Raw genomic sequence first — 144,179 nt, 5'->3', positions numbered from 1 at the left:
CTTTTCCTTTCTTCATGCTTTTTTTTTAAGTTTATTTTATTATTTATTTTGAGAAAGAGAGACAGTACAAGCAGGGCAGGAGCAGAGAGAGAGAGAGAAGGAGAGAAATAGGATCCCAAGCAGATGTGGGGATCAAACTGAGCTGAAGCTGGACACTTAACTGACTGAGCTACCCAGGCACCCCTCCTTTTTTCATGCTCTTAAAGAGATACTCTGTTACCTTGTCCCCAGAACACTATTCCCATCATATCTAATATTTGATTCAAATTAATTCACACGGTAGGTCTTAGGAGCCATTTTTTGTCCTCAAAGAGAGATGCCCAATTCCTGCCCTCCCCATTCACAGATCCCATTCCCAGGTCCCACACAGCCATTCACACACCATTCTGCCCTGATCTCCCTTTCCTCATCCGTGGACCACTTAAAGTCAAACTTTGCAAGGCTCCCAGGGCCACTGCAAGGGCGTGGCTCAAAGAAGCCCAATGCTTTCCCAGCCCAGCTCCTCATAGGTGCACCCTTCTCCCCCCAAAGAAGCCAGGAGAACAAGGGGACACCTCCAAGGGGACGCCATTTACAGACAACCCTTAACAGCAACAAGAGCAGGGCAATGACCTTCATAGGAATCCCTCGTAGTAACATTTCAGCCCTGGCCTGCGACAGGCTCCACTGACTCTTGGACATAAATTACTTGTTCATTATCAGGCGGCGACATGGGGAAGGATGTCGGCAGCTTGATTGTGTCTGTGTCCTGTGGCAGGCGCCTGCATTCTGGGCGCCACTGTCCATGGTGCTGTTTTACATGGGCCTGCGCTGCTGCCAGCTTCGTGCTTTGAGGAGGCAGCTCTAGAGTCTGGGCTGGGCGGCAGGGAGGATACACAAGTCCTCTTGACAAGGTGGCCAGAGGTCAACGAGGACGGAAATTCAGCACCAACGTCAAGCCACACAGGGCCTGACTTCAGTTAATTCTAAGAGCTTCCACTTACTGAGCTGTTGTATAACTAGCTTCTGTGTTAAGTATATTTATATGAATTGGGATCCTTTGGTTGCTAATGACAGAAAACCAGCTCCAAGCAGCTTAATCCAAAAAGAAATTGTTATAGGCATTCACTCAAGTGGTGCAACTGCAGGACAGAAGGGTTGATGCTGGACGGACAGATTCTTTGGGCCAGGGATTCAAATGCAAACAGGGCTCTCTCTCTCTCCCCACTTCTCTGCTTCTCTTCAGCTTGTTTTTTTCTGATGAGTCCCTGTCCCCAAGGCCAGAGCCATGTCTGCAGGCATCTTAAAGATTACATCTTATGTCTTTACAACAGAGAGGAAAGAGGCCTGGTTTCCCCAGCTAGAGTATAAAATCCCAAGGATGGACTGTGATTAGCTCCACTTGGTCATATGCTCAGTCACAGAGGTGCAGCCCTGGGACCTGCAGGGAGCACTTCTTGGGGAAGGGGGATACTTGACTAAGTATAAACACCATAAAGGTTCTTCAAACACCACATATGCTCTCTTGTTATTCCTCACAACCCCCCACTGAAATAGGCCCTATTCACTTTTCAGGTGAGGAAACAGACCCAGAAAGATCAAATGATCGCCCGATGTCACCCAGCTAGCAAGGGGCAGAGGCAGGTATCAGACCCAGGTCAGCTGAATTCCTAAGCCTGTGTTCTTTGAAACATGAAACGTGAACCTGGCAAGTTGAAAGAGACTCGGTCTCAGAGGGACTTGAAGAGGTTTTGGCTAGGTAGACGGAGACATGGTGGGGAGGGGGTGGGCACAGGGGAGTGTGACCAGATCCTCTCAGCCTGCCAGACCTAGTCTTGGCATCTGAATTGGGTCTGTTCCATTGGCCCGGAAGGAACAAAGCTCTGCTCTGTTAGGGTAAAGATCAGGCAACAAGAGGAGAAGGAGGTAAGAGCCCAAGTAAGCTTGTGGGCTTGATTCCGTGGGCTCCTCCGAGCTTGATGAAGATCTGGTCTCCGATGAGCAGTACTCTGAGTGGCCTGAGAGAGAAACCAGCCCTGTCCTTATCTGGTCACAGGGGCCAGGGAGGCAAAAATTGCAAGCCACCACTTACAAGGAATCTCAGATTGTCACAGCCACCTGCAGCCAACAAGAAGCTAAAAGAGCAGGCCAGAGCCCCTTTGGTACACTGGCCCCTCGTTCTATCTGTCCCCACCACCCTTCCCTCCCCAGGTCTCCTCTTCTGTTTCCTGGAGATGGCACTTTACCCAATCCCAGGATGGGGCCGGGCAGGACTGACACCCCTGTTTTACTGAGGAGCATATTAAGGCCCAGAGGGGGTGTGACTTTCCCAAAGACACACAGCCAGTGAGCGATTTAAAAATTCTTGTCATCATCATTAAATCTCCTCTTGTCCAGCCAAAATGACAAGCATTTGTTAAAACACATAAAAGTAGTAATTCAATATCTCTGGGGGCATAACTACACCAAGAATCTTCCAGAGCAAGCGAAAAGGACTATGGCATATATCCAGGGTGGGGGGTGGGTATGTCTGGGGTGCAGAGGGAAGTCCCAAGTAAAGTCACTCCCAAATTACTGAGGAGGATATAGGCCAGCTCCCTTGGGAATATATTCTGAGGGGAAAGTGATGGGATGAACCCACCAATGTCTATGCCAGGAGGGCCTTCAAACCCCTGGAGGCAGCCCTGTCACTGTGCAGATGGAGACACTGAGGCTTAGGGGAGTAGAATTGCCCAGGAGGCTTTGCCTGCCTGAGTGCAGAGCTTCCTCAGCTCCTTCTAGGGGTATCCCTCTAGGTCCAGAGAAAATGCCCCTTCTCTGAGCCTTCCCTGACTCCCTGCCAGAACGGACAACACCCTCCTCAGAGTTCGCCCATGCCTTACTGGACCACCTTACCAGCTCATGCATGGTCTTCAGTGCCTGATGCTGCACTCCCATTCTGCAGACTGAGAGCCCCTAGAGGGCAGGACCCAAGTCTTATCTAGTCCTCCCCAGTCCCTACCTCTACCTCCAGGGCAGACAGAAGTTACTTAATAAGAATTGGAGGAACAGAACCACCTCTAAGGTGAAATGCCCACACCAGGGGTCCCCCCAACTCTAGGGAGATGACCCCCCGGTGTGAGGAACTCTCAGATCCTGACTTCCGAGCAGAACAGATGCAGAGGAGCCTATTGGTACCTGGAAGGCACAGGCGTCCAGGAGCACTGCAGCCAGGGCTGTGCTGTCCATCAGTCTGCAAGGTGGGCACCTCCACCCAGCAACCACCAAGGGGTGGTGAGGCCAAGGGACTGCCCGATCCAACCGCATCCTCATTCCCTGAGCAGATCAAGATGTGAGCCCTTCATCTATAGGACCACAGCGAATTCTCTGGGGCCAGGCCCAATGCCCGGCACACAGAAGTGCTCTGGCCAGTTTGCTGAATGAATAAAAAAATGCGCCAGAGGACAATGGTGTCAGTGAGGGAGGAAAACCAGCACTGGCTGAACACCTGTGACAAGCTGGACGTTTTTTGAAAGTTACCTCACTGAAGCCGCAGCCACCATACCCAAAAAGAGGTGATTCAACTGAAGCTCAAAGAGGAGCTTCACAGTTAATAACAGATGGGGCTGTCTGGCCCCAGACCCTCCCCTCACTTAAAGTCTACACAGAAAGTGCCATGAAGCAGGATGTGAATCTCACTGTCCACCGTTGTCCCCCAGGACCCAGCAGACGGCCTGGCTCAAAGATGCCCAGTTGGTCTCGGAGGTTGTGGCTGTAACTATGCTGGGGTCTTCCGTCAGCAGCTGGAAGGGATTGAAGCAGGCAAATTCCAGGCCCAGGCCCGGGGCCCTGAGGCCTCATGAGGCAGAGCCCCTCCCACCAGCTGCTCCTGCCTCCCCAGGGTTGGTCCTCCTTGGAGGGCAGCCTGCCCTGCGTTGCTGGCTGAGGCTTCCGCAGACAGAGTCCCCGGGCCAAGCAAACCCGAGGTCCCCAAACTTGCCACTTCTGTAAAGTGCTCTGATCTTGTCAAATTGCTACCAGAGGAGTCATAGCTGATGTGAACACTTGCCAGGGTTCCCGTGGCTCTCCCGAGAGCTGTCACCGTCCTATCCATCATAATTGAAGCAGTCCACCTGCTCCGGGCCCATCTTTCAACTGCAATGATGGCTGAGATGCGATAGATGTGTCTTGTCATCACCTTGACTTTTTTTTGGAGAACACAAAGGTCAGAAGGGATCCTGGGGTGGGGGAAGCCCTGATCTCAGAGTGGAGGGCTGACCGCCTCTCCCACCAAGTGCCAATCCTCACCATGGCCATCTGCTACAGCCCTCCAGCCCCGTCTCTATCAGGTCCAGAGGAGAACTGGAGATGCCCTTCACTGCAAGATCCCAGGTTCCTACACCTGCCTGCCATCGCTGATTCTGCAGAAGGACAGATGTCAGGGGCCCAGTGGGGTTTGGGGGGGGGGGGGCACTGACTTCCGTGGTGCCCAGATTGGGACAAACCTAACATACTAACTTTTACATGTGCTTCCTCTCAATCCATACCCATCCATGGCCACTGGCCTTGCACCTGTGCAAGAGAAATGGTTATCACTGGTTATCTGCCTTCAAGTCTGTTAATTAATGCCATGGGTATGAATAGGTACAGAGAGACAGACATCGGTTGCCTTATTACTAGGGCTCCAGCCCAAGCCTGGCCAGGAAGGTTATCTTCCTGTGTATAGCTCAGCCTGTTCACAGTCCTCCTGCTCAGAGGCCTCCAGGACTCCTTCTGTATGCAAAATAAAGATCAACACCCCCACACACACACCGGCCTGGCACTCAAGGCCCTTGGCAATGTGGCACCAAAGAAGCAGGCAGTTTAAGGAACAGTAGGGGCCCCTAAAAGAATCAGTGCCCACTTAGTTTTAAAAAGAATTCATTTTTTCATAGTCAGAGATGCTCTAAGATACAAAGAAATGTCAAGGGAAGAATGAGCCCCCTGCCTCCAGAGGCATTCAAGGGCAGCCAGAATATCTCCTGGAAGGCTGCCCTAGAATGGGTTCAAAATGAGGAGAGAATTTGAACAGGGTGGTTCCTATGTGCCTCCCACCCCTGAGCTCTCTGACCCTCGCACTTCAGCCCCATCTCCCACCATGACCACCGCCAGGCCTCATGTGGCTTCTTCAATCTGGAGTGCCCTTCTCCTGCTCTGCTACCTGCACTACCCCTCCTCAGCGAGTCTTTGATCCAGCAACACATTTGCTGAGTACCTAGTCTGTGCTGAGGATACGGAGGTTACTAAAATATTGACCCTTCCCCTGAAACCCCAACCAGTGGTTTCCCTCCTCTTCCCACAGCCAGGGCTCCTGAGCACAGCCAGCCAACATCACACTCTGGAGAGACCAGAGTGGTGATCATTCTCCCCACTCCTCCCGTTCAGAACACTGGCTCGTCTTCCACCCTCACTCAGGCTGTGAGCAGGCACAGGGGTCTGCCTGCTGCTCTTGCCCAGAGCCCCTGGGAGGAACGGGGGAGGGACACAGAGGAGCAGCAGGGGGCTCTGCACAGGGAACCAAGGAGCCCCCACAGTCCCAAGTTCACACTGGACAACTTCCGGACCTCAGAATATTCAGGAGCCAGGCCCCTGGTCTCAAATGATGGTTCAGTGACTCAGGAAAATCATGGTTTATTCTCCTCAGAGCTGGGCCACAGCCCCTTGCGTTATATGGAGAAGTCAACCCCTAAGAGGCAGAGAAACTGGGACCTGTGCCTCACAACACCCAATCTACATTGTGCACATGGCTCTGATTTAAAGCCATAATCATCTTGGAAACCTGAAGTGTTTGCCTCAACAACAGGATTTTTTTCCCGAGCAACATTAGTCTCACTGGCGTCACATCTTACCCACTCCTGCCTATCCAGAGGGTTCTAGAGTCACAAGGAAGTGCCCACAGGCTGGGCAGAGGGAGACTCAGGGTGGGAGGGGCTGGGATGAGTGTTCCCCTTCCCTCTTCCCAGCCTCAGTTTATAATGCAGGAGAGTTTCCTCAGCTCTACTCCATAGGATTCCCTAATCACCTCACCCACCCTCACCCCTGCCTCTGCTCCCTCTTACCCTCTGCCCAGGCCATAGGGTCAGCAGGTAGGCCCCAGACTTCCTAGGTTCTCAGGCCTCACCATCTCTCCCCTGGACATTGCACTAGCTCCCTCCCTGCCTCATGTCTCCTGTCTCCTCTCCAGCCCATGTTCCATCTCAGGCTCCACACAGCCCATGCTCCACACAGGCTGCCATCTTCGCAGAACTCCAGAACGCGCCTGACTCTGTCATTTCCCTGATGTGAGCTTCGTTCATAGGCTACGAGGCCCTGCATATCTGGCTTCCATCTGCTTTTCCCACTTCATCTTCCCACTTTCCCACCCACAACTTCCTGTCCTTCTGCCTGTGATCCTCTTCCTCAACTATTCTAATCCCTTCCCTCTGTGAAGCCTTGCCAGCCCCGGGGACTGGGAAAGGGGTGTTTCATTGCCCTTTCCTAGCACATTACTGGTGAACCCACTGAGGACAGGCTGAGGCTTGACCACCTCTACTTTCCCAGCACCTAGCACTGAGGGCAATCAATATTTTAGGAATGATTTTATGACAGTAATTCTGCTTTAATTTTGTATAGTACTGTGTTCTTCAAATCACGTTCCTATCAATTACTTCACTGTAAACTTCAATTTCTCCTCCTATAAAGGTAAGCCAAATATTACACTATTTGATGGATACAAAAAAAACTGAAATTCAGTGAGATTGATTGCCTCCCCACCAAGATCACACGACTAGTCAGTAGCAGGGCCTGACCAGGCCCAAGGTGCTCTGAATTCCAGGGGTGTGTTCTGTCACATTAAGATCACGGGGCATGTTTAGAAATCTGAAAAACATCAAGGCATGGGAACGTTGCCTGATGCAGTCATCAGGCCAGGAAAATGCTATTCTGTTTTATTCTGTTTTGTTTTGTTTTTTTTTTTAAGGAAATAAGGAAGATGGCCCAAACCACAGACAAGTGACCTTGACACTGACCCAGGCAAAACTGACGAATTGTGAAAGGCAGCCATCAGTAGGCGGTGGCAGGACTAGGGTGAGACCTCAGCATCCACATTTACCAAAGTGAAATGCTCATTAGACAGTTACAACCAACCACAAAAATCTGCGATTCCACTAGGAAGTGGAATTTGATGTATTTCCTGGTCGGTTACCCTTGGTCTCTACAAGCTCCCCAGGTTTTCCCCTGCCTGTCTGCTAACTGTTCAGTGCTTGTCTTAGCTGACTTCTTTTAGCCAAGTGTGTGTGTGTGTGTGTGTGTGTGTGTTGTGTGTAAAATCCTCTAAATTACCCAGTACCAGCCACCCCATCCAGGGGCTCAGGTCCTGTTTCTTAATGATGATTGATGGCTTTGAAGATGCAGTGGATCAATAGGGTCTGAATTCCTAAACTCTTGACAAGAACTCACACACATCTCAATGCCCACCACACAAAAGCAGATGGGGGCCCTGTCCCTCAATTTTCTGCTTCTGCTGTGGTCAGATCAACCAGGATGGGGCCTCCTGGGGTCACTCATTGAAATGATTCACAATATTTTGTCTGCAGTGTGGCAGTGGTTCCTTCCTTCACTCAACAAACATTTAGCAGTGTTATCTGTAAAGCACTGTCCTTGGTCTTGGGGGCAGGTAGAGACAAGGGAGGGCGAGAGATGGTGAAGGTCTGGCCCCCATCATAATGGAACTTGGAGCAGTGAAGGAGGTAATAGGTCCAGCACTACCTGACGCAGACTAAGACACATGCTGAGCACTGAGCTCTGCTATGCACCACGCATTACACGCAACTTTCTACACACGTCCTCTCACAAACCTCTGTCCTCACGACAAACCTATGGGGAACTTATTGCTATCATGCTGTTTTACAGAAGGGAGAAGCACAGGTGAGGTCACTTGGCCAAGGTCACAGAGCTAGGAAGTTGGTGGAGGCAGGACTGGGGGGCTAGAGTGCTTACCCTGGCACAAAGTTTTACAGGAGGGAGAGATTACCTGGGCACGGAGGAAGGAGAGCTGTAATTAGGGAAGATGAGGCTTGTGAGTCAGATCTCCAAGGACAAGTTGGATTTGGGGGGGGGGGGGTGGGGAGGCGGGGAAGAGGGAGGGCATTCTAGCCAAATCCCATGACTGGAGCAAGGGAAGCAACAAGATTCAGAAAAAGGAGGAGGGTAGCTGGGTTTGCACAGAGCAGAGGCCCCAGGGAGAGGGAGCCGTGGGGGATGTCGCTGGAAAGGGGGTTCAGGGTCAGGTGAGGCAAGACCCAGGAGCAGGTATTTTCCTGAGTGGGGAATAGGGAGCCACCGAAGGTAAGGTTTCCGTGCAGGAGAGGGTCACCGCCAGGGCGCGCACCTTGAGGTTGCCTCGACAGCAAGACCCAGTGGCTGAGAGAGCAGGTCCGGCAAGGGCGAGACGGCGAGCCTTCGCGCGTTTGTCGCCTCGGTGGGCCCACGCCCGAGGCCCGCAGCTCCCGCTCTGCGGCGGGCAGGTTAGCAGGGGCCCCGCGGGCGGCGGGCGGCAGGCGGGAGGCTCCCCCTCGACAGGTAAGTGATTGGATTAAGAGGCCTGTCTGACAGGATGTCCGTTCAGCCGCGGAGGCTAATCAACTTCCCCATCCTGTCTGCTAATAAATCCTGCTCCGGGGACCACTCTGCCTGATGATCTCTCCTCGGGGACCGCCGCAGACTTCTCCCGGAGAACACTCCCGCAGTCTATTATTAAGGAGCCGCCTCGCGCCTGTCAGGCCCGCAGGCCCGGGGAGTCTCGGGAGGTGCCCATCACCCAGGTGCGCCCGCTCCGAGGCGGCCCGGGCGGGCTCGCCACCGCAGGCCATTGTTCGGCCGTCGCCGCGGGGCTGACGGCGCCGGGCCGCTCGGAAGGGGCCTCGGCCCGCCGCCGCCGCCGCCGCCGCCGCCGCCGCCGCCGCCGCCGCCGCCGCGCCGCCGCCGCCGCCGCCGCCGCCGCCCGCCGCCGCCGCCGCCGCCGCCGCCGCCGCCGCCGCCGCCGCCGCCGCCGCCGCCGCCGCTGCTGCGGGCGGCCCCGCGCGCGCTCGGCCGCCGCGGGCTCCGGAGGGAGGTGCGCGGGGGGGCTCCGCGCGCATAAATTAGGACGGCGGCAATTGTTGGATCTATAATATCTATAGAGAAGATGTATAAATAAATTAAAGCTTTAATTATTTTCTTGGATTCGCTGCAGCTCAAGAGAGCTAGCAGAAAGCTGTCAGGGAAGGCCTGACTCTCTCCAGAAGCTGCTCTAGTCTGCTTAGCTGCAGTGATTTCTTTTTCCTGTCTCCCCACCCCACCCCCTCAAAAGGCACAAGGGTGGGGGGAGGGAAACAATTTGCTTTGTTGCTCAAAATTGTTGACTTGTAGACCCAGCTGCTTCCAAAATAGGATGGGCCCCCACCCCCAACACACACACACACACACACACACACACACACACACACACACCCCTACCACCAGCGTTCTTTTCTGTGAACAGTGTCTATGGGCAGAGTTCAATCCCACATTTCATCAGATCTGGAAGAACCTCCAAGGGCGTTATTAAATATGTGAAATACGCCAGAAATATTCAAGCAATCCCCATCTGGCCCTGGGAGGGAGGAAGAAAGGACTGGGAAAGTAATAAAGTGTGTTTATTTTTTAATCTAGATGACATGTTTTACATCATTAAAAAGGACAATTATTTTTAAAATTCAGCCTGCACGCTTCAATGGTTCAGGAGGCCTGCCGCCTCAGAATCCATCAGAACCTCCCTCCACAGCCAGGCCTGGGTCCACCCTCAAGGCCAAGCTGCATTTTTAAACATTCAAAACCATGGAGGCGATTGTGAGTCCTTTAAAAAGCCCTCATCTCTATATCACCTTTCCCAGGAAAAGGGGATTTCTGATCTCAAGGCTCAGAGAGTCCTAAGCTCAGGCAAAGAGTTTCAAAGGATGACGAAGTCCAACAGAGTTCGGAATGCCCAAACCTTAGGCAAACCACCCATATTGTTGACACAAACACCAGTTGTCCGATTATGAAAACCCTGCTGATTGCTCTCCAGAGTGAGTCTCTAACTGGTCCAGGGTCACAGCCTCGTGCAGGAAGCAGCTGGGACTTCTGTCCATCATCTGAAACCAAGCCCAAGCCTCTTTCCAGGACACCCAACAGTCCTCTCCTAAAACTGTTCCTCACCCTCATCCCTTGGTTCTCTTGTCTGCTTTGGACACATACCTGGAGGTCAGTGTACTAAAGGGTAGGTCTGACTAAAAGTATGCATCCTTTTTGGTTCAGCAAATGCATTTCTAGAAATGTTTAGGAATACAAGCGAGTCATTGAAAAACATAAGAAGATTAGTCTTAAGGATGTTCATCATAGTATTATTTACATTACGTCAAACCAACTGAAATTGCCATTTCTTAGGTCAAGGGCAACCAAATGTCAGAAATTTCATATTGTTCAATTTAATAATATAAAAAAATTAGAAATACCTAAATGCCCAGTAAATGGGATGGCTGGCTACGTTTCAGAGCTTACTAGAATACAATGTTGCTGTTGGAAATGATATCACAGAAGTATATTTGGTAGAATGTGAAGACCTAAAGATTATATTAAATAAAAAAGAAGGTATACAGTCTGATCCCTTTTCTGTCAGAATGAAAAAGAAGCACGCAGAGATAAGGACAGGCCCCAAGATGTTCAAAGTGTTTTCCCTTGATATCAATATTGTGCATGGTTTTTATTTTCTTCTTTTGGCTTATCTGTATTTTCCTATGTTATAACATGTGCATTGCTTGTATAATAATAGAAGTAAGCAATAAAGGGTAAAAACCGCAATAACAAAGTATGAGGCCCAGAGCTGAATTGGGAGATGCTAACTGATCAAAGCCGGGAGAGGAGACCAGCCTACTGCAGCCCAACCTGCACACTCTCCTCCATGCTTTGATGCAGGCTGGAGGCAGGTAGGGGAGGCATGTCAGGAGCTCTGAGAAGGGGCAGCAGGCCAGGATGGTGCCGAGTCACCCTCTTGGGACACATGATCTGGGCAGCTGCCGGGACTATGGGGAGCTCTCTGACTGCCTGGGGCTTGGCCTTGCAGCAAAAGCAAGAGGACTAGGAAGCCCATGTACAAGGATGGTTTTCATCTGAAGAAAAGCTGGATTTCTAGCATGTGAGTGTGGCTCTGAGCAAGGCAGAGTGGGTAAACCAAGGTCAACCACAGATCTGCCGCTAACTCTCCACAACCTCTCAGTGCTCTGTCTCAGTGTGGCCAGATAACATCCAGGCCTTGCATCGGGGCGTCTGCTTCCATATTTCCTTATGACTTCTGCTCTTGCCTCACCCACACTGCACCACAGACAAGAAGGTTGTTTCGGCAGAATCAGAGAGCAATTACGAAGAACAAGGGAAAAAGTATAAGGCAAAAGGATTGAGAATGATGCCTCATTGGCCAGTCATTTTTTTCCACCCCAACAAATATTAAAAACTCCCTGGGCTGGAGGAGAGAAGAGGATCAGAGGTCAGATGCTGGAGGGGTGGGTCCTTGAGAAGGGCCAGGAACCCAGCCAAACCCGGGGGGATTAAGGCATAACAGAAATCTCAGATGGATTTGCAGAGATCTGAAAGCGAGGAGGGCCTGGGCCTCTTCCGAGAGGGAGTCCAGGGAAGCCTGGTAGAGCGCCTACGTAGGAGTGCGGGCATGGAGCAGAGATGGCTGTGTGGTGTGCCTGAGCTGAGAGGGCCTCGGGAAGACTGGGGAGCTTCCTGCCTCATGAGAGGGCGGCTGGATTTTCCCATGCCCCAGCGGCCTCTAGTGTAGCTGAGGCCACCCCACTTCCGGAGAGGTCTGCCCTGGGAGGGAGGGATAACCACAGCCTGTGGGCATCAGCACTGATGCCTGTAGGACCATGTGTCTCAAGGGCTGACAGTTGGCATGGGTGTCTCTCAGCACACAGCCAGCCACCAACTCTCTTATGTCAAGGCACTAAGTGAGCCCCACCCCAAATTTCGACACCATCTAATGGATAAAGAGTGGGGAGAGAGACCCCAGATTAATGAGACTGCTTGTAATTCATGGAGACTAGCCATGCAGCTTAAAGACAGCTCAAAAGAGAAAGTAAGCTCTGGAGGAAAAGATAAAGTCACCTTTCATGCAAAGCAGTTTGTCACCTGGAATTGGGTGAGAGGATGGCAAGGTCCCACAGAGCACGTTTGTGGGTCTGCATCTTCTCAGGTGATCAGACGGGAAAGGCCAGGCAACAGATGGACAGGGCAGGTGGAGCTAGATCTGGAGGGGCTCTTGGAAATTATTATGCCCAAAATCCTGGCTGGACAGGTGGGGAAACTGAGGCAGAGAGAAGCAGGGAGATGCTTAGGGGCACAGGTAAACCCATGGTGGAGCCACGTTTGGGACCAAGTTCTTTCTAACCTCAGGCACTACAAGTGGCCACAGTGCGAACAGGGCCAAATGGGGTGGGTGAATGGGCAGTGCAGAGCCATCCCTAGGGGGTGTGGCTAGGTGGGTGAACAACCCCCAGTCCAGTCTGCTCCCAGAGTCTAGCCCTGACTTGGGGTCTCCAGGAGCACACGTGCATGCTGAGCCAGCTGTCTTCAGCCATGGTGTCCTGTTAATAATCGTGCTAACTGTCCCCAGACCCGTCAGCACTAATCTCCTTCCAGGACCTGATTTATCAGAATGGAGGGCACGCTCTTACAGGGTCACAGCCCACTGTGGACTCCGGCTCCTTTAGCAGTAAGTGGCGGAACATATTTTCTCTGCTAACACTACTGTATGTTACAGGATAGATTATTTTAAGAATCAAGACTAAATTGAAACAAGGCAGGCTTGATTTTTTTTCTCCCAGAACTATAAGAGAGGGTCATCTATCAGTGGACGCAGTGGGTGCAGTGCTAGAGAGTGACTTAAAGCCCAGGATGGAGCGCTCAGCTTCTAGCACTTAGTTGCCCAAGTGACCTTGGGAAAGTCACTTACCCTCATTGAACCTCAGCTTCCTCATCAATAAAGAGGGTCACTATTTCCTGTCCTGGTATATCAGATGGTCTTACAAATAGATCAAAGAAACACAAACCAGACCTTTTGCCAGGAAAAATACACACACACACACACACACACACACACACACACACACACCCCTATAAACCCAGGAAAAAATGTTCCAAATCCCAATCATCTTAGAAATATAGATTAAACCAGCCAGGGGGCATTTTTGATTATCAAATTCGCAAAAATCAAAAGGTGATAAAAGCCAGCATTGGTGAATGTGGGGAGATACCAGCACTTTGAAACACTGTTGCTGAGAATATAAATCAGAAGGACCTTTGTGGAGGGCAAATTTGGCTGTTACAATGAGCTTCCCCTCTGACACAGCAACTCCAAACCCAGGAATTTGTCCTGTGGAAATAATTAACTGAGTGAACAAAGAGGTAAGAATTTCAAGAATTTTATTACAGAATCTGCTTATAATAGTTTTTTTTAAAAAGGAAACAATGTAAGTATCTGATTTTTAGTAATTAGCTAAAGAATGAATATTATATATCCAATTTAACATTTAACTGTCCAAAATCATTAGTAACACAAAATTATTCACTGTCTAGTTTGGTAAAAGGCAGGCTACAAGACAGGAGGTAGCATGAAATCTATGCAGAACAAAATACTAAAAGGAAATACACCAGGATATTGACGATGGAGAGTCAGCAGGCAATGGGCTTGTAAGCGATTTTTTAATTTTCTTCTTTTTGCTTATTTGCATCTTCAACATGTTCTACAGTAGTCGTTACATTCTTAATTTTAAAAGAATCAGAGTGGGGCACCTGGGTGGCTCAGTCGGTTAAGTGTCTGACTTTGACTCAGGTCATGATCTCGCAGTTCGTGAGTTCAAGCCCCACTCTGCGCTGACAGCTCAGTGCCTGGAGCCTGCTTCGGATTCTGCATCTCCCTCTCTCTCTGCCCCTCCCCTGCTCGTGCTCTGTCTCTCCCTCTCTCTCTCAAAAATAAGTAAACACTTAAAAAATTATAAAATAAATAAATAAAAGAATCAAAGTTATTTATGGTACTAATAACTATCCTTACTCTGTCTCCCCAAGGTGGGAGTGAGGCTCAAACTGCAGATGCCACGGAAACTGAGCCACATAGAGGATTAGGAGCCCACTGCCCTCCCTGAGGCCCCTGTGCCAGGTCAGAGTTGATCAGTTATTTCTCAGTATCCCCCCTCCCCGCCATTCACCTGTTTCTGTCTCTCCCAGTTCTGGCCACACATTTCTCTTACATAATTTACACACCCATCCCTCCTCATGGCCTAGAGGTCACTGATGTAGGGGCTACCATGCCTTGCCATCACCACCCAGTCAGAGCTACCCACTGAATATCTGTTGAATTGATCTAAATGGCCATCAGCTAGAGCTAGATCCCCTTGGATGCACCACCCTGCCTGCTGGCACCTTCAAGATGAGTCAGGTGCCCTTATCTGATCTGTGCCAAGCCCAGAACAGGCACACATGCAATCCCTGTTCTCACCTTCATTCATCCAGAAGACTGCCTACAGCTTGCTAGTCCATGGAAACCTAACCTCCAGCCCCTCCTCTCCAGGCAGTGGGGGTACAAGACATGAGTTCCTTGGAACCTCATAACAACCCAGCAGGGTTAAGGATTCTCAGCCCCATTTTACAGATAAGGAAACAGAGGCTCTGAGAACTGTAATGAGTTGCCCATAAAACAACTTAGAAAAGCAGCCTGTGCTCCCAGACTCAAGTCCAGTGCTCTAACCCTGTGCTCAGAGCATGCTTCTTAGCTCAGGGCAACAGAAACTCAGACCCGAATGGATATTCTGAAGCCTGTAGACAGATAATATCTCAGAGGGTTGTTGAGGGATTACATCAGAGGGGAAGCTCCTGACACAGGATCTAGCTCATGCAAATTCCTCTGTGGTCAGATGAACCTTTACAAAAGCCCCCCCTCCAGGGGCGCCTGGGTGGCGCAGTCCGTTAAGCGTCCGACTTCAGCCAGGTCACGATCTCGCGGTCCGGGAGTTCGAGCCCCGTGTCAGGCTCTGGGCTGGCGGCTCAGAGCCTGGAGCCTGTTTCCGATTCTGTGTCTCCCTCTCTCTCTGCCCCTCCCCCGTTCATGCTCTGTCTCTCTCTGTCCCAAAAATAAATAAACGTTGAAAAAAAAAAAATTTTTTTAAAAAGCCCCCCTCCAGACACTGCTGCCTGGCTGGGCCTCCTTCTGTGCTTCTCCATGGGAATGGCTCTGCCTTCTGTGTGCCCCCAGCTCAACAGAAGGCTGATGGCAGACAGCCTCCTCCCTCACCTGTCACCCAGAAAAGGGCTCCAAATTCCTTCTACAGCTTCTTTACTGAGCAGAGAGGGAAGATGGGAGTAATGAGGATAAGAGACGAGGTGACTGGCTGAGTATGTCTCTGCCACTGACTCACTTATAGACATGTCACTTGTATAGTGGGATGAGAAATGGCCCTCTCCTGGGCACCTGGGTGGCTCAGTTGGTTAAGCATCTGACTTCAGCTCAGGTCATGATCTCAGGGTTTGTGAGTTCGAGCCCCGCGTCTGGCTCTGTGCTGACAGCTCAGAGCCTGGAGTCTGCTTCAGATTCGGTGTCTCCCTCTATCTGCCCCTCCCCCACTTGCACTGTGTGTATCTCTCTCTCTCAAAAAATAAATGTTAAAAAATTAATTAATTAATTAAATTTAAAAAAAGAAAAAGAAAAAAAAATGGCCCTCCCAAATATCAGGTCCTAACTCCTGAATTAGACTGTAAATCTTACCTTGCATAGCAAAGTAGACTTTGCCAATATGATTAAATTAACAACCTGGAGATGAAGAGATCATCCTTGATTATCCAGGTGGGCCCTAAATGCAGTCACAAGTGTCCTTATAAGAGAGAGGCAGAGATTTGACATGGGACATGTGACAATGTGACCACAGAGGCAGAGACGGCCACAGGCCAAGGGATGCTGGCGGCCACCACACAGACTAAAGTGGCAAACAACAGATTCTCCCTTAGAGCCTCCTGAGGGGGTGTGGCTTTGCCAACACCTTGACTTTGGCCCAGTGAAATTGATTTTGGACTTCTGACCTCAAGAACCACAAGAGGATAAATTTTGTTGTTTGAAGCCACCAGGAACTTGTTACAGCGGCCACAGGAAACAAATACACTTACTCTCTATGAGGCCATGGGAAAGTTCTGTGAACCCTACGGGCGAAATAAATCTTCCTGTTAAATAATGAAGAAAGTTACTCACCTCTGGGTTGTTATCCATTTGACATCAACTGTACTCTTCTCAACACCAGAGGGGCAGGTACAGGATCAAGCAAAACCTCAGCACCCTTGGACATGGGTTAGGAGCTCTCAACAGTGCCCACCAAGCCCCAGGACCCTATAATGGGCACACAAAACCTCCTATTTTATATATGGGGTGCTACGTTTGCTTTTGTTTAAGAAAAGTGTTCTGATCTCAGAAAGAAAAAAAAAAAGAAAAAGAAAAAGTTTTGGCATAGTCCAAAGAATAATTTTAGGAAACGAAACATTTTAACCATGTAACTGGTCCATTCCAATGCTTTCCTATATAGGCCAACAAAACAACACCCAGCAGCCACCTAGGGCTACAACTGGGGGCCTTCCAGGTTCTCCCACTCACACGTTCTCCCTCTCCCTCTTTCTTTCTCTCTCACTTAGATCCCCAGTCCTCCTGGGTGTGCCAACTTTCATCCCCAGGGAGTCACGGTGATATTAATTTCCCAGGGCTAATATCCACAAACTGGATGGTTTTAAACAACAGAAATTTATTCTAGCACAGTTCCAGAGGCTAAAAGTCCCAAATCAAGGTGTCAGCCAGGGCCATGCTCTCTCTGAAGGCTCTACAGAAGAATCCTTCCCTGCCTCTCCCTGGCTTCCCTCCGGTGGCTCCTGGCAATCTTTGTCAGTCCTTGGCTTGTAGACACATCCCTCCAGTCTCTGCCTTTGTTGTCACAGGGCCTTTTCCCCCGTGTGTTTCTGTTTCCTCTTCTTATAAGGACACAAGTTGTTGGACTAGGGCCCACTACCATGATGCCATCTTAGCTCGAATACATCTGCAAAGACCCTATATCACATTCACAGGTTCCAGGAGAGACACCATTCAACCCAGAACAGCTATCTCTTTGGGCTCCTTATCCAAATAAATGAATATCAAGGGCTTAAGAACCCAGAAACAGCCAAATCACTAAATGCTGGAGCATTTTCTCTACATCCTTCTTTCTGCTCTGTATATGGTAGTGACATGTGGCCAGTTCTGCCCTTCTTCAACTGTGTGTTCCTCGAGGGCAAAAATGAGTTCCCAGCCCTGGCACCAAGGAGGAACTTAGAAACGTTTGCTGAACAAATAGATGAAATGAGACACTTGGGAGCACAGCCCGAAGAACGTTATTTCTGATAAGAAAACAGCAACCACTTCTCAACCTCTCATAACCTGCTGCTTTCACAGTGGGTAGCTGACTTTCTATGAGCTCAGCAAGATTCCAGGGCCTCTCTCTGCAAGTCAGGGACAGGACTGACATCTGGCAACTGGCCAGCAGGGGGCAGGGTGGGCTTATGGATGGAATCCCACAGGGTTGAGCTGGGCTCTGCTCACACCCAGCAGGCAAATCCTCCCAGAATCAGAGCGCTTCCAATCGCAAGGACTCTGAGAAAAAATCTAGTTCAACTTCTCCTTGTACAGATGGAGAAACAGAGACCCAGACAGAAAGAACTTTGCCCAAATTCACACAGAGAGGATCCAAAACACCATATGCCATTCCCTGGGCCAATTCTAGTGCTGTCAGTCTTCCTGGGACCAATCCTTAACAAAGGATAAAACAGCTTATCAATTCACCATTGGACTTCTAAAGGGGCCCCTCTTGATTTAATTCTATGTACACAATGTACGTCCCCTTTGACCTAGCGATGCTTCCGGAAATGTACCCCAGATGTGCGTAAGGATGTTCACTGTGGTGTTGTTTATAAGAGACAAAAATTGAAAACAACATAAATTTCAACAGTAGGGGGTCTGGTTTAATAAATGATGATAGGTCTGTTTTATGGAATATTGCTAAAAATAAATATTAAAAATAAAATTTCAGAAGAATATAAAGAAAGTGTTCATGACAGAAAATTGGGGGGAAGTCATACACGATTATATACATATTATTATACATATATATCCTTGGACTTTATACCTCAGCAAGGGTGGTCTCTGCCTTGGGTCCCACAATTCAGGCTGTTCTGCATTTCTTAAACACACACATCCACATAAACAGTTATTACAGAAGACATGGGCACTTCTGTTACTTAGGATCTGGGTCCCGGTGTTGCAAAGCATAACCAGAAAGATCAACTGTCCACTAACATCACTCAAACCCCAGGAGATGTGTCTCAATCTCTTGCCCTCCGTCCTTGAAACAAAAGAGGACTGAGTCCCTGTGCCACAACACTGCTGCTGCTGACATCACAGACACCACTGCAGACTACAGGAAAGATTTGAGCGGTGGACGTGCTTAAGTAAGAGAAAAGACAGATTAATTCATCAAATACCTTCTCTCAGATAGCATGAAATGCAATCCTTTCTTGCATAGCCTAGTATCATCTCCCTGTAGTGCCAAGGGTCCGTTTCTTTGCTTTTCTTCATGTTCTAATTCACGGTTCCAGAAATACTCACTAATTAGCACAATACCTGGGACAGCTGTATGTAACAGCTGAGAAATCGCCCACAATGTTAAATAATTCATTTTACCCTTAAATCTGTATATATGTAGATCTAGGCAAATATGGACGAGGCGCGATGTCAACCCTTTACATGGACAACTAGATGAACCCTGGCCATTAAAAGAGCATAGTTTTAATATTTTTAATATTTTATTTAATTTAATCAACTGTTTAAAAATTAAATCTAAATTTCAGCTTTATTAAAATAATTTTGATCTAAATTTTTAATATTTACTAATTGTAATTTGAGTTTTGCCTTTTCATCCTAATAATTTTGCGTATTTTAGAATAAAAGTAACTCTCAGAAAAATGATTTAAACATTAAATATTTAAACGTGTGGTAGGTGGGAATACCAATAGTACTCTTGCCCGGGGCCCCTGAGATGTATGGGTTAGGTCTGTATTTAGAAAAAGATACCCAGAGAAAACACACCAGAATTTTGAAGGATGACTTTAGATTGTGGGGTTGCCAGGTTTTGTTTTATTTTATTTTATTTTATTTTATTTTATTTTATTTTATTTTATTTCATTTTATTTTATGTTATTTTTTCTTTGCATTTTTTCCAGATTTTCTATAGTAAAAACAAAACAAAACAATAAAACTTGGCAGAAAAAAAAACCAATACAGTAAGTGTATATTTTCAAACGTTGCATCTTTACCAGGGCAACTCTCCAATCCCATCCCAACTTAGAATGACTTCCTACCCTCAACCAGGGTCCCAGGGTCCTGGGACAGGTTTCTAATTCTGCCCCTCTGCTCCCGCCATCACCCCAGACTTTCAGCAGGAGGGACCCAAGTGTGGCTCCAGCCTCAGCCCGCACTGAGCACTTTCCCCTCTTGCTGGCATCAGCGTCAGCTAATGAGATTACATAAAGCTGTCCCTGAATGCCTCGTGGACCACACTCTTAGCAAACAGCGATCTCAGCTTGGGTTCCCTCCACCCCGCAAAGCATTTAACTCAGAGCTACCAGGTGAAGACTAGGTGCCCTCCCTGGCATCTCCCTCATGACAGGGCCGAACGACCCACCACCTGACCTTCCAGAAGCCTCCTCTGGAAGATGATCAAGCACACTGGGGGGGGAGTGGAGGTGCTGTTACGGTTCTACGGATCAGTTCTTGAGTCTGGCAGATGTAATTTCCCCATCAAGCAAACCGACAATGAAGGAAAAAAAAAAACAAAACTGCATTTCTCCAGGGAAAATAGCAGAGGTGGAGAAGGCAGGATGGTCTCATCCAATCCCAGTGAAGCTCTGACACCTGTCGCTGCCCTCCCAGCCTGGCACTGGCAGTGAGTGCAGGCTGCTCGCTCCAGCCAGGCAGTCTCACTGGTAGAAAGTGCTTCCTGGAATTGGGAAAGAGGCCATTGTCACCCTGTAATCTAGGGGGCCCCCAAAGGACAAAGCCAGGAGGGTGTCAGAACTGAATCAACTTCTTTTCCACATGAGACTCAGAGTTCTATCGGAGAATTTTCTCTCCCACACACCACATAGCCTGAAACTGTGCCTCCCGTTGTGATTTTTTTTTTTTTTTTGAGAGAGAAAGAGACAGAGAGAGAGCACAAGCAGGGGAGGGGCAGAGAGAGAGGGAGACAAAGGATCCTAAGCAGGCTCTGTGCTGACAGCAGGGAGTCCAACATAGGGCTCGAACTCATAAACTGTGAGATCATGACCTGAGTGGAAGTTGGACGCTTAACCGACTGAGCCACCCAGGCGCCCCCCATTGTGATGTTTTAAATTGAACACAGAACACTGGCCATGTTCTTCAGAGACATATTACACTTCAGGATTGTTTTTTGTTGTTGTTTTGTTTAGTTTTAGTTTTAGTTTTTGTTTGTTTAAATATCTCCACCTGGAAGCTTGCCCTGTGCTGAAAACTGAGCCAAGGCAGAGACTGCAAAGCCTGGTTCACCCCTGTGGCCTCGGTGGTTCCCAGTGTGCTACCTGGTTCACAGATTCTCAGGTGGGCATCTTCTCACATTTCACATCTCTGGAAATGGGCTATATACCTTGCGATCAACTGCAAGTCAAAGTTTAATTGGCAGCATTTTTTCCTTAATTGGTCAACCATTGTGCCTCATACAATTGATGCATCTTCGATTCAATGAAATTTGGTGAAATATGGAAATAGTGGCCAAAACAGACCTGTCAAATGAATAAATGTGCCAAGGTTCTATGTACATCATTTCGTTTACTCCTTCACAAAATCCTATGCAGGAAGGAATATTATTCCCATACGACAGTCAGAAAATGAAAACCTAGAGCAGTTAAGACACTTGCCCAAGATCACACAGTCATGGTAGACAGTGTCTGTGGTGACCACTAAGAAACCCAGCTTTCCCAGGAGAATGCCAATCCCTTATCCGAAATAGCATGACCAACGATCTGGGTTTGCCCTGGTCTGAGGGATCTCCTAAAACATGGGACTTCAGGGCTAAAACTAGGAAAAGACCAGGATAAATTGGTCCCCCTGCCACCAGGTCTAAGAGTCCTCTATTCCCTCTGTCCCTCTCTGCCTCCACCTCCTCCAAGGCCTGTACCTGAACAGACCCTAGGCCAGGCAGGATTCCCAGGGCTGGGTCCCTCTCCGAATCAGTGGTGGCTCACCACTCGTCAGAGGCAAGGAAGCTGTCCATGTCCCACCTTCCCTGAATGTCTGCCACCCACTGATGCCAGATCTGGATGTTCAGTGGACCTGCTGGACCGTTCCCACAGCTTACGACACATCTGGCTGGGCTCACTGAAATTAGGGACCAGGCTACGGTTCCTCAGTTCTGGCTTCATGCTGCACGTGGCTTTGACAAGAAGCTCAATGTTTTCAGGTTCTGGGAAACTGCTAATACTAGCACATTCGAACCAAAGCGGGAACAGTCCTTTCCAGCGAGAAGCCTCCTAGGTCCGCTGAGGTTGCAGGAATCTGGACAAGGCCCCAGTTTGTTCAGAAGGCCAAGCTGCCACTGGGCAGTGCTCCTCTGGGGGATCCCAAACAGGGGTTCTCATGACAATGTAGATTCTTGGCCCCTGGCCCAAACATGATAAACCAACCTCCAAGAATGGAGCCCAGACATCTGCATCTGCAATAAACTCTGCTGGTGGTTCTGATATGGGCCAAAAGTTGAAACCACAGCTGAGGACAGCTGCAGAAAATCTCGTGGCCCTGCTTTATGTCACCTCACTCCGGGCACTCCTGAAGCTGGGCCCCTTCAGGAATTCAGGTAGATCCAGATTTCTAGTGCCCCAACCACTGGGACCCTTGACCCCAGCTCTTTCCTCCTGGGTCTATCACTGCATCCCTTGGTTGGGCAGGAGGCATTAAATAGCTCCATTTGCACCTAGGGGGCAATGGCTGCAGTCCCTGGGAAGCCTGCACAGTTCAAGTACTCAGAGAAGCAGCTACTCAGAGCTGGGCACTACTGTACTTATCACGTACAGGCCTGCCTGGTGCCCTCTCCCACCAGCCTCACAGGGCCCTGGGCTCCCCATCCTCTCTACCCCACAGCCACACCTGCCCGCTGGCTCTCCCCTCCCCTCAACTGGTATGCTCCCAGAGTTCCCCGAAGGGCATAGTGGGTCCTCCATAGTCCTGGTAAATTTTTTATGAGTAATTAACATATTAATATGTCATCCCACCCTGAGCTCAATTCCATAAATACAAGGATGGGGCCTGGGGTTTGCTCTCTACTATCTCCTCCTTGATCAGTACAGAGTCCGGAACACTGTAGGAACCTAATAAATAACTGAATAAATGGCTATATGACTAGATCCCCACATTAACCTATGAAGCAAGAACTATTATTATCCCCACTTTTACAGTTAAGGCACCAAGGCAGAGGTGATGGAATGGACTCACACTGCCTAGCCACTAATTGGCAGAACAGCCTTGAAACCCACTTTGCCGGCCTCAAACCCCCAAGCTCTACTTCTACCTGGAGGTGGGTTCAGGAGCAGCCAGACCTGGGGCTACTTTGGGAACTGGTTTGCCTTTGCCAGCTGTCCCGAGACCAGGCAGTGTCTTCACTTGCAAATTCTCTCTCCTGTTCTTGCTCCTGGAGTTCCGTTTCTGCTTCTCTTTTTTTCTTTTGTCCCCACCCCCCTTTCCCTCTCAGACCTCCTTTGCCCACTGTGTCTGCAGCCTGAGAGAGTCACAAAGATCCAGTGTGCCCTTAATGGGGAACTTCTCAAATAAAGGCAGGAGTGTGGCTGGAGCCAGAAAAAGCCCAGCATCACACCCAGATGATTCACTAGCCCTGGTGAGTCAGGGAAACAGAGGCAAAGAAACACTGAAAAGAATTAGTGCTTTTTTTGTTTAAAGTCTGTCTTTGGGATAAAAGAAAGATACATTTTTTAAAAAATTAAAAATAGCTCCCGAAGATGAGGAAAAAGTATATTTGGAGAACTTGGAGAAACAGATATAATAATGATAATTGGAAACTGGCTTTCCACCCTTTATAGCAAATCCTGATGAGATGCATCCTGAAGTGTAAACAGATTTGAACAATAAACTTATTGAACCATATACAATTATTTCTGGAGAGAAATGGATGAGCGGTTGGTTAGACAAATGGAAGAGGTGTGAATGATTCTTAACACTCTGATCTGGCAAAATGGTCCTTGGAAATTAATGGAACAAAAAATTATGCCGGGGAAGAGAAGCATCATCAGGAGAAAGCACTAAACATAGGAACCATGAAATGAAAACGCATTCTTATGAATAAGAGAATTAATGAAATGAATTTAAGAAAAGGTCAAGTTGGGGAGAATATCAGATGGGCTACAGCTCCACAAAGCTCCTAAATTTACTGTGGCATTTGAAGCGCAGGACTATGGAAGTACAAAGTCCCTGAGAAATCATCCATTCCTTGCTCTTTTCCGATAGTGGAAGAACCTCAGGGCCAGAGAGGGTGAGTGACCTGCCTAAGGCCACACAGCAAGGTGGGTACTGATCTTTATGCTGCATTCATGCCACATGTGCATCTAGTCATGGTTCCATCCAACTCTGAGCTGGCTTTAGTGACAGGGGTTATATCTTAGGGGTGCTGACAGGTAGGGGACAGGCCTAGAGGAGCTAGCTCAAGAGTCTCCATGCAGAGAACACACTTTCTGGAGTCAGGCACTTTTCTAAAATCACATTCTCACCCTACCACTTACCAGCTGTGATCTTGTAAGTCACCCCATCTTTCTGAGCTTCAGTCTCCTTATCAGTAAAATGGGGCCAACACTGCCTACTTTGCAGAATGAAATGAGATATCCCGGGAAAGGTACCTTGTACTTGGTAGGAACTCAGTAAATGGCACTAATGTCACAGGCATGACCAGAATTCATTACCTTCGAACTCTATAGTTGCCCAAAAAGAAAAAAAAAAAAAAAACAACAAAAACCTTTTAATGGCAATAAAAGGAAAACAAAAGCATCATGACAGAACTAGAGGTTTGCCAGAAAGAAATTAGGAATGAAGTGTGGCCCAACACTTTATCTTTCCTCAGAGAAATCAAATATCCCAGGATTACAGAAAAAATATACTCCAACAGTGGGTTCTGCCTGAGGAAGCACTGGCCTCTCTTTCCTAGCTAGGTCCTTGAGGTGCTCCTGAGGACTAGGACCCCCACTTCCCCAGGTCCTGGCCATGGGGGTCCCTCTACAGAACACTGCCCCTGTAACTGGAGGTGTCCACTCTGCAGGGGACTGGGGTTCACTTGTGTGGGTGTGGTTCGGGGGAAATGGGCAAGAGGGGCCCTGGTGAGGAGGTCCTACTTCCCGCTGCAGGGGCCCCAGGGAGGCACTGTTGTCCCAGGGCCAGCCCAGGAGCGGTCCTGCAGCGGCTGTCAGGCTAGGGCAGAGGATTTTGTGGAGGTCAAGTTTGGAAATCCCCATGCACAGAGCCCTGAGGTGGCTCCATTCAGCAGGACCCCTGAGTAATCCTACTTGCAAGGGAAATGACAAGAGTAGCCTGGTCAAGAGCTAATTCTTGTCCTAGTCCTGTGAGAAGCCAAAGTGTATTTAGCTGGAATTATATTCACAAAATAATACCATGAAGAGCTTAGCAGTCTATTGCCCAAGGAACTATTATGCTTAGAGCTCTTGCACAGACATGACCTAGGAACTCCCAGTCAGCAGACAAGATAGGCTCAGGCACTCCAGGCTTAGACACACGGCCCCACCTTCTCTAGATTCTTCAGACTGGTTCACCTGTTTTGACTGAATTAACCAAACAGCAGTGATACCCCAGCTCAAATTCTGCCATGTTCATACAGTCTTCCCGAAATCCCCATCACAATCAACTCCTCCTCCACATCCTGCTGCAACCCCACATTGACCGCTGTCTTTGTGGAAATTTAAGACAAGACCGCGTGTCAAGTGGCAACAGCTGAGGTCAGGGACCACCTTTCCCTTTATCCTCAGTGCCTTTAGCAGTGTCTAGCTGGTACCTGGCACATGGCCAGGGTTCCAAAGCATTCTCAGAATTAAATTAAATAATTGTGGGAAATGTGGGGCTGGGCCAAATGGACTCAGAGGCCAAATTTTCCAAAGGCGGTTTTATTGTTTTTATATCTCTTATTCTTTGTAGGGAAATCCAAGGTAGTTCATACCGAAGAGCTTATAGTAAAGGTAATGGACCTGTTCAGTCATGGGATTGGCAGTGGCTAGAGAGCCGTCAGCCCAGCCCAGGAAGCTGCCTCCAGGAGGGGAAAAAGACTGTTCTTTAGGCAATGGACAGACCTAGGGTCAACTCCAGCTCTACCGCTTATTCCCTTGGGCTTCATTTTCCTCATCTGCAACAAAAAGGTAATAGTATTTACCTTGCAGGATAGTAGTGAGATTTAAGTTCGATAATGTGCAAAGCACCTGGCTCGTAGCAGCCTAAGTAAAACAGTTCCTTTCATGTTTCAAAGAGACATGGTAGGATAGAAAAAGGCTCAGGCTTCAGAGCTTCGCTGACCCACACTAGGTTTGAAAGCACCCTTCTCCACATGTACTTGTGATGTTGAGTAAGTTATTTCATAGATGGAAGCCTCTGTTCACTTGGCTGTAGAATGAGGGTAATAGAACGTACTTTATTGGGTTTGAGGGAAGATTAAATGAGATTAGCAAAATGCAAAGAATACTGTCTGGAATTTATTCAATTCTAAACAAGTGGGAGCTATTATCATGCTCTTTCTTAGGGCGGTATGAGGATCAACCAGGCCCACAGACAGGGTTGGGCTTTGCGGTGGGCTCAGTGGATTTGGGGATCCTGGCTGAGAGTGCCTGCCAAGACCACGAGGCAGAGGAGCTGGTTAATGGCAGAAAGCCTCCAGTCTGGTCAGCACCACAAAGAGCTCCGCAGGCATGACCGGCTGGACTGTGGAGATACCCAAGGGGTTCACAGCCCCCTGGGGCTATAAAAACTTTCCAAGGCATATCCAGCAAAGATAACTTTGAGGGAATCAATTTCCTGGTTCCCCACTTCCATATGAGTTTCTTTCCTAAAACTGATCTGCCTGTGATGGAAACATCATGCCAGCTTTCCATTCCCATCCTACCTTCTATAATCCCCCTTCTTCTACTGTACAAACAGACTCATGTATCTTTTCACCCTGAAGCTTATTATGGTTGCATTGTCCTTTTTGTCAAAAAACCTGGGGCATCATATAAAGGGACACTTCAACAAATGGTGTTCTCAATGTCACCTTTAATCAAGGCATTATAACCACCACTGCCCAAATCCAGGCCTACCACATACAGTTGTGTAGGTTGTTCACTGCATAATTCCAGGGGTTGTCATCTATATCGCAGTCTATATGAATGGTTCTCCGTGGAGTTTTGTAGTAGACAGAAAACATGGCTATATGCCCCCATTAAGAGAAGTTTTTCCTATTCTGTTTAATAATTTTTAACTCTTTAATAATTATTTATCAAAATTTGCAGTACATTCATGTTATTTTTATCAGGTTTGTATTACTAATAGTTGAAATGATAACTCAATCCAGAAGATTTTTTTTTTAATTCTTACAGGCTTATGGTCTTAGGAAATAAAAAAGTTCAATTTATATACATCTTTTTGTTGCAGAGAAGTATGATAGGAAAATCAATAAAAGACTTTCAAGCATAAAAATACATTACATTAGAATAAAATTCTGTAGGGGAAGTGGATTGGAAATACAATTTCCTACTGTTAAATAAGAGCTCATTCGTGTATTTTTAAAGAGGATGGTGGTGGGTATCAAATTGCTATGATATTTGTATTTTATTGGACACATTTAAACAGCAATGGGAGAGTCTTATCTCACAGTTTATATATTTATAATACACCAGACATTATATCCTTCGTAGTTATTTAAAACTGCTTATTTAAAATTATTTCAAATTGTTTACGATATTCTAGAAGTCAACATTAAAATGCTCAAGAACGGACATAGATTTGCAAAATTATTTTAGGGAGCATTGAGCAAAAATGGTTAACCCCACTGATGCCAACACCATGTTAGACAGGCTACCCCAGCAGTTGGGTACATCCTCTCCACAGCAGAATACATTTCACCTTTTGGGAGGGTGAAGATTAAGGGGTTCAATCAGGCCTCTTCCCATACAGACCCTCAGGACTCGGGTGGTGGTTTGGAACTCTGGTTTCTCCTCCCCCAGGGCTCCCTCACTGTGTGCCTGACACCACGCCTGGCAAATAGTAGGCCCACAGTAAACATGCCTATCCGTGTGACGACCCCAGTATAGACAGATCTGCCTTTTGCCAACAGAGAGTTCCAAAACAAAGCTTTGACCAACTTGCATGTATCAACTTCTAGCAATATGGAGGGGATAGTCAAAGCTCTAACTACTAATAAACTTAAAAATTTAGTTTCATGTGAAGTAATTTACATAAAATATATTAATATAGGAAAGTAGTAATTATAAATCAATATGTTCAGTAAAATTAACATGTTAACATCAAGTCTTATATTAATTAGAAAGCTATTTAGAGACATTGCTTTTTTTCCCGGCTCACATTTAAGTCATGAAACAATTATATCCATTCTCTTCACATACCTCTTTCACACTGGTATCTCTGTCACCCCTTAGAGCCACTTTTCAAGTCATCTAACACGACTTTCCAGAGCGCATCATCTTCACTTCCATCCAAATCATTGAAGATACAGGATGTTTTGGATCTGTGGATGATGCTGTCACTGGAAATGACACTCCTAGCCCCAAGTACCCATTCTCTATTTACGAGCTCTGCAAAGTAAACACTTAGTGTATTGTTTTTTAAAGTGATCTTTAAAAGGCTTGTTTATAATGTACAATACTTGCAATTATAAGGAAAAATGACTAAATCTGTGCTTAGTGTTTCTGTCTCCATTTTTGCTTTATAAGCATTGGAAGCATCACATTGGAGTTATTGGGGATGAATATGTCCTCCCCAAATAGTGCTTTTGGGTCAAAATTACATGAGAGAAAGCCTCATAACATGAGAACTGAGTAAGGACTTGCACAGAAGGTAAATCTCCCTTTTCTCAGAGATGATAATAAGTGAGTGGCTGGGTGGATGAGCAGTTGGATACTGGAGCCTTGGGCTAAATTCAAGAGACCCCCCCCCCGCCCCCCTTCCACGTTGGGGCTTAATAGGGGCTGCCTTCCAGGTCTCTAGTTTCCTTCATTGGAACCAGCATGATGGGTTCCAGTTTGGGCAGAGGGAGCCTGGTGGCAGGGCTGTAATTCGGACACAGACCCAAGCCAGAGAAAGGAAGTCATGTTAACCATGTGCGTCCTCTGTACACACAGAGCACTGGACCCTTCTCCAATCCCCTATCTCCCAGCCAGGCTGTGGGGTGGGTGTTTACCAACATGGAAGCTCGACACATTTTTCACCTGCATGTATAGAGACATGGAAACTTGGCCAATAATTAATCTCTCAAGTGGTTACAAATGTATGCCGGTGGCTCAGAGCTAGAAATCCTGAGTTAAAATCTTTGTTCTTCCACTTAGAAGACATATGGCAAGTACTGATTCATTTAATCTTCTAGCCTTTAATTTTCTCTTTCTTAACTATAAAATGGGGGCGATATCTACCTCATAGGGTTATCAGGATTAAAATAATGGCACCTAGCTCAGAATCTGGTATATCATAAGCTCTGTCTGTTAGTCCCTGGAGCTGCCTGACTCAAGCTCTGAAGGCAGAGAATGTAATACAAAAAGAGAGCCAGTTGCTTCTGGGGAGGACATAGCTTCACTGGACAGCAAGTGGCCACAGTGTTTCTCTCTGCACATGTGAAATGAAAGAAAGAAGACGGCACCCTGGCCCCCCAACCCAGATACAGCACCAGTAATTCTAGCATGGGTCTTGGTGTGTGACAAGCATCTTAAAAATTGTGTTTGTGGCTTGTTCTCTTAATACAAAAATGATACAGTTCATTATACAGTGGAGCAAAAAGAAAATTACAATCAACTCTAATTCCCAGAGATAATATCAGTTAGTATTTCAGTATATATCTTTCCAATTCTCTTTCTGTTTGTTTGTTGGTTAGTTTTTTGTTTGCTTACTCTTCCTCTTCTAACTACAAACAAAGGACCATACTCTCCATATCATTTTGTCACTTGCTTTTCTCACCATGTGAACATTTCTACAGAATTAACTGTTATTTTACAACATTTTAATGATTACATAATGCTCTACTAAGTGATTTTGTCATGCCTTTGTTTTCAGTCCTCCTTTTTGGAAGTTTTTGAGTTGTTTCCCATTGCAAACTAAAGCCTGTTCAAATTCTATGGCGTACAATGCACTTGCTCCCATCACTTTGGATCTTCTTATTAACTTGGAAAGAGGGCAATGAGATCATCACTCTTTCCATTTGACAGATGAGGAAACTGGGGCTCATGAAGAAAAAAATGGTTTGCCCAAGGTCACTCAGTAACTGGTAGAGCAGCTCCCAATCTGGGTCTTCTGGGCCTCCAGCCAGGCTAATTTCCTGACCCTCTTTCCCCCATCCCCGCCCTCATGGAGTAATGAATCATCCAAAGGATGCTTATGCCTGTTCTGTCTCTTCCTCCCCATGAACATCGGGGCTGAGAGGGGCCCCTTAACCCAAAACAGGAATCCTGACCTCCCAATCCAAGTAGCTACTCAAACACTCTCTAACCCACCACTCAGTTTTCTTTTGATCATTGTAGTTACTGCTGCTTATTATTTTCTTGTTTATTTACTTGTCTTTTATATAGCCCAGTGATTCTCAGTGGGGCAGAACCAACCCCCAATGATCGGGAGGCAAGGCACGGGTTGTGTCGCAAACTTATAACATCTGTGTGGGTCAAACACCACTTATAGTTCTCATTGGAGTCCCTGAGTAGCTCAGTCAGTTGAGCATCTGACTCTTGATTTCAGCTCAGGTCACGATCCTAGGGTCACGGGATCAAGCTCCGCATTGGGCTCCCCACTGAGCATGGGGCCTGCTTGGGATATTCTCTCTCTCTCTCTCTCTCTCTCTCTCTCTCTCTCTCCCATTCCCACTCCCTCTCCCTCTCCCTCTCTCTCTCCCCTTCTGCCCCTCTCCCACTCATGCACTCTTTCTTGTGCTCTCTCTCTTTCTCAAAAAGAAAAAAAAAAAAACATTTCTCTAAATCTAGACTCAAACTCCATCTTACACACAAACACAAGAACACTATGTTTGGCTTAACTTACACTGGCTTTCCCAGGTATACAACCACCATGGAAACACAAAGATTACTTTACTTTCTTTAATTTGGAGTTTTCTCATTTCAGAAAATGATACCAACGTTCATGGTGTTTGAATCTTTTACCTTGTCTGCACTTACAGCTTTCACATTCAAAGCAATTCTAAATATATTGACCAATATCTTTTTTTTTAGCCCTTATTTCAAATTGTCAAAGAGAAAAAGTCATCAGCATTCAGTTTGACATTATCTCCTTTGTTAAATTCAAACATTCATTATAAGTAAGCATAAGTATAAGTAAGTATAAGCATCTAAATGTGTCATGATGCTTTCTGGTGCACTTGTGACCAAACATATGAACACTGAAATACACATTATTTTATTACAATTACTTTCACTTATCCATTAAGTTACAGTGAAAATCATATACTATTTTTTAATTATGCAAATAAGTGTAATGTATTCTCTGTGATTTAATTTCAGGATGATAAAGGTGCCATTCAAAAGATTTGAGTTACACAGGGGCCTTTGGGTCTGATTGGATTGAGAGCCACTGGTGTGGTCTGTCTCCTCCACTGAAAGATCAGCTCCATGAAGGCAGGGCCTGGTCTGACTGAATCCCCACTCTGGCCCCCAGCACCCAGACCAGTTGAGTAAAGGAATGATAGAGGCATTTTGGGCATTTGTAAAAAAAAAAAAAAAAAAAAAAAAATTGAGTTGGGGAAAGATTTACCAGCAGAGTTCAGCCTTCAACAAGTTGATTAGGTAACATTTCTGAAATTCCTTTTCTCCAGGTACCACTGAGCTAGGAACCCTGATCTGTCTGGATACTAAGAAGATTCAAAGAGATCAAAGATCTGAAAATTCCTGGCACAGTGCCTGATACAAGGGAGGGCTGAGTAATTGACGGCTGTTATTGTTTTTGTTGTTAGGTTTCTCAGGCAGTAAACCATAACTCTCTATTTTCAGCTAGCAGGCTGTTCCAATCTGGCAGCTGTTATTAATACATATCCTAAGAAGCTCCTATTCCCTTTTATTTCTTCCCACCTCCCCCACCCCAGGCCTGAGCTACCTTCCATAATCTCACTCTAATTGGAATTGGGGCTGTCAGGATGACTTTCCTCTCCCCTCCCCAATTCTCACCTTGGTCCTGTCTCTGACAGATGCAAACGTCCCCGTGGCTCCAACCAGAAGCCACAGACCAGGAGGGTGCTGGGCTGGCCAGACTCCCCGTGGGCGCTCTGACGGGGCAGGTCCTGTGCCCCGGACTTCAGCTGCCACGTGGGCAGTGGGCCTGGCACCCCCTGCCAATTCTCCATGATGAAATGCCGCTGCCCCAGGGGAGCCATCTCCAGCCTTCCACAGTGGCTCGGCGGCAGGTTTATCACACTCGCTGAGAGAAGACATAATCAATTCCCCAGCTGGCACTTTGCACTGAATACCCACTTTTTCAGCTTGATAGCAGGACTAAATTAGTTATTTAGCAACTAGGCCCTAATTTAGAGCGAGCGAGAGCCTTGACAAGGATCATTGTTCAAGGCCATCCCCCCTTTGCCTTCAGATAGGAGGCCCACACATCCCCAGAAGGTGATAAATAGACAATTAGAAAATAGATATATTTGGTTAGATCTACAAGGCTCCCCGGCGCTGTCAGGCTCACAATGAAGGGGGCCGGGGTAAATTGGTGGCCAATGAACGCCAGCTGCACGGCCATCCGTCCTGCAGACATTCAGCCATATGTGGCCATTTACAGGCCGTCCTGAAGAATAGATCGGACCAATAAGACCAGAGGGAACTAAAAATACTTGACAAAGTTGGCTGCTCTTCATTTAACAAGAATAAAATATCTAATGGGGTGTAATGGAGGCCATCAATCACCTACTGCCAGACCCAGCGTAATACCACACTTTTAACTATTAATGCAACTTTTTTTTCTCTAATAAGTGGGACAGGCACATCCGCTTTGTACACAGGGTGGATGTTTGGGGAGTGGAGATGAATGGGAGATGCTGGAGAGCCATGGCAGAGGATGAATTTTGGCTTAAAAATAGAAAAGGATGATGGGAATGTCAAAATGGGGCAGCCGCTGTAGAAACAGTATGGCAGTTCCTCAAAAAGTTAAATAGAATTACCACATGATCCAACAATTCCACTCCTAGGCATATACCCAAAAGAACTGAAAGGGACTCTAACAGATACTTGTACACATGTTCACAGCAGCATTTTTCACAGGAACCAAAAGGTGAAAGCAACCCAAAGATCCATCAATGGACGAACAGATAAACAAAATGTGGTATACACCTACAATGGAATATTATTCAGCCTTAAAAAGGAAGGCTATCCTGCCTGATACATGCTACAACATGGATGAACCTTGAGAACATTACACTGAGTGAAAAAAGCCAGAGACAAAAGATAAATAGTGTATGACTCCTCTTACATGAGGGACCGAAGACAGGCAAACTCATGGAGAAAAAAGTAGAATGATGGGTGCCAGGGGCTGGCGGGAAGGAAGGTTGGGGTGTTAATGTTTAATGTACAGGGTTTCTATGTGGGATGACGAAAAAAGCTCTGAAATTAGAAGTGATGGACGCACAACATTGCGAAAGTACTTAATGCTACTCAATCATACACTTAACAATGGTTAAGATGATAAATTTTGTTATGTATACTTCACCACGAGTTTTAAAAACATTAAATAGGAATAGGAGAGCAGGCAAAGCATTCCAATTTGCTTTAAGAACAGAAAAATACTGTGAATTCAGTTAATCTAGGAACATTAAGAAAAAATAAGTCACCCCAGAAGATTGATCTTCTCTTGAGCAAGTCATGCTTTCTTGGGGTCTCAGTTCCCTTGTCAACAGATGAGAGGCAACAACCCTTGACCCCTCTATCTCCCAGAGCATTTGTGAGGCCCAGATGAAATAAACTGGAGGGACATGAACATCCTTTGCAAACCGTTAAGCACTGCTGTCTAATTTGTCAGTCCATACCTGTTTCCAGCACGGCTAATAAACATTCCAGGAAACCTACTAAAGGAACCTCATCCATATGGACTGAGCCATCAATCTGAAAAACCCCATGGATAGGAAAGTCGGGTCCCCACAGATGGAGACCAGACCCTGTCCTCAACCCACCACCCACTTCGGAAGGCTCCCCCTTGGCCACTGCTGGTTTCATGCATTATTCAGTCACCAGAGTCACCCCACAGTGGCCCTGATGGTGTCCTTCACACAGTCTGAGTGTCTCCAGGTAGGGCAGACAAGGAATAAGAAGCGGAATGACTTTGAACACACCTGCAGAGTGCAGACGAGCCAGGTGCTGTGGCAGCGTGGGGCTGAGTGCTCTTTGCAGAGAAGGCAGGAGAGGTCTAGGCATTCAAGGGGATGATGACGGCTGCAGAATGATGGCCATCAGGTTTCATGGTAAGGCCTGTGGTTGGGGCTCTTTATAGTCTTTTACCTCCACCCACCCCCGACTGCATATTTTGGGTGTATTGAAAAAATTCCATTTCAGTTTTTAAAGCACATTTACGCCTCCTAACTCATTTGATCCTCAAAACCACCTTGTACATAAATAGATTGAATGTTTCCTTATCCTGAATTTGGCACGCTCTGCTTGCGTCCTCGTTCACCAAGTTTGAATTCAACTCGGTCCCTCTGCTGACTGTTTTATATACACTCATGAACCCAAATGCCCTATATCTCCTTTCTTTATCCATACTCAATAATTAATTCATTTGGCAAATTAAACTAGTTAGGATTCCCAAGAAGCCAAAAACCAATTCAAATAAGCTTAAGCAAAAAAGAGGAAGTATTAAAGAAGGTCTCATGAAACCCAAGAATGAGAAGGTGGCAGGGTCCCAGGTATAAAACCTAGCAGCTCAGTCTTGCTCAGCACTGTCTTCATCTCCCTTCTCTGGCTGGGTATCAGTGACTTCTCTTTCTCTGTCTCTGTATCTCTCTCTCTCTCTCTCTCTCTCTCTCTCTCTCGATCTCTCTCTGTATTATCTATCTATCTATCTATCTATCTATCTATCTATCTATCTATCTATCTATCATCTCTCTCTCTCTCTGTCTTCCCTGATCGTCTTCTCCACTTCTCTGGTTCAAACAGAAGGAAATATGGTGGTCAACAGTTCCTGAGTTTTACCACCTATGTTTTCAACCGTTGGGAAGAAATAAATCTGGCCCTTCTTCTTTCTCAAATTTTATAAGCCCTAAGAGAGGGCTTACTGGCCCAGGGACCCATCTCCTGAGCCAATCACTAGTGGGAACAACCTTACAGATGGAATGGAGTGGGAGGCAGCAATCCTAAAAGAGAATGGTTGGGGCATCAGTGCTGGGAGTCCATGACACAAATACCTTCATAGTCCACCATGTGTGAGGCATTCATTCAAAAATATATATTGAGCATGTATGTGTTAGCCACTGCAGTAGGCAGTAGGTTCAAGGCAGTAAATAAGACAGTACCGCTGCTTTCAGGGAGCTTACAGTCCACTGGCAAGACAGACTGTACATAATCATAATAACAAATCACAACTTTTTGCAATTGAGGTGTCATAAGGAGGAGGACAGGATATATTTATACGGGATACATGCCAATATAGGTCAGGATATATACTAACCTAGTTTGGATGGATGAGATATCTTCCCTGAGGAAGTGAGGTTAAAGCCTTGCCTGAGGGATAAGTAGTGTATCTGGAAACTGCTGCGGACTCTGGGACATTTAGAGATGAAGACCCTATTTTTAAGAAACTTCAGTCTAACAGGGCAGTGATTCCTGATGAGTTCCATAGAATACCGGATGCACAAGTTCCTGGTTTCTATAAAAGGTTCTATAGTCAGGGGCACCTGGGTGGCTCAGTCAGTTAAGCTCCAGCTTCATCTCAGGTCATGATCTCATGGTTCATAGGTTCAAACCCCACATCGGGCTCTGGGCTGACAGCTCTGAGTCTGGAGCTTTCTTCGAATTCTGTGTCTCCCTCTCTCTCTGCTCCTCCGCTTGTGCTCTATCTCTCTCTCCCTTCCTCCCTCAAAAATAAATAAGTAAACATTAAAAAAAAAAGGTTCTATAGTCAAATCCATTTTAGAAACACTGGGTTGGACAGTTAAATTGTTCTCTTTGCTGCAGAACTTGTTAGCAATTTTTATATGCCAAGGTGTCCTGACTATCTCCAAAGAGATTCTTTTTCAATCAAGACAAACCTTTATAAGTAACGTCTTAAAACGCAAGCAAATGTTCTGTCAGAAAACCCTGTCAATTTATGGAGGGTAAGAGACCTGCCCAAGGACACACAGCTCATTAATGATAGAATTCGGACTCTATTGACCTTCCCACTGGCCTTTCCTATCCCCCATCTTCCCTGCATGATAGAGGTTGCAGATGCAAGATAACCACTCTCCCAGCCTCCTTTATAGCTATGGATGGCCATGTAACCCATTTCTGCTAATGAGATGTTAGAATTCTGTTTCAAGGCTTGTGAGAAGGACTTTGTTCCTGATACAGAGACAGACTGAATAAAATGAGTTCTCTCACTGCCCTCTCTTCCTACTTCTAGATTCTGCTGACAGAAGGCATGGTATCTGGGCTGCTGCAGTCATCTTGTGACTGAGAGGGAAGACATCACAAATACCATGAATTGAGTAAAGCATCAAGCAGGTGGGAATAGCCATAACCCTTGATTACAACATTAAGCTGCTGGACCAACTCTGTGACCTTCCATCTCTGGACTTCATGCCATGAATACCCACTTTAATGAGGGAGGCTGTTATGTTACTTGCAGCCAAAAAAGATCCTCACTAATTCAATTCTCAACCCTGATTATCCAGGTTGAACTTTTTACATACATTTTTTTTAATGTCTATTTTTTTTTTGAGAGAGAGGGGGGGAGGGAGGGGCAGAGAGAGAGGAAGACAGAGGATCTGAAGCAGGTTCTGTGCTGACAGCAGAGAACCTGACGTGGGGCTTGAACTCACGAACCACGAGATCATGACCCGAGTCAAAGCCAGACGCTCAACCGACTGAACCACCCAGGCGCCCCTTAAGTACATTTCTAAATAGAATTCTCCCTGTTTAGCATTTTATTGGTAGAATGCCTCTTGGAATAGGAATGCCCAAATATCATAGAATATACATATCTTTCAATATAATATGTAAGCTAATATTCATAAAAGAAAAAAATTTTAACTCATTGAAAACTTTATCACAAAAACTCATTGTGACCTTATGCTTGAGAAAAGCCTCAAATTTCTTCCAACTACAGTTGGTAGACCATCAGAATTTCACAAAATTTCGAACAGCACATCAGGAAACAATAAAAAGGAGGTGTGTCTCAGACGGAGCTGGCCGGAAAAGGAGCTTTGTCACCATGCACAGATGACTGCTCAAAACCTTATTTATCATTTCACGACAGGATGGAATGTTGTAAGCCTTTTCATATCCTAATGTGATAATTTGTAACTCAAATTTATAAAGGCATTTGATTGTTTTAGTAAATTTAATTGAGGGATTTGGACTGCATGGAGCATATTGCATTTTTTTTTCCTATTTAAAATAATAAAAATTGGCTCCCAGTTAGCATGTGTGTGCAAAATGTCTGATTTTCAGGAATGGATTACTCAAAGTACAGATGCCTGTAATTTTATGTGGCAGGAAAACTAAATTTGAATTGTTTTAGAGATGCCTTCACTGAACTACAAATCAATACTCCTCTTGTATTAAGAATCAATATGATAATTGGTTGTATTAAGAGTTTCTGCATCTTCTGCTGAACAGCAATTACTCATTTATTCTCCGTAAGGTTCTACACCACTAACCCACAAGCCTTGCTGTGCATCAAACCCACCTGAGGAGCTTTTCTTTTCTTTTCTTTTTTTTTCCCAATCTGAGGAGCTTTTAAAAAAACATTGATGCACATGTCCCGTCCTAGACAAATTAAACAGAATCTCTAGAGGCCAGATAATTTGTAAGTGTACTCAAGTTTGAGAACCACTGCCCTAAACAACAAATTCCTCCAAGAGCTTAAGAACAGGAAAACATTGATACGACGACAAGATTTATCAAACCCACCAATTTCCTTTTAATTCTAGCTACCTGGAAGCTCAACCAAACTTAGTTATAGTAACTCTCTTGCCCCTAGTTCTTACTTCAGTTAACTCTCTCCATTACCCAGATGTCCAGATGTCACTTCTTTCGTGTATAATTCACTATACTACAGTAATCCCAAATCTTCTGTGTCCTATCACCAGTCCTTCCACACACTCTAACCAACCATTCTAACACACATGAACACACATGAACACACACACACACGTGCGCGCGCCAGGATTCAACCTACTCCAGGAAGCCACATCTGCTTTGACTTTAATCTTTTTTTTTTCCCCTCCAGAAGTTTTTGATTGCCTTAAACATGTTCTACAGTGGTTAAAACCTTGACTAATCCAATTTTCTATGAATCAGGGCTATCAAATATTAATATCAACCTGCTTTCTGTGGCTAAAAAAAAAAATATTTTACTTTGGGAACAAAATATATGGCCTCATTTATGCCTGAGTTCATCAACCAGTTAAAATTTTTTGTGTTGTTCTTTTCATCAGCTCTGACAAAGTGATATGGAATTAGACACCCTGTGAACTGTTTCTTTGCTCTAATGTGTGAGCTGCGCTTCACTAGAGGGAATAAAATAATCCACTGTCATTTCTGTTTTTATCATATTCATTTTTGGCAGAGAATTTATTCACTCTTCACTATATAGTTATTTATGTGCTACAATCTCACATTTTTGCATTCCCCAGAGAACGCACCATTAAAACTCTTAATGTGACACCTCATATTTTTAGTAGACTAGAAAATAGTTACAATTTTAATTTAAATTGAAATGACTATGTAATAGCTGGACAAATCAGTTTGAGATCCCCAGAGCTCTTAATTGTAATTCTCCATTGTTTTCTATGCATAAATTTCTTTTCCAAAGTACTCATTCTGAAATACTCACTCATTTTTTTCAGCTGTTCTATGCTCATTCCAAACTCACTTATTTAATAATTTTCTATGGTTAACAACTTCATGATTAAACTTTAATGTTAAATATAAATGGTTGAAATAATAAGCGTTTTAGAGTGTTTTATAAAGAAAGAGGACTGGGCATTTAAGGAATGATGGATTTAAGTATCAAGTATAAGAGGAGGGGAGAGATTCAGTCTGGCCAAGAACAAAACAGAGACATAGATTTTGATAGTTTAAATGTGTGTGTGTGTGTGTGTGTGTGTGTGTGTGTGTGTGTATTAGAAATACATGTGGTAGATACGAATGTCTAAGTCGGCTCCGAGCAATGGGCAGTGGAGCCTTAACATGATGGAACTCAGGGCTAGATGCAGCTATGAGAGTATCTAGTCTAACCTACTCATTTACAAATAAGGAACGCAAAGTTCAGAAAAGGAGATTTTTTTTTTTAAATCAAATGATATATTTACCAAGACCGGGCTAAGGGAAGAATTGGAGGTGAACTAAAAGAAGGGGAATGACTTCACTGAAGGTGGGCAGACATCCTCTTTCCCAGAATCCCCATGCCCACCAAAAAAGTGTCAGATTGAGCAGTAAATGATATGATAGCCTCCCATTACCCGCCTTACTGAGGATGTGTTTCACAGCATCTGATTCTCTGTTTAAAAACAAAAACAAAACACACCACCTGAGCTACTGTCAGATCAGATTTTATTTTAACCTGGTCTGGCAATGTTAAGAAAGTGAAAATGTCTCCAGCGGAAATGCAGTGTAGCGTCTCCCAAATAAACCCTGACGGGCCTCCTCAGCTCCTTTGAACATTACTAGAAGCAAGAATATCTATTCTTCCCCTCCACGCCACATCCCCGAACCCTCAGGACACACACACACACACACACACAGGGTCTAATGAAGGCAGACTGCTGAGCTGTCCCTCTACTCTCTACTTAATGAAGAAGATTTAAACCACCTAGAAAAGAACCTTAGATAGGTTCTGGCAGATCTGGAGTCCAACACTGACCCTGCCATTAATGGGCCATATGACTTTTGTCAAGTCCATTCACCACACTGTGCCTTAATTTCCTTATCTGCAAAATGAGTAGATAGGCTTAACAGCTCACTCTTTCCAGAGCTAACAGTCTATGGCTTCTAATTCCATCCCTTACCTCCATCTTCATGTGCTTTACTTGACGTTTACTGAGCATCTTCTATAGGCCAGTTTCTCTGCCTGGCACTGGACTATCCAAGTGCATAGGACACTGTCCCCGTCATCTGGTGGACCCTGCCCGAGCCTACTGGAATGAGGCAAATGATATGGAACATGAGAATTGAGCAAGAGGAGGTTTCAGATAGCAAGAAATTTCTGGCCTGGGCATTTAAGCAGTCGTGCTGTTGTCCAAAATGGGTAAAGTGACCTTATAACGTATCATTCAAACCAGAACATTTCTGAAAGGAAAAGACGGATTATTAATAATTATGCTGGGACAACAGGCTTCAAGTGAGACTATTTCAGCAACCCGGGATGTATGGTCACCCTAAGGATGGGGACTACGGGAAAAAAATAGAGTCTGGGGGCATAATAAGTGTGGGTCTAGAAGTGTTGCCTTTTAAGTGCCTATGGAATATTCAAATGGAGCTATGTGGTGAAGGTGGAGTAAGGAGAAGGATGGAGCTGAGAGGAGAGGGGCCTGGGCCAGAGATGCAGATTTGGGAGCCACCATGAGCCACAGAGAAACGAGAAATGTGAAGAGCAAGAAGAGAAGTGGGTCAAAGCCAGAAGCCTGGAATTAACATCTAAAGGGCAGACAGAGGGTGAGGCTGAAGAATGACTGGAAAAACAGAAGAGAATAAAATCAAAAGCAGAGAGAGTTCCAAATGGAGGAAATGGTCAACAATGTCAGGGGCCGGGAACAGCCAACGCAGTCACTGAGCTCAGCAACAAGCATGACAATGGTACCCTCAGATGCTGTACCTCTGGGGAGTTCCCTCCACAGTGACGCTCCAATATCCTCTTTATTATTTTTTTTAAGTTTATTTTTTTATTTTGAGGTGGGGGAGAGGCAGAGAGGGAAGGGGAATCCTGAGCAGGCTCCACGCTGTCAGTGCAGAGCCCGATGCAGGGCTTGAACTCACAAACAGATCACGACCTGAGCCAAAATCAAAAGTGGGATGCTTAACCAACTGAGCCACCCAGGTGCCCCTCCATATCCTCTTTAGACAAAAGGATATTTTTTTTAATATTTGTTTTTGAGAGAGAGAGAGAAAGAGACAGAGACAGAGAGAGAGAGAGACAGAGAGCAAGCAGGACAAGGGCAGACACAGAATCTGAAGCAGGCTCCAGGCTCTGAGCTGTCAGCACAGAGCCCAATAAGGGGCTTGAACCCACAAACTGCAAGATCATGACCTGATCTGAAGTCGGACATTCAACCGACTGAGCCACCCAGGTGCCCCTAGACCAAAGGATTTCTCACCTTCCCTTTAAACCTAAACCTATCTGCATGGAGTCTATCTGTGGATCCGAGAAACAGAAATGATCTCTCACTCTCTCTCTATCCTTCTCCCCTACCCAGCATCCTTTCTGCCTCCAATATCAGCTATTTCTCCTCATTTTCATTCTCCTTCCCTCCTGCCTTCAGTCTTCATCTGCATAGGTCTTACCTGTCTAGCCTCCATCCAATCACTCTTGCAGCCAAATCCATGAACATGTCATCTGAACTTTTTGCCTCTACTTCTCAGCAATTCTCTTGTGTTCCAGAGGTCAAGCTTCTGTCCCAGCACACTCTTGAACCTACCCCTGGTTCCTGCTTGACAAATCCAAGGCCCCTTTTTCATTCCTTAGCCTTCTTGTCCTCTCAGAAGCCTCCAGGACTGCTGTCTATCCCTCAAAGGCCTCCTCTCTTAACTTTGATGATTTGTTCTCTTCAACTCCTTCTGCTCTTCTTCAGACATGTAGTTGGCAATGGCTGCAGTTTGTCCAGGGCTTAGATCTACTCATATAACCCTGGGGCCAGGGGAGATGCTGGGCCATTGGAAAGGGCCATTTTCCCCTTCTTAAGGCCAGATCCCAGACTTGAACATTTTACCAAGAAACCCTGGGGCCCCCTCTCCACAATGTAGAAATTGGATCCTCAATTCTCATAGCAAGAACCTAACAGAATTATTGCCCTCAGGGTTAGAAGGAACCTTGAGGGATTGATTTCAAACATCACCTACTCCTTATAACCCTCAACAGTCCCAGTTGGGAGGCTGCTGTTTGAGCACTCCAGGGATAGGGGACTGGCCACTTTCCGGGCAAGCATGTTTCCTTCTTAGACAACTAAGAAGAAAGGCCTACCTCGAATCAAACCAAATCCAGCTTATTATACCCATACCTTTGGTCTTCTTTATACCCAATAGGTCCACCCAGAAAGTCCAAATGCACTACCACATATCTTCAGATTTTTGAAGATGCCTGTCACATCTGCTCCTTGGTCTTGTCTCCGTAAAGTCTGGCTATCTCCATTCCTTCTGCCATTCCTCATATCACACACCTTCAAATCTCCTCATGACCCTGACTCACTTATCTGAGTGTAACCATTTCCAATAGTGAGGTGTGTGTGCATGCGTGCATGTGTGTGTGTGTGTGTGTGTGTGTGTAAGTGAACAAAGGGAATTTCTTCTGATTTTCCCTTAAGTAGTTCATTTTTGCAAACATCAGGGAACAATTTCCGAGAGGCAGCATGACATATGATGACATAGGAACAAGGTTATCCAGAGCCCAGCACATCAGACAGTCTGGAAAACTCTTAAGTGAAGAATGCTTGTCTCCATGAAACCTTGATAATTTAAAAGGGACAATGACTATCTGAAGCAGTCAAGGTCTCCGTTAAATCCAGCAAAGCTAGGAGACTGAAAGGGGGGGCTTCTCATGCAAGGGGACCCTTTGGTCTTTAGCGACATCATTATCTGCGGGTTATTATCATTACTACAAATACTAATACACTTTTATTAAGCACTGGCAATGACCCAGGGCAAGTGAGTTTAAGTTCATATTATATCCATTTTCATTATCGAGAGAAAAGAGGAGAATGAACAAAGGACTATAATGTGAAATTCTAAAGTAGGAAAAATGAAAAAAGGTTAATTAAAAAAAAACCCACAGAGTAAAGAGAAAGGCTCCAACTGTTCGTGGTCAGGAGCAATGATGGATGGTGGATCTTGTCACCCTGGACTTGTCCCCTATGATTTCTTTCCACCTCTCTCTCTCTAAAAAAAAAAGATCCTCCTTTCAGCTAAGGACATGGCAGGGATGGGGTAGGGTGGGGAGAAGGGCAGTAGGCTTTTATTTCAAGGGCCACTTTCAGCTCTGAAATTGTATAAATCAATGTTTCCTCCTTCTAATATCTAGCCCAAAACAATACAATTTAACATTAAAAATACATTAAAATATTAAAATAAAAATATTAAATCCTGAGAGATATACCCTTCTCCAAAGGCTTTTTTTTTTTTTTTTTTTTTGCAGCTCTAACATTAAAATATCAAAGTGTATCACTCTCATTTCTGTGTACACCCTGACTACATGAGACTTCTGGATGATTTATGTCTTTTAGAACAAATGCAAGAAATTTCCCATCAACCACCAAACTTTGTGGTTTCCCTTGGAATTAAATCTTTCTGCTCTATAACTCTGTGCTAAGTAATTCTAAATATTTTTCCTATGCAAGTTATTTCTCTCCATCAAGTGAATGCCTGAGGCTTCTCAGCATGTATAAACCAGACTGGGAATTCAGAACACCAAACAGATCAGCAGAATAAACACCTAAATATAGAGGATGAGTGTCCTCTGGATAAGCCAGAGTGTCCTTTGTAAGGACTGTTGTATTTTTAGTATACACTTATGTCACATGGTGAGGTGTTTGTAGCTGCTCTGTTGGAGCTACTTATCATAGCTGAAACTTTAAATCGTCACTCCTAATTACACATCAAACATCAATGTCATTTGTGGCACCAGCTAGGAGAGACCCTAAGAGGTTTGTATGTGTTTGCATGTGTGTATCATGTTTATAAAAACAAACCTAGATATGGCTAGAAACCTACCTAAGGTCATAAGCAGAATCAGCTCTGAAGTCCATCTACCTGAGTTCCAGAATCTAGTGTTCTTCCTGCTAAAGCGCAGTCTCACGGTGATACAAAACGCCAGAGCTGGTCTTAGAGAAGTCTTCAAAATGCTTAAAGTAGGAACAAGAGGTCATACTCTAGACCCTTCTCATATGCTATGAGAAACAGGTGGCTCTTGGGAAGTTGGCTTAGAGGATCCCGTGGAAAGGAGACGCCCAAACCGCATGTGAGAACTTCAATGCATCTTGGCACTATCCAACAGGTTCCTCATGGACACCCTAAGCACCCTGATGGCAGTATAATACATGTATTCTTTCCCATGTCTCACCTAGCACCAACTGTGGAGTTCAATTTCAATAAATGTCAACTGAAAAACTGAACTAAATGAAGTTAAAAGTGAGTCAAGAATGAATGCATATTTAACAAATGGCCTTGAGTCAACGGGCTAATCATTTGGAAGGCATTAAGATCAGTAGTGGAAGGACTGGGAATGGGCATACATAACAGATTTATGTTTTAACAAGACCACTCCACATAGAGTGCAGTTAGGATGCTGTGAAACTCATCTTCTGGGCTTACTTTGGACAGATCCTGTATTACGAGTCAGTTTTTTTTCCCCTTTAACAGCTGAAAACCTAAAGCTTCCCGAAGCCAAGCAACTGCCCAAGGTCTCTCTGCTCAGACGTAACAGAGCTTTCACAGTAACTGTCATTTCAAAAATCTTACATTTTTTTTTTTTTTTTTTTTTTTTTTTTCTTTTTTTTATGAAATTTATTGACAAATTGGTTTCCATACAACACCCAGTGCTCATCCCAAAAGGTGCCCTCCTCAATACCCATCACCCACCCTCCCCTCCCTCCCACCCCCCATCAACCCTCAGTTTGTTCTCAGTTTTTAACAGTCTCTTATGCTTTGGCTCTCTCCCACTCTAACCTCTTTTTTTTTTTTTTCCTTCCCCTCCCCCATGGGTTCCTGTTAAGTTTCTCAGGATCCACATAAGAGTGAAACCATATGGTATCTGTCTTTCTCTGTATGGCTTATTTCACTTAGCATTACACTCTCCAGTTCCATCCACGTTGCTACAAAGGGCCATATTTCATTTTTTCTCATTGCCACATAGTATTCCATTGTGTATATAAACCACAATTTCTTTATCCATTCATCAGTTGATGGACATTTAGGCTCTTTCCATAATTTGGCTATTGTTGAGAGTGCTGCTATGAACATTGGGGTACAAGTGCCCCTATGCATCAGTACATTTTTAAAAATCTGCCAACAGCTCCAAGTTCTCTCCACTTACTGACACATTCCCATCAAGGTAAGTGTTGCTGTTATCAGCATTTCCTTACTTTCTGGCACTGTTTCAGACCCATCTTGCATATTTCCTGCCTCAGTCCTAGGGTCAGCCATTTCTCCAAGGAGTCCTACTACCTTTTATTGGAGAATGGTATGAAAAACCAAGATCTGGGCAGTAGGTCTGCTTGTTGCTACCAGAGTGCCTTTCAGACCTTCTCAGCTAACAGAACAAAGAAACACTAAGTTGTAAATATATACATATCTATAACTATTTCTATATGCAACCATCTATATCTATATTAAGGTAAATGAGTTCTTACTAATGTCTCCTTCCCTAATCCATCACCACATGGGCATCGGTCATTCTAGCCCCCTTCCTTTGCTTATCTGTAAATTCCCATGCCAACAGTGAGAAATCTAGCTTCTACCATTTACCATCCATCTACTTCAATTCCAGTATACAAGTATCAGAACTGTTAACCTGTCTTCTCATGGGAAACCATTTTGTCATCAATGTTTATGTGTGACTCCTTTTGTCTTGATTCTTACACACTTTCCTCATTTCCAAAGTTACTCGGATCTGTACCTTTCCCCCCACCCCCTTCAGTGAGGTTATTTCATACATTTTTTTAATAGTTTCTCTTGTCACAGTATACATTCCCTCCTGAGATAGCCCAACTTCTCAAATGATGTAATTCACATACAGTAATACTACAGACTGAATGTTTGTGTCTGCCCTCCATCCCCAATTCATATGTTGAAACTTGATCTCCAATGTGATGGTGTCCAGAGGTAGGGCTTTGGGAGGTGATTAGGTCATGAGGATGGAGCCCTTATGAATGGGATTCGTGCCTTTACAAAAGAGACCCCAGAGAGCTTTCTCATTTCTTCCACCATGTAGGGTCACAGGGAGAAGATAGCTGCCTGAACCAGGCAGCAGGCATCTGCCAGCACCTTGATCTTGGGGGATTTCTCAGCCTCCAGAACTGTGAAAAATAAGTGCTGTTTAATGTTTATTTATTTTTGAGAGACAGAGAGAGACAGCATGAGCAGGGGAGGGGCAGAGAGAGAGGGAGACCTAGAACATGAAGCAGGCTCCAGGCTCTGAGCTGTCAGCACAGAGCCCAATTTAGGGCTTGAACTCACGAGCCGTGAAATCATGACCTGAGCCAAAGTAGGACGCTTAACAGACTGAGCCACCCAGGAGCCCCTTAAATAAGTGCTGTTTAAGCCACCCAGGCTATGGTACTTTGCTATAGCAGCCTGAACAGATTCAGACAAACTAGAGTTTACTCTTTGTGCTATAAAGTTCGATAGGATTTCACAAATGTGTAATAGTACTTATCCACCATTACAGTATCATACAGAATAGTTTTACCACCCTAAAAATTCCCATGCTTCACTGATTCAATACTACTTCCCATCCCCTGGCAACCACTGATTTTTTTTAATGTCTCTATAGTTTTACCCCTTCCAGAATGCCATATAATTATAATCGTACAATGGGTAGCCTCTTCAGATTGGCTTTTTTTCGCTTAGTAATATGCATTTAATATTCCTTCAGGTCCTTTTGTGGTTTGATACCTCATTTCTTTTTAGTGTTGAGAAATATTCAATTATATGGATGTACCAAAGTGTGTTTATCCACTCACATATTGAAGAATATTTTTGTGGCTTCCAATTTTTGACAATTATGAATAAACATTCACACACAAGTTTTTGTGGACCTAGGTTTTCAAATCCATTGGGCAAAGACCTAGGAGCACAATTACTGAATTACACAGTGAGGTTATGTTTAGCTTTATAAGACACTGTCAAACTGTCTTCCAAAGTGGATGTGTTATTTTGCACTCTAGCAGCAATGAATGAGAGTTCCTGTTGCTCCACATCCTTTGCGGCATTTGGTATTGTCCATTTCTTGGATTTTAGCCATTGTAATAGGTGTGTAGTGGCATCTTATTTTAACTTGAAATTCTCTAAAGACAAATGATGTTGAGCATCTTGTCATACATTTATTTGCCACCCATGTATCTACTTTGGTGAAGTATTGTTCAGATCTTTTGCCCATTTTTAAAACTGTGCTGTTTTCGTACAGTTGAGTTTTCAGATTCTTTTTTTTTTTAAGGTTTATTTATTTATTTTGAGAGGAGGGGCATGTGGGAGGGGCACAGAGAGAGAGCCCTCTGCAAGGCTTGAACTCACAAACTGTGAGATCATGACCTGAGCTGAAACGAGAGTTGGACGCTTAACCGACTGAGCCACCCAGGCGTACAAGAATTCTTTTATATTTTGGATACAAGTCATTTATCAGATGTATTTAGCAAATATTTTCTCCCATTCTGTAGGTTCTCTTTTCATTTTTTTTTGATGGTGTCCTCTGAAGCACAAAAGTTTTTCATTTTGGTGAAGTCCAATGTATCTATTTTTCCACTTGTTGCTTCTGCTTTTCATATCTTATCTATATAACCATTGCCTAATCAAAGGTTTCTTTTAGTCCCACATTTTTTTTCTAAGAATTTTTATCATTTTAGCCTTTACATTCAGGCTCTGATCCATTTTAAGTTAATTTTTTCAATATGGTGTGAGGGGTCCAACTTCATTTTTTGCATGTGGATATCCAATTACCGGAACACCATTTTTTTTTTTTTAAGATTTTATTTTTAAGTAATCTCCACACCCACGAAGTCACAACCTTAAGTTCAAAAGTTGCATGTTCTACCAATTGAGCCAGCCAGGCGCCCCTGAACACCATTTGTTGAACACCATTTGTTCTTTTACCCCACAGAGTTGTCCTGGTGTCTTTGTCAAAAATCAGTTGACAATTGTGATGGGCATAATGCCCCTGCACCATAGACACTGCATCCTAATTCCTGGGATCTAGGAATATGATGTTACTTGTCAAAAGAGAATTAAGCTTGCAAACAGAGTTAAGGTTGCCAACAGCTAACCTTAAGACAGGGAAATACTCCTGCATTACATAAGTGGGCTTAATGTAATCATTACGGTCTTTAAAAGTGGAAGAGGGAGAGAAGAGTTCTGAGTCAGAGGGAAACGTGACTGTGGAGGGAGTGATGTGATGCAAAAAGGACCCAACTTGCCTTCATGTGAAGATGGAGGAAGACGGCCATGAACTGAGAAATGTGGGCAGCCTCCAGAAATTAGAAAATGTAAGGAAATGGATCCTAACCCAGAACCTACAGAAAGGCTTTAAAATATATAATTCTACAGGCCCATATTACACAATAATCAAAAACAAGCTCTTTAAAAAATGCATAAAATCACTGTGGAACCACGAAGCTGAAAGTCTTTCAGTTATTTCCTTAGTAGACTATATTCTTACTAATTACCTTCACCAAGAAGAATCATATAACACACTCAGCTGTAGTAAATTACACTGTAATAAGGTCTGAATTAGCCAAGTTTTCCTACATCTTAACCGGTTTGTGTAAGATTGCTGCTATAGAAAGAAGCAATCTTTTGATAAGTATCATATATAATAATGCTTTCCTATATGATACAAGTTCAGGAGAGAGGTATTACGTCTGTTTCTAGTATAGGAAAGAACATGGACTTTGGAGCCTGTCATGCCTGATTCAAATCCAATACACTTACAGGTTTTACGACCTTGAGAGAGTCATTACTTTGCCTGAGACTCAGCTTTCTCCTCTGTAAAAAGGGATACCACCAACCATGCAGAGTTAGTGTAAAGACTAAATGAGTTCATATGTTTAGATTTAAAAACATTTATCTAAATCAAGGGTCAGCAAACTTTTTCTGTAAACACTTTATAATTGTAAATATTCTTTGGAGGACATACAGTCTGTCACATTTACTCAACTCTGCCACTGTAGCACAGAAACAGTCATAGATGAGTTTCAATAGAACTATCAAAAGAGGCTATAGAGGTGGCCCATAGGCCATAGTCTGCTAATGCCTGACATAAATCATCCAGTGCAGTGGCTGGCACATAGTGGGTGTTAAATACTAGGTACTATGATCATTACTCTCTTTTTCCCTATCACAGCCAACAAACACAATCCTTTATTGCTCATATGACTCATTCACCATTCTATCATTCCCAATTTGTAAAATATTCAATATTACCTAAACTGCTGCTGCCAAAGTTTCTCGGTCACTCTATTCCCAGTATGCAAACAAGTGATTCATTATCTTCCACACTGTCATCTGGATCACAGACAGAGGTTCAGATAGGAGGTTCAGGACTACTGGTTCAGTTCAATACTTAAATCCCTTTTATGACCTGTCCTATGAATGGCTGTCCAACATGTCTGAACACCCCCAATGACAAGGAAACCACCAAATTCCTAGCACCCTTTCTCTTGCCAGGTAGCTTGGACTTTTTCTGAAAGCCCTTTTATTGTAAGCTTAACTTCAATATGGTTCAACTTCGTAAGTATATACTGAGTAAATGCTGAGACCACAAAGATGAATAACATATAACCTCTATCTCCAACTTCTCACTGGACTTTGTCTGCCACTGTCACCCAAACAAGCCTCATGTTCTCCCTTCATGACAGACATTCAGGTATTCGGAGGTTGGTGCCCTAAGTTGTTCCCCAAACTCCCAATTCCTTCAACCGTTCCTCAGAGGCTCCCTCCCCACTTCACACTGCCTTCCTCTGGATATAAAATGCACACACACCCTCCAAAGAAGTCCAGGTGTGGCTGGACAACGGAAAGTGAAGCCAACCTAAAACTATGCACATTTAGCTTAGCACCAACAATCTAAACGAACAAAGGCAGCCTCATTTCCTCAACTCACAACTATACTCCTTTAATTTTCCAAGTGGTTCTATAATATTTGAGCTAAGTGATAGATTTTAGATGATATGGCAAACATTAACATTTCTTTTCCTTAAAGAAAAGGAAGATTTAGGCTAAATAGCAGTCAGGGTATCTATTTTTACTTGATCCAGTCTGATGGGGCCAATAACAGCATTTCTAGGCTGAATTAATAACAAAAAAAATTGTTTTTAATTTTAAAGTAAATATACTAAAAAATTCCAATGTAAGGATTGCAATTGTAAGATAGATATTTACAGGGGCGCCTGGGTGGCGCAGTCGGTTAAGCGTCCGACTTCAGCCAGGTCACGATCTCGCCGTCCGGGAGTTCGAGCCCCGCGTCAGGCCCTGGGCTGATGGCTCAGAGCCTGGAGCCTGTTTCCGATTCTGTGTCTCCCTCTCTCTCTGCCCCTCCCCCGTTCATGCTCTGTCTCTCTCTGTCCCAAAAATAAATAAACGTTGAAAAAAAAAAATAAAAAAATAAAATAGTTTAAAAAAAAAAAGATAGATATTTACAAAGGAAAAAAGGATAGAAAATAGTATCACGCTTATAGTAAGGCTAAGCAGTGTTTTATAAATATATTTATATGTAATGCATCCCAAAGTAAAACAGACTTCTTACTGTGGTTCATGGCGAAAAGTTTTTGAAAAACACTGTTCCAGACCATGCCATCTGCCGTTGGGATAGAAGAGTGATTCTTCTCTTACGTTTTATAAAAATAAAAATAGATGGACTTTAGAAAATTTTAAACTTTTGTTTTTCAAAAGAAACCATCAAGAAAGTAAAAAAACTACCTACAAGAATGAGAGAAAAAATTTGCAAATCATATATTTAATAAGGGACTTATAGCTGAAGCTATAGACTTCTTGCAACTCAATAATAAAAAGATAAACAACCCAATTAAAAATGGCCAAAGGATCTGAATAGATATTTCTCCAAAAAGATGTACGACCAATAAGCACATGAAAAGATGCTCAACATCATTAGTCACTAGGGAAAAGCAAATCAAAACCATAATGAGATACCACTTCACAGAGCTAAAATAAAATGGGCAGACAATAACAAATGTTATAGAGAACGGAGAAAAATTAGAACCCTCATAGATCACTGGTGGGATCATAAAATGGTAAGTTCGTCATTTCCTCAAAATGTTAAATGACTCAGCAATTCCACTCCTAGGTATACCACACAAGAGAACTGGAAACATATGACCACACAAAAATCTGTACACAAATGTTCACAGCAACATTATTCACAATAGCCAAGAAGTATAAACAAACCAAATGTCTACCAATTGATAAATGGATAAACAAAATGTGATATATCCATACAATGGGATATTAAGCTGTAAAATGGAATGAAGTAGTGACACATGATAGAAAATAATGAATCTTGAAACAGGCACATATTGTATGAGTCCATTCATATGAAATGTCCAGAATACTCAAATCCAGAGACAGAAAGTAGATTAGTGGGTGCCAGGAGCTGTAAGGTGGGGGAACTGGGAGTGACCACTACTGGATACAGGGTTTCTCTTTGACATGATGAAAATGTTCTAAAATTAGATTATGGGGATAGCTGCACAAATGTGATTATAATTAAACCCACTGAATTGTACACTTTAAAGAGGTGAATATTACAATATGTGAATTATATTTCAATAGAGCTATTATAAAAAATGTAAAACCCTTGAACGGCTTCCCTTTGCCAAAACAGTTTATTGGAGCACTGAGGTTCCTTCAGATTCTTTTCCCCCTTGCACCACCTTCTGCCTCCGCCCTCAACACGGCATGACCATTTTAGATTTCCATGCCTTTGCACATACACTTCTTGTTGTCAAGAATGTCATATTCCCTCTTCTCTTTCTGATGAACGTCTACATATCCTTCAAGACAAATACTGTTTCCTCCAAAAAATCACCCTTAGTCCTCCAAAGTTGGTCATCGCCTCCATGCTATAAATACTAGTTTAAGCATCTCCCCTTAATAGATTCTGAACTCCTTGAGTTTACTAGACAGTATTATCTTCAGCCCCAGGACCTAAACCATTTAGTAAATGTTTACTGAATAAATGAGTGACAGAATACTCCCTCACTACTGACTAGAAGTAGTCAGCTATTTTTTCTCCAACTAGTTTAATTGGTAAAATCCATACAAATACAACTTGAGTGCTAGCCTTTAGAGACCAATAAAATGAAATAAAAATACAAATTTGGGGCCAACATTGAGACTTAAGGAAAATTACCATACAGTAACATTTCATGGGGGCTCATAGTTCAGATACTTATCATTGTTGACCGAACACACTTACTGAAGTCAATACTCTTTTATTCAACATATTAAATGTGTTGTTTAACTCTGGTAACCACAGCTGTGACTTAGTTAACGATCTCAATAAATCCTACTTAAATCAGAGACAGGAAAAAATTATGCAAATGAATTCTTATCTGTTTTTTCTGCCCAAGGCATATTTGATAACAGATAAAACATCTCCAAATAGTCTCTACTTAATTGTCAGGAAGCCATTTGAGGTTTTATTTGTATCAAAACCAAATACAAAGAAAAGGAGAAGCCTGCCATATTCACAAATGATTTTATTCAGAAAGAAATTACACATTAAAAGGAGACATAGTTGAGAGCTTATTTTCACATATGGAAGTGAATCTAGGAAAGTCAACAGTTATTAATATACAAAACCACATGATTAAAAAAGACAGTAATAGATAATGACAGATGGGCTTGCCTTAAGACTCATCTGCAAAATATCTTTTTGTTTAAAAACAAAAAGATATTTGTCTTTAAGACAGCTCTTTAGAAACAAGTCTAGAGTTCCAATGGACTTTAAAAATCAAACCAATCATACCATTCTCCACACAGGCTGTATCACACCCATATTCATCCAGCAGGGGTAAACCAGCCAACAATTATACCTTGCAGCTAGACAGGATGTCTTCCACTAATCTCTTGTAAACCCAGGCATCACCCTTAAGCCGCTGCCTCTTGATACCCACCACGTCGGGTTTCTGAAGCTGGCACACTTCTAGTTCAAACTGCATTGTCACTTTACCAAAGTCTGACTGTGTTTGACACTTCAGTGTATACCTATGAAAACAAGATAAGAAGCCAGTTAGTAGCAGAACCATGAATATTCTGTATAAGAAATCTCTAAGCCCATAGGAGGCCAGTGGAGAAAACGAACCATTATTTCATTAAGCAATATCTTACTGCTTACAGTTTCCAAATGACTTAGCTATACCTTAATCATGGAGCATGACTAGTGTTTTTGCAAAAGCTGAACTAAGATCTTAAGAAAGAATAAAGATGAAAGGCTTTACCAGAACTTTCTCTTGTCCAAAGAAAAGCCTTCCTTTCATAGCTACCAATGCCATTTATGCTCAAGAAATCTTCTGGTCTTCCTTATGCAACTCTTTCAACAGTGTAATCCATGAACAGTAGGCCATTTCCACAATGTTCACAACAAAGGAAAACACAGGGAAGATTAAGAATATTTTTTTGTGTGCACCTCATCAGAAAATTCTTTCATATAAATAAAGCTGAAGCCACCAACCTGTCAGAAGGGTGTGTGTTTCTGAGGTTTTCTAATAGTAATAAGAGGTTATGATCATTACACTTTATGGCAGAGTTATAACAGAAAGCCCATGGAGATGGTCCATTTCCATGGTCGAAACACATGGTGTGTGTGTGTGTGTGTGTGTGTGTGTGTGTGTGTGTGTAGAAATAAAATTAGAACTGCCATATAACAATTCTGAAAATGGAAAAGCCCAGGCCAAATGAAGCCTTAAAGACATCTTAAGACTTAAGAATCAGGTATGTTCTTACAAAGTTACATAAATTGAATTCATGTAAATCAACTTTTTAATTAGTTTGCAAAATATTTTCATTTTATTTGTCTTACTAAATAATAGACAACAGGATCAATTTTAAATATCAGTTCCCTAAATATGTGGGGGATGTGGTTAGGTACTGTTCCACAGAAGCGTGGAGAAATTACTTGCATCTGTTATGTATTTGGGGTTTTACAAAATATCATTCTTTCTCTTACTTAGTTATGTGTTTGGGGTCTTCATCTCTTAAAAATGAGCAGTCATCATCAGACATGCCAAAAGAAGTATTCTGTAGTTAAGGCTCCTGACGGGAAAATGAAGCATAGGGCAATTCAGTCATATGGAGAGAAAAGCCAATTCTTCATGAATGAAAAAAGATAATAATAGAATATACCTGAGATTAGTAACATCACATCCCTGAAAAACTTAGCTTTTGATGTTCTTCTTTGTCACAAAGAAGTTAAAAACAAACAGAAGAGATAAAAAGGGAAAAAAAGGGATCAAGGCAGACACTTTGCTGTTGATGAGTAAGTTAGATGGATAAATTATTGGTTAACAGCTAGTTGGCGATCTGATAGAAAGATCACATGCTGAAGGAATTATTGAAGGCTTTCTAATATAGATTTGGCTAGAGGTTCTGGACCCACCGCTAAACTGCAAGTGTGAAGAACGGGTCAGAGTGAGTTATATGTGTTCTGATGATGCCTTAAGAAGAAAGCCAGGGTCCAGGTAAGGAATGCTTACCAACATGTACAGATAATGAAAAGTAGAATTACTTTTGCAAAAGATTGTTTCTTAAAATCTTCCTCTAAATTGAACATCTAGTTAAATGTTTTTTATTGAACATTGAAATCTAGTTAAATGTTTTTTATATCAATTAGTGGCTCTTTTTATCTGCCTCAATAATGAAATTTGAAAGACATAACTGGAAATACTTAGAAATATGAACATCTTAGGTAACGAGAAGAGGTCTGGCCATTCAGACCATGAGATCACAGCCACGGAGGCTTTGCCGGCAGCTCACTGAACGGTGGGAAAGAGTTAAGGTGAAATAATTTCCTAAAATGGTGAAAACCCAGTCCTGTCCAACAGCAAGTCATAAACGAAAGGATTCTATAAACCCCTGATTGGTCTGAGGTGTCTCGACTGGAAAAAAAACTGGAAGGAGTTCAGATTTTTCCTATTTTGAAAAGTCTAATTTTGAAAGTGGTGACAATATGGCACTAGCTCATACAAAACCAAAGAAGCTAAATTATGAACAATGACACTGCCATAAAAGCTTTTTTGATGAAAATGAGGTAGGAAAATTTTTTTTTAAAAAGAGAAGAATCAATACATGTCTTCTCAAAGCTCAAAAGATATCAAGTAATACATGCAACAGCCTCTAAGTGTGCTTCTTACCCCTTTTGTACAAAGTCAACATGCTTCTTTGGAAGAACAGACATTATTTCATTCAAGAGTTGATCTGGATTCACTAGTTTGGTTGTAGTCACATTATAGTGAAGCTTAAAAAAGAAAAAGAAGGGGTATGAAGTAAATCTTTACATCAACACAAACACCTTCCTACCTAACTCAGAGATCCCAAAATCATTATAGCACCAGTTCAAATGGAAGCATTTCCAGAAAAATACTGAATTTACAACCAATTCTTGGTAAGCTGGAATAAGATGGCACTGGAAAGCTTGGAGAAATTAACTTTCACTAGTAAGTACATCCATATCATCCTTTTTAACTTTTCATCCTCTTCTCCTACCAATCTTTTTAATGAAATACATAAATATTAATTAACATCTATCTGTTTGAGCTTTACTTGTTTCTCCCTTCCTATGCTATTAATTGTCCTAAGATGTAAACTGTGAGAGATGAAACAAATGGCCCAGGAAATGTGGTTTGAATATATACCTGACCCTTGAAAAACGCAAGGGCTAGGAGTACTGACTCTTCATGCAGTTAAAAATCCACATATAACTTTTGACTCCCACAAAACTTAATAGCCTGTTGACCGAAAGCCTTACAGATATCATAACAATCAGTTAACACATATTCTGTATGTTATGTGTATTATATTCTAACTTCGTACAATATAATAAGCTAGAGAAAAGAAAATGTTAAGAAAATAAAAAGGGAAGGGGGAGGCTGGGTGGCTAGGTCGGTTATGCGTCCGACTTTAGCTCAGGTTCTGATCTCGTGGTTCGTGAGTTCAAGCCCCGTATCGGGCTCTGTGCTGACAGCTCGGAGCCTGGAGCCTGCTTCAGATTCTGTGTCTCCTTCTCTCTCTGCCCCTCCCCCACTCATGCTCTATTTCTCTGTCTCTCAAAATAAATAAACGTTAAAAAAAATTTTTTTTAAAAAGGGAAGGGAACATATATTTACAGTACCGTACCATATTTATCAATACTGTAAGTTTACACTGTTTACAAGATGAATCCTCTATCTTCTATTAGTACCTACAAAAATACTGTCTTATATGATACAAAACATGACAGATGTTACATGTATTACTAACACTAGATATCAAAAATGAAAAGATAATATGAAAAAGAAATTCATATTTATTTACAGGTATATTTATTTATTTACTCATGCATTGATAACGAAAAACCAGCAATATGACTGCTTCATGGTAGCCTGGTGTAATCAATATGATTGCTTCACAGTAGCTTAGCCTACACACTAATGAATAAATGGTTATAAAATTTTATGGGATACAGTAATACAGTCACATTCATAATACAGTATTAGAAACACTGTTATATATATTTTTAAAAACACCTACTGGTGATGATAGGCTGATAAGCAGTTTCTCCAAAGACAAGAGAAGCATACTGTACAGTAATGTTATTCTTTGAAAACAAAGTCATGAAACAGTAAGAAAACTAACACGTTATTAATTTTATATTAAATACCACTCACCTTGTGTCTAAGTAAAGATAGGCTATCCACTTCCATATGAGTCTTGCACACAAGGTTCTACATGAGGAACACTTAGGTAATGATGATGATGGCACAAAAACGTCTCCTGTGGCTCTTGTCATACAGTTACTACACGTTCACATGACACTCACACACATACACCACAGGTAAGTTTATTAAGTGTATGCCATGGTGATTATTTACTGCTCATCAGGTAGAAGTGGATCATCATAAAGTCCTTCATCCTCCTCTTTTTCATGTTGAGTCGGCTGAGGAGGAGAGGTTGTTCTTGCTGTCTCAGGGTGGCAGAGGTGGAAGAGGTAGAAGGGGATGAGAAGGGGCAGGCACACTTGGTGGAACTTCCTGGAAATAGGTCGCAATTTGTCTGACTTCATGCTTTTTCATTTTTCTAAAAAATGTTTCTGTCCAGTACCAATCCTCCTCCTATTATTTGCTTCAGTTTCAGTGCCCATATCATAAAAGGCTCCATGTCATAAAAGAAGTAAAAAGTAGTCCTGAATTATCAAAACCCTTTTGCCAGTTTGTGTAATGTCAATTTGGTTTCTAGCACTGCTTCTTCTACATGTTCTTCCTCATCATGTCACTGGTTCAGATCACTTATCTCCTCAACTTATCTTCTGTTAATTCTTCTGGAGTGGTGTCTATCAGCTCTTGACTTTCTCCCCCTATCTTGAAGCCCCATAAACACCCTTTTTTGCCATATTCACAAACTCTTTCATAATTTCTCTGTTTGGCTCTGCCATAAACCCTGTGAAGTTATGCACAACATGTGGACAGTTTTCTCCAGCAGAAATTTGTTTTAGGCTTAGGCTTTCATGATTTTTCTGGTACAACAATGGCATCTTCAATGATGTAATCCTTCTAGACCTTCATGACATTCTCTTCCATAACGCTGACAACCCTTTCCATAGTACTGTGTGTAATGAGCCTTAAAGGTCCTTATGACCCCCTCTTCTAGGGGATGAATTAGAGATGCCATGTCTGGGGACAAGCACACCACTTCGACACCTTCAGTGTTGATCTCATAGGATTCTGGGTGGTCAGCGGCATTGTCCAATATCAAAAGAATTTTTTTTGTTGTTGTTTTTTTGGTTTTTGGGGTTTTTTTGTTTTTTTTTTCAATATATGAAATTTATTGTCAAATTGGTTTCCATACAACACCCAGTGCTCATCCCAAAAGGTGCCCTCTTCAATACCATCACTCACCCTCCCCTCCCTCCCACCCCCCATCAACCCTCAGTTTGTTCAAAAGAACTTTAAAAGGCAGTCCTTGGGGCACCTAGGTGATTTGGTCGGTTAAGCATCTGATTCGGATTCTTGATTTCGGCTCAGGTCATCATCTCACGGTGGTGAGATGGAGCCTCACGTTCAGCTCTGCACTGAGCATGGAGCCTACCTAAGATCGATCCTTCCTTCCTCCCTCTCTCCCTCTCTCTCTCTCCTTCTGCCCCTCTCCCCTGCTCTCTCTCTAAAAATAAATAAAATGAAATAAAAAAATTAAGGCAGTCCCTTACTGGCAAGGTACTTTTTGACTTCATTGATGAAATCTATCCAGAAAGAGAATTCTCATTGTCTATACCTTCTTGTACAACCAAAAGACTGGCAGTTGATGGTCATATTTTCCCTTCAAGACTCAGGGGTTAGCAGCTTTATAAGACAAGGGCAGTGCTGATCATAAACCCAACTGCATTTGCATAGAATAGTAGAGCTAGCCTCTCCCTTCCTGCCTTAAAGGCTAGTGCTTCTTTTTCTTGCTTACTAGTCAATGTCTTTTGTGGCATTTTTTTTTTTTTTTTCCAGAATAGGGTAATTTTGTCTGCTGTTCAGGAAGATATTCTTTTTCCTCAATGATTTTCTTAATGGCATCTGGGAACCAGTATCTACTGCCTCTTGGTCAGCAGAAGTTGTTTCTCTTGTTATCTTAACTTTTTTTTTTTTTTTAATGTTTATCTTTATTTTTGAGACAGAGAGAGACAGAGCATGAGCGGGGGAGAGGCAGACAGAGAGGGAGACACAGAATCCGAAGCAGGCTCCAGGCTCTGAGCTGTCAGCACAGAGCCCAATGCGGGGCTCGAACTAGTCAACTGCGAGATCATGACCCAAGCCGACACTCAACCGACTGAGCCACCCAGGCGCCCCTTATCTTAACATTTTTAAACCAAATCTCTTTCTAAAATCATCAAACCATGCTTTGCTGGCATTAAATTCTCCAGCTTTAGATACCTCACCTTCTTTTTGCTTTAAGTAGTCATAACATGACTTCATCTTTTCTCAAATCATATAAAGCTTATAGGTATGCCCTTCTTACAGCAATCCTACACCCACATTAAAGCTGCATTTTCAATACGAGATTAAAAAAAGTATTTTGCAAAAAATGCAAGGTTTTTGTGCCTGTTGGCATAGCTGCCACAATGGCTTCATGAGTTTCCCTTTTCTTTTTTTTAAACAACGGTCCTTACACTGGATTCATTTATCTGGAAATGGTGGGCAACCGCAGCCACAGACATCAATCTATGGTACATATCAAGCAATTCAACTTTTTCTCGTAAAGTCATGACTTGTCTCTGCTTCTCGGGAACACATCCAGCATCACTACTGGCACTTCATACAGGTCCCCTGGTGTTACTCAAGGTGTATGGCATTGAGCTACACGTGATTTATACGTTTTAAACATATTTAAAAGTGAAAAATATGCAAGAACCTCAAAAGATCATTTTTGACTGTGATACGCAATTTACTGAAGGGACCAATTGCTCACGTGGAGACGATTAGCATCACACAGCGTTTTTAAGCAGATACTCATAACACAAGCTCACCGCAAGAGCAACAGAAGAATAGCTACGAAATTATTACAGTAGTAAAGCATGTATTACAGTTGATTTTATGCAGTTATGATTTAATACTGCATCTTTAAGTTTGTTTACATTTCTCTCAACTGTGAATGGCACCATGTACAGTATGTGTTTGTGTGCATAAGTTTTGATAAATTTTAACTTTTTATATCTGTTTATATCTTATGGTAGGGTAAATGATCAAACAGACTAATATCTAATATCTTTTTCTTAATTTTTTTGATATTTCTAGGCCACGCCGTTTTTGAGTTTTTCCAAATTGTTGCAAGTCCCCCCCAAATTTTCCCAATATACCTGTTTAAAACAATATACATGTAAGTGACCCATGCAGTTCAAACCCATGTCATTCAAGGGTCAACTGTATTTTTATTTAGTATTTATATATTTGTTCCAATCTGATTTAGAAAAACATAATCAGCAAAAACTAGTAACATATAGTTTCTTTAAAAGTAAACTTAAGATCAGACACCTGGGTAGCTCAGTCAGTTAAGAGTCTGACTTCAGTTCAGGTCATGATCTCACAGTTCATGGGTTCAAGCCCCACATCAGGCTCCGTGCTGACAGCTCAGAGCCTGGAGCTTATTTCAGATTGTGTGTCTCCTTCTCTATCTGCCACTCCCCTACTTGCACTGTCTCTCTCTCTCTCAATCTCTCACTCTCAAAAATAAATGTAAAAAAAAATTAAAATTTTGAGTCCAACTTCAGCTCAGGTCATGGTCTAACAGTTCATGAGTTTGAGCCACACACACATTGGGCTCTCTGCTGTCAGTACAGAGCCCACTTCAGGTCCTCTGTTCACCTCTCTTTCTGCCCCTCTGTTTGCACTCACTCGTTCACTCTCAAAATAAATAAATAAACAAACTTTTAAATAAATAGACTTAAGATTTTAAAAAGCTAGTCCTCCTGATTGTGTTGACAGTTTCACAGGTGTCTATATAATGCCAAAGTACATTAATCACACCTTTTTAAGAGGTACAGGTCATTTATTTAGGTCAATTATACCTCTATAAATCTTTTTTTTTTTTAAGAGTCAGTATAAAGAAAATACCAGATAAATAGCAGTGCAGATGATATGCCCATCTGCAGGTGAGTGTTCAATGACCAGAGTTTAGGGACCCAGCTTCAAGTTATAAAAGGAACAAGTGGCACAGCTATGACAAGGACCCTCTCTGTCTGCTGGGTCCCCATCCAGAGCTGTTTCACCAAACTAAATTGGCTTTGTCAAGATAATAAACAGAACACTTCCAAATACAATTTAAGTGATTCCTTGTGTAAAATAAAGAATTAATCTGGGGCGCCTGGGTGCCATCCAACTCTTGATTTCGGCTCAGGTGATGATCTCATGGTTTGTGAGATCGAGCCCCATGTCAGACTCTGCACTGTCAGCATGGAGCCTGCTTGGGACTCTCTCTCTCCCTCTGTCTCTGCCCCTCCCGTTTGTGCACATGCTCTCTCTCTCTCTCTCTCTCTCAAAATAAATAAATAAACATTTAAAAAAATTAATCCTAATTTATCTGTTCAAATTTCAGATTTTTTCAACAATCTTTAAAAAAGCCTACAAGAGGCTTAACTATACATGATCTTCATCTTAACTAAGGTGTTCTTTGTACCATCCTTCTAACTTTTCTAAGTTTATAATTTTTTAATGTGAGAAATAGGTAGAAGGGCGCCTGGGTGGCTCAGTCGGGTTAAGAGTCTGACTTTGCCTCAGGTCATGATCTCGCGGTTTGTGGGTTTGAGCCCCGTGTCAGGCTCTGTGCTGACAGCTCAGAGCCTGCTTCAGATTCTGTGTTTCCCTCTCTCTCTCTGCTCCTCTCGCACTTGTGCCTCTCTTTCTCTCTCTCAAAAATGAATAAACATTAAAAAATAAAAAGAAGTAGGTAGAAAAAATGAAACAAATTTCCTAAAGCGAGGCCTGCAGTTCTGCAAAAACTTAAACCATTTAAAAGGGTTACAGATCCAAAGTTAGATCAAGTTTCTGATGTTAGATGTGTGTTAATGAGGACTATGGTTCTGCTACATTAGGGTTAAAAATGCTCAACATGGATGATAATTTCACTCAACACTGGAACACCTTTGGTATGCCTGGGTGGCTCAGTCAGTTGAGCATCTGACTCTTGATTTAGGTTCAAGCATGATCCCAGGGTTGTGGGATAGAGCCCCATATCAGACTCCACACTAAGCATGAAGCCTACTTAAGATTCTCTTTCTCTCTCTCTCTCTCTCTCTCTCTCTGCCTCTCTCTCTCTCTCTGCCCTATTTCCCCACTTGTGTATATGCTCTCTCTCTGAAAAGTACAGCATAAGGAATACAGTCAAAAACATTTTAATAACATAGTATGGTGCCAGATGATAACCACACTCATCATGGTGAGCACTGCATAATGTACACAATCATGAAGTCGCTATGTTGTACACATGAAACTAATGTAACATGGTATGTCAACTATACTTCAGTAATAAAAATTTTAAAAAAACTGGAATACCTTATATAATAGAGCATTTCACGTATATTTCACAGAGGCAGCTTTGTTTATGCATCCCGGCTCTATGAAGGTGCTGGGGTAGAAATTATCTCCAGTTTTTACAAATAAGGAAATTGAGGCAGGCAGGGATAAAACGACTTATCCAAGCTACAAAGTACAAAGCTGAAGCTAGAACTCAGGTCTTCTCATTCCCAATCTGTGGTTTTTCTCCTACATCCGGGAAGTAGTGGAGAATCCTGGAAAATCAACTAACATCTTAGCAGTTCCTACTGGAAAATGCATTCAGGGGCCAACCAATTTACACAGGTGAACATTTTTAGGGTATTATCCACTAGTATTTGACAACTGCTTAGCTTCTCAATAATGTATATGATTGGACATGTTTCCTTAATTTTCTTTATCTAATGTTTTTCAGGAAAATGGCACTATGGTTTTCTTAATTTTTTTTTTTTTAACGTTTATTCATGTTTGAGAAAGAGACAGAGCACAAGCAGGGGAGGGGCAGAGAGAGAGGGAGACATGGAATCTGAAGCAGGCTCCAAGCTCTGAGCTGTCAGCACAGAGCCCAATGTGGGGCTCGAACCCATGAACCATGAGATTATGAGCTGAGCTGAAGTCGGACACTTAACCAACCGAGGCACCCTGGCGCCCCAGCACTATGGTGTTCTTGATCCCAATGTCAGTGTTTGAAATATTTCATAACTGTCTCCATCTACAGAAATCTTAGAACAAAAGAACAAAATATACCTAATAAACAGCCATATGCAAAACTTTTCAGTACATTATACAAGTTCAACAGGCAACAGATATTAATGGATATGTCCTATCTTCTTCCACTTTAAAACAGGACATATCTGAATATTCTCCCCGGAAGCACACTTCTATCCAACAGCTCATCATTTTCCTTCCCCAAACAGGCCCAGATTTGTCCCAAATGAGAGTCTCAGTGCAAAACCTGAAAAGACCCAGTCCCCAAATCACAGAGAACACTACCATCTCCTCTTCCCTCCTCTTGGAACATGTTTTTATTACAGCACAGAGTAATATCCCTGCCTGTCTTCACTGCCACTCTACGAGATCCTCATGACATGGGCTATGTCATTTCCAAGTGGAGTCTTATTTACACCTTTACCTCTTACTTTCCCCAAACAAAAATGTCATTCATTAGATGTTTGAAGGAATGCTCAGAGAGAATCCAAGAGAGTACAAAGTATTTTATATCTACTAATCACTTCTTTTTCCTTTCCTTTCCCCATTGAACATATTGCCCATACCACTGACACATTAAGCCTTTTGAAAGCATGACAGGACTATCAAAGTTCCAAACCTCTTAGGCCTGTGAGGACCTCTTAGCCTACCTTCCCAGTGTGCTGCTCAGTATTTTCTTCACATACACCACACTCAAAGTTCAAATTCACTTCCCATGCATTCAAATATTTTGTGAGGGCCTACAGAGATATCCATGTGTCAGAGACTCTTCTACATGCCAGAGATATGACAATTAAGCTCAAGTCCCCATCCTTAAGGCAGCTCTCAGTTCCTCCATATGTCCCATGTTTCCCTGCCTCCATATTGCCTCTGTGATTAATCTCTCCACTTGAATATTTGGATTATAGTTATTCGCTCCTTGGAAAGAGCAAGTTTGTATAATTTACCTCTGCATTCTCAAAGCCCACTGCATCAAAACGCATAAAATAAAAAATCCATTCATTCATTCATTCATTCATTCATTCAGTACTTCTCTTGGAAAAGAATAATAGTCTGGTTAGCAGCCAGCTTATGAAATCCATACTAAAGAATTCCAGTGCACTTACCTTTAGTCTTCTCGGCCCATCTTTGGCAGAGCCCTTCCTTCTGCTCCTGGTAAGCACAGTGATAACCTTATCCAACCCCCTTTCAAGGCTCCCAAACACTTTGGTTCCTTTTCTTTTTGGAGTATCCTCTACGTGTGCTTGGTTGAGATCCAGTTCCACTGAGCGACATCTTAAAAAGAAAAAAAATCCATGAGTAAAACTGGGCCTCCTGCCAGTCGGGGCTGTCACAAGCCATTCAAGTATGCCAAGGCGAATGCCAAGGCCAGTCCAGCTCACTACTCAGGAAGCACAAAAGCCATCTCCCACTGGAACACAGCCATCACCTCTCCCCTCAGCCAACTGCCCCTTGGCAAAACTATTCTTCCCCTAGCTTTTTTAAAAAAAATATACAGAAAAGTTGGGTGAAGAGTACAATGAACCCCATATATATATCCTCTTAGATTCAACAGTTGTTAATTTCTCACCACATTTGCCTTCTCTACATGTATAAATGAATACATTAAATATATGCACATCTTTGCTGAACCATCTAAAGGTAACCCATCTGAAGATACCATGAGACTTCACTCTGAAACACTTCAGCACACATACCCAACAAATAACGACATTTTCTACATAACCACAATGCCATCAAGAAAATTGATAATAATGCCACAGTACTGTCTAATATCTAGTTCACAGTCTAATTTCCTCAACTGCCCTCAAAAAGGATCCTGCTTTAAAAAATAGCTATTACACTGGGGTGCCTGGGTGGCTCTGTCGGTTAAGCATCCAACTTTCACTCAGGTCATGATCTTGCAGTTTGTGGGTTTGAGCCCCACATCGGGCTTTGTGCTGACAGTTCAGAGCCTGGAGCCTGCTTCAGATTCTGTGTCTCCCTCTCTCTCTCTGCCCCTCACCTGTTCACACTCAGTCTCTCTCTCTCTCTCAAAAATAAATAAACATTAAAAAAATTTTTTTAATAAATAAAAAATAGCTATTATAGGGGTGCCTTGGTGACTCAGTTGGTTAAGTGTCTGATCATGCCCCATGTCATGCTCTGTGCTGACAGTGTGGAGCCTGCTTGGGATTCTCTCTTCCTCTCTCTCTTCCCTGCCCCTGTCCCTGTTCATGTGCCTACACTATCTTTCTCTCTCTCAAAATAAACCTTAAAAACATTTAAAAATAAAAATAAAAAATAGCTATTATAGACGATGAGGGGCGTCTGGCTGGCTCGCTCAGAGGAGCATGCAACTCTTGATTTCAGGGTCGTGAGTTCGAGCCCGACACAGGACGCAGAGATTACTTAAATAAATAATATATGGGGCGCCTGGGTGGCACAGTCGGTTAAGCGTCCGACTTCAGCCAGGTCACGATCTCGCGGTCCGTGAGTTCCAGCCCCGCGTCAGGCTCTGGGCTGATGGCTCGGAGCCTGGAGCCTGCTTCCGATTCTGTGTCTCCCTCTCTCTCTGCCCCTCCCCCGTTCATGCTCTGTCTCTCTCTCTCCCAAAAATAAATAAACGTTGAAAAAAAAAAAAATTTAAAAAAAAAAAATAAATAAATAATATAAACATTTTTTAAAATTAAAAAATAAAGACAATGAAGGGACGCCAATGCTGCCAAACTGTCCATGTCCATACAAGAGGGATGAGTTTTCTTTGACACACCAGTTGGTATCTTTACTATATGAAGAACTGCTATCAGTGGATGTCTACACTCTACGGGAGAAGCATCAGAAAAGATGGGCATCAGAAAAGATGGGCCTCTGGATGGGGCCAGAGCCACTGTCTTCCCAAGCTGCTGTACGTTAAGATGCCAGTCCTACTGCTGAAGAGTTTCAGATTTCTTCCCCATGAGGAAGGCAGCAACAACAGCTACAGTAATGGCCACAGACCATCCGCATTCAGCTAGACATTTCTGCAGTCTCCGATATAATTTACACAATGGCTTGTTACCTTAATCAGGCTGATCATACGTGAAAAAAGAAAATCTGGCTACATATACTAAAGATCAAAGAATCTAAAAAACAGAACACTTACCGCCTCTCAGGGCTAATGACACCTGTCACTAACTTCTCTGTTCCTGCTGAATTTATTGGCATTTTAACTGGAGTTTCTTTCAGGCACTGGTTTCTGGCTATTAGAAAAACAACAAACACAAACCATATGTAGCTGACATATCGTGGTTTCAAAATTTCTGTCAATAATGCATACATCACTTATTCATTGACTCAGAATTACTGTAATCACTTGGCCAGTGGTGTTAAGGCTCTACTTATTTAAAGAATTATTTCCATGTGATTTATAATAGAAACAAAATCATTTTGGCTTTGCATGTGTGGCTCTTCTTTTCCTTCACTACAAAACCGAGTCCATGATTAAAAGTTTATTATAAATATTATATGACAAATTTAAATAGATCATATAAATACAGATTTTATGACTACTGATTCTCCTTTCTATAAACAAAAGTCAATCTGTATTTATACAAGGATTCAATTTGTGCTTTTAATTGAAAATAGTATTGAGAGGTATTCATTCAATTCTTTGCCCTACTCAACTCCTGTTAGGCAAAGAGAACAGTCCCCGTGAAGGCTTGACAAAAGCTTTAAACAGTGTGAGCTTTTGTTATTTTTATATTCTAGAATATAAATTCTATTCTAGAATTTTGTATTTCATTCTAGTAGGGTATTTGTATCCAGATAATTTGTGACAAATTCACAATAACAAATCTGGTTACCACTATTTAGTTAACTTTTTGCTTATGATTTAAAAGTTGCATACCCTTTAGAGGGAACAACACTTTATAACAAGCATACGGTATCAAGTTTTTAAGATGACATTAAAGATTTTGTTTTGTTTTGTTTATGACTATCAGGACTATTTTCACTGGTTCCATGAGAACAAGAAAATAATATCTCTGAAAATATTTTCATCTATATCTAGTAATTATATCTACTATTATACATAGTTACTTGTTGATGAAGTATTGCTGACTGTATTGTACCAGATTAAGAAAAGTGATTAATGCTTATGTGAAAAATGACTCAGATGAAAGAAAGTAAAGTACACAGCACTAATGGAAGCTATCAATCGGGGCTTTAGCCAGTACCTTCTGTAGGTGGCTCTTATGTTTAAAGAAAAATAGCCAATAATAACTTTAGACCAACACAATCTTTCTCACAAACTGAAAGAAAGTTTTCTATGCAAACTGATGATACATTAAGATTATAAATTCCAAACTATCCATGTTTCAAAACTTTCAGAATTACATAAAAAGTTAAAACACATAGGGCGCTTGGGTTGCTAAGTTGGTTAAGCATCCAACTTCAGCCCAGATCATAATCTCATGGTTTGTGGGTTCAAGCCCCGTGTCGGGCTCTGTGCTGACAGCTCAGAGCCTGAAGCCTGCTTCAGATTCTGTGTCTCCCTCTCTCTCTCTCTGTCCCTCCCCCACTCACACTCTGTCTGTCTCTCTCTCTAAGATAAACATTAAAAAAAATTTTTTTTAAGTTAAAAACATAATAATAGAAGGAACTATAAGCATCAAAGGCTTAAAAAAAAAAAAAAAAGCCCTCTGGGGCGCCTGGGTGGCTCAGTCTATTGAGCCTCCGACTCAGCTCAGGTCATGATCTCACAGCTTGTGGGTTTGAACCCCGCATCGGGCTCTGTGCTGACAGCTCGGAGCCTGGAGCCTGGAGCTTGCTTCGGATTCTGTGTCTCCCTCTCTCTCTGCCCCTAATCCGCTCACAGTCTGTCTCTGTCTCTCTCAAAAATAAATAAATATTTAAAATTAAAAAAAAAAAAAAAAAAGCCCTCAATGAGTTAAAGTCCATCTTATCTCCCTACCCAACCCTGATTCACAAACGATACTGTAGCTATATTAACAAGTAACAGAAGAGAAATACCCCACTAGGAAAAAAATGCAATAGCAGCTACTACTAGTAACATCCGACCTTAGTATCCAAACGTTACCTCACTGAACCCTCATAACAACCCCAGGCAGCTATACATGCTTATCACACCAAACTAGCTAGCTTCACAATTCTGGGGAAAGTGTTGTTTGAGCTGATGAATGAGAGAATGCAATTAACAGAATAACAGAACTTCCAGTAAATATTCTGACAAAGTTGATCGTAATATCTTTACAAGAAGTAGAGCTCTGGAACTGGCTATCAGGCCCATTAGCAAATTAGAAGCACAATGGCAGGACATGATTTAGCAGCACTTCACATGGCAAGGTCTTGGAGTTTGGGTTCATTAGGCTCTTAACATAAAACAAGAGTAGGTTACAATTGCTAGAAAAAAAAGGCCAAAAAGGTTTAGGAGTCATTTTAAAAAGTGACTTGGGGGCACCTAGGTGGCTCAGTAGTTGAGCATCCGACTCTTGATTTGGGCTCAGGTCATGATCCCAGGGTCGTGGGAACGAGCCCTGTGTCAGGCTCCATGCTGAACGTGGAGCCTGCTTAAGATTCATTCTCTCTCTCTCTCTCTCTCTCTCTCTCTCTCTCTCTCTCTCTTTCTCTCTCTTCCTCTCCCTCTCTCTCCCTCTGCCCCTCTCCCCCACTCACGCTCACGCTCTCTAAAAATAACAATTTTTTAAAAAGTGACATAGAGGGGCGCCTGGGTGGCGCAGTCGGTTAAGCGTCCAACTTCAGCCAGGTCACGATCTCGCGGTCCGGGAGTTCGAGCCCCGCGTCAGGCTCTGGGCTGATGGCTCAGAGCCTGGAGCCTGTTTCCGATTCTGTGTCTCCCTCTCTCTCTGCCCCTCCCCCGTTCATGCTCTGTCTCTCTCTGTCCCAAAAATAAATAAACGTTGAAAAAAAAAAAAATTAAAAAAAAAAAAAAGTGACATAGACTAGATCACAATAAATAAAACCCCTTCAGGCTCTCTCTAACTCATTCTTTCTTTCAACAGATATGGCCCCACTATATACCAGGCACTGGGCACCTACTAAGTACCAGACAATAAAGACGACCCTACCATATACTATGCCATGTTGCAAAAATGGCAGACAGAATCTCTACTCTCATGATGCTTACAGTCTTATCCTGATGAGACCCAGCACTAGAAAACTGGGTTCAGTTCTAGGAACTGACAAAATAGAATGTGCCTAAATGAGGCCAGCAAGAAAACACTGAGGTGTCATAAAAGAAACCACTTAAATAATTGGTGATGACTGAGCTGATAAGGAAACCAAGGGCAATGAGAAAGTTGTAATATCTGGACGCAGATCTAGATGTCTAGAAGGACATGACTATGAGTGCTTCTGAAATATGAGCAAGAGCAGGATCAGATACCAGAACTAGAGATCCAGATGAGTGAGATCTAAGGGCTCAGCAGAGACTTCAGTTTTAGTCACCATAAGTGGGGGCAAAGGAGAAAACAAAGTCTAAATCTAGATATATGACCTTGGGCAAATCACTCGTCTGAGCCTTGTGTTCTTCAGCTATGAAAAAAACAGGTGGATGAAATGAGCTCTAACTTGCCTTTCGGCTTTGATATTCTATGATGCTATACTTCAACTTTACATATGTGAAAAAGAGAAAAAATATCAATAGAAGTTGACTAATATGCTTTCATTTCAACCAATGCAAATAATATAGGATAAAAAAAGCATAAATTCCTGAGGGCAATGCTAGCCATTTCCGACCTATTATGCGCTTAGATGGTAAGAATAGAATTTGAAGGTACTTTACCCTGATCAGTACATATAGCAAATACCTTTTGAGGGTGTAGTGTAATGATTTGGTGTGGAGAGTATTTCTCTCTTATGCTGGTTCTTATTAACTGGAGTCTTTGGCTCAGGAAATACAAAGCACTCATCATTCTTTACAGCAGACTTAGGCGTATATACATTCTCTTTGTTCTTTAATTTATTGGCAGATGCTCTGCATAATACTGGAGTTAATGATTTAGATTCCAGACCATTTGATTCTGTCCAATGCTTGGCAAACTGGAAAAAAAAAAGTTACTGGATAAAGCACAATGAAGAAGAAGAAAAGTCAATTTCTCTACAACATGCCTTAATCATTTGCAAATTACCATGCACCATTTTTACTAAAATGAAATACTCTCAAAAGGGTATTATTGGCAATACCAGGAAATTTAAAAATGTATATTCAATTCTCTTTAGTACACGTAGATCACTTTAGTCTGTTCTACTGACAGATCATTTTCAACATGTTTTAGGCTGAGTGTTAAATCAAACACACCCAGATCTCAGGCTATACTGAGAATGGTCACAATTAAATCCCTGAGGAATTGTTTCCCATGCCTAGATTCCCATGGTTTGTCTCTAATGTGTACCAAAAACTAAGCGTTTAGTGATTACAGCAGAAAAACCATGTTAAAATACTCTTAACAGAAATGTTGCACACAAAATATTTTTTAATCATTTTGGATTTATGGTTGAGCTTGCAAAAAAGTAAGGAAAATCCTCAGAGGCTAAACTAAGAAGAGGAGCATGAATCCAAAGATATAATAAAGGCTGAAGCTGTCCATTGCTCTAAGGCCATCTTCCTACCACCTCGGATAACCAGCAGCATGGACGTTAACAGCCACAGAAGCCTTAGGCCTATGCAAGGTGGTAAGTTAGAACCAAAGTGCTCATGAAAAGCCAGAGGGGGCTATAACTAAAATGAAAGGCGGGGTGGGGTGGCTCGGTCAGTGAAGCATCCGACTTCAGCTCAGGTCTTGTTCTCACAGTTGCCCCACGACTGCTTGGGATTCTCTCTCTCCCTCTCTCTGCCCCTCCCCCACTTGTGGTTTCTCTCTCTCCAAAACAAATAGACTTAAAAAACAAAACAAAACTAGGGGCACCAGGGTGGCTCAGTCAGTTAAGCCTCTGACTTTGGCTCAGGTCATGATCTCATGGTTCATGGGTTCGAGCCCCACATAAGGCTTTGTGCTAACAGTGCAGAGCCTGAAGCCTGCTTCAGATTCTGTGTCTCCCTCTCTCTCTTCCCCTCCCACTCTTCCTCTCTCTCTCTCCCTCTCTCTCAAAAATAAAGAAACATTGGGGTGACTGAGTGGCTCAGTCGGTTAAGCATCCGAATTCATCTCAGGTCATGATCTCGCAGTTTGTGAGTTCGAGCCCCGCATCAGGCTCTGGGCTGAGAGCTCACAGCCTGGAGCCTGCTTCAGATTCTGTGTCTCCCACTGTCTGCCCCTCCGCTGCTTGCACTCTGTCTCTTGCACTGTCTCAAAAATAAATAAACATTAAAAATAATAATTAATTAATTAATTAAACATTAAAAAAATTATTTTAAAAAATCTAAAATCAAACTGTGAATTAAATATAAATCCGCCCTGTAAAGAGGACAGAACAATGTTGTCTGTCCTAGGCTTAACTCTGGAGAAGCAAAATTCTCCTTTAATAATTTGCAATTTCACATAAGTTTAGGGACCAAATTCATACTTTCTGCATGGTCCTATGTGCATTCAAGGAAAATACAATCCCTAGCTCTTAAAAACCATTCCAGAGAATAAAAAAAGGAACACATCCCAATTCATTTTAGAAGACTACTATAATCACAATACCAAAATCAGATGGATGGAATAGAATGCAAGTAGAGGAGAAGAAAGACTTTCATGCATTATTTGACATTGTTCTATATTGTCTAAATGTTTTACAAGATGAATGTATCTATGTATAATGTCTGTAATAATAAAACTAAAATTTTCAAAAGAAAAAAAGACTTATATGAGACAGAAAACTATAGGACATTTTCATTTAAGAACAAAGAAGCAAAAATTCTAAACAAAATATTAGGAAACTAACCGCAGCAGTGTATTAAAAAGATAGTAAACTGGACTTATATAAAGAATACAAGACTGGCTTAACATCATAACTATTGATATAACATATAACAAACTACATTATTTAATGTAGTTAATTATATCAGCTAGTGAAAGAAACAAAAATAGATGATTTTCTCAATAGGTATTTTCTACAATACAGATTCATGACTTTAAACAAATCTTAGGGATGGATGCCTGGTGGCTCAGTTGGTTAAGCGTCCAACACAGGCTCAGGTCATGATCTTGCGTATTGGTGAGTTCAAAGTCCCGCATCAGGCTCTATGCTGACAGCTCAGAGCCTGAAACCTGCTTCAGATTCTATGTCTCCCTCCCTCTCTGCCCCTCCCCTGCTCACACTCTGTGTCTCAAAAATAAACAAACACTATAAAAGAAAAATTTAAACAAATCTTAGCAGACCACAACTAAATGAAAAACAGGTCTTAACTTGAAAAAGGGTGGGAGGTGCAGTGGAGAGAGAGGAAGGCTGACAAGGAGAAGGAGAGTGAGGGAGAGTGGGAAGGGGAAGGTTTAAGAGGGAGAGAGAGAACATACATCATACTTAATGATAAAAGAAGTATTCTTTTTTACAACTTGGAAAAACAGTGTCTGCTATATTGCTAGGTCTACTAAGTGCAGTAATAAAAAAAACAAAAGATATTAAAGGTTTAAGAATTAGAAAGGAAGAGGGGTGCCTGGGTGGTTCAGTTGGTTAAGCATCTGACTTTGGCTCAAGTCATGAACTCATGGTTCATGAGTTCGAGCCTCGTATCAGGCTCTGTGCTGACAGCTCAGAGCCTGAAGCCTGCTTGGATTCTGTGTCTCCCTCTCTCTCTGCCCTTCTCCTGCTCACAGTCTCTCTCTCAATCACTCAAAAAAAAAAAAAATTTTTTTTTAAAATGTTAATAAAAGGATTAGAAAGCAGAAACAAAACTGCCACCCATAGATGATATACTTTTGTACACAGAACACTCAAAAAAATATACAGACACATTATAAGAATTTAAGAGTTTAGGAAAGTTACTGAATATAAGATCATTCACAAAAATCAATTTCATATCTATACACCAGTAACAGATACAAAACTGTGATTTTAAAAGACCTACCACTCCCAACAGCAATAAAAAAATAAGAGTATTTAGGAATAAATCTAATAAAAATATAAGACCTTTCTGGGGAAATTTATAAAACTTTATTAAAAGCAATTAACTAAAACCTAATAAATGAAGAGATATACTATGTTTATGGATAGGGGGATTTGAGGGTCTAGATTTCAATTTTTCCCAAGTTGAATCTTAAATTCAATGCAATTTCAATTTGTGAGTGTATGTGAAGTTTGTCCAAATGATTCCAAAATGTATATGGAAATGCAAAGGGACAAGAGTAGCCAAGACATTCTTAAAGAAGAATTGGCCAACCAGAGAGAAGAACTATTACAAAATTAAAGTAATTAAGATGTGTAGTGGTGAAAAAAAATCAATAAAACAATATAGCCCAGAAACAGATACACTCCTATGACAACTTGATATATGATCAAAGCACCACTGTAGATCTGGTGGTGAAAGAATGGACTTTCCAATGTAGGAGATATAACTTTATGCTCACCAGATTACAAAATATTTAAATATTAAGATATTAAATAGCCAAAAATATCAAGTGTTAATAAATATGTAAAGCAATGGGAACAGTCTTCTACTTCTGGTTGAAGTATACTTAATAAAACCACTTTGGGGGAAAAACTGGCATTATCTGTTAACGCTGAAGATACTCATTCCACTCCTAAGTATATATGTGATAGCACTCTTACATATGTAATAGGGGCCCTGCTGCACACAAGAGTTAGCCTAGCAGGTCCTGGATGGAAGCTGGGTAACCCAGCTTTTAGAAAATTCCCAACATTGTTGGGATAAGTTTGTTTGTATGGCTGGAGCACCAAACCCTGCTGTACCAGACTGTACAGACTACAAGCAGTGTGATTTATGATGAACGACAGCTTTTCTTCTAGAAGTCTAGAATTTCTGTGATTGTGACGAATTCCACCAACATAGAGAGCCTGTGTAACCAGCCCCAGTAAAAACTTTGGATTCTAAGTCTCTAGTGAGCTTCCCTGAGTAGAAACATGCACACCTGCTCCTGTATTTCACTGCTGTCAAAGAGAGTGCACTCTGCGTGGCCCCCTCAGAGAGAGTGGAGGAATAACATTCACTGTACATCCAATAAGTTCAACAAATGCCAAATAAGATTAAAAAAAAAAAAAGATTATCAAAAGGAGAAGAAAACAGATCAGTTGCTGCTCTGAGTTGGGGGGAATAGGGAGTTGGCTACAATGAGGGACTCTAGGAGAGGGGGCAACAGAACTGTTCTTGATTTTGATGGTGGTCACAGGACTGTATGCACTTGTCAAAACACACAGAACTGCACACTAAAACACTGTTAACAAATAGTTAACTATATGTAAGCTGTACTTCATTTTTGGAAAGGGGGAGGGGAGGGGAAGGGAGGGCAGGGGGAAAAAAGACAAGCGAAAAGAGGAACAGTAAAGTGCTCTAAAATGGAATCTTGGCTTTGTTCAACTTGGAAATAAATGGCTTTCCTTTTGTTCATATTCCAACAAATCTCTCATTAATGTCTTCAATGGCTTAGGAATTCATTAAATTTGCAAGCACACACCCAATACCGTATATTACACAGACTTACTATACATACTCACATTAGAGTCTAGATGTTTTTATAATTTACGCAACATACACTGCTTTAAATAGTAAAATAAATAACCAACCTGTGGTGTTTGTGGGGTGGTCACACCTACTGATGAACTGTCTCCACACCAGTCATAGTCTATCAATCCAGCCACATCATTTTCATCACTTGTTGTCATATCTTCTAGACTCAGATTCTTTGACTATTCAAAAAATAGAAGAACTCAGAGACAACGCCATCATGGTTCAATTTTTAAAAGATTATGTTCGAGGCACAGGGCAAGGCCCTGGAAGCAGAAACAAATCAGATAGTATACTAAAGGAGCTCACCGTCCAGGACAGAAAACAGGAAGCCAAAAAATGCCAACACAAATTATGAGGAGAATCTCTGACTCTCAAACATGTCTTGGAACATGTTTACATATATACTCTTTAGCCAAAGATAAATTTGGCTTTATTATCAGATAATCACTATAACACCAGAGAAACAACTCGACTGCAAATCTACAAATAAAAAAGCTCTGGGGTGCCTGGGTGCCTCAGTCAGTTAAACATCCGACTTTGGCTCAGGTCATGATCTCATGGTTCATGAGTTCAAGCCCCCCATTGGACTCTGTGCTCACAGCTCAAGCCTGGAGCCAGCTTGGGAATCTGTGAATCCCTCTCTCTCTGCCCCTCTCCTGCTCACTCTGTCTCTCAAAAAATAAATAAATGTTTCAAAAAAAAAAAAGCGCTCTAACAAAGTAGAAAATATAAAAGAAATGACTTTGAAATACAGGTTTCTTTTTTTGCAAATACATGCAGAATATGTAGCAATTTTTCCCAGTAGGAATAAACTAGCTTTAAGACAGGTCAGCTGGGGACAGAGTATTTGGGGTCCTGTGCTAACAATACCCCCACAGTCATTTATCTCCCCCCCCCTCCATAAACTAAGGGTATACTAGACACACCCTAAATTCTAAGACTATGGAGTGTAATTGGATCTTTTATTTCTCCCTCCTTCCATTTCCGAAATTCAACATCTAGTTAAGCCAGCCAGACAATTTTACTTGAATTTCTCATACGTCACCATTTACTTTCCAGTCCCACTGCCACTGTTCTAATTCAAGGACACATCTTCTCACACCTGAACTATTCAAACAGACAGTATGGTCTGTGCCACCAGTGTTTCTACCCTCTCAACCAGGGATGACAGAGTTCTCCAATTATCATCAACTAGAACTGGCTACATGGAGTGCTAGCCGGAGAAAAATACTAAAGCTAAATCTAGGCTCAGTGGAGAAAAGTAACGAACGATGGCCATCCCGAGCACTGCCATAGAGAGTAACAGCACACACACATCCCTAACTGAACAAGTCTATATACCACTGGATACATTTTTCAAAATTACAGTCCTGTCAAGTGACTTATCCTATCTTGCTCAAAAATCAATGGTTCCCATTACCTATAGCATAAAGTCTAACCCTTCTGACATGGCATTTCAAAGCTCTCTACAATCTAGCTCTCACCTACCCTCCCAACTCACTCCCTCCTTCTCTTCCTCTTACTTTCGCCCTCTTGACCTCTCAATCTTTAGCCAAACCAAATCTTTAACCAATCTGATTCCTGGATCAGACTGTATTATTGTCTTGCTGAAAATGCCATCTGATTAGCAGTTCAGGATTACTTACTTTCTTATAAACAACACCTCAGAGAAAAAAGGGTGATTCTACCAAAGGGGAGAACAATACAAAGAAACTATGTTTCAAGTTTTAAAGATTTGCATAAAAAGCAGAAAATAACCCAAAATTTTATTTCTACACTATTTCTTATTATTAAAATATCTACCTACCATAAAAATTGATTCAATAATGCCCAAATAATTACACGATCAGGGTCAATGCTCATTAGTTGAAAGAGAAGAGTAAGTATCTTCCCAGATACTTGAATACTTCATAATTCTTAGAAGCAGGTGAATTGAGATTGGGCCAATCCAGATGTAAGAAAATTCAATGGCTTAGGAAAATATCTCAGAACTGTTAACAAAGGTGTTATAAATGTAAAAATTTTGCTGAAGTTTATTCCAGGTACAGACTTATCTAATGCCATTCTGCAATTACCTTGATCAGAAACAGAGTTCATGATTTTGGGTTCTCTTTGACCCCAAGATCTTCACTTCAGTCTGAAAGTTTAAAGGGTCTGGAAATGTGGGCAGGATGAGTGACAGGACAACTCATGGAGTCCATGGGTAAAAGATCTGTCTGGGCATGGTGTATTCACCAATCCAACAAAACTCTCCAAGAATAGACTAGAAAACCATCCCAGGAATGACATTATTTCACTTCAGAGATCCCTTTACACTTTTAAGTGTAGCTCCTGGTACTTAAAAAAAAAAAAACCCGTACACTTTTAAGTAAAGCTCCTGGCACTTTTAGTGCTTAGTTTGGCCAAAAGACCAACTAGGGAGGAAAGGAGAGAGGCAGAGACTGACAGGGTCTGGAAGGGACATAAGATTCCCTATACCTGAAGCACATGATTGATAAGTGCCATAAAGAGAGATCTAGCTGGGCGCCTGGGTGGCTCAGTTGGTTAAGCGACCGACTTTGGCTCAGGTCATGATCTTGCAGTTTGTGAGTTCGAGCCCCGCATCAGGCTCTGTGCTGACAGCTCAGAGCCTGGAGCCTGCTTCAGATTCTATGTCTCCCCCTCTCTCTACCCCTCCCCTGCTCACGCTCTGTGTCTCTGTCTCTCAATAATAAATAAACATTTAAAAAAAAAGAGAGAGAGAGATCTAAATGAAACATTAAAGGAATTCAGGGAGGTCAGAGGGAGATTCAACACAAGATCATGAAAAAGGTAGCTTTTCTTTTGACATAATTTTGAGAGGCAGAGAAATAAAATCACTTCACACATAGTCATTTGGGCTATACTGGATTAAATAAAGAGAGCTAACTACCTCTCTCTCTGAGAATAATAAAAGTACAATTTCCTAGTGCTAGAATAATTCAAATTGCAACCTAAATTAATCAGACTGATTATATTCCAAAGTTCCCACACCCATCCAGCAAAGGATTTGGAAGGCAGTATTTTAAACCATGGGAGGTAACAAAAACTCAGAAGATAGAGACTAATGGGAGTTCTTAGGAATGACATGGTGCTTCCAAAAATGTAAAGCTTCTCCATCATTCTAAACACTCATGACAAAGAAAAATGAGACAAAAAGGACAAAAGTAGAAAAAATATGGTCACAACAAATTCATACAAGGTATTTGAGTTATATGAGCTATAACTATTGCTCAAAACAAAAACCTAAACCATCAACATAAATGAGTATCAAAATATTCATTAAAGTATTTCATGTCATATAAAAGACAATACATCCTATTTTCAGAAATCTTACTCCCAATAATTTTTAAAAATTTTTATCCCCAACCCAATAATACAAGTGTCCTTTAAAAGCACTTGTATTAATTATATACATAAATTATATAAATAGGGGCACCTGGGTGGCTCAGTCAGTTAAGCGTCCAACTTCGGCTCAGGCCATGGTGTTGTGGTTCATGAGTTCAAGCCCCGTGTCAGACTCTGTGCTGATAGGTCAGAGCCTGGAGCCTGCTTCAGATTCTGTGTCTCCCTCTCTCTCTGCCCCTCCCCCGCTCACACTTTGCCTCTCAAAACTAAACATTTAAAATAAAATTTTTTTTAAATAAATTATATAAATAAACACACCAAAGAAGAATGGAAAGTCACAGTCAAATAAAACTATATTATCTACAGGGAGTAGGTTTATGCATAAGTTCTATTTTCCTTTAGCTTATCTGTGACTTAAAATTCTTCTACAACAATCAAAAATTATTTTCGTGAAAAACAAAGGGGAAGAGAGGATTATTTCCATGCCATGTTAACTTTGAAATTTTCAGAGTTCAAGTTCTGAATGTCCCATTTTCCTCACCAAAAATATTTAAATCATAAAATGTCTTGCCTCTGGCTCCTTGACACCAGTGGTGGACCCACTCATGAATGGAGCAGGCGTGAGGCCAGAGCAGTCGGTGTTCACACAAAAGGTTCTAACATTTACCTTGGTGTTTGTGAACGGGGTATCACTGGCTTGTCCACAGGAAAAAGAAGGAAGCCTTAAACGAACTGGTTTTCCCCGAGCCTTCTTGGCTAGCAGCAGAAGATAGGTAGCCGTGAGGTGATCATACTGCCACTGGAAAAAAGAAAATCAAAGTTGTTTACAAGACTAAAGTTGTTTTTTGAAATAATGTTTTATTTTACATTAACTTTTTTCCATTCAGAAAAAATAACCGTCCCTTGTACCGTGTCTCCTTCACTCTCTCATACACACAGACACACACACACACACACACACACACACACACACACACACACTTTCCACTCCCCAGAGGGAACCACTTTTAAATACTTTAAGCTATTTTGTCTATGTTTCTATGTTGCTTATAATTTAAATTTAAATGGCTTTAAAATTTTTCTTCAGCTTCAGATATTATCTATGAATTTCCTAGTATGGAAAATAAGAACTTTCCTTCCTGCCCCATACATTCTTCCTCCCTGTATCCTCCCACTATAATTTTATGACAATTTTTAGTTAAATCAATATTTATACTACTATGATTATGTAAATAGTATTCACAACTAAGTAAGGGTAATGTTCAAAATATTTAATTGGTACCCTGACTCTAAGCAATTAGAACAGAGGCTGAGAGTGAGTAGGGTCCTGGGGGACCTGTGCCATGACAATTATTAACCTTTTAATCACTGGGTTCCAGGGGAGACTGGAGGGAGGTGCCCACGGGACCTAAGGGAGGTAATGGGCTACGGGGAGGGCACTCGTAGCAGTTCTTTACCAGTGAGTGTATAAGTATTCTAATATCTTAACAACCAATATGGAATTGCACCTAAACCATGCAGGGTACTCTCTTCGCATTTCCTTCTTTAATATCTTGGTTTTTCCTGACGTTAAATAAAAAAGAGGCAGTTGTTCGTCTTACTAATTCATCTGCACACTCTCCAGCACTCTTCACCTCCCCTCAACATGTCCACATACACCAGCTGATCTGGCCCCCACTCCGCTGCCATTTTGGAGACATTCCACCTGATGTGTGCATTCCATGCTCCAGTCTGGACTGGCTTCTTTCTCAACCTGCAACTTAACTGTCAGTCTAGGGATTCCCTTCACCTCTATTCTACAATGTGTCCCCAGTTTCCTAGATCCTAAGGACTCCTCTTTCTTGGTCACTTGTTTGGGTGCAATATATTCTCCAGTAACTTCCTGAAGGTAGATGGATGGGAGGTAAATTTTTTGCGATCTTGCATGCCTGGTGACTGACTGCATTTCATCCTCACACTTGATTCTGGTTTGGCTGAATATACAATTTTAGGATGATAATAATTTTCAGTTTTGAAAACACTATTCCATGGTCTTCTCACTTCTTATATAACTACCGAAAAATCCAAAGTCTTTCCGATTCCAAGCCTTTGTTTACGATCTTTTGGGGATTGTTTTTGGCTCCAGATATTTTTTGGATATTCCCTTTTCCCCCAGTTTTCTGAAATTCCACTTTGTGGAGATCTATTTTCATCCACATTTCCAAACCCTGGCTAAGCCCCTTCATTCTTAAAAACTCAGTTCTACTACCTTAGAAACCTTCAGTTCTGGAATATTTCTTCTTGTATTATTTCTTTGATGCTTTCTTCCCTTCTTCCTTCTGTTTTGTCTTCCTGCAACTTCTATTATTTGTATGTTGGACCTTTCTTACCCATTCTCTTCTATTTATGCATCTCTTTGTCTTTAAGTTCTACTTTTGAAAGATTTTCCTTTAATTTCATTTTCAATCATTTCTACTAAGCTTTTCATTTCTGTCGTCATATCTTAAACTTTCAAGAGCTATCTCTTGAAATGTTCCTTTTTAGTCATCTTATTCTTATTTTGAAAAAGAAATAGCTTCTCTTATCTCTGAGAATATTAATTATCATTTCTTAGCCATTTTCTTCCACTCCCTGCATTATCTTCTATTTCTGAATATCTTTACTTTTCTTTCTCTTCCCCCACCCCTGGTCCCCACCACTTGTTTTGATCTCTGACTTTCATGTTAGAGGCTTTCCTCAAATGTCTAGTAATCTTTGGCTGCCTGTCTCTATTTAAAGGGGAGGAATTATAAAGCACAGCTAATTAAAGGGTCTGTGTGTAGTTTGAGGCTGCTCATCAGCTTGGGGGCTTCCCTCTATAATGAACAGACAGGAATCTAAACTCCCAACCATTAGGTATAGTAGGTCCTCCCCCTTGGCTTTTCCCTAGAAATGAGTCTTCCAATATTTTCCCCACCCCCACTGCAAACAGGATAAATTCTTGGTTCCAGCATTCTCAGAGTTGAAGAGGGAAAGGGGTTAGAGGTAGTGGTTCACTGTTAAATATGAGGACTGCATGTGCCCATGCGTCCATTTCAAAATGGACAAGTTGCGTGTGGTACAATAGTGCCTCTTGGTCAATATCTCCTATCTTCCGCTGGGGTGAGGAAGACGTGGCTATCATGCAGCTCAAGGTAAAGAAAGGGATTTAGGGGTCCAATTGTTTCTCATACAGACTTTCAACCAATCTTCCTGTTCTACCCTACTTACTTCCCTAACTTCAGAGGTTCTGAGTACCTCTGATTCCTAAGCTTTCTGGAGCCTAAGGTCCTAATCAATTTGTTTATTTTCTTTTCCCAATGCAGGCACTTAGCTTTCAGCTTTCTCTAAAATGCTATGTCAGCTGCCACTTACCTATTTTATAACTCCCAAAATTTTACTCACATTACTTTTTGTCTCCTCTTTTATTCCAATCACCTTGCGAAATGTTTTACCTTTTTACCCCTTTATTATTATTTTAGTGAGGTTTTAGCAAGTGTTGGATGTAAACATATCTGTTCAATCCATTATGTATAACTGAAAGTTTCTAAATAATGCACTCATAAGACTAGGAGACTCTACCCTATAAGAGCGTTAAATTTTAATAACACTGAATAATATTTTTTTAATGTTTATTTTTGAGACAGAGAGAGACAGAGCATGAGCAGGGTAGAGGTAGAGAGAGAGAGAGGGAGACACACAATCTAAAACAGGCTCCAGGTTCTGAGCTGTGAGCACAGAGCCCAGTGCGGGGCTCGAACCCACGAATTGTGAGATCATGACCCGAGCCGAAGTCGGACGCTTAACTGACTGAGCCACCCAGGTGCCCCAACATTGAATAATATTTAATGCATGTATCTCCTCAAAAGGCACATGATCCAAAGAGGTCTACTACCAAAAAGGTCTAAATAAAAACCCTGTTTTTATTAAATTTTATCAGTTAATATTTTAGATGGCCACAGTCATCATGTATGCTTTGAAATCTATAACGGACCTACCAATCGAGTAGAAGAGGTATAAAATACTGTGATAAATTATCACAGAATGTTGCCTTTAATCCAGACAGGATCAGGGGAAGGTCAGAAAAGGTTTCATGGAGAAGGTACTTGGGAACTGGGTAAAAACTATGTAGTTATAACCACTCTCCACTTTCCAAAAACTACATTCAAGATTTTTTTTTCCCCACCTGCCACATCTATGGTCTCATGTATGATAGCCCTACCTCTTTGAAAGAGATGCCATAAACTGATTACAGAATGGCTCAGAAACAAGTTGCCATTTGCGTACCAACAACGGTCTGGCACAATCCAGGCACTGTAAACAATACCTGGACAGTTTTCGATGGAGTTTTCTAAAGCTGCCTCAGAGTTTTACAACCATCAACCATACTCTAACCCCTCTTTACCCCTAAGCAAAAAAAAAGCATCCTTTTTATAACTTTTTTTGGCCATAGCCACTGCATACAACTCGTCACAATCAGATGCACAGGGGAGTTCTGTGTTCAATAACAGATGAGTCGGCACATTAGTTACATTTTCAGGTGATGTCAATCCACAAGTCTAACACAACCAATGTCTCCATTATCTTTTAGGCAGCTCCAACAGGTTTACCTATTATGAAGAAGGTTGCAATTCTAAAAACAACAACAACTAAAAACATTTTTAAAAAAAGAAAAAACATTTAAAAATCCCCAGCTGTTGCTCACACAGGCTAAATGTTAAAGAACTGCCCAGGCACCTGGGCTGAGGGCAAGCAAGTTACTGGTACAGAGTGTTTTGAGAAACTGAGGAGTGGCTCACTATCATTCCCTTGACGTTGGTCCTTGAGGCCTTTAAACTTCTGCCACCAGAATACAGGGAGATTTGCACTACAGGGATGGGGGAAGGGATCTGTCTTGGTCTGAATTGGTTCTCATATGCACTTGTGACCCTCAATGAAGTTCCCATACCAGATGACTGGCTGCCCCGACAAATCACAGCCACTCACAGCTGGAAGAAGAGGGGAGCAGTAAGGAAAGCAATCAGGAGGAAGGAAGCTCTGGCACCACTACTGGAAGCTCTCGGGCAGGCTACAGCGGGATAGCCCGAAATCATGACACAGTGAAACTCTAACTGCTGCATATAAAAAGCAGATTAAGAGTGCTCATGTATATAAAAGCGGGACTTCTAGAAGGCCAATGTTTGACAATAATAGTGTTTCTCTCTCTGCACAAAGATCAGCAGCACCATCCCAGGATGGATCACACTAACCTGATCTCTGTCTGTCCTGTCTAACCAGACCCCAAAGTAAAGGCAAAGCTCCTGAGGTGCCAAAAACAAGTATAACAGACACACCTGATCTCAAACCTGCTGTTCCTGAGGCTCCTTAAACTGGAAAGTTCTTAGGACCAATGTGAATTCCCTGAGACTACCTAAACCAAGATTTCTCCAACCAACACTACTGATGTTTGACCTGGATAATTCTTTCTTGTGAGGGTCTGTTCTGTGCATTGTGGGATATTTAGCAGCATCCTGGCCTCTAACCACTAGATTCCAATATCATGTACACACACCCCAGTTGTGACAACCAAAAATGTCCCGAGGGGCAAAATCACTCCCAGTTGAAAACCACTGACTGAGACCAATGCTTCTCAACTTTTAATGTACATATGTATCACTTAGGGATTTTATTAAGATACAGATTCTGATTCAATAAGTCTGAAGTAGGCTCTGAGAGTTTGCATTTCTAATAAGCACCAAGTGACGCTAATGCTGCTGGTCAAAGCATACTTTGAATAGCAAGAATTTAGAGTAGTACTTCTCAACTCCTGGCTGCATACTGCAATCACTGGGAAAGCTTTTAAAAATTCTGATGTTTAGGCCACACACCAAACCAATTAAACCATAATCTCCGGGGATGGGTCCTAGGCATCAGGATTAGTTTAGATTCCCAGAGGATCCACACAAGGTTGAGAATCTCACATTTAGAATGAATAGCCTATATTCTACTCATCCCTAGGACTGGAAAGTAAGTATAAGCAGACATTTAAGAATGAGAGAAGAGTCCAAAGGAAGAAAACTATTCCTTTTTTTCACAGCATTCTTGATGTTGTTCGTGCCTAGCTTTCAAAATCACTGAGAGCTTTAGAGATGTAACACCAGAAAACAATATCGTGCTTCATTATCTACTTTTCCTATATCAGAAGGAAAGAAAATAATTCCTATTCCCATTTCACTTTTAAGTTTGAAAATTATGTAAAGATCACATAAAGGATACTATTTTAAAGATAATTTTTCAATAGTTCTTGAAATTCTAAGTATATTACTTTCAGGATTCAGATTTTAAAAGTCTGTGATATGGGGCACCTGGATGGCTCAGTCAGTTAAGCATCTGACTCTTGATTTTGGCTCAGGTCACGATCTCACAGTTTGGGGGTTCGAGCCCCGCATCGGGCTCTGTGCTGACAGCTCAGAGCCTACAGCCTGCTTCGGATTCTGTGTGTGTGTCTCTCTCTCTATCCCCGTCCCCTGCTCGGCTCTCTCTCTTCTCTCTCTCAAAAAGAAATAAACGTTTAAAAATAAATAAATAAAAGTCTGTGATCACACACCAAATCTTTTCTCAATAAAATGACAGGATGTCTGGGCCGAGCTCTGAAATATCCTAGTTAGAAAAGGTAAATGGGAGAGGGGACTGGGATATAGATAAAACTGGCAAAATGTCATTAGCTGTTGAACCTGGATGATGAGTAGTACGTGGAAGATCATTGATAAACTGTTCTACTTTTGCAGGCATTTAAAATCTTCTAAAATGAAAAATTTAAAAGAAATCTTAGGTACCTGAAAGTCTCTATGAAAGATCATCCTAAAGAAAAAGTCATACTTTTATTTTTAAGTTGCTTAAATGGAAACTTCAAGTTCTCATTATAAAAGACTAAGGAAGGGCCTTGCAGCAATTCCCAATCCTTGTCATTCCTTCAAAGGCATTTTCCATGCAAAACACATTATCATTCTGTTTTGTATACACATTCTGGAACCTTTGCTTATTATGTCATCCGAAAGAAATTTTTTATATCTCCTCCTCATTGAAAAGAATTGTGGCTTAGCAAAGCTTTGTTTAGAAAAAAAATTTTTGCTTAAGTCTTTACCTTGCAAATTAGGAAAGAGAAAAAACAAAACAAAACACAAATCAGAGACAATGAAAGACAGTACTGAACCAGGAGCAAAGTTGGGCTCAATCCCTGCCTATCAGGTGCAATTATACTCGGAGTCAACTATGAGTGCCTCCATCTCTAGGAAAAAAAACACATGTATGATCTAGAGATTAAGCTTCTGAAATAACTTGATAATGATTTCATGGTATTTGCTTCACAAGCTTAGGGGTGATGTGGTGCTATTGAGTTGCTTTCGGGTAAGAAGAAAGCTGTTTTGTGTTTACCTATTCCTACAGCAGAATCATAGTTCCAAGTATAGAATTTCAAGTAGTAAAATCAGAACTCTGTCAATTCTCTGTGGACTAGTTTTTTCTATTTCTTTATTTTTTTTCCCACTGTAATTCTCTTTAATCAATGTCATATTTTTTTATTTTAAACTTTATTTGAGAGAGAGTGCACATGCATGGGGGGGTAGAGGGAGGGAGGAAGGGGGAGAGAGGGAAGGACGGAGAGAGGGAAAGAGGGAAGGAAAGAGGGAGGGAGGGAAGGAGGGAATCCCAAGCAGGCTGCATGCTCAACACAGAGCCTGATGTAGGGCTCGATCCTATGAACCATGAGATCATGATCTGAGCCAAAATCAAGAGTCAAACCCAAATCAATGTCATTTTTAAAGAGGATCTCCAGCAGACATGAGAAAAGAATTGAGTGGAATAGTTACATCCATGATAAAATCATAGATCTGAAAAATGCTATACTATTTTCCATGTACTTTATCAGGATATTTCTTTTATCAATAAAGAACAATTAAAAAAAAGATATTATTCTCAAATTCATGTCATATTTCTTACCAATGAAATTAAATCCTCCATTGTTTGCCTGTTATTTCTGTGATGTACAGCTAGTTCTGTTACACAATCTTCATCAAGGTGAATAAGCTACAAAAAAATACAAATTTTATTAACAAAAAATTATAAATATATTTGTTTTTAAACTTTTTAAACTAGCAAAACTGCCTTGTAAAATCAATGCCAATATGTAAAAAAATAGGAGTTCGTCAAATTCTTCAGTAACAATAAACATTCTCCAGAATTTTTTAAGATATCAACAGATGACAATAAGCAGTTCAAGAAGACGAGTTCTTTCCCAGCCTTTCACATTCCATCACCATGTGATCGATTGCTAAAACTGTTATCTAGCCAAGGCCCTACATGCTCCTTCCCTACATGGTAAGGCCAGCATGGCATCTTCAGCAAAGAGCATCTAGGCACTAAAATCAGCGGCTACACAACAGACTGGTCAGAGTGGCTCAAACTTGCAGTACAGTGCACCTACAGCTGTGTTTGGGTTCCACAACAATCCAAGAAGCCCTTGTGATGGTGCCACAGGTGACACACAATCACCATTATGCTGAAGGTACTAGCAAAGCATGATTTTAAAAAAACAGCCTCTGTACAAGCTTTATTTTGCTTCAGGATAGAAATTATCCAAGTATGCTGACCCATGCACGAGGGGACAGAAGTAGGTTCTGAGAACCAAATGAGAATCACTGAGAACCAAAAGGCCAAATGGGCTTAGACTGGACCTGGAACAGGAGTTCAGGAGATCACAGTGGAAGAGATTCAAAGGAATGTAATTTTAAAGTCATCTTCTCCATGTACGAATTCTCTTCACAACAGTCCCAATAAGTGATCTCTCACTTTCTGCCCTAGCCCTCCTCTCCAGGGAACAGGGATGGCTAGCTTCTCGCACCTGTCCCCTAAGGTCTGTCTCCCTATGATCTGTATTTGCTGTGAGTCCATACACTCTTACAGCTAACAGGCGTTGGAATCAGAAAAACCTTGGTTTGAATTGTGAAATCATTAAATAACTGTGTGGCCTTCAGCAGGTTACTATACCTCTCGGAGCATCAGTTCCATCATCTATAAAATAGAAATGGAACTTTGTCTTGCAATACATACAACATACGTGGAATGCCTAGTACAATATCTAAACAGAGTAGACTCTCAAAAAGTGGTTAACTAATTTTACTAACAATCATAATTTTACTTCCTCTTTGGTGTAAGAGCTTTTCAGAAATTTGAATATTCCTATTATAACAACATTTCCTCTTCAAGTTTTCTCTTTTCCACTTCCTTTAACCACCATTCCAATGATTAACGTCCCTTACCATCTTGGCCCTTTCTTTAGATCACACACACTAGGTTGTCACTGACCCTCAGTGTGAAGTGCTGAGAACCAAACATAGTATGCCAAGAGAGGTTTGCCCAGCGCAAAGCAGAGCAATATCATGAACCTTCCCTTGTTCCGGACCCCACACTTGTAATAACGGACTCAAGAGAAAGTCATGCTGCCATCATGAAAATAGAAGAACACTAGAAACAACGTTGTATAAGCACAACCTCATGGGCTACAGAGAATGTGGAGACACAGAGGCTTACACTAATGGCTCTATAAAAGTCCAAAATGCTAAGGTAAGTTTTCACTGTATTGCTTTGACCTTAGCAGTTTCCCCTACTATAGATTCCCCCTTCAGGAAGGTCCCAACCTCAGAAGCCCAGACACTTTACCACCAGTTGGGCATCTTCTCTGACACCTTGATGCCACCACTGCTCAAATGAGAAGGAAAAGATTTCTGGGGTTCCCTCCATAATTGTAAGTTACTATCCTAAAAACAAATCTTCTCTGACACATCTTGATGCCACCACTGCTCAAATGAGAAGGAAAAGATTTCTGGGGTTCCCTCCATAATTGTAAGTTACTATCCTAAAAACAAACAAACAAACAATCTTTCTCTCTCTCCCATACCCTCCTACTTTGTGCCTTTACCACAGGTGTGTGTGGGAAAGGAGGGAAGGGTAGGAAGAAGGTGCTAGCTTCTTTACTGGACTCTTGAACTGGAACTAATGAAGAGTGTGGTAGACAAGACATCAAGTCTTAAAACTATGGCTTCTCTAGGGGCACCTGGGTGGCTCAGTCAGTTAACCATCTGACTTCAGCTCAGGTCACAATCTCATGGTTCGAGAGTTTGAGCCCCACATCGGGCTCTGTGGAGCCTGGAGCCTGCTTCAAATTCTGTGTCTCCTACTCTCCCTGCCCCTCCCCAGCTCACACTCTGTCTGTCTGTCTCTATCTCTCTCTCTCGAATATAAATAAACATTAAATATATAGATATGGCTTGTCTCCAGCTGGGTTTTCCAAAGAGGCTCAATACTTTTAGATGGTCCCAGGCTTACAATGGTTCAACTTATGACTTTCAACTTTACAATGGTGCAAAAGTGATACACATTCAGTAGAAACCATACTTCAAATTTTGAATTTTGATGTTTGCCCAGGCTAACAATATACGGTATGATCCTCTCTGTGGGCAGCAACAAGCTGTAGCTCCCAGTCAGCCACGCGACCACATGAGTAAAGAGCCAATACACTTACGACCATTGTGTACCCATATAATCATTCTGTTTTTCACTTTCAGTACAATAATCAACAAATTACGAGAGATATTAACACTTTATTATAGGCTTTGTGTTATATGATTTTGCCCAACTGTAGGCTAATGTAAGTGTTCTGAGCATGTTTAAGGTAGGTCAGGCTAAGCTATGCTGTTCAGCAGGTTAGGTGTATTAAATGCATCTTCAACTTAAGATATTTTCAACTTATGACAGGTTTATTGGGGTATAACCCTTTAAGTCAAGGAAGATCCGTACTCTAAATTCTCAGCCACACGGACTCAAGTTAAATTAAGTACAAAAATGAATACCAAAAGCTAGCCAATTATTTTGGATTATCCGTGCCTACTACATTTCCTGTTCAGTAGGGCAGAAAATGGAACTGAATATAACTTCTATTTGATACAACACTTGGGTACTAGAGTTATGTGTGAAAATGACAGAAGGAGATCATGCATAGAGTTATAGAATAGCACCTATACATTAAATATCCAAGTAAATCTGAATTATTTTTTATAATTCACTCTTGACAAAACATAATAATGAGGGAGAAAAAGCAAATACTTTGAAAAGCAACAATAAACCCTTATAGCTCTTCTGTATATAACTCATTTGATCCCTGAAGCAATACTATAAGGCAGGCGAGACAGATGAATGACACGACATGTAAAGACACTCTATAAAGGGGAAAATATAACCCAAATATACACAAGAGACTGATGTTAGAATACCCACATTAGAGGTGAGAAAATACTCAGAAAAATTCCTGTGATGTACCTAAGACTGGCATTTTTCATTCCTAGCCCAGAGTTTGTTCTGTCACACCACAGTGCCACCTCTCCATGACGCTGCTCCAATAGCTATTTCAACAGAAACCAGATGCATGGCCTGGTCCTCATCACAAAGGCCACAGCTATGCAGGATGCAGGCCCTAAATTTGAATTATTTGACCTACCAGATCCATTTCATTCTGGAGGCCTTATGTCTAGGTTCAAATCCTGGTTCTACACTTACTAATTGTTTGATCTTGGGGAAGTTACCTTATGATTCTGTGTCTCAGTTGCTTCATTTGCAAAATGGGGACAACAATACTATCTACTTCAGAGGGTTGGTATATGGATTAAATGAGTTAAAAGAGTTAAAAACACAAAGCCACAGAATATCACCTGACTCTTATAGGTAATACCCTAAGGGCTCTGTATTACATTGTGGTATAATACACAGAGAGTTCTTACTATAATAGCACACTATATGATTATAGTAAGTATTCAGTAAAAAACAATTACTATACTAAGATATAAGAAAATTTACAAATTCTTTGAACACTCAAAACTATATATTTTACTTTATACTGCACCCAAATTTAAAATAATTTTTGTGTTGGTGAAATCAGAGACCTTCTTCATTTAGGCATCTGTTCTACTGCAAGTATAGTGGATCTTCTATTAGGATTATGGCTGAGAAGACATGCAAAGCCCTCCCACACATGGAGAAACAATGACCCCCAATGGTTGAACACAGGCATTTGCACCACCCACTCCCTCCACCTCACAAGGGGCACATCCCAGTTTCCCCGCCCTGCTACTGCACCGTTCTCACACCTGCACGCTCTGCTTTTCTTAGGCTCTCAGTGTTGATAGTTGTTAGAATGAAGTTGCTGCTCAACAACCTAACCTTACACCCAAAGGAGGTAGAAAAAGATTAACAAATGAAGACTAAAGCCAGCAGAAGGAAGGACATAATACATTTTAGAGCAGAAATAAATGATCTAAAAACTAAAAAAAAAAATAGAACAGATCAATGAAACCAGGAGCTGGTGCTTTGAAAAATATTAATAAAAGTGATAAACCTCTAGCCAGACTGATCAAAAAAAGACTCAAATAAATAAAATCACAAATGAGAGAGGAGAAATAACACCATAAAAATACAAACAATTAAAAGAGAATATTATGAAAAACTACATGCCAACAAATTGGACAGCTTAGAAAAAAACGGATAAATTCCCAGAAACATATAAACTACCAAAACTGGAACAGGAAGAAATAGAAAACTTGAACAGACCAATAACCAGCAAAGAAAGTCAATCAGTAATCAAAAACTCCCAACAAACAAAAGAGCTGGACCAGATGGCTTCACAGGAGAATTCTACTAAACATTTAAAGAGTTAATACCTATACTACTCAAACTATTCCAAAACATAAAAAAGGAAAACTTCCAAATTCATTCTATGAGGCCAGCATTACCCTGATACCAAAACCAGATAAAGACTCCACTGAAAAAGAGAACTGCAGGCCAATATCCCTGATGAACATAGATGCAAAAATTCTCAATAAAATACTAGCAAACGGAATTCAACAATACATTAAAAAAATCATTTACCACGATCAAATGGGATTTATTAGTCGGTTACAAGGCTGGTTCAATATTCACAAATCAATCAACGTGACACAGCACATCAATAAGAGAAAGGATAAGAACCATACGACCAGTAGACACAGAAAAAAGCATTTGACAAAGTACAACATCCATTCATGATAAAAACCCTCAACAAAGTAGGTTTAGGGGGAATATATCTCAACATAATAAAAGGCCATATATGAAAAACCCACAGCTAATATCATCCTCAATGGGGAAAAATGAGAGCTTTTCCTCTAATGTCAGGAAAAAGACAAGGATGTTCACTCTCATCACTTTTATTCAACATGATACTAGAAGTTCTAGCCACAGCAATCAGACAACAAGAAATGAAAAGGCATCCAAATTGGCAAGGAAGAAGTCAAATTTTTACTATTTGCAAATGACATGATACTGTATATAGAAAACCCAAAAGACTCCACCAAAAAACTGCTAGAATTGATACACGAATTCACGAAAGTCACAAGATAAAAACGTACAGAAACCTGCTCCATTTCCATACACCAATAATGAAGCAGCAGGAAAAAAAATTAAGGACTCAATCCCATTTACAAGTGCACCAAAAACGCATAAGATACCTAAGAATAAACCTAACCAAAGAGGTAAAAGACTTGTACTCTGAAAACTATAAAATACTGATGAAAGACATTGAAGAAGATGACACAAGGAAATGGAAAGACATTCCATGCTCACTGACTGGACAAACAAACATTGTTAAAATGTCTATATTACCCAAAGCAATCTACACATTTAATGCAATCCCTATCAAACTACCAAAGTATTTTTCACAGAGCTAGAACCAATCCCAAAATATGTATGGAACCACAAAAGACCCCAACTAGCCAAAGCAACTTTGAAAAGGAAAGACAAAGCTGGAGACATCACAATTTCAGACTTCAAGTTATATTACAAACCTATAGTAATCAAAACAGTATTGTACTGGCACAAAAACAGATACATAGATCAATAGAACAGAAGAGAAAACCCAGAAATGAATCCACAATTATATCTTTAACAAAGCAGTAAAGAATATCCAATGGGAAAAAGAATGTCTCTTCAACAAATGCTATTGAGAAAACTGGACAGCGACATGCAAAAGGATAAAACTGGACCATTTTCTTACACCATACACAAAAATAAATTCAAAATGGATTAAAGACCTAAATATGAAACCTAAAACCATAAGAATCCTAAAAGAGAACACAGGCAGTAACTTCTTTGACATCAGCAGTAGCAACTTCTTTCTAGATATATCTCCTGAGGCAAGGGAAACAAAATCAAAAATAAACTATTGGAACTACATCAAAATAAAAAAGCTTCTGCACAGCAAAAGAAACAATCAATAGAACTAAAAGGCAACCTAGGGAATGGGAGAAGATATTTACAAATGACATATTCTGATAAAAGGTTAGTTTCCAAATTATATAAAGAACTTACCAAACTCAAAACCCCAAAAAATGAATGATCTAATTAAAAAATGGGCAGAAAATGAATAGAAATTTTTATAAGGAAGACACACAGAGAGCCAACAGACATGTGAAAAGATGCTCAACTCTCCACATCATCAGGGAAATGCAAATCAAAACTACAATGAGCTATCACCTCACACCTTTCAGAATGGCTAAAATCAGTAACACAAGAAACAACAGGTGTTGTCAAGGATGTGGAGAAAGGCGAACACTTGTACACTGTTGGTGGCAATGCAAACTGGTGCAGCCACTATGGAAAATGTGGAGGTTCCTCAAAAAGTTAAAAATAGAACTACCCTATGATCTGGCAATCACACTACTAGGTATTTACCCAAAGAATACAAAAATACTAATTCAAAGGGATACATGCATCCCAATGTTTATAGCAGCATATAGCCAAATTACAGAAAGATCCCAAGTGTCCATCAATTCATCAATTGAAGATATGGTATGTGCGTGTGTGTATATATATGTATACATATATACGTATATATATATACACACATATATATACATATATATATACACACACACATGCGTAAATATACACGCACACACATATACATATATACATATACATACATACATATATATATATATATATACAATGGAATATTACTCAGCCATAAAAAAAGAATGAAATCTTGCCATTTGCAACAACATAGTAAGTCAGTCACAGAAAGACAAATACCACATGATTTCATTCATATGTGGAATCTAAGAAACAAATGAGCAAAGGGAAAAAAAAGAGAGAGAGAGAGAAAGAGAGAAAGAGAGAAAGAGAGAGAGAGAGAGAGGCAAACCAAGAAACAGACTCTTAACTACAGAGAACAAACTAATGGATACCAGAAGGGAGGTGGGTGGGGGGATGGGTTAAATAAGTGATGGGGATTAAGAAGTACCCTTGTTTGATGAGCACTGGGTGCTATATGGAAGTGCTGAATCACTATGTTGTACACCTGAAACTAATATTACACTGTATGTTAACAAACTGGAATGTGAATAAAAACTTAAAAAAAAAAAAAAAAGAATTAAGTTGCCTCTCTAACTGCATTTGCTCAATAAATACTAAAGATGTCCTGGAGGACTGAAGGGAACATGGAGAAGAAAAATGTTAGGAGCTGACAATGTTAGGAGCTGAAAAATGTTAGGTTCTGATTCTCATAGGAGAATCAGAAGGGATTTCTAACAGTGGGCAAACTAGTAAGAAGAAGCTAAAAACAAGCTTCATTTATTTTTCCAAGACCAGGTAGCCACTGGGAAGAGTATCTGCATGTATTAAGGTGATTACTCCAGAAAGCAAATACCTCACAGCTGTACCAAGTCCATACTGTGACATGTCTGAGAAACATCCAAGCTATTCTGTTGACCCATGCACATACCCTACTACGCTGCCTAAGTTTTAGCTGATTATCAGAGAACATGCCAAATTATCTGAAAAGGCCATTAAAATACTTCTCCTTTAAAGTATTAAAATACTTTTCTAACCACATACCTATGTGAGGCTACATTTTCTTCACATGCTTCAATCAAAACAACAGAATGCAAAACAGACTGAATGCAAAAGCAGATACAAATCCAAGTGTCTTCTATTAAGTCAGACTTAATCTGCAAAGATGTAAAGCGATGCCACTCTTTCAAATTTATTTTTTAAGTCATTATTTTTCATTTCTTGATTTCCTTATCTATACATAGGGGATAAGAATTGTTTGGACTTAGAATGGCACACCTTTCATAGTGGCTCCAAGCTTTGCCAGGTGGCTCACTTTGGTGACTGGGATATAAGCAAACATGATGCAAGCAGAGACTTGGAAAATGCTTGAAAAGTATTAGAGCTTTCCCACTTTCTTGTCTCTTTTGGAATCCAGCCACCATTTCAAGAAGCCCCAACTAGCCTGCTGCACACAATGCAGCCCCACAAACAGCCAGCACAAACAGCTGATCTTCTGAGTAAGGCTTGGACCATACAGCCACAATTAAGTCACAGGTGACTACAGACACATGGGTGACCCCAAGTAAGACGGGCACAAGAACTGCCCGGTTAAGCCAACCCAAATTGCTGATCCACAAAATTAGAGGTTATAATTATTTTAAGTCACTAAATTTTGAGATTTTATTTTACATACTAATAGTTAATATCAAAGCACATATCCTTTCCCAATAGTCACATTTTTGCCAAGTTCAAGTTGCTATTGGTTAAAAAAGACTTAAATATTAATATAATAATTATTTAAATAACTCACATATATATTTCATATATATATTAGACTAGTTCTCAGGGTGTAGTCCACAGACCGCTTGAGGATCTCCAAGGTCAAAACTATTTTTTATAATAATACTGTTTTTCATTTTTCACAATGTTAACATTTGCAGTGATGGTGCAAAAGCAATGATGAGTAACACTGCTGTGCCTTAGTACAAATCAATGCAGTGGCACCAAACTATACTAAAATACTATATTCTTTGTCATGCACTTACAGTTCAAAAAAAATTTTTTTAAGTCAGTTTCAATTAAGAGGATCATTAATGCAGGACGCCTGAATGGCTCAGTCAGTTAAGCATCCGACTATTGGTTTTGGCTCGTCATGATCTCACGTTTCGTGGGATCAAGCCCCACGTTGGGCTCTGTGCTGACAGCTCAGAGCCTGCTTGGGATTCTGTCTCTCAGCCCTTCCTCAGCTTATGCACGTTCTCTCTCTCAAAATGAATAAACATTCAAAAAAAAAAAAAAGAATATCATTGATGAAGCAGTAAAAAGTACTAATTTTATTAAATCTTGGACACTGAGTACATGTATTTTTTACATTCTGTGTGACAAAATGGGAACTGTGCATAAAGCACTTATGTATACCAAAATATGATGGTTCTTAGAGGAAAAGTGCCTGTGTAACTGAGTTATGAGTTGAATTACCTGTTTTCTTCATAAAACACCATTTTTACTTGAAAGAACAATGGCAAACTATAATTATTTAGACTTGGGTATTTGGCATTTTCTCAAAAATGAACAAAATGAATTTGCCACTTCAAGGAAAACAAACTGACAGTATTTGCTGCCAATGATATAATTTGAGCTTTCAAGCAAAAATTAACATTTTGGAAAATTTGTATCTGCCACTATTAGTTTAACAGCTTTCCAAATCTTAAAGACTTTTCTGATGAGATCAATAGTGATTTTAAGGAATGTGATTCTGGGGTGCCTGGATGGCTCAGTCGGTTAAGCATCCAACTCTTGATCTCAGCTCAGGTCACAATCTAACGGTTTGTGGAATCGAGCCCTGCATCAGCCTCTGCACTGACAGCACAGAACCTGCTTGGGATTCTCTCTCCCCCCTCTCTCTGCTCCTCCCCCACTAGCACATGCGTGCTCTCTCTCTCTCTCTCAAATCAATAAACTTTAAAAAAAAGGAATATGATTTTTTTCTAGTGTATGATTGAAAGGTGTTAACATTTGGAAGATATGCATAACTCAGTGAACCAATAGTTTCTAAATGACCAATGCATAATATTACATGAGGAAGGAATCCAATGGACAGACCGATGGATTTGAATGGAACAGAGTACGACAGCTTCATTGATGTGCTTTCATATTCCACAATCAACTAACCTTTCAGAAACTACCAGTTGTCAAGTTTTAATGGACTATCACAGAATATCCCTAATTATCTGAAAAAGTTTTTAAAGTGTTTATCTCTTTTCCTAGTACATATCTGTGAGGCTTTTTCTTCATATGCTTCAATCAAAACAACATATCAAAACAGACTGAATACAGAAGCAGATGAGATCCAAATGTCTTCTATCAAGCTAGACTACATAGAAGCTTGCAAAGATGCTACTCTTTTCGCTACATTTATTTTTTAAGGTTATTTTTCAGAAGATATTAATTTGAGACAAAATATAATAGGTTTGCTACTGTTACTTTTAAATGAATCAATCAATAAATATTAAGAGTATAAGGAGTCCTCTGACTTAAAAGTTTGAGAACCATTATAACCTTATAACTACTCTGGGAAGTAGACAGAACTGGTTTAATCTGCTTTTTTATAGACAAATAAATAGATTTGGCAGAGTTAGGCAACTTGCTTTGGTTTCCAGAGCACTGTTCACAATCCTGACTACAGGCAAGAAACACACGGAAGGCTTTAAAAATATCCACTAATTGTTCTGGGATGGGGCACAGGCATTTTTTTTTCTAATATTTCTTTATTTTTTTTGAAAGAGACAGAGAGACAGCACAAGCTGGGGAGGGACAGAGGGATGGGAGACACAGAATTGGAAGCAGGCTCCAGGCTCCGAGCTGTGAGCACAGAGCCCAACACGGGGCTGGAACTCACAAATCATGAGATCATGACATGAGCTGAAGTCAGACACCCAACCAACTGAACCACCCAGATGCCCTGACATTTTTTTTTAAGGTCCCAATGATTCTCATGTGCAGCCTAAGTTAAGAGCCACTGTCCTAGAGATTAACAGACAAATATATAATTAGGTTACAAGCCTCACAAACACCAATCTGATGAACAAGTCTACAAACTACATTTTCTTTTATATTTAAACCACATCAGTGTAGTTCCTGAATCCACAGAAAGATCAAACAAGGTTTTTTGAAAAATTCTACCAGACTTCATTTTACTTACAGAATTCTTGCTTTGCCACTCAACAGGACAGTTGTAATCATGCATGATCCAGGGATGGCTCAATAGATTTTTCACAGAAATCCGTTTCTTTGGGTCCACCTAGTGGCCATTGAGAAGTAGCTAGAGGTTAACATTTCAAATAGGGAACACAGAACTCCTTTACTCCTGAGAACTCAAAATTCATCAGAACAGATGTAAACTTTATCATCACAAAAATGCTGTCAAAGACCTTAAAATGGCCTTGGAATAAATTCTTTAAAAAAGGCAATAGAGGCAAGAAAACTATAGCAACCAACACGGGCTTAGAAGATAAATGTTTAACAAACATGAACTTCATTGGTATGGACATTATTCATGAAGTTCAGTCAATCTATTGTATGATGTAATAGTCTTTGCTGGAAAACCTATTCACAGGAAATATTCACCAATTTAATATTCAAGCAGCCACAATGCAGGGCATTCATAGTGAATATGCAATCTCTACCTCTGATGAGCTTACAATCACATAGAACAAGTTGAAAAGCACACCTTTCTTTTCCATTTGTAATTTTCAAATGTGAGGAGAGGAGAATTAATCAACAAAGATTAAGTTTTTTGGAGTCCAGAAGAAAGATGAGGTGTTTTCAATCTCATTATGGAGATTTGGTGGTCTGGCCCTACTTAATCAAGGTGGGTGAGCCTGAAGTAAATTTTGAATAAAAACTGGAGATGGCTTAATAGATGGAAAAACTGGAAGATATTCTGAATACATAATAATGAAAAAAATATTGCACTAATAAGGTACTCCTATTTTCAAAGTGTTTCCTATTTATCTCATTTTACCCTCATAACACTACATAGCAGTAAGGCCAGTGTCAGAATCCCCATTTGACAGATGAGAACCAGGTTAGTGGCATGCCTACTGATTGCCAGGGTGGATACCTAGACCTCAGAAGCCATTCCCCTAAATCAGTGGTTCTCAAAGTGTGGTCCCAAGACCAGCAGCATCAGCAGCATCTGGAAGCTTGTTAGAAAGGCAAATTCCTAGTCCTACCCCAGATCTACTGAATCAGCCACTCTCTCAGGGTGGCACCTAGCAGTCTGTGTTTTAACGAGCCCCTGACAATTCTGATACGTGCTAAAGCTTGAGAATCATCGCATTAGTTCATAGGGTCCACTTGACTGTGTATCAGCTCATTCAAGCATTTATTCCCTATCTACTATACACTTAATGTGCATGAGCGGGAGTAAGAAAATGGAACACGGTGGTCGAGTTAGTCAGAGAAAACAGACAATGCTCAAGAAAAAGGAAGGAAAACCACATCAGCAAAGACATGGTAGAGGTCTAAAAGAAAATGCATTTGCAACATAATTAAGAAAACATCTAACTTAAAAAAAAATAATAAAAATACATTTTCAAAAAGGGGCACCTGGCTGGCTCAGTTGGAAGAGCATACAACTCTTGACCTCGGGGTCATGAGAGTTCGGGCCCCACACTGGGTATAGAGATTACTTAAATAAATAAAACTTTAGAATAAATAAAAAGAAAAGAAAGCATCTAGTAGAGGGCAGTAGATATACTGAATGGAATTTTTTTAAGCCAATAGGAAAACGGTGTTGTCTTCCAAATACAGCAGCACCACAGATATCTTAAAGTTGGATCAAACAACTGCAGTAGACTTCTATTATTTAAATATAAATAACAAAGTTTACCTGTAGCATCTGTTGAAGAAGCAGAACGCTACTAGAAGAGAGCCACTTAGGAACCTCATATTTCCCTCGCTACAAAAAAACAAAGAAACAGTTAAGAGATTTAGGTTCAATCAGCCTTGAAATAAATTTCTAAGTAACAAAATGCTGGAGGTGTACTTCCAAGCTTAAAGACTTAACCCAACTATAAGATCTGGTAAACATTATTAACAACATAGGAAATATATTTCTTACCCTAAAGAAGAAAATTCAGTAAATTAAATATCGTCCCCTCTAAATTATCCACATATCAGAGAAGGACTAGAGCAGAGAGAATGTATGGAATACATAAATGTGGAGGGCTTTGGAATCTGTAGTGTGATTAAATGGACAACAAGTATACATTGTAGTCAATTTTTGCATTGCTAGAGCAAATTTTAGTTCATAATCTCAGAACAATTATCAGTTGACAAAAAATGAAGTAGTAGAAAATAGTATTTGGTGGCATGTCATAGGCTGTGGTTAAAAACAGGTCACATTTCATCCACAGGACAGAATTCACAATCAATGAGGGAAACTGACGCAAGCCATTTTCTAAGCCAAGTACCTCCTTTGGGGATCAAAGAGACTCAGGAGACAAATGTTTACAATCTAGGATAATCAGAAATTATAGGCACCAAGTCATCAGCCAAAGAAAAGACAAGGGGCTTGCCAAACACTAATATGTAATAAAATACCTTTTTACACAACTTGCCACATACCCCTCTTTCCCAATTCAGAGGCAATGATACAATCATTTCTCTTAGCAAAGAACAAATTGTTTAATGATGCTAGAATAAAAGGTTAAGTATTTGAAAAAAATTAAGATTTGGAGGCGCCGCCATTTTTGCTGCCCAGACACGGAGTGAGAGGCTGAGAGAGTCGGAGACACTATCCACTTCCATCCGTTGCGCCGACCCTTCCGGAGCCGCTGCTGCTATGGATGATCGGGAGGATCTGGTGTACCAGGAGAAGCTGGCCGAGCAGGCTGAGCGATACGACGAAATGGTGGAATCGATGAAGAAAGTAGCAGGGATGGATGTGGAGTTGACAGTTGAAGAAAGAAACCTCTTATCTGTTGCATATAAAAATGTGATTGGAGCCAGAAGAGCTTCCTGGAGAATAATCAGCACATTGAACAGAAAGAAGAAAACAAGGGAGGAGAAGACAAACTAAAAATGATTCGGGAATATCGGCAAATGGCTGAGACGGAGCTAAAGTTAATCTGTTGTGACATTCTGGATGTACTGGACAAACACCTCATTCCAGCAGCTAACACTGGCGAGTCCAAGGTTTTCTATTATAAAATGAAAGGGGACTACCACAGGTATCTGGCTGAATTTGCCACAGGAAATGACAGGAAGGAGGCTGCGGAGAACAGCCTAGTGGCTTATAAAGCTGCTAGTGATATTGCAATGACAGAACTTCCACCAACGCATCCTATTCGCTTAGGTCTTGCTCTCAATTTCTCCGTATTCTCCTATGAAATTCTTTTTTTTTTTTTTAATTTGTTTTTTCAACGTTTATTTATTTTTGGGACAGAGAGAGACAGAGCATGAACGGGGGAGAGGCAGAGAGAGAGGGAGACACAGAATCGGAAACAGGCTCCAGGCTCTGAGCCATCAGCCCAGAGCCCGATGCGGGGCTCGAACTCCCGGACCGCGAGATCATGACCTGGCTGAAGTCGGACGCTTAACCGACTGCGCCACCCAGGTGCCCCTCTCCTATGAAATTCTTAATTCCCCTGATCGTGGCTGCAGGTTGGCAAAAGCAGCTTTTGATGATGCAATTGCAGAACTGGATACGCTGAGTGAAGAAAGCTATAAGGACTCTACACTTATCATGCAGTTGTTACGTGATAATCTGATACTATGGACTTCGGACATGCAGGGTGATGGTGAAGAGCAGAATAAAGAAGCGCTGCAGGATGTGGAAGATGAAAATCAGTGAGACATAAAAGCCAACAAGAGAAACCATCTCTGACCACCCCATTCCTTCCCATCCCACCCCCATTGGAAATTCCCCCATTGTCACTGAGAACCACCAAATCTGACTTTTACATTTGGTCTCAGAATTTAGGTCCCTGCCCTGTTGGGTTTTTGTTTTTTTTTGTTTTTTTTTGTTTTTTTTTTTTTTTTTTTTTTAACCGTTTTCAAAAGTTCTTAAAGGCAAGAGTGAATTTCTGTGGATTTTACTGGTCCCAGCTTTTAGGTTCTTTAAGACACTAACAAGACTGCATAGAGGCTTTTTCAGCATTACTGTATTGTCTCCTGCCAGGTGGGGCAAGATCACCATTAGAAATGGAAATGATATTTGAAAGCTATTAGACTTCTAGGTGACGCGAGCATCTAAGAGAGAGGTTAATCACACTATGAGGCATTGTGGTATTATTTTTCCTTTTCCTAACTGTTTAAATTGAGTTTTATACCAATGTTTAAAATTAATTGGGTGTTAGCTTGAGGTGGTTAAAAGTTGTTCGGAGAGTTGTAATGGTTTTGCTGTAAAAAATGTTTCAAACTCTGCTGAAATGTTGCTGAAAAGCATGGTGCTGGTAACAGTTCAACAATCCGTGGCTGCTCATTCCTGCCTACTTTTACTCTCCCTCTAAAGCAGGCTAGCATTGAAGGTGGTATGGAAAAGCCTGCATGCGTGTTCAATTCTTTGTTTCTTCTCCTTCCCTCTCCCCCCTGGGCCCCCCCCTTCCCTACATCGCTCGCTCAACCTCTTTTGTTCAGTATGTGTAACTTGAAGCTAATTTGTACTACTGGATATCTGACTGGAGCCACATACAGAATCTGTATTGTTCTTACTGAAACACAGCATGGAATTAACATTAAACTTAAATAAAACAAACCTAAATTAAAAATGCCAAAAAAAATTAAGATTTTAATTAAGCTTATACCAAAATTAACTCCATCCAGATTAAAGAGTGAATGCAAATACAAAACCATAGAGGATCAAGACTAGGTGATTATTTTTAGAATCTTTCTAAACATGACAGCAAAACCAAAACCTGTAAAGACTAACAGTTGACATTTCTGTACAACAAAACAGCACTAACAAAGTTAACTAACAACAAATTGAGGGAAAAAAACTTTTTCCACCTAAATGACTAAATATTAATAAACTTCATCACATAAAAAACTCTTACAAATCACTAAGATTTTACCAGCCAACCTGTTCTGCCCACATTTCCCCCATCTCCTCAAATGGCCAAAAACCAGAGTCATCTTTAACTCCTCTTTCTCTCACACTTCACATCATCTCCATCAGCAAAATCCATTGGTTCTATGTTGGAAAATCTATCCAGAATCACTTGTCACTTCCACCACACCACTAGTGTCTCCCATCTGGCATATTGCAAGAGGCTCCTGACTGATCTTCCAGATTCCACTACTGACCACCTCCTAGTCTAGTCTCCACTTACTACCACCAATGTTCTCTTAAAACATCTCTTAAAATATGCCACTTCACCACTCAAAACTCTTCAGTGCTCCCCCAGATCACTCAGAATAAAATCCAAATACCTTACTCTGGTTCCAAAGCCCTGCATGCATGCTCTACATCCCCACATCCATTCAACTCCTTGCTGCTGAGTCTGCCTCTCAGACTCGCCTCCTAACGCTCCCCTTCATTCACCAAACTATGGTCACATGTCAAACACAGTCCAACCTCGGGGCCTTTGCACTGGTTGTCTCCTCTGTCTTATAATGCTTTCCCCCAAAATCAGCAGAGCTTTTGCCTTTAGCTTCAGGTCTCCACTTATATACTAGTGGTGTCAGTGAGGACTCCCATGACCCATTTCATAACACAGCATCCCCCACAATCATTTGCTACCTCCCTTTCATGCCTACTTTACCTTCAGTCCTTATCCCCACTCATCATATTACATATTTGTTTATTTTCTGTCTCACTACAATAGAATGTAAGCTCCTTAATCACAGAGATCTTATCAGGGCTGCTCACAAAGAATACTACCTGGTCCTGGCACAGAAAAGTTACTCAATTAATATTTGTTTAATAAATGAAGGAAGAGGATGAAAAGCACACTCCAAAGGAAAATGAGCAAAAACTATTCACAGGTAATTCCTAAAACAAGAACTTTTAAATGGCCAATAAACATGAAAATATGTCCAAATAATCAAGTAATTAAAAAGTAATAATTTAAAAAAGAATATGGTACCATCTGTTATCTATCAAACTGACAAACTTAAGAAAAACATTTAGTATTACTAAGAGTTCAGGAACAAGAGGGCTTATATATATACAACTAGAGAATATAAGCTTTCCCGGAGAATAATTGTGAAATACATTTAAAAAACATTCAAAACTGCATATCCTTGATTCAGCAATTTCACTTCTAGCAATTTATCCTAAGCAAACAATTTGGTATATAAAATATATGAACAGTAACATTCATCACAGAATTGCTTATGATAATTTTGGGAACTAAGGGACATAGACTACTGGCAAATTCCAGAGGGTCACCAAAACTAATGACAGAAGACAAAATGTACTGAATAAGGATCCTGAGTTAGAGGGGCACCTGAGTGGCCCAGTCAGTTGAGAGACTGACTTCAGCTCTGGTCATGATCTCACAGTTTGTGTGTTCGAGCCCCACATCAGGCTCTGTGCTGACAGCTTGGAGCCTGGAGCCTGCTTCGGATGCTGTGTCTCCCTCTCTCTCTGCCCCACTCCTGCTCATGCTCTGTCTCTCTCTCTCAAAAAATGAATAAATGTCAAAAAAAAAATTTTTTTAAAGGATGATGAGTTATATAATATACAAGAGCACCTGGGTGCCTTAGTCATTAAGCATCTGATTTCGACTCAGGTCATGATCTCACAATTCATGAGCTCAAGTCCCACATCGGGTGAGTTTGATCCCCAGTTCGGGTAAATACAAGCCCGCTTCAGGTGAACCCCACTTCTCTCTCTCTCTCTCTCTCTCTCTCTGCCCCTCACTCACTTACGCCCTCTCTCTCTCTCTCAAAAAAAAAAAAAAATGAAATAAATATGATATACATCCAGGGAGACAAAGGCAAGCACACATGAACATGCACGTGCATGCATAAAGCCTAGTGTTTAAATAAGGCTAGAAGAGTAGAGGCAGGTAGATGGAGAAGCCATTGACTAGCACAAGCATTGGGGTTCTCTGTTCTTATAAGCTGTCTAGGACACAATCCTCACAGAAATCAGCCCAACTCCAAGGTAAGAGGAGAAACAGACACAATATGGGTTGCTCAGAGTCCTAGAACTACATGGCAGGCTGGATTTTAATTGTATTAAAGAAATAATCAAAGTTCCAAAGAAGCATTATCAAGCAATAAATTTTAAAAGAAAAGGTATCGATGGGGCACCTGGGTGACTCAGTCGGTTAGGCATCCAACATCAGCTCAGGGTTCCTGGGTTTGAGCCCCGCATAGGGCTCTGTGCTGAAGCTCTCCCTCTCAGATTCTGTCTCCCTCTCTCTCTGTCCCTCCCCAACTCATGCTCGCTCACTCGCTCTCTCTCTCTCTCTCTCTCTCAAAAATAAACAAACATTAAGAAAAATTTTTTTAAAAAAAGAAAAGGTGTCAATGTCAAAACAACTCAGTCTCTGACTCAGCTTCTCTGATGAGAGCAGAGAGGCTAACCTTACAAAGTGTTTCCCAGGAAGGATAAGAGCTTTCTTTCATTTTACAAATGACATTTAATATCATTAAGTTTTTCAAGATCCTTTGTCCAGCACACTCAGTATCATCCAGAGAGCCCACTATTACTTACACCTTACTAGGGCACCTTAACACTAGCCAATGTTGAAAACTGACAATCTGTTTCCAAATTACATTGATAAAGACTTTCATTCACTCCTTGCTCCATGCCACCTGGTCTCCAGGCGCATCCCTAGGAAGTGCGGATTTTTACCTGCTTCTGCCAACTCTCTAGGACTGAGCAGTAAATCAATTGCTGTGGGACTGGCCCTGACCTAGTTGGTCCCACCCTCATGCCTGAGCTTTTCCTTATTCCTGAGACCAAGGCCTCTCATGATTCAAATCCTGGGTGTCTTAACTTGTTCTCTTTCTTAACAACCTGATCATTTGCCTGTTCTCTCAAACAGTTTGGCTTGCTCTTGCCATTGTCCTAAAGAAAGTAGAGACCGGCCTAGGGTAAAGATTCTCCTATCTGCTTACACTGATCAAATAAATGGTTTTGACATAGCTGAATCTCTGATCACAACCTGTTCCTAGATATCCTCTGTCATGCTTCACTCACTGGTCAGAACCCCCATGTACTCTGGTGGGTCTCCCCTCAAGCTGATTGTGGAGCCTTTTGCTGCTTATTCCCTGGATACCATCTGCACTGGGTTAAATGCTGCTCCTCAAAACACATGTCCACTCAGAACCTGTGAATGCATTTTTATTTTAAAATACAGTCTTTTGCAGATGTAATTAAATCCATATGAGGTCATACTGGGTAGGAGTAGACCCTAAATTCAGTATGACTGGTGTCCTTATAAAGAAGAAAATCTGGACACAAAGACACAAAGACACAAGGAAGTAGGCCATGTGAAGACAGAGGCAGAGACTAGAGTGATGCGTCTACAATTCAAGGACTTCCAAAGATTGCCAGAAAACACCAGAAGCTAGAAAAAGGCCAAGAAGGATTCTCCCCTGGAACCTTCAAAGAGAACATGGCCCTATCGACACCTTGATTTGGACTTCTAGCCTCCAGAACTGTGAGAGAATAAATTTTTGTTACTTTAAGGCACTACCTCGCAGTGCTCTGTTACAACAACCCTAGGAAACTAATACACCATCTATAAGGGTTTAACTCCTCGCATACTTCTCTCCCACCAGCACCTGCCCACCCCGGGGATAAGTCTGGTTCTAGGTTCTGGCCCTTTCTGGTCTGCTCCAACACAGATAATAGGCCCATCACCAGATCTATCAAAATAAAAGAAATGTTATGACTTTAAATTCAGAAAGTACCTTCCAGACCAAAGTACTGAATAAGAAAAGCTCCACCAGGCTGATTCCAAGTTCCTCTCTGCCTCTTTTATCACCCCTTTTATCATCCCATCTTGAATTCATGACCTATCTTCTAATAGATCTTCTTATTGTGCTATAAGTTAGCACCACAGAAGCTATCCTACCCAGAAAGAGGCAAGAACAGGTGAATGATAAGTGTGGTGCTTGGCACGCTGGAAACGGCGATGGACCGGAGTCATCATGTGAATCCCAGCCTACTTCATAGTAGTTCCATGAACTTGTACAAGTTACTTAATCTCTCTGACATTGTTTCCTAAGAAAATAGGCTCTGGAGACAATTTGCCTAAATTCGAATCCAAAATCTACCTCTTACTAGCCGTGTGGATGAGCCTTTGAATTTCACTGTGCCTTGGTTTCCACACCTGTAAAAAGAAGCAAAATAATAGTGCCCACACAAAAAAATGTTGCTAGGATTCAGTGCTTTCATACAGAAAAGCACTGGGCACAGTGCCAGGCATACAGTAAGAACTCCATGTATGTTAGTTTCTACTACTGCTGCCTCTATTACTAATACTAGTATTACTACTACTGTTGTTACTACCTGTGAAACAAGTAATTCCACCTATAGGATTATAAAAGGAGTAAAAGAGAATATGTGAAAGCACTCAACACAATGCCTTGCACATTAGACACAATAAATGTTTGTTGAACCCGAAATACATAGGAAGGAGATAGGGATGCCCAAAATAGTAACGGACCAGAGATGGGTAGGCTGGCCAAAAACCATGCACACCAGAGTGCTAAATACTCAGTATCGTAAGAAAGGCTAGAGTCATTCTGAGGAATGCCATGTGTCCTCCCAATGGAGCCCTGCCCCACTGCAGCTGCCACCAGACAGCCTGGGAAGGAACACATACATCATCTAGTCAAGCGCTGCTCCTTTTACTTCCTGAAGTGTACCCACCCACTTTCCCTGTTTGGACAGAAGAGCTCTGCAGAGTACCATCTACTGGAAGTCATGAGACCTGTGACCCATCACCAAGACCTGACATTCTCAGCTTCATTCTCTGCACTGGGATATGACAGAAACGGAATTCAGAGCCGAGTTCTGGTGCCAGGCTTAACCCAACCTCTTATTTGTACATGATACTTTAAAATACATTTTTATTGTATTTTAACCTGTGCAGTAAGCAAGGATTATTAACCACATAACACAGATGAAGAATCTAAGTCTCAGCCAGGGAATTCAAGCATTTGTTCAATATCATAAGGCACTGGTTCTCAGCTGGCGCGATTTTGTTCCCCAGTGCTAGGAGACATCTAGCACTGTGTGGAGGCTTTTTTATGTGTGCCACATAATGATTTGATATATGTATATATTATGAAATGATTACCACAATAAGTTTAGTTCATACCCATCACCACACATAGTTACTAGTTTTGTTTGCTTAGTGTTTTTCTTATGATGAAAACTTTTAAGATCTACTCTCTTAGCAATTGGAGACATTTCTTACTGTCATGACTTGGGAGTTACTACTGGCATCTAGTGAGTAAAGGGCAGGGACGCTGCTAAACTTTTTGCAATGCATACGACAGCCCCCTTAGAAAAGAATCATGTAGTCCAAAATGGCAATAGTGCCTAAGTTGAAAACACTGTAAAAAGGGGTGGAGATGGGACTAGTAGAGACATACAATACTTATTCTATTGTACTGTGCTGGAAAGTCTAAGGAAGCCTAGACGTAAACAGGGAGAAAAGGCTCCTTATTTAAATATTGGAAGCATACGCAAAGAGCAAATAGAAAAGACCTCGAGACAAGCAATTCTGCTGGAGAAGAACATGTCCACAAAAGGCCCTGTCAGCCAGGGCTGTGCAACTTAACCCTGGTTTCTGCTCAGTCTTTAGAGAATTCTTGTTTACTTAAGGGACGATTACCTTGCAAATGAGAGCAAGAAATGGGTAATAGAGACAGAAACCAAGAAAGAGGGGGGAAAAAACCCTGTGGGCCAAGCAAGATAATCCTGGGAATTCTAGACAGCTTGAAATTGCTCGTTTTCACATGGTTGTAAGAAAGGCAGGCCATCTCTCCAACACATAATTACAGTATATAGTCAACTCAATAATTGTAAAATATAATCTCATAAAAAGATAATGTGCTCATTTTCTTTAAAATTATAAATTATACTTGTTAGAAAGCAATTTTACTTGCAAGCTATTCAACTTTCATTTACTAAATTATTTATACTTCTATAATATTTGTGTACCCCAAACTGGAGTATGGTCATGCTTGTCTTTGAACACAGTGATGGTAAATGAATATAGGTGACATTAATAAGATTAATGCCCGATCTGTCGGTAATCATGCTAGAAACTGCAACTGAGCATTTTGGTTAAAATAATCAAAAAATGCAAAAGATAAACAAAGTCTGCTTCTTAAATAGTTACATATAGTATATCAAATATTGCTGGGGTTTTCTATCGACCAAGAACCGAAGGAAGTGTTATTCCCAACTGAGGAATTTTAGAACATTCTAGACAAAGATACATACTGCATGCAAGTGATACGACACCTTAATTAGATTCAACCAGCAGACTGTATTACACCGCGCCTCGGAACAATAGTTCTGAGCCAAGATTACAATAAATTTCAAAATCTATAATGTGTGAAATTAAATTCCACAATAATGCATAAAAGTCCTAATTTGAATCAATTTTCAACTTGCAAATACATGAAAAACTAAAAGATGAAATTCAGAGTAGGGGAAACAAAGAATATACAGCATTAGTAAATAATATTAATTAGGAAGGTTAAATCTCTACTGAACAAGAATTAGACATTTTATACCATATTTATTCCACAGAAGAAATATTTGATTTACCAAAAATATCAAATTACCCTCCCAAAGGATTAAAATAAACAAACAAATAAATAAATGTAAAGAACACTGAAGATTATTACGTGTTGATACATTCACCTTGTAGCAGTGAAATAATATATTAATAATCAAGGGTACCGATGCCATGGCTGCCACATAAATGTGAACTTGAAAGAACAGCAAGCAAAGGCAAATAAACAGTATGGAAACTTAGGTCCAGACAGGTTTAAAAAAAAAGCCAAGTTTAGAGTTAAGTTGGTAAATGAGGAACATCATAATAAAGTTCAATTTCAGTAAGGCATTAATAGTCAGTTTATCGTTGTGGATAAGACCACAAAACCTAGGTTAAGTGTACCTTATACAGACCAAAACCCAATTCTCAAAACACTTATTCTACTCAGGTTTTTAATCGACAATTTGGATTAGAGATATTTAAGAAACATGCAAAGTGGCACAAACAGTACACCAAGGAAAAATAGAATAAGGAAAGGCTAATTCTACGAGACATTAAAGAAATGGTATTATAAAGATACAGCAACTAAAATAATTATGTATCAGACAAAAATAGACAGAAAATTAAAAACCATGAAAAATAGTAAATGTAGAAATTCAATATATAATAAAACTATCCTTTCAAATCAATAGGAAAGTGATGGACTATTGAGTAAGAAGTCTTAGGACAACAAATTACTTGTTTTAAAATAAATAAGTCATTATTTATTTAAAAATAAAAGATCCCTAGAAACTATCACAGATCAGAGAGGGCTAAGAAGATATGATAACTAAATATAATATGATGTTCTGAAAGAATCCTAGAACAGAAAAAGGACATAGGGAAAAACTAGTGAAACAGAAATAATGTAAACAGTTTGGTGAATAGTCATATTCCACCATTGGTTCCTTAGTTGTAACAAAGTACCATAGTAATGTAAGATGTTAATAATAGGAAAACTGGGTGAGGAATATATGGGAACTCTGTTCAAACTCTAATTACTAAAGACATGAATAAAACATCAGATGGCATAAATTTTAAAAAATCAAATGCCATTTTCACCCATTCAACTGACCAAGATCCAAAAGTTTTATAAATATCCAAAATTTTTATAAACAATAATGTTAAAGACAGCACGGGGAAACAGCTACTCTCAACCACTGCTGGTGGAAGTGTAATGTGGGGAAAAAAAGGCTGGAGCACAATTTGACAATATCTGTTAAGTTTTCAAATGTCATACCCTAGGATCCAGCAATTCTACTACTCAGTACGTACATGCAAGAAGCTATGCACAGGGATGCTCACTGAGCATCACTTATATTAGCGAAAAAATTAGAAAATAACCTAAAATGTTCAACAAGAAAATGGTTAAACTATTTGTAAAAATGAGTTAATATTATATGTACAATGGCACATACAATATTGAGTAAAGAAAGACAGATATAAAATAATATCAGTATGATACAATTTACGTTAAGAAAAAAATATAAATGACTACAAATAGAAATAAAACATCTGGAAGAACCAAAGTGTTAACTGTAATTACCTATGTGAGAGGCCAAGAGAACTTCAGTTATCAGTGATGTGTTAGTTCTTTATACGGAGAATGTTTTCACACACTACTTGTGTAATTAAAAAACTTTTTAGGGCGCGCCTGGGTGGCGCAGTCGGTTGAGCGTCCGACTTCAGCCAGGTCACGATCTCGCGGTCCATGAGTTCGAGCCCTGCGTCAGGCTCTGGGCTGATGGCTCAGAGCCTGAAGCCTGTTTCCGATTCTGTGTCTCCCTCTCTCTGCCCCTCCCCCGTTCATGCTCTGTCTCTCTCTGTCCCAAAAATAAATAAACGTTGAAAAAAAAAACTTTTTAAATGACGTCCACAAACTTAGAATAAAGGAAATTTCACAATAAATACTATGCAGCCATTAAACAAACAATGAAAACCTACACATGCTGCTAAGTACCAATATGAAACAATCTTCAAAGTAAAGTATTAAAATTAAAGAGGAGGAGGGGGCAAGATCCATACACTGTGCAGATTATATAATCCCAAAGGATATATACAGATATATAAAGATTTGCATAAGTACAAATAATTCTTATAAACGTATAGAAGAAATTTCTAACTAGTTGTCTCTGTGGAAGAAAACAGAGGGCTAGGTGAGCAGGATGTTTTGGGGTTTAACTATATACTTCTTAGTACTGTTTTAGCATTTTACCATATATGCTTTGTTTTTCACTATAAAAACAATCAACTAAATGTCTCACTATAAAAAGAACTAACTAAATGTCAGCTCTTGATAAGCTACAAGCCTGGGCATTTCAGACCAATTTTCTAGGAAAAGACCAGGCAGGCTCTGGGAAAGATCATTCTGCTACAGGTCACTACAACTAAGCCAGGAGTCAGCAAACTTTTTCTGAAAAGGGACAGATAGTAAATATTTTTGGTTTTGTGAGCCATACAATCTCTGTCACAACTACTCAACTCCACCACTGTTGTGCAAAAGCAGCCACAGATGACACATAAACAAACAGGTATGGCTATGTTCCAATAAAAATTTTATTTAAACAAACAGGTGGTGGGCCAGACTTGGCTTGTAGCATAGTTTGCCATCCTCTACTTTATATCACCTGGCCAAGAAGACTGATTGAAGTTTCAACCAACCTTTCCTTGCCTTTAGCACCCTAGACAGGAATAAGTTAAGCTGCAACACAGATTCCCAGCTATTCACATATCTGTAAGGATTTTGCATCATGCTACTTACTTGAGTCAGGGTCCGTAGGAAAAATTTCCTGACAGATCAACCAGTATTTTCCAATAGGATAAGACAACAATATATCCTCCCCTCAATCCTTGGCCCACCTACTTCTTCTGTTTAACTTGCCCCTAATGGCTGGATATTACTTGGAAGAGCTGAATGCATGCCCTCCTGCCAAGTAGTGTCCTTACATGTGGATTACATCGTTTTAACATTGCAAATCAAAGATTACAGCCTGTATACTCATCACTATAAAGAAGAGATATAATTATTCTAAAATTAAAGTTTATAGTTGGTAAATCCATACAGTACCTCATTTTGTTTTACTAGGTGTATTATCCACGGAGTATATAGAAATTAGACTTCTCAAAGTCAGATATCTTTATTAAGACTTTGTACAGCCAAGGTGAGAATTCAAACCTTTTCCTGGATAAAATCATTGTAGTGATCCTTTATGGCATAATGTCTTACTGAAATTCCCAAACAGTCATTATCATGAAGCCAAGTATCCTTAGAAGACTCCATGTTCACAAAAGAATGTCAATCCTAGCCCTGGTTATACTGACAGTCACTTTTGCCCTTAGCATAGCCATAACTTCAGGAAATTTCCAGGGACCATAATCCCTAATTTACTGACACACTCAATAACTTGGCTGAGAGGGATTACATTAATTGAGGGTCTACTAAAGAATATATAGGGTCGGGGTGCCTGGGTGGCTTAGTCGATTAAGCATCCAACTCTTGATTTCAGCTCAGGTCATGATCTCATGGTTCGTGAGTTCAAGCCCCACATCAGGCTCCGCATGGACAGTGCAGAACCTGCTTAGGATTTTCTGTCTCTCCCTGTCTCTCTGCCCCTCCCCGCTCTCTTAAATTAAAAAAAAAAAAAAAAAAAAAAAAAGAATATATAGAGTCAACCATCCATTCTCCCTGAATGGTGGTCTTCAAAGGTGTGGCATGTGCACCCCAGAAGGAATGTAAGAAGATACACTACGTAAAGAGGTCAATCCCAACAAAAGGATATAACAACTGAACTATTTGTGCATCTAAAACAGAAGCACCTAAATTTATAAAGCAAATACTAACAGACATGAAGGGATAAATGGACAGAAATACAATAGTAGTGGATTTTAATACCCCAAATCTCATCACTGTGTGGATCATAAAGACAGATATTCAATAAGGAAACTGTAGATCTGAACAACAGACATTTGTTGTCAGGTACATTTGAATATACCTAACAGACATATATAGAACATTCTATCCGACAACAGCAAAATACACATCTGTCTCAAGTACACATGCACCATAATGAAATATCACTTTACATCTGTCAAAATAGCTATTACCTAAAGGGCAAGAAATTACAAGTTTTGGTAAGGATGTAGAAAAAAGTGCAGCGTTGGTGGGAATATAAACTGGTGCAACCACCATAGAAAACAATATGGAGGCTCCTCAAAACATGAAAAACAGAACTACTACATGATCCAATAATTCCCCTTCTGGGTGTCTACCCAAAGAAAACAAAAACAAAACTAATTGGAAAAGATATATGTACCCCTATGTTCACTGCAGCATTATTTGCAATTAGCAAATAGCAGGGATATGGAAACAACCTAAGTGCCCATCAACAGATGAATAAAGAGTGTGTGTGTGTGTGTGTGTGTGTGTGTGTGTGTGTGTCTGTGTGTGTGTCTGTGTGTGTGCATGCACATGCAATGGAATACTACTCAGCAATAAAAAAGCATGAAATCTGGCCGTTTGTGACAGCATTGACCTTAAGGTTTTTACATTAAATGAAATGAGTCAGAGAAAGACATTGTATGATTTTTAAATCTAAAAAACAAAACAAACAGAACAAAACAAAACCCCAACTCATCGATACAGTGAATAGATGGATGGTTGCCTGAGGGGAGAGCTGCTTGAGGGAGAGTGCAAAATGGGTGAAGGAGATCAAGAAGTACAAACTCCCAGTTTTAAAATAAGTCATGTAATGTACATGTAATATAAGTACATGTAATGTACAAAATGGGCAATACAGGCAATAATATTGTATTAACTTGTATGTCATGGATGATAACTAGAATTATTGATGTGATCACTTTGCAATGTATACAAAGGTCAAATCATGATGTTGTACACCTGAAACTAATAATATTGTACACCAATTATAATTCAATAAAAATACCTAAATAAATAATGGTATGGAAAAAAGTCAAGACAAAATACTATTTGTAAGCAATGAAAATTTAAAAATTTACATACAAAAAAGATACAGTAAGATGTGGAAAGAGTGTATTAGGACTTCTATTTATATTCATGTTCTATCTAAAAACAAAAATTACTCTTTATTAATATTTGCTATATCATTTGGCACTGGCACCTTCACTAGTCCTATATAACCTATAATATGTGGTAATTCTTCCTTGACTGAGAGTGACATCAGACAGACAGTGGCTCCATCTTGCACCACTCTCCATATACTGCAAAGTACTGTGCTTTACCTGAGCCCAGTTAAATTAATTACAGATCATAGTACTTAATTTAAACTAAATCCTCACAAAATAGCCAAATGGCTTATAAAGATTCTTGTAAAAAAAAAAAAAAAAACCCCCACAGATTAAAGACTAGGAATATAAGCACAAGTGAATATTACCAGAGTTAACACCTCAATGGTTAGTGTGAGCCCACCAGCCAAAACACAAAGTAAAAAAAAAAAAGACCTAAACAAATCTAACAAGTTGTCTCAAACCCTGAAATTACCAAGACTATTTGAAATACAGACTTATGCACATTACTGTTAAAAATTAGCCTCAGTGCCACCTGGGTGGCTCAGTTGATTAAGCATCCAACTCTTGATTTTGGCTCAGGTCATGATATCACAGTTGTGAGACTGAGCCCCATGTTGGGTTCTGAGCTGACAGCACAGAGCCTACTTGGTATTCTCTCTCTCCCTCTCTCTCTGCCCCTCCCCCACTTGTGCATGCACTCACTCTTGCTCTCTCTCAAAATAAAGAAACTTAAAAAAAAAAAAGGTACACTTTACTGATGTGGATATAGAGAAACATGCATTTTCATGCTATTGCTAAAACTGATAGAACTTCATCAGGAAGCAATTTAGAAATATCTATCAAAATTACTAATTCACATACCCTTTAACCCAGAAACTCTTCAGGGAATTTTCTTACAGATCTATTCACAATGTACAAAAAATGACTACTTGGAAATTACTTAAATGTCCATTAACCTAGGACTGGTTAAAAAAATTAAGGTACATGTATATACCTCAATTCTATTCTGAGCTGTTCTGAAGGGGTATGCTTTCCAAGACCCACTGGGAAGGGAGGAAAACAAGATGCAGAGCAGTGTTTGTTGTATGCTCCCATCTGTGGGAAAAAACTGGAAAGGGAATAGCATAAAGAGATAAAATACATAATTCCTTATATGAATATAAGCAGAAAAAGTACATAAAATTCTGATACTCTGTCACAGGTAAATAACTTTATACCAATAACTTCGAGAAATTAGACAAATTGGGCACATTTTTTTGTGTCCAAAACTGAGCTCTTGATTGTACCTGCTCTACCAAGAGTCTTCCCCATCTCAGTTCATGGAAGCTCCAACTTTCTAATCGCTCAGGTTATTTCTCCCATCCTATCTATCAGCAAATCATGTTACCTATACCTTCAAAAGACTATGGACTAGTCTAAACATGTGTTATGACTGTGGTGGTGGTTAAACGAATCTAGATACATGTTAAAATTTGTAGACCTGTACACATACACAAAAAGTAAATTTGACTCTGTTAATTTAAAAATAATTTTGGGGGCACCTGGGTGGCTCAGTTGGTTGAGCGTCTGACTTTGGCTCAGGTCACGATCTCATGGTTTGTGGTTCGAGCCCCACATCGGGCTCTGGGCTGACAGCTCAGAGCCTGGAGCCTGCTTCTGATTCTGTGTCTCCCTCTCTCTCTGCCCCTCCCCTGTTCATGCTCTGTCTCACTCTCAAAAATAAATAAACATTAAAAATACATACATACATACATACATAAATACATAAATAAATAAATATAATTTTGGGGGGCTCCTGGGTGGCTTAGTTGGTTGGGCATCTGACTCTGGCTCAGGTCATGATCTCACGGTTTCATGGGTTTGAGCCCTGCGTCAGGCTCTGGGCTGACAGCTCGGAGCCTGGAGCCTGCTTCAGATTCTGTGTCTCCATCTTTCTCTGCCCCTCCCCTGCTTATGCTCTCTCTCAAAAATAAATAAATTTAAAAAAATAAATACATTTAAAAAAATAAAAGCAAAAATAATTTTTTGGTGGTTCAGTGCTTAATTTTGGCCCAGGGTCATGATCTTGCAGTTGTGGGATTGAGTCCCATGTTGGGCTCCGTGCTGAGCATGGAGCCCGTTTGGGATTCATTCTCTCTCTCTCTCTCTCTCTCTCTCTCTCTCTCTCTCTCTCTCAAAGTAAGTAAACTTAAAAAAATTTTTTTTAATTACATTTTAAATTAAATACATTTTTTTAATATAAAAGAAACCCAGAATCCAACCATTCTCACCACCATCTCTTACCTGTAGGATATTACTACAATACCCTAACTGGTCTCCCTAGTTCTCTTTTGCTTCCTACAGTAACCAGTATGATCCTATTAAAACCTAAACCAGACATCACCCTTCTGCTCAAATTCCTCCAATGGCTCCCTGTTTCACTTAGAGAAAAAGCCAAAGTCCTTATGACATGCTCTGAAGCCCAATGACAATTGGATATCCTATTTCTTGAGACTTCATTTCCTATGACTCTCCTGATTTCTCAGTCCATCACACCAGCCCTCTTGCCCTCCCTGGACTACAGTAGGTGCTTCTAGCTAGTGGTCTTTGCCAATTCCTCTGCCTGAAACATTCTCCTCCTTGATATCCACTGACTAACACTCCTCACCTCCTTCAAGTCTTGCTCAAATCTCACCTCTGTGAGGATTATTCTTAAGTAAGGACCACCTTACTTAATATTTAATAATGCAACTTGCCCCCCTTTTCCTCCATACCTCCCCAATCTGTTCTGATTACTCTTTACCCTGCTCATTTTTTTTTCTTTTTCCCAAAGCAAGTAGCATCTTTTAATATAATTTACTTATTTAGTGTGTTTATTGTTTTTTTCTATATCCCTACCACCAGAATATAAACTCCATGAAGGCAGGGATCTTCCATCTGTTTTACTCAGTGATATATCCCAAGTATCTAGAAAATGCCTGCACAGATTAGGTTTTCAATAAATATCTAATTGTTTCAAAAGTTGAAAGAATACTGAATGAATGAATAAAAAAATAAACTAACAAAAATACAAACACCACACATGAATGGTTGCCTTTCTATTTTTTTAAATTTATTTATTTAAATTCAATTTAGTTAATATACAGTGTAGGGTTGCCTTTCTAATTAAAGAACATTCAAATAGAGACCTGAAGGAAAGGAGAGCACAAAGCAACCATATGGGAGAAAACCATTTCAGGTGAAAGAAAGAGCAAGTGCAAATGCCCTGAGGCAGGTGCATGCTTGGCACATTCAAGTAACCACTGAGGGAAGAAAAGAAACAAGGAGTACAGGTACACGGAGCAAGTGAGGAGGGGAATAGTAGGTGATGAGGGCACTGAGGTTAATAGGAGGCCAGTTCACAAGGGATGAAGCCTACAGCCTACAGTGCAACCTGTGGCTTATACTTGGAGTGAGACGAAAAAGCAGCCACTGGAAAGTTTCTGATCAGACTTAAACGCTATTTCAAAAGCTTCCCATAAAGAAGACCCTGGGGGAGATGGACTTACAAGCACATTCCATAAGATACCAAAGGAACTAAAAGTACTAATTTTAAACTCTCCCCCCGCCAAAAAAAAAAAAAAAAAAAAAAAAAACAGTAAAAGGGAGAAAACCCTTCAATTAACTTTATGTGGCTAATAAAACATTGAAAACAAAAACAAACAAATAAAACAGTTTGAGAAAGAAAAGTACATCTTAATCTCTGAACAAATTTTAAGTCCTGGACAAAATACTGGCAAACCAAATTTAGACAGGTATGTTAATAATACTAGCTAACATTTACTTAGCACTACTCTAAATACTGTGCATGGCTTAACTCATTTAACCCTAACAACCCTATACCATAAAAACTATCATTCTACCCATTTTATAGGGGAAGAAACTAAGGCTCAGAAAGGCAAAGTAACTTGCCAAATTCTGGCCACAGACAGAAAGCAGAGATCCTGGATTTTAGTAATACCAATGAGATTCTGATTTCATTGCTCTGAGGGCTGGACCCAATATATTTTAAAGCCCACGCCAAGTGAGGCTAATGTGCAGCCAGTGTTGTGAACCACGTTCTACATCCAGTATCTAAGGCTTCCCCCACCCTGAGAGAAATTACATGGACAAAGCTAAGGCAGATGTTTTAGTCAAGATTTAAATATGAAACAAAAAGCAGAGGTGAGAAAACATGATTTATAAGATCCTTTCCAACAGTGCAATTCTATGATTATGTGTCCCCACGCTTTCTAGAATTCTAAAAGGTGTAAGTAAGATTTCATGCCACACCACCTAACAGATCCAATTCCAGTTCATCTTTGGAGAAATTTGTCTGTCAGCTTATTTCTCTGACATGGAATGCCCAAAAAAAGAGTGTAGTAAAATATACTAGTAGCTTATAATACTAAAATTATTTTCAGAGCGAGAAACATAGCTCTGCTTTACAGAAAAGAGTAGCAAAAAGAGTGAATAATTGAAGAGGCCAACCTAATATTTTTCTAAAAAAGCGTAACTGGAAAATTGTTGCTGAGCTGCCCAAAGACCAGCCTCCTTCCCACTCTACTTCTGTTAAAGCAAGCTGAGGCTACGAAGCGATCCTAACGCTACTCTCTCCCGTATCCTGCTGTTGACACAGTAGGGTGTGGCTCTGTGTAGTCAGAACTGCGGCCACAGTGAGCAAGTTCAGCCAAAGCAACAACTGCTACCCTGCGAAGCTTAGGGGAGGCTTCCTGAGAGGGGATGGGAGGAAATACAGGCTGTCTTGGCTACCCCAGCCAGCCCCAGGAAGCTGGCCTCCAGTCTCCTGCCTCATCCATCTCTCCTTCCCAAGAAGAAGCATATACACACAGTTCCCCAAAGCAGTGGTAACAGCTATGTCGACCTAACTTCCGTTTGACTCTGCAGAATTAGAACTCCTAGCCTTGGAGGAGTTGAAACTACTACAATTCCGTTTCTAATTTTGGCATAGATTTTAAAGGTTTCTCTGGGAGAAGGAGATATAGGAAACAACTATTAAGTCAAGTAAATTTAAAAATTGAAGATTGAACTCAGTGCCTTTAAACTTGTTCTATAGGGCAAGCAATGAGCCAACTGGGATGACCACTTTCAATTCAGTGTACTGTGTCTCCAAAATGCGAGTTGATTTAGGTAGTCTCCCTACCTAAAGGGTGCTAGAGACCCAGTGGTCCAGCCACATAAAATATCCGACCATCTTCCCCCATGCTTCTCCTATCCTCTGTCTTTGCTCATACTGTCTACTCTACCAAACATGCTCTCTCCCACATCCCTTTCTGAAGCACTTCTACCCCTTATGAAAGCCTTGCTCAAACCTCACTTCCTCTAACATGTTCTCCCAAACCCCTCACCCATTCCTGTATTACATTCATTTATATCTCTGTAATAATATGGCATCCCTGACCCTTTGTCCTTTTTAGATAGCCTTGTATCTGTCTCCAACAAGAAATCAGGCCCTGGTGGACAATGATCAAGTTTCACAGATTCTTGTTCATGCCTTCCAGTATCTTATACAAAGAAGACCTTCAGGAAATATTTGTTCAACAGAACTGAATTCAAGTCACACACAGAGAAGTTGCCCTGTTGGTCTGATCCTGGTTTGCCAGGGATACAAAATGGTGTTCTTTCTTCCTCTTTACATATCTTGTGTTCGCTTGCTTTGAATGTTAAATCTTTAAAATGAATTTTACTGTTTCCTTGGTATATATGGTTTTGAGGGGTTTTTTTTAATTGAATTTAAGTCACAAACATAAAATTCACCCTTTAAAAGTGTACAATTCAGTGATTTTTAGTTTTTATATCCATAAAGTTGGGCAATCATTACCACCACATAATTCCAGGATGTTCTCATCACCCCCAAAATAAACCCTGTGTTCATTAAGGGTTACTCCCCACTGCCACTCCATCCCCAAGCCCCACAACCACAAATCTTTCTGTCTCTGATATATATGATTTTAACAAAGCCTACAGCACTCTTAACTATGGTTTTATTAAACCTTAAAGCCAAATGTTACCTTCAAAAAGAAGCAGTTTCTTATTTTATCAGAACCCAACAGAAAAATGTGATTTAACACAGTAACTTACTAAGGTATCATTTCAGGATACAAAGTAAAAACTGTTACCAGAAAAATCATCTTCCATGTTTGTGTTCCCATTTGTTTTTGTTCTGTTAAGCATTTTACTACAGAAGTATAATATACATACAGAACAGTATACGTATTGAGGGTCCACCATGGCAAGTTTTCAAAAATTGAATACACACACATAACCAACATCCAGATCAAGAAAGAACAGAATCCCCCTCCATACCCCTCTTCCAGTCACTCCCCTCCTCCAAAGTGTAACCACCATCTTGACTTCTAACAGCATACATTACTTCTGCCTGTTTTTGCCTTATAAATAGAAGCAAATAGTTAACAGAACTGTTACAGTGAAATTCTATGCCTGCCTTGTAACACTCACCGTAATCTTCTTGTACAAAGCCATGACATTATCATCATCGAATGGTAGAAAGCCACACATAAGTACATATAAGAGTATGCCCATACTCCAAACATCTGCCTGAGTGGGAGAAAGAAATAATTTTTTAAAAATTGAGAACATATTACAGACATATTAAGCGACAGTACACTTAACAGAATCTTCACAGAGCTGAAAAATGGTGCAGAGATCATCCAATTCAACCTGCTCGTTCTACAGACAAGGAACCTAAAGCCCAGAAAGGAAGGCTTGTTCAAAGTCACCCAGTCAATGGCAGGCCACCCAGGTAGGTCTCCCAACTTTTAGTTCAGTGCACTCTCTCCCAGTGTTGGATTGTAACGTTCAATAGAAAATAATTCCCAGTTGGCTGGGCTGGATTGGGTATGATAAGAAAGGAGATGAGGGGGCGCCTGGGTGGCTCAGTTGGTTGAGCATCTGATTGGGCTCAGGTCATGAATCTGCAGTTCATGGGTTCAAGCCCCACGTCAGGCTCTGTGCTGACAGCTCAGAGCCTGCAGTCTGCTTCAGATTCTGTGTGTGTCTCTCTCTGTAACCTCCCCTGCTCACCCTCTGTCTCTCTCTCTCAAAAGTGAATAAATGTTAAAAAAAAAAAAAAAATTAAAAAAAAAAAAAAAAGGAGATGAGGCCAGGTCTCTGATTCTGGAAGACAATTCTGTAGTGCTGTTGAGGGTTATATAAACATGCATGAGGATGTCAAAACAAGCCTTAAAATTTACTGATAATCTACAAATGTAACTAAGCTGTGCTGTAAATTCCTCTCTACGTAAAGAAAACTTAATAAAGTTCAACGATTGACTTCTCAAATATAGAAGCTAGAAATTAGCCTGCCAGCACAAACACCCCTACAAATCTCAAAATCCCAGAAAGGAGCTTAACCTTTGTATAAGATATCCATGTGTCCCGTGAGTCCTGAGCACGAACTACTAATTCAAGCGGTATTTGGCCTTAGTCAATAATGACACGGCTGCTGACTGAGGAGAAATCACAGCTCCCACTATCACTTGAGACTTAGGAAAATTTTAAGAGGTAAAAAGAGCAGTATTTTTTTTTTTTAAGGCAGGAGGGGTAGGCAGAGGAGAGAAACAAGAATTAAAATAACTCAAGCGGCATCACATCTAAGTAATACCTATACTTAGTAACCCAAATCTAATGCCTAGTCCTGTCTACCAAGTCACATCAAATTATTAAGATGTCCCAAGTGAATGATCTACTTTCAGGCAAACACCTCATTTTTTTCTTCCCAGTTGCAGGAGGTCAGAAATTAACTATTTACGACTCAGAGATGTCAAATAATTGATCTATAAATTCAGCCTGGATAGTATGGCACCCCTGACCAGGGTGTTCAATTCAAAGCAAAGAGGCTGCACAGGAAATACTGGGCTAGCATGGCCTCATCAAATGCCACAAGAAGAGGTCAACAGAGAGGTTATATCTGAGGTTAAACAAAAAGATAAGGAAAGGAGCACCTGGGTGGCTCTGCTGGCTAAGCATCCAACTCTTGGTTTCAGCTCAGGTCATGATCTCATGAGACCATGAGATCAAGTCAGTGTAGGGGGAGTCTGTGCTGACAGCATGGAGCCTGCTTGGGATTCTCTGTCTCTGTCTCTCTCTCTCTCTCTCTCTCTCTCTCTGCCCCTCCTTCTTTCTCTTTCTCTCTCTCAAAATAAATAAACTTTTAAAAAATTACAATAAAAGCGGTTAAAAATGCTTTTAAAATTCTATTAAAAATTATTGGGGTGCCTGGCTGGCTCAGTTGGTAGAGCATGTGACTCTTGATCTCAGGGTCGTGGGTTTAAGCACCACATTGGGTGTGGAGCCTATTTAAAAAAATTACCATATAATTTAGAAGAGAGAGAGAAAGAGAATGTACAGGTATGCAGTAAAGCCTCCCTCAGTTCAAATCTTGACCTGTTGTTTACCAGGTGTGTGACCTTGCGAAGGCACTTAATTTCTGAGCCTCAGTTTCTTCAACTTCTTACCTTAATGAAATGAATGACAGTATTCACTCCAAAGGATTTTTGGATTTCATTTAAATGAAAATTATAAAAAGCATCTAGCATTGGGACGCCTGGATGGCTCCACCAGTTAAGCATCTGACTCTTGATTTCGGCACAGGTCATGATCTCACAGTTTGTGGGTTCAAGCCCCATGTCAGCCTCTGCACTGACAGCACGGAACCTGCTTGAGACTTTCTCTCCCTCTCTCACTGCCCCTCCCCTGTGCACACGCACGTCCTCTCCCAAAATAAACAAATGTTTGAAGAAAAAAAAAAAAAAAGGAAAACAATTCTGACACATGCTACAACATGTATGAGTCTTGAGGCTACTGTGTGAAGTGAAATAAGCCAGTCACGAAAAGACAAATATTGTAGGACTCCACGATATAAGGTACCTAGAGTAGTCAGATTCATATAGACAGAATGTAGAAGGGTAGCTGCCAGTGGTGGGAGGAAGGAAGAATAGAATAATTATTTAATGGGTATAGAGTTGCATTTTGCAAAATGAAAAGAGCTCTGGAGATTGCTTGCACAATATAAAGCTGCCTATCACTATTTCTTTTTTTTATTTATTTTTGAGAAGGAGAGGGAGACAGAGCATCAGCAGGGGAGGGGCAGACAGAGAGAGGAAGACACAGAACCCGAAGCACATTCTGGGCTCTGAGCTGCCAGCACAGAGCCTGATGCGTCACTCAAACTCACCAACCATGAGATCATGACCTGAGCCGAAGTCAGGCACTTAACCGACTGAGCCACCCAGGTGCCCCTAAATGTGCCTAACACTATTGAACTGTACACTTAAAAATGGTTAAGATAGTTAAAATTAAGATGGTAAATTTTATGTAATATGTATTTATACCACAACTGAACAAGAAAAGGATCTAGCATGATTCCAGGACTATAATAAATGCTCAGTAAAAGTTTGTTCCTTTTCCTATGATGCACTGAGAAGGCCACAATATCACCTTTGTGGTATTTCTGCCAAAAAGGCATAAGCTAAATCTAATCATAAGCATCAGATAAATTCAAATTGAGATACTTTCTACAAAATAAGTGGATTCCTCACAAATGTCAAGGTCAAGTAAGATAAAGGATAAGGAACTCTTCCAGATTAAGGAAGACCAAAGGATGGGGTGCCTGGGTGGCTCAGGCAGCTAAGCGTCCGACTTGTCAGGTCGGACATGTCAGGTCATGATCTCATGGTTTGTGAGTTTGAGCCCCGTGTCAGGCTCTGTGCTGACAGCTCGGAGCCTGGAGCATGCTTTGGATTTTGTGTCTCCCTTTCTCTCTGTTCCTCCCCTGCTCACACTCTGTCTCTCTCTCTTCTTCAAAAATAATAAATATTCAAAAAAAATTTTTTTTAATAAAATGAAAAAGCAGGCCAAAGGAGCAATACGTGATCCTGAACTGAATCCTGGACTGGAGGGAAAATATAGCTAAGGACACTAGTGGTACAATTAACAGCACATGACTATGAATTATGAATTAAATAAGTTGTATCAATATTAAATCCCCGATTTTGATAACTATAGTGTAGGTATAAAAGAGAAAGCCCTTGCTTTTAGTAAATATATACATAGTATTTAATGATAAAGGGGAATAATGTCTAAAAATTATTCTTAATTGGTTAAGAATATGCATATATACAAACATAGAAAGAGAATGAAAAAGCAAACAGAATGAAAAAAAATGCCAACAACTGTGAATAGGACTAAATGTATACAGAAGTTCCTCATTCCGTATTTGCAACTGTTCTGTAAGTTTGAGATTATATCCACATCAAAAATCACCAAAAGAAGTCAGTTCCCATCTTCTCTTGTTACAATTAAGTAAATGGGCATATGTCAAGGTTTCTCCAACATAACACTAGTTCCAAAAGATGCAGCACATAAAAAATGGACTCTGTAGGCAGGTAAAATCAAGGCCAGCTGCTATCTATGATGCTCCCCTCCCAGAGGATCACATTGGATGAGAACATATTAAAGATCTAGAGATGTCCTGAACTAAAAAAATTATTCAATCCAGCATTTCCTGAGCTTTTGATAACTCAACTTTGTCTTATAATACTAATATTAGCAGTATTAGTACTCCACAGAACGGAAAGGACTGACGGGCTCGCAGTAGCTAATGGTAAGTAAAACAGGCAGTGCCCAGGCCTTCTGAGCCTGGGCCTCCTGCAAAGGACTGCTGGCCTCAGATAACTATCTGGCTATGAACAAAGTCCAAGTTTTCTCAGAGCTAACCAGGAAGCATCTCTGAAAACTGAGGCTGCAACCCTGGCCTTGTGCTCTACCTGGCTGGGCTAACCAGTCTAAACTACGTATTGTTTTAACATGAAAGTAACCAAAACAAGGGACACCAGAAATATACCTTTGCTTCATAAGTATAATATATATTATTATATTTATTGCAAGTTATTCATTTCATGTGTTACTTTAAGTCTTACTCTCTGAATAAACTGAACTCTTTGATTAACAAGATTATTTCTTACCTTATTGTAATATCCCCAGTGCACAATGTCTGACTCACTACAGGTCACCAATAAATGTATATTGATTACATATTGAATTAATCAATGAATAATTACCTCCGATCCCAGGTATGATTTGCCTTGTATTAATTCAGGTGCTGCATAAGCAAGACTCCCACAACATGTCTGAAGATGGTAATCCTTGTTACCCTGCCAACAAGAAAAAATGAAATACTCCTTAATTACGGCCCTGAAGAAATTGAAACCTTGATAAACATTCTTTTGGCACAAGCAGAGAGAAACTAGATGAAGAATTATCTCAAAGAATGAGAGACTCTGTGCAGCCAACCCCATACTATGCTATATGCATGCAAACACATGTAGTTTACTCTTCTCTGGATTTCCAATACCACTACAACCTGGCATGAACAAAATCTTCTTCCCCTTAGCTCAATCAAGTCAGGTTCATACTCTCCTAGACATCCATTCACAAAATAATCAGCTTAACAAACATCCAAGCACCCATGTCTGCCCACTCCCAAGTACTCCAAGAAAAAGGACTATTTCTTTCCTGGACTCTATCTCCAATATCAAATCTTTACAAATACAGAAAAGTTTCTCTTTCCTTAGAGGGAAGAGAGGAATCTGCTACATAGAACAGTGCCTTAGGAGTCTGTTTTCTAGACCCAGTCGTAACACAAATAAAAAACACCTGAACTTCCAGATCTGTGAAAATGAGAATCTGCTCGACATCCTCTGCTCTCGCACAGAAACATCAAGACATAATGAACATGATACGACTACCCAACATTTGTGTAGTCCTACAACTGGCAAATGACTTGTGAAACTGCGAAATTTCATTTACAACTGCAACAACGTGCCCAGAAGTGAACTTCTCAGCAGAAAGCAGAGGCAATCCTCTCCCAGCCAAGGCTGCTTTCTCAGATGGTGTCTGTGTGGGTCGAATCTGTGGCAGCCATAAATAAAAGCTAATGGAGTCTGTCACAAACCTTCTCCACTGCCTCCTGTGGAGAACATGACTTAAACCAGTTTATCTGCTCAAGACTTGTTTTATCTTTATACAACTGCCGATCAAAAAAATGCCATAGAGCATTTGGCTCCCAGACACAAGGCTCCACTGACAATCTGTGAAGAGCCAAGGGAAGGAGAGGAAAATCAGAAAGAATCAGACATTCAGCTGAAGGGGCAAAATCTGCTTCCCTATGCATTTAGCTAATTCTGATTGGGGCAGGAAATAATCATGGGACTACAAAGGGCTAAGACAGGTCTGCAATTTCAACATTCCTAATGAGTGTAGACAGCTCATTTTAGAGACTGTGAGTACCATCATTAGAGAACTCAGGAGGAAGCCTCCAACAGGCAGTCACACAGGAGCTCTGCAGACAGCGCAGCTGGAAAGTTCAAAGTCACCTCAAAGAGAAGGTACGCTGGAGAACACCAGTACTTAACTGTGGGGTACAAATTAAGGAAATATATACCCATATACATTTAATAGTGCATATGGACTTTTTCCTTCTTCTTTTATAAGGAAAGAAGACTGCCTCTCAAAACGTAACCATTAGTTATACAACCATTTGGATAACAAAGAATAGATTTGCGCTAAATTCCCAAAACTCCTATCTAAATGAACAAAAGCTTCACCTAGTGGCAACATACTCAAACTGCAAACATAGAATCAATTCAGAATTCATGTTGTAATGACCTCATGTCACCTCAGCACTGCAAATTCTCTCACAGCACATCCATGGGGGCTTCAGCAGGGCCAACCCTGGACCTAGAGCAGTGGTTCTCAATCTTGGCTACCTATTCGAATCATCTAGAGAACTTCTAAAGGGGATGCAATTTAACACTCTTCTCAACGGATGCAACCACGCTCAACAAAGACTAAGTGGAAGCCAGTGCAAGGTAATACCCTAAAAAGGTATATTTACAAAGGAAATAAATACATTTTTATTTCTGTACTTACCTTGGGTTTTGCACAGAGACCAAAGTCAATCAGTTTTAATTTATGATATGCATCAAACAACAAATTTTCCTGGGGAAACAAAGATATTTTCATAACTGTATATTGACTTCCTTATATCACATCCTACCTCTAGCCATTTCTAAAAACAGTTTCTAAATGAACAAGATTTTTTTTTCCACATATAAGACATTTATTTCCGGAGTATTTCCCATAGTAAGTTTTTAAAAATAGAAAGTAAACTTGAGTATTCTGTGGGACTTTATTCAAGGAGTGACACCTTTTGCGGGGGAAATACTTTATACAATATATATATATATTCAGGACAAAAGCAAACATTATAAAAAGTACAAAAATAAAAAGATACAAACACAATATATTTTGGTTGGAATTTCAGAGGTCTTTTTTCCTCTCTTCCCCTTTACCTCAACAGTTATGAATACTTCTGAAGCAGCATACATTGCTGCACTTTTGATTTTTGGTTGTACAGTTAATGAACTTGAGAGTCTGGATGACTGGGGATCATCTATTTGGCCTTCCCATTCTACTGTTTCTTTTTTTTCTTTTTTAGAAAGCAGTTACTTTTTTTTTTTTTAACGTTTATTTATTTTTGAGACAGAGAGAGACAGAGCATGAACAGGGGAGGAGCAGAGAGAGAGAGCGAGACACAGAATCCGAAACAGGCTCCAGGCTCTGAGCTGTCAGCACAGAGCCCGACGCGGGGCTCGAACTCACAGAACTCACGGACCGTGAGATCATGACCTGAACCGAAGTCGGACGCTTAACCAACCAAGCCACCCAGGCGCCCCTATTGTTTCTTCTTTGATGAATAAAGGTTTTCCTGGAGCTTGGCCAATAAGGTTACAGACATCTTGAGCTTTGTACCACACGTTGGCAATAAGACAGGCCTGCCATCTTAGATATTCAACAGAAGCTGGAGGATGATGCAAATGGAGCTGGCTGATGACAACAGAGCTATCTAGCTTTTCACTAACAAAGTTACAAATATTTTACACTTTTCCAAATTCAGTAAATGTAACGCAGACCTCTGCTTCCATAAAATAAGCACTTTCCACTCTTCTAAAGCCCTCTGTCACAGTTACATTCTCTGCCTACAGGCCCTGCTGCCGGAGGCTCTGTGTGATGCAGTCCAGGCAGCAGCAAAACCAATAGATAAGATTTAAGATCGTTTATACCAAGCAGCCTGGGAACAACAGAATGAAAATCACTAAAAAAGAATGAAATGACAAGAAGTAAGGAAAGGGAAAGAGGAGGAATGGCAAGAACTATTCTGCTTCCCCTTGAGACACTTCAGCATAAACCATCCCCTCTGTGGTACCCTGAGATTCAACTACAAGCAAACACAACGTGTGCCAAACCAAAAGAATGAGCTCAAATCAGAGGGCTGTGTATAAACAGAGGCAAAAGGAAAGTAACATTGCCATGTTTTGTCAACCAATTCTAGACTCCTGGCCCTAATACCAAGTAACATAAAACCCATGTTCACTACCATCCATGTTAGTCAGAGCCTGCAGACTTAAAAGTATTTGCATTTTTATTCTGTCCTTGAAAATTAGAGACTGTTCATTCCATTGAACTATTCCTTTCTGAGATGTAATGGAATTAAAATTAAAGGAAGATGAGGTCAGGAAAAGAGTATTAAAGGGAAAATACTCAATGACAATATTCTCAAAGAAAATACTCAAAACTCTTCTTTCCTAGAGATAAAATCCTGAAGTTTATATTCCCCAGTTGATTACAAAGACATTCATAATGTCACCCACAACTGACAAACATACAGAATATCAACAATTAGGTAGATCCAAAAAAGCCTACCGGCAGTCAAAAGAAAAGAAAGAAAAGTGATACATTATGAGTGGAACAAAAAAAGAAGCAAAGCCAAGATAGACCCTAAACAGAAAGAACCTGTAGAACACTAGTAAAAACTGGTAAATGATGTTGAACTCTCAGGTGAGCATCTGTGATAGTCACTTACCGGTTTGAGGTCCCTGTGAGCATAACCCTGGCTGTGCACATAAGCAACTGCAGATACTATCTGACGGAAGACAACTCGGGTCTCCTCCTCGGATAGGCGATCCTGGGAAATTATGTAGTCAAACAGCTCTCCTCCGGGGCAATACTTCAATAACAACAGAGGCATGCAGGTATGATTACTACTGACAAAAATCATTTCAGAGGAATTAAAACAAAAAATTATACTTAACTCAGAGATATCTTTAATTCAACTTATAGGCAAGGGAACCAAGTGAAGAATAGTCAAAAATACACTGTCACGATCAAACAGGTCAACAATTACTCCAGGACACAGAACAACAGCTCTTGGTCTCAAGCAGTTTTATGACCAGTAAGTAGAAGTAGAACAAACTAACACTGTGATTTTTTTTTTAATGTTTATTTTATTTTTGAAAGAGAGAGAGCACGTGCACACGCAGGCAGGGGAGGGGCAGAGAGAAGACAGAGGATCCCAAGAGGGCTCTGCACTGGCAGCACAGAGCCCAAAATGGGGCTCAGACTCATGAACTGTGAGATCATGACCTGAACTAAAGTCAGATGCTTAACAGACTGAGCCACCCAGGCACCCCCTGACACTGTGATTTTTAAGTTCGCTCAGGGTTTTATATTTTTATAGCACAGTATTAAAACCCATTCTCATCTTAATGCACTCATATTTAGTATAGTTCCCTAAAACAAAAACAATTTTAAAAAAGCACAATTTTTTAAAGATTTTTTTAAAGATTTTATTTTTAAGTAATCTCTATACCCAATGTAGGCCTCAAACTCACAACCCCAAGGTTAAGAGTCACATGCTCTACCACCTGAGCCAGCAAGGTGCACCCCAGAAGCAATTACTGCTTTTCCATCCTGAAGACCAGAGATTTTTAGTCTGTACCAGAAGGAGCCCAGTTCTACAGAGGTTCATAAGAAGCTACAGGAGAAGAGGTACCAGAATATTAAGTTCTAAGCTTTCCATCCCGTCTCCAGAGCAACTCTACCTTTCTGTAAACTGGGGTTTCCCTTCAAGATTTCATTTCACCTTAGCAGTACCAATTAAAACCACAGATATCTATAGCTTTTGACCTCACAGTTCCACATTTAGAAAATGTTCCTACAGATATACTCTAACATCAAAAGCAATACTCTTTGGGAGTGCCTGGGTGGCTAAGTCAGTTGAGCGTCAGACTCTTGATTTCAACTCTGGTCATGATCCCAGGGTCACGGGATCAAGTCCTGTGTCAAGCTCCATGCTGAGTGTGGAGCCTGCCTGGGATTCTCTCTTTCTCTCTTTCTCTCTTTCTCTCTTTCTCTCTTTCTCTCTCTCTCTCTTTCTCTCTCTCTCTCTCTCTCTCTCTCTCTCTCCCGTACCCCTCTCCTCTGCTCCCGCCCTCTAAAAATAAAATAAATCTTTAAAAAAGGATACACTTTCAAGATTATCCACTGCAGCAGTATTGTTTTGTAACAAAGCCTGGAAACAACCCAAATATGCTCACACTATTTAAATTCCATTATGAAATGGAATTCTATGCAGCCATAAAAAAAAGGAAGCTCTTTACAAACTGATATGAAACAATCTCCAGTATTAAGTGAAAAAGCAAGATATAAAAGAGTATACATTGATACAGTGACTTGCAAAAAGCATTATGCTGAACAAAAGAAACCAAACACAAAAGAGTACAGACTGTATGATTCTATTTATATCAAGTTCTACAACAGGTAACAATAACCTATGGTGACCAAAATCAAATTATTGGTCACTGAGAAGTACAGTGGGCAGGTAGGGTTATAGAGATTAACTTCAAAGGGTCAGGAGAAAACTTTTGGGCATAACGGATACGTTTCATCCCTAGGCTGGGGTGGGAAGTACATAGATGTCTACCTTTTTCAAACTGTATACCTAATGTGTGCATTTTAGCATATAAAAATTATACCTCAATTTTTTAAATGCTATCCAATAAGATTTATATAAACAGCCTACTTTATATACACAAATAAAGAAATGCAAAATGAAGTGAAACAAAAACATTAAAAACCTCTACAAATATACGCAGATGGTCTCCAAGCTAAAATGTTAACTGCATAAAAAAAAAACAAGGTACAGAATATTATAGTAGGCAACCACTTGTGTGACAGAAACTAATAAGCCACCTATGTGTGTATATATATTTATACATACATGAAAACACACAGATGTACATATTCACACACACCTAAAATACATGTAGGGATTTGTATGTAAGTACAGTTGACCTTTGAACAACACAGGGGTTGGCGGTGCTGACCATTCTCACAGTCAAAAATCTGCATGTAACTTTTTTTTTAATTTTAATTCCAGTATAGTTAACATATACGTTACATTAGTTTCAGATGTAGGATGTAGTGATTCAACAATTACAAACATTACTCAGTGCTCATCAGGATAGAGTACTCTTAATCTCTTTCACCTGTTTCACCCAACCCCCCCCCCCCCACACCCACCTCCCTTCTGGTAACCATCAGTTTTTCTCTATAGTTAAGAGGGGCACCTGGGTGGTTCAGTCAGTTAAGTGTCTGACTTGATTTCAGCTCAGGCCATGATCTCACAGTTTGTGAGTTCAAGCCCTGCATCAAGCTCCATGCTGACAGTGCAGAGCCTGCTTGGGATTCTCTCTCTCCCTCTCTCTCTCTGCCCCTCCCTCGCTTGTTCTTTCCTTCTCTCAAAATAAATAAATCTTTTTAAAAAGTGTTTTTTGGTTTGTCTCTTTTTTGTTCGTTTCTTAAATTCCACATGAGTGAAATCATATGGTATTTGTCTTTCTCTGACTTATTTCACTTAGCATACTCTTTAGATCCATCCAGGTTGTAGCAAGTGACAAGATTTCATTTTTTATGGCAGAATAATATTCCACAGTGTGTGTGCGCGTGTGGTGTATGTGTGTGTACATACACATACCATATATTCTTTATCCATTCGTCTATCAATGGACACTTGGGCTGCTTCCATAATTTGACTACTATAAATAATGCTGTAAAATAGGGGTGCATATATCTTTTTGAATTAGTGTTTTCATATTCTTACGGTAAGTACCCAATAGTGGAATTACTGGATCATATGGTAGTTCTATTTTTAAATTTTTTATATATGCATATAACTTTTGACTCCCTGAAATTTAACTATTAAAAGCCTACTGTTGACAGGAAGCCTTACCAATAACATAAACAGTCAATTAATACAAATTTTATATGTTACATGTATTATACACTATATTCTTACAATAAAGCAAGCTGGAAAAAAGAAACACATAATGAAGACAAAATACATTTACAATACCATACTGAAAAAAAATCTGTGTATAAGTGGACTCTTATAAATGAGGTTCCAGAGAGATCCCTTGGTCCCTCTTACCGTTAAGGACACAGCAAGAAGGTGCCAGCTATGGATCAGGAAGAAGGCCCTCACCTGACCATGCCAGCCCCTTAATTTTGGAATTCCCAGCTTTCAGAACTATGAGAAATAAATTTCTGTTGTTCATAAGCTACTCAGTCTGTGATATTTGTTATAGCAGCCCAAGTGGACTAAGACAGAAACCAAATACCTTTCAGTCTCTAAACCATACTACTAACCTCAAGAACCATGAATATTTTGTTGGCTGTCTCCAGCACATGGTAGAGTTGACATATATGCTGATGTCTCAAGTTCTTCAAGGCCTCAATCTCTGTTTTGATCCGGGGCAAATCACTCTGTGACAAAACACAGTACATGAGCAATAAACCCATTTTGGAAGTGCTCCAAGCACCAATAACAAAAGCTTTAATACTGAGTAGCAAAAGCAACCAATAGCCAAATTGTTCAACAGCACAGAAAAATACAACAAAAATTATCTGTGTGTACATAAAGAAAGGCCTTGAGGGTTTTATGAAAGACAGTTTGATGTGGGTGAATAATACAATGTCCAGAAAAATCAAAACAGTCTCAGAACCCCTTAGGTTAGCATTCCAGGGGGGTGCCTGGATGGCTCAGTCAGTTAAGCTTCCAACTCTTGATCCTGGCTCAGGTCATGATCTCTCAGTTTGTGAGATTAAGCCCTGATTTGGGCTCTGTGCTGGCAAGTGTGGGACCTACTTGGGATTCTCTCTTTCTTTCTCTCTGTTACCTCCCTGGCTTATGCGCACACACTCTCAAAATAAATGAATACATAAACTTAAAAAAAAATTGAAGGAGAGCCTGAATTGTCAGTTGACGGATTATTAGAAATAATTTCTGATTAGGTCACTGTATTTTGGCATATAATTTGGAAGTAGTTCAAAGAATTGAGGGACACCGCTGTACTAGAACTCCTCACATTCTCTCTGACTTATTTATTCATGTTAATCAACACTTACATCCTTAAAAATAAAAAATAAGAAAAAAATAAAAGTAAATAGATATGAACACTTGATGTTAAATTCTGTCTCATTCCAACAAGGGAGTCCAAAAAAAGTCCTATGTGTCTAATTAAAAAATCTTACTTTATTAAAATTTTCACTAAATTAAAAAATGTTACTTTTTACGTTTGATAATTACTAACATTTATAAAATGTTTGTGTTGTTTTACTCAGTGGTACACTACTAATAATTATAATGCTAACTCAATCCACAAGAAAAAAAATGTTTAACACTCAGATTTTTGGTTAGAGAAAAAAATAATTTTTTTACTGTTTTCTAATTTATCTTCAAAAAAAAAAGAAACAGTGGTGCCTAGGTTGCTCAGTCAGTTAGGTTAAGTGTCAGACTTCCGCTCAGGTCATGATCTCGCAGTCTTTGGGTTTGAGCCTTGCATTAGGCTCTGTGCTGACAGCTTGGAGCCTGGAGCCTGCTTCGTATTCTGTCTCCCTGTCTGTCTCTCTCTCTCTGCCCCTCCCCTGCTCACACTCTCTCTCTCAAAGACAAATAACATTAAAAAAATTTTTTTTAAAACAAAAAGAAGAAACAGCCACAGATATATACAAAGAGACTAGTAAATTCTCAGCAGGAGACCAAAACTAAGAAACCAAATGATATGAGCAACAATAAAAAAATTAGAAACAAAAGACCACTAAGGGTGACTTCAAACACTAGAAAGGGTTTAATAGGCCCAAAAGACCATCAAAAGAGACCCATCTTCCCTTAATATAAAAACAATAAACTTTATGTACATTAAAACCAAAACCACATATTGAATGAGCTGTTTCAGGAGGTAACAATCAGCCCAGTCCTGGAAACACCCATGTATATGAGCAAGAGGCTGATTACAAAAAGGACTTAATGATATAACTTCGAACGTCAATTTGAATAAAATTCTAGAACTCACATCTATCTATCATAAAAGAGATCAACACTTAGTAAGGGGATCGTGAGAAGGTACAGGAGATATTAATATCCAGAAACACCTGTAATACTATGAAACATCTGTAGGAAAATGGACTACACAGACCAGATATGTACCATGGCCTGGCATTAAAATTAAGGACAAAGTAACCCCTTCCCCAGATTACTTTTTAAAACCAGAGATTTATACATAACTTGCAATCTAAAAAACAAGCCCAACAAGCTATAGAAAGATCATTCTAATGAAAGTAGTAACGAGAACATAGAGCAAATTCAGGTTTTAATTTACAAAACTGATCTATAGATATTTTTTTAAATAATTTTAACTTACCCCTAGTGCATTTTTATCCATGATTTTTATAGCTACCATTTCTCCAGTGAGGATATGGCAGGCAAGTTTGACCTTTGCAAAGCCACCTAAGTATAGAAAAATGTGTTACGAAGAGATAAGCAAGAGTAACCTAAAATCATCATCAGAGCAACCTGAGGACTCAGGCACAAATACCTCTCCACATGCTTTTATTTTATTTTTTTTAAGATTTTATTTTTAAGTAATTTCTACACCCAACATGGGGCTCAAACTGAACCCGAGATAAAAAGTTGCATGCTCTGGGGCGCCTGGGTGGCGCAGTCGGTTAAGCGTCCGACTTCAGCCAGGTCACGATCTCGCGGTCCGGGAGTTCGAGCCCCGCGTCGGGCTCTGGGCTGATGGCTCGGAGCCTGGAGTCTGTTTCCGATTCTGTGTCTCCCTCTCTCTCTGCCCCTCCCCCGTTCATGCTCTGTCTCGCTCTGTCCCAAAAATAAATAAAAAACGTTGAAAAAAAAAAAAATTTAAAAAAAAAAAAAAAGTTGCATGCTCTGAGCCAGCCAAGTGCCCCTCCATATGCTTCTAAAAAGCTCTATCAATCCATATTTTCCTGGAAGTTTGTGGCTCTTTCTTCCTGTCGCTTCCAAAGCACTAGCCATGACTTTAACCTCTCCTCATCCGATGTCTAGCTGAAGATTTTTACCATGATAGAATCTTTAACTTTGTAATGAAGAAGTAGGAAAACAGAATTCACTGTTTAGAAATTTGCTTTACAAGTAACATTGCAATAAATTTGCTTTATAATTAAAACTGCTACAACACAATATAAAGTTGTTGAGATAAAAGACAATGGGAGGGGCGCCTGGGTGGCGCAGTCGGTTAAGCGTCCAACTTCAGCCAGGTCACGATCTCGCGGTCCGGGAGTTCGAGCCCCGCGTCAGGCCCTGGGCTGATGGCTCAGAGCCTGGAGCCTGTTTCCGATCTGTGTCTCCCTCTCTCTCTGCCCCTCCCCCGTTCATGCTCTGTCTCTCTCTGTCCCAAAAATAAATAAACGTTGAGAAAAAAAATTAAAAAAAAAAAAAAAGACAATGGGAAACATCTACTGTTTTAAAACTGGATCAGGGGCGCCTGGGTGGCTTGGTCGGTTAAGCGTCGGACTTGGGCTCAGGTCATGATCTCACGGTCTGTGAGTTCGAGCCCCGTGTCGGGCTCTGTGCTGACAGCTCAGAGCCGGAAGCCTGTTTCAGATTCTGTGTCCCCCTCTCTCTCTGCCCCTCCCCTGTTCACACTCTGTCTCTCTCTGTCTCAAAAATAAATAAACGTTAAAAAAAAAATTAAAAAAAATAAATAAAACTGCATCAAAAGGATATGATTTTTCAAAACTGGATCAAATGCTAGATAAATGTCTACACTTTGGTATCTAAAACAAACTGCCAACTTCATATTTTGAAAAAGAAGCTCCTGGGGCACCCAGGTAGCTCAGTCAGTTAAGCATCTGACTTTGGCTCAGGTCATGATTTCACAGTTTGTGAGTTCAAGCCCCATGTTGGGCTCTCTGCTGTCAGCATAGAGCCTGCTTCATATCCTCTGACCCCCTCTCTCTGCCCCTCGCCCCCCTCTCAAAAATAAATAAACATTAAAAATAAATAAATAAAAAGAAGCTCTGGTGGTCACTGCTATGGTCTTCCCCATCTCAGTAAATGGCAACTCAACATTTTCCAAAAACCTGAAAGCCATCCTTAGCCCTTCTCTTTTGTCTCCCACTACATACCCAACCCATTAACAAATCCCACTGGCTCTGTCTTCAAAATACATCAGTCGTTACCTTGGGGGAAAACAGACAGGTATTGACTAGAAATCTGTCTTGATCGGAGCATGGAACATATAGGTGGACGTGTTTGTAAAACTCCATCAAGTGGCGACTGAGTGGCTCTGTTGGTTAAGCATCCAACTCTGATTTTGGCTCAGGTCATGATCCCACGATTTGTGAGACTGAGTCCCCCAGCACAGAGCCTGCTTGGGATTCTCTCTCTCCCTCTCTTTCTCCCCTCCCCTGTGCGCACACGCACATGGTCTCTCACTCTCTCTCTCTCAAAATAAACAAACATTAAAAAAAAAACTCCAGGGGGTGGCACCTGGGTGGCTCAGTCGGTTAAGCGTCCGACTTCAGCTCAGGTCACGTTCTCACGGTCCGTGAGTTCGAGCCCCATGTCGGGCTCTGTGCTGACTGCTCAGAGCCTGGAGCCTGTTTCCGATTCTGTGTCTCCCTCTCTCTCTGACCCTCCCCCGTTCATGCTCTGTTTCTCTCTGTCTCAAAAATAAATAAACGTTAAAAAAAATTAAAAAACAAAAAACTCCATCAAGACTAATGCACTTTGCATATTTTACCGTTATACCTCAATAAATTAAAACACACATACGTACAGAATCACACCCCTTTCACTACCTTCACTGCTATCACCCTCATCCAAGTCACCATATTCTCTACCATCACTCACCTGAATTAATGCAATAATCTCTTAACATATCTGTGCTTCTACCCCTGCCTTTCCCAGCTAATCTTTTCACAGCCAAGCAGCTAGAGTAACCCTTAAAAACAAAGGTCAGGGGTGCCTGGTTGGCTCAGTTGGTTAAGCGTCTGACTTTGGCTCACGTCATGATCTCACAGTCCATGAGTGTGAGCCCTGCATCAGGCTCTGTGCTGATAGCTCAGAGCCTAGAGCCTGCTTTGGCTTCTGTGTCTCCCTCTCTCTCTGCCCCTCCCTCACTCACACTGTCTCTGTCTCAAAAATAAAATTAAAACATAAAAAAATTTTTAAAATAAGAAAAAAGCAGAAACAAAAGTCAGATAGATCATTCCTTGGCTCAAAACTCTCCAGTGACTTTTATTCTAAATAAAATGACCTACAAGGCCCCTGCTACTATTCTCCTCTCTTGCTCTGCTTTTTCTTTCTAAAGTAAGTTGAAGAATTTTAAAACTACACAGGTTAAACTGAAAAGCTCATGACTGCCCAAATGCACTATTATTCCCAAATAGTTGATCTGTTCTCTGCCTCCAGGAAAAAAAAAAAGATTACCTGTCCCAACAGTTTCATATAATTCATAGTATTTGAGAAGTTCATCATAATCTTTCATAGTCCTCCTGGAAGTTTCTACAAAATTACCAAAGGAACCTGTAAGACAGAAATAGTACATGACCGAAAAAGGAACTACTATGAGATTACCTTATAAGTGCAAATATAAATAAGTCTTGGGCATATAAATAATACCAAAAAAAACCTGATTTACTATATGGTAAAAAACAAACAAACAAACAAACAAAAAACCTGGATTCCTATCTCATACCACACATAAAAATCAATTCTAGATCAAGCAAAGACTTATATATGCAAGATAAACTTTAAAAAATTTTTAAAGAATATTGTCATGATTTCAGGACAGAAGAGAATCTTTTAAATAAAGTGTTAATCATAAAAAAAATGTTAAAATTAAGAACTTTTGCCCATTTAAAGACATCCTTAAAAAAAAAGAAAATCATAAATGTGAGAAAATATTTGTAACACTTATAAACAATGGGTTTCTATCCAGAACATACTATATACAATATAGAAGGCAACCCAAAAGAAAAAATAAGCAAATGAAATAAGAAGCATTTCATAAAGAAACACAAAGGACCAATAAAAACACGAAAAAACATTCAATTTTATTAGTTATCAGGGAAATGCAAATTAAGATTCCAATGATATACAATTAAAACAATATATGAGATACATATTTTATTGCTATGCTCAACTTATGTATGTTACATATACAGTTGATCCTCGAACAATGCAGGGGTAAAGGGTACCAACTCCCTTGCAGAGTTGAAAATCCACATATAATTTTTGACTACCCTAAAACTTAACTACGAACAGCCTACTGTTGACAGGAAGCCCTATCAATAACAGAGTTAATTAGCTCATATTTTGTATTTCATATGCATTATATACTATATTCTCACAATAAAGTAGGCTAGAAAAAAGAAAATTTATTAAGAAAATCATAAGGAAGGGGCATGTGGGTGGCTTAGTCAGTTAAGTGTCCAACTCTTGATTTTGGCTCAGGTCATGATCTCAAGGTTCGTGGGGTCAAGCCCCATGTGGAGCTCTGTGCCCTGTGTGGAACACAGAGCCTGCATGAGATTCATTCATTCTCTCTCTCTCTCTCTCTCTCTCCCCCCCACCTCCTGCTCACATGCACTGCACTGTCTCTCTCTCAAAATAAATAAACTTAAAAAAAAAAAAAGAAAATCATAAAGAAGAGAAAATACGTTTACAGTATTGTACCCTATTTACCAAAAAAAAAATCCATGTATAAGTGGATTCACACATTTCAAAATCATGTTGTTCAGGGTCAGCTATACTTTCAAGCATGTAACAAAAAATATATAAAAATTAGTTGTAAAAACATCTTTGGTAGATATTGTTTGATTTTGTCTTCCTGCATTTTAAAATAAGGTAGAATTTAAAAAAAAACCAAGGACAAGTAGGGCCCTATTGTGTACATGACTGCATAAGGTCACACTCTTATCAGCTTTGTCTTATTTGTGGAAGATATGCTCTTAGTTGATTTTAACTAGAGATTAGCAGTATCTGATAGAAGTGCTACTGCAATCAGACTGTCAACCCTGAATTTTTGTTTATTCATTTATCATACAGATGTGTTTACTGAGCACCTATGCTGTGCCAGACCTGCGCTTTGCACTAAGCCTTAAAATGCAGAAGGAAAGAAAGGTGGTTCCTGCCCTCATGAATCGCGCATTCTAGCGGAAAAGACAGTAAGCAAATAATTAAAATTTGTCATAAGTACTGGGAAAAAAATAAGCAACAATGGTGAGAATGGGTTGCTGAGACGGTAATATTTAAGTCAAGATCCGATTCAAAGGATGAAAAGTGAGAAAAAGAAAATCAGCCCTAAGGCAATCAAATTGCAGGTGGTTAAAATAATAATCCTTTCTTACATTGATTGCTGTTTTCTCATCCATGACATCCTCCCACCTCTTGCTTCCTAAGATACCCATGTGCTGAAATGCCCCAGCTCTTTGACAGTATCCATTCTAAAACGGGTTCTTGCTTCCCTAATCCTTTCTTAAAATCACCACCATAAACTCAGATCCTAGAAGGCCCTTCTCAATTCCTAGTAAGTATGGTTTCTCTTGCTGCAGCAAGCTTACTACACCTAATATTTTTTACTACAGATGTGTTCTTAGTGGTTTTGGTCGATAGACCTTAACAGGAGTCATTAGCCCAAAAAGAATGAGAAGATGAGCACTGGGAAAAGAGGGAATTTTAGGTGCAAAGATTCCAGGGGAAAAAAAAAGTTGACATGTACTGAACTGAAACTGCTTTTAGGGGTACCAGCAAATGGAAATGCAGATTTGGAGCAGGGACAATGGGTTAGCCACATGAAAAAAAAAGAATACTGGATCTCTCTCTCACACCACACACAAAATCAGTTACAGTTAGTACAAAGACTTAAAAGTGAAAGACAAATCTTTAAAATGCAGACAGCTAAGGTCTTGTCCACACCAGACCTATATCTAGGAGTGGGAAAAGGCAGAAAGAAACAGAAAAGTAAGAATTAAAAGAATACCGCTTCATAGAAGCCAAGAAGGAAGAAAAAGGTAAAACAGTAAAAGATAATTTCTAGGAAGCAGATTTCTAAAATTTTCTAAAAGTGCGCATTTATATATAGGTCAAGTCCTAGGACATGAGTTTTGGTGTTGCAAAGTGGAGCTTTCATTATGAGTAGACATGGGGTGAAAGATCTCTGAACCTACAGAGAAATGGTTTCTTTAAGGGACTCTCCTTTCCGGAGGGTGGTATGGAAGGACAGGACTAGGGATTTCACCTTGGGAGGAGATGCCCTGACACCCCTTAGAAAGCCAAGCAGGAATCAGAAGGCCCAGGAAAGCGGAGATCACTGAGTCAGGCACCAAGAATGTCCCATCTAGGCCAGCACAGCACACCAGGACTCTAAAGTTCACAAAGGGGTTTGAAGCCAATGCCCAGCTAGAGATGAAATCCTCCCTTTGCCTGGCCTCACCCCTATGCACAAATCTCCCTTGGTGACTTAGCAGTGGAGTAGCTGTGACAGAATAGGGTTCAGGATCCTCAGACCCATTCTCGCTAACATTTCAAAAAATTAAGTGAGTACATGCATATCCAACTGGGACTTGGGAAGCAAGTTCCACCTGGAAACTTCATTACTGTCTCTCAGTAGTGAACACCCGGTATTGGCGCTCATTTCTAGAACCAGATAGTCTCCCTTCACCGACAGGCAGACCTCTAGCAAGCCACCGAAGGCTCAGATTGATGGGTGGCCAGCACCATGTTCACTACCTTCACATTCTCTGTTCTTCGTCCTGTCTCATCCAGAGCTGAGTGGCCAGCATGTTACTAAGCCTTAATAACGGTCATGACTTTGGAAGATCTAGAATGCACGTTCAACCTCAGAAGTGTGGTAAGTTTATAAAAGAAAAGGAGAGGGGTGATTGGGTGGCTCATTTGGTTGAGCGTCCAACTTCAGCTCAGGTCATGATCTCATGGTTGCCAAGTTCGAGCCCCACGTCCCACATTGGGCTCTGTGCTGACAGCTCAGAGCCTGGAGCCTGCTTCGGATTCTGTGTCTCTCTCTCTGCCCCTCCCCCGCTCATGCTCGCTTGCTGTCTCTGTCTCAAAAATAAAATAAACATTAAAAAAAATTTTAGAAAAGGAGGTCCTTAACACAGTGAGGATGGGCATCTTCTTAAATCAAAGTAGAGAAAAAACTGAATGAAATAATCAAAAAAAGCCCAGGAGCCTCAAAGGATATTTTTTCAAAGATCCTTTTAAATCTCCTTTTAAAATGCATAAAGCACTCTGATTCCATGAATCATTTTACTTAGAGATAAAAGATAAATTATGGTCAGTGAGTATAAAGCCTTCAAAAATTTGGTCAGTGAACAGAATGCTCTAGCAGAAGCTCTGGAAGGGAAATTCAAACTCAAGGAAAAACAACAGCCTTAAAAAAAAAAAGTTTTAATTTCAATGTCAAAGCTATTATAGCAAGAAAGATAAAGATCATGGGCAAAAGACATTCTGATCCAATAAAGAGTAGCCATTTCCTAGGAAGAGACGGCACTGGACCAACTTAATAAGCAGACTGAATTTTTAATCTAGCTGAACCTGCATGAATGGGGTAGGGCAACAGAAGAAGCAACGTCAGGCCACAGTAAAGTTGGGGATATACAAGGGAACTTTTTTTTAGTTTATTTATTCATTTTGAGAGAGAGACAGAGAGCACAAGCAGGGGAGGGGCAGAGATTAAGAGAGACAGAATCCCAAGCAGGCTCTGCACCATTAGCAGAGAGCCAGGCTCAAACTCACAAACCACAAGATCATGACCTGAGCTGAGATCAAGAGTCAAAGCCACCCAGGTGCCCCCACAATGGAACAGTTCTACTTCCACTGGAGTGGCAAGTTACTTCAGGCAAGGAGATATCACAGTGGTCATATTTATTCTCACTGGCACCTAAGGCACAGGATAAAATATATCCTTAACAGCAGTACTAAACAGCAGTACTAATTAAGAAATCTTTTAAAGAGTATTTGTCAGCGGGGCAAAGATGGGAATGAAGTGGAACCACCCCAAAAAGGCAGGAAACATAGGAACTAAGAAATTTCAAAACAGGCAACAACAGCAGTAAAGGTATAGTCAACATAAAAAAATCTTTGGGCTCCTGGGGTGCCTGGACTGGCTCAGTCAGTGAAGCATGCGACTCCTGATCTCACAGTTGTGAATCTGAGCCCCACAGTGGGTGTAGAGATTACTTAAAAATAAAATCTTTAAAAAAAAAAAAAAAAGAAAGGAAAGAAAAAGAAAGGAAATCTTTGGGATCTTCATGAGGGAGAGGACAAAGAGCAGATTAGAAATGGGGGAAGGTCAGGCTATAAATCTGTTTACAAAGTTGCCTGCTATAAAAGTAGACAATCAGGTTCATTAGAGAGCAAAGCCCAACTAATACTGGGTATTGAGAACACATGGGTTAAAGAGGAAACACAAAAGAGACATTTCAAAGCCTAAAGACAAAGAAATGGAAATGGGCAAAAGCTTCACAAAATATAAGAATCCTACTTGCCACCACTGCCTATATCTAAATTCCATATAAAGGACTGGGCGATTCCAATTGCCACGCTCAAAAGGAGAAAATCATTTGTATGATGTTGAAAGTCACATCCCCCGATGAGGAATATAAGAATTCACCATTAACTTTTCTTAATAGATTTCTCCCAAGTGAGTTTTGAACTTCCAGGTCATGGCCTCGAGTCAACTAGCAGAGATCAACTTGTGCCAATTTAAGATGGAACCACGCATCTTCTCTTTCTCTTTCCTTTTTATCTACTCCCCCCACCCTCCTATTACACCATGCCTTTGGATGAGTAATACAAACGTGGGCCTAAATTATATCTACTGAATCCAGGGATCATCATTTTTGCTGCTTTTGGAAGAAAACTGGTGTTTGCGTTGCAAACTGCTTTAATGACAACAGATTTTACTTGGTTTTCAAATTTTGTGGATGTGGAGCTGGTTGCAAATATTCTTAAGTGCCCTGTTTATCCTCAAAAGTTTGGAAATATACAACACAAGAAGAACAGGGCTGGAGGAACCCAATTCTGTAGCTGCTTAAAGGAGATGTATGATCAATGTGGAAGGCAGCCTCTCACCTGTGGATAATGAAGAAAATTAGACTCCAATCAGTTACCTGAACGTCCTCTGAGTGTGACTAAATAGAACTGGGGGCATAAACAATTGGGATGTTGCACTTCCCTGAGGAAACAAGCACTGCTTAGATGATAGGTTTATTATTAAATTTTATAGAAGAGCAACAAATTAGGGGCAATTTCCTACTAATAGTATTATTTGGGCTATGCTATTACTTGCTGGGTAATACGTTTACTTCATCTATGAGCTTGGTAAGATACTGATGCTGAAGATATTTCAAATGAGAAGTAGAATACCGAATAGCTTATAATGTGGCCTTGTAATTGATACCTTTAACATCCTGTCTTGCTCCCTTGCATTGGCTTCTGAGAGCACCAACGAAGAGGCATTCATTCCTAAAGACGTTCAGGGACTCATTTGCCCATCTGGTGGGTCCACAGTAGATACGGAGGAAAGATAGATCCACTGGTGAAACAAGCCCGTGAGGGTGTAGTAAAGGAGTTTCTGATTTCTCCCAAACAACACAGTAAACAGAAACCAAAATATGAACAAAAAAGGGGAAACTGGCTTCTAAGCAAAACTCCAGGTACCTCTGAAACCCACCGCCACTTTACCCCGTTCCACCACCAAAGAGAAATACCAAAGGTAAAGCTCAAGTACGATTATTCATCCAAGGTGCTTGCTTGGGACGCTCGCCTCTAGGAGTTTCCCTTTTTCCCACCGGTTTCTTGGTGGTGCTGCTCCTTGTACTGCTTTGGCATCAGGGCATATCCCTTTTTGCGTGAGCCTCTTAAGCCACTACTTTGGGAAGGCGAAGGAAGAGGAAGGATTTGGACTCTGAAAAGGGGGTGGTAACACACAACACATTTCCTTTTGAACTGCACTGCCCCAGTAACTGGGTGTACGAACAGAATTAATTTGGAACCCTTCCTTCAACCTCTTTTCGCGGAGACAGGGTCACGGAAACGTGGCAGGCATGGAAATTCACAACTCTCGCAGTCTCCTGAGCGGCAAACGCTTTGCCTGCACCTCAGTAACCCTGAGGTAGGTAGGATCATTACCCCCACTCACAAAGGAGAAAACTGGGGCGTCGGAAAGGCTGACTATATCAACCGGGAAGTGGGTTCGCAAGGTGGGGTTCCGGGGAAATTGTCCAGTCTCCGGAGAGCCAAGAACAAGCCGGGCTCGCGCCGCCACTCCCCCACGCCGCGCATAGCTCCGACCCTGGCCCTCATCTACGGCGGGACACACTGACCTGAGGGGCAGAGGGGTGGAGAGCCGGGGGGGCGGGGCCGGGTAGAAGCACACAGGAGGCGGCCAGCCGTCCCGAGCGAAGCAGCGAGCGCCCAGAGCCCCTGGTAAGCTTTGGAATCGTCTGGTTCTGGCCGCTTCCGCCCGCCAAGGAAATCAAAACTCCCGGGCCGGAAGGGGCGGGGCGGGGCGGGGCGCGGCGGGGGCGCGCGCGGCGCCGGGAGCGGGTGAGACGGGGACGCGCAGGCGCGCTCTAACCGGGACCGGAAGGGCTGGGCAGGGAACCGGGCGGCCAGTTTTTCTCGGGCTAGGCGAGGTCCTGTGACGTGACGTGTTGGTCTTCAGACGGGGTACGCCTTCACCGGAGGGTATGTAAAGAGTCTGCAGGGGGCGTGGACGTACAAAGTTTCCACATAATTCTACCTTCTTACGCCCTGCTTCCTAAAATTGATCTGCAGAGAAGTCGCTGGTCTTAATGGTTCTCATTTCGTCCTCCCCTTGCCTAGTGGCC

The 144,179-nt window shown here is 41.0% G+C and overlaps 2 protein-coding genes and 1 pseudogene across 2 annotated transcripts; 1 reads left to right on the top strand and 2 right to left on the bottom strand.

The window, feature by feature from the left end:
* Positions 1-52,160: 52,160 nt before the first annotated feature.
* MELK (maternal embryonic leucine zipper kinase) lies at positions 52,161-143,794 on the bottom strand. Its single transcript, XM_030293795.2, has 18 exons — positions 143,673-143,794; positions 136,753-136,848; positions 133,700-133,785; positions 131,646-131,762; positions 128,023-128,166; positions 126,030-126,098; positions 124,160-124,252; positions 119,538-119,636; positions 98,165-98,233; positions 96,473-96,571; positions 85,357-85,443; positions 78,050-78,181; positions 74,073-74,195; positions 69,218-69,449; positions 65,533-65,629; positions 63,515-63,683; positions 54,831-54,934; positions 52,161-52,686 (listed from the first exon to the last, which is right to left on the bottom strand). The coding sequence occupies exons 2-18, from the start codon at positions 136,808-136,810 to the stop codon at positions 52,509-52,511; spliced, it is 1,956 nt and encodes a 651-aa protein (XP_030149655.1). The 5' UTR covers positions 136,811-136,848; positions 143,673-143,794; the 3' UTR covers positions 52,161-52,508.
* On the top strand, positions 99,078-100,227 carry LOC115499660 (14-3-3 protein epsilon-like). Its single transcript, XM_030293796.1, is given in 3 exon segments — positions 99,078-99,308; positions 99,311-99,659; positions 99,904-100,227. Coding segments are annotated over 3 exon segments (765 nt in total). The 5' UTR covers positions 99,078-99,118; the 3' UTR covers positions 100,130-100,227.
* LOC115499903 lies at positions 126,146-127,189 on the bottom strand (annotated as a pseudogene).
* Positions 143,795-144,179: the final 385 nt, after the last annotated feature.

The sequence above is a fragment of the Lynx canadensis genome, chromosome D4, assembly GCF_007474595.2.
Source record: "Lynx canadensis isolate LIC74 chromosome D4, mLynCan4.pri.v2, whole genome shotgun sequence".
Taxonomy (NCBI): Eukaryota; Metazoa; Chordata; class Mammalia; order Carnivora; family Felidae; genus Lynx; species Lynx canadensis.
The sequence above is the reverse complement of the archived record's forward strand: the minus strand, read 5'-3'. Positions and strand labels throughout refer to the sequence as shown.

Excerpts from the sequence above, each read along its gene's own strand:
- MELK (XM_030293795.2), bottom strand. The coding sequence starts at position 136,810 with ATGAAAGATTATGATGAACTTCTCAAATACTATGAATTATATGAAACT. Across the intron at positions 65,630-69,217 it reads TTACACTACACCCTCAAAAG|CCAGAAACCAGTGCCTGAAA; the intron begins GTATTTGCTATA and ends TTTTTCTAATAG. Across the intron at positions 52,687-54,830 it reads GTTGACTTTGTACAAAAGGG|GTATACACTGAAGTGTCAAA; the intron begins GTAAGAAGCACA and ends TTGTTTTCATAG.